The 144,179-nt window shown below is 35.0% G+C and overlaps 7 protein-coding genes and 1 long non-coding RNA gene across 9 annotated transcripts; 2 read left to right on the top strand and 6 right to left on the bottom strand.

The window, feature by feature from the left end:
• Positions 1 to 2,308: 2,308 nt before the first annotated feature.
• Positions 2,309 to 5,793, bottom strand: LOC145059085 (receptor-like protein EIX2). The gene has a single exon (XM_079006952.1). The coding sequence runs from the start codon at positions 5,704 to 5,706 to the stop codon at positions 2,980 to 2,982; it is 2,727 nt and encodes a 908-aa protein (XP_078863078.1). The 5' UTR covers positions 5,707 to 5,793; the 3' UTR covers positions 2,309 to 2,979.
• A 21,658-nt stretch (positions 5,794 to 27,451) lies between these two features.
• Positions 27,452 to 30,367, top strand: LOC145058190 (receptor-like protein EIX2). Its single transcript, XM_079006100.1, has one exon. It carries the CDS (start codon positions 27,470 to 27,472, stop codon positions 30,251 to 30,253), a length of 2,784 nt encoding a protein of 927 aa, XP_078862226.1. The 5' UTR covers positions 27,452 to 27,469; the 3' UTR covers positions 30,254 to 30,367.
• Positions 30,368 to 49,127: 18,760 nt separating this feature from the next.
• On the bottom strand, positions 49,128 to 50,431 carry LOC145059291 (thylakoid lumenal P17.1 protein). Its single transcript, XM_079007146.1, has 4 exons — positions 50,048 to 50,431; positions 49,743 to 49,779; positions 49,432 to 49,515; positions 49,128 to 49,308 (listed from the first exon to the last, which is right to left on the bottom strand). The coding sequence occupies exons 1-4, from the start codon at positions 50,342 to 50,344 to the stop codon at positions 49,256 to 49,258; spliced, it is 471 nt and encodes a 156-aa protein (XP_078863272.1). The 5' UTR covers positions 50,345 to 50,431; the 3' UTR covers positions 49,128 to 49,255.
• A 618-nt stretch (positions 50,432 to 51,049) lies between these two features.
• LOC145059081 (metal tolerance protein 4-like) lies at positions 51,050 to 54,244 on the bottom strand. The gene is made up of 7 exons (XM_079006947.1): positions 53,952 to 54,244; positions 53,178 to 53,347; positions 52,890 to 53,088; positions 52,545 to 52,723; positions 52,291 to 52,441; positions 51,652 to 51,782; positions 51,050 to 51,475 (listed from the first exon to the last, which is right to left on the bottom strand). Exons 1-7 carry the CDS (start codon positions 54,154 to 54,156, stop codon positions 51,296 to 51,298), a joined length of 1,215 nt encoding a protein of 404 aa, XP_078863073.1. The 5' UTR covers positions 54,157 to 54,244; the 3' UTR covers positions 51,050 to 51,295.
• Positions 54,245 to 59,808: 5,564 nt separating this feature from the next.
• Positions 59,809 to 61,764, bottom strand: LOC145059079 (uncharacterized). 2 transcript variants are annotated; one of them, XM_079006946.1, is made up of 2 exons: positions 61,513 to 61,764; positions 59,809 to 61,434 (listed from the first exon to the last, which is right to left on the bottom strand). In XM_079006946.1, exon 2 carries the CDS (start codon positions 61,404 to 61,406, stop codon positions 60,108 to 60,110), a length of 1,299 nt encoding a protein of 432 aa, XP_078863072.1. In that variant the 5' UTR covers positions 61,407 to 61,434; positions 61,513 to 61,764; the 3' UTR covers positions 59,809 to 60,107. The 2 variants fall into 2 exon arrangements, with proteins under 2 accessions (XP_078863072.1, XP_078863071.1); XM_079006945.1 differs by having other exon boundaries at positions 61,537 to 61,764.
• A 5,030-nt stretch (positions 61,765 to 66,794) lies between these two features.
• LOC145059891 (uncharacterized) lies at positions 66,795 to 68,174 on the top strand. The gene is made up of 3 exons (XM_079007655.1): positions 66,795 to 66,941; positions 67,026 to 67,320; positions 67,750 to 68,174. The coding sequence occupies exons 1-3, from the start codon at positions 66,795 to 66,797 to the stop codon at positions 68,172 to 68,174; spliced, it is 867 nt and encodes a 288-aa protein (XP_078863781.1).
• Positions 68,175 to 78,677: 10,503 nt separating this feature from the next.
• On the bottom strand, positions 78,678 to 85,973 carry LOC145059076 (uncharacterized). Its single transcript, XR_013686619.1, has 3 exons — positions 85,076 to 85,973; positions 79,057 to 83,817; positions 78,678 to 78,979 (listed from the first exon to the last, which is right to left on the bottom strand). It is a non-coding gene; the product is annotated as an uncharacterized LOC145059076 (long non-coding RNA).
• Positions 85,974 to 126,357: 40,384 nt separating this feature from the next.
• LOC145059074 (delta(12)-fatty-acid desaturase FAD2-like) lies at positions 126,358 to 130,174 on the bottom strand. The gene is made up of 2 exons (XM_079006942.1): positions 130,048 to 130,174; positions 126,358 to 127,683 (listed from the first exon to the last, which is right to left on the bottom strand). Exon 2 carries the CDS (start codon positions 127,673 to 127,675, stop codon positions 126,545 to 126,547), a length of 1,131 nt encoding a protein of 376 aa, XP_078863068.1. The 5' UTR covers positions 127,676 to 127,683; positions 130,048 to 130,174; the 3' UTR covers positions 126,358 to 126,544.
• Between the last annotated feature and the right edge of the window lie 14,005 nt (positions 130,175 to 144,179).

Below are 144,179 nucleotides of genomic sequence, written 5' to 3'. Positions count from 1 at the left end.
AGGTTGATAAAGACTAAAAGAGCAGGTCATATCCTAGTTAGGGACCCATAAAGCCAGACAAAACCTTTAGGAACTGAATGGGTAAACCCTAGGAAGTTTGTAGGGAATTTATGTTATTTTCCCTTTTTATTAAGAATCTGATTTTATTAGATGCTAAAATAGTAACCGATCCATATCGGCATACTTTTATATGTTAGCATGATGAGTCGTTTCATGGAATAGACTTCAGTAGTTTCTTCCATAATGGCAACATAAATTATAGCATGTTATGCGGCATCAAATCATGGAATATGGTTGCGGAAATTTGTCACGATGCTACATATTATTGATATGATAAGTCAGCAATGTTATGTTCCAACAACATAAGTTCTATTAAGTCGAAGCATATTAACATCTAGTTCCTTCTATTAACATAATAGTGCAAAATGGAATATATATATATATATATATATATATATATATATATATATATATATATATATATATAGCGCATATGAACAGACTCCATGATAAATGATCTACTCATAAAGGGATTACCTCCATAGGTCATTCATGAGCATACTACATGTGTTGGTATGATATTTGGTTTTAGTGGAAGTTTTATGGTTCTTTATGTTTTGTTTAAGAACAATTATGTTTTTTTCTACAGAATGAAGAATTTGGTTAATTCCATTATGAATTGCACTTATTTAAAGTTTGATCTCGCTTCAAGATAACGAGGAACTCGTTGGAAATCTATTTTGATTTAAAACCACGCATCAAGTTTAATCTATGTCGTTAGTTATATATGTATATGTGACCATTGATAGGTTTAATTACGTAAATTGTAATAAATACCGCTTTGATCCAATACTTGTATGATTAGTGGACGAGATTGTTCAAGGGTATCAATATTATGATAACATTTATTAAAGCGCTTATATATACATATGTACATTTAAATATCAGTGGTCCAGTGAGTGATTGTTCGACAACTATGGGGCCACTTCATAAATATATAATGTTATCATTAAATTTAGTTATTATGGTAAGACTATAAATTGTTGATGGACCGATTTATAGAATATCCATTTACCTTTTGTGGATTGAGTTTTCGGTTTGACTCAAGATCCTCAATATCCCCTCCATCTATCACATTAGGGTATATCTCCATCTATATATATATACACGTGATGAGGAGCAGATGAAAATACGCGAAATAGACATGTAAATTCGTTTAGGTTTTGCTGAGGGATTCTAGAGAGAGTTCTTGAGATCAACTGGAAAAGTCATTCCACTTTTTAGATCTGAAAATCTCCATGGAAGCAGGTATCTGATGTTCCTTCTTGTTAAATTTTTTCTTTTAGCTGATTCGAGATCAAAGATCTAAATTTTAAGCTTCCGCATTTTGTATTTTGGTTGTCAAACAACATGCAAAAAAAATGTGTTTTTTGTAGTGATGGGAAGCTGAAACTCAATCGGTTGAGTGCAAAAGATGCAATGGTGTAGGTCATAAGGATGATTTATGGTCTCATTTATTGATAATGTAAAGATTTATGCACATGGAACCGAGCAATGAAATATGCTAAATGTGTTGGTCTAATATGGGTAACATTCATTATGTTATCACTTATGGTTGAAGTTTGAAATATGTAAGAAGGGAAAGGCTCATTTTTCTCTGTTGTTATATGTTATGTTTAGTCTCTAAAAATTTCACATGAACATAATGGAGTTTTTAAATATGTTTTTGGTGATACATGATACAACTTCTGTTCACAATTCTTTTGATGCAAATCTTTCTATCCAGGAGGATGTAGGAACTCAAATGCTAAATGCACGCCTTAAGGGTTTTTTGATATAGTACGAAAGCACATTATTTGCAACACACTTTACAGAAAAAATATATACATTAGGCATGTTTGACAAAACGCTCCATTTTGGATAGAAAGCCCATTTGGCAGTACAAGCTTCTAGCATTTAGTTAAAAAAATGTTGCAAATCCAAATGCTATTGCAGGTAACGTTTAACAAAACGCTACTGGCTACAAGCTACCTGCTACCAGCTAGTTTTGCCGAACACTCCTATTATATTTTGAATTTGTTTCAAGGTATAGTAGCCTTCCTAGTATATTAGTTTGGTACCTCAAGCACTGAATTTGTTTCAAGGTATAGAAGCCGTCCTAGTATATTAGTTTGGTAAAATCGAAAATGGAGTCTAGGATGATGGAAATTTTGCACAACTGTACCAATCATGAAGGTGCTTAAACTTGAAAGAATTAGAACTCTTTCCATGCTAAAATGTAGGAAATAAATTTTTCAACCCTTCCTAGCTTTGTCAGTAACATATACTAAATTTTATAACATCGATTAAAGTGACTTCGTTTTTATTAAAAACAGACATCAGAACCCCAAGAACAGGGGAAACAGATTGCATGAATTGGAAATTCTGCAAATAATCTACTTAGCAACCTTGCAACCAATAAATGTGTTCTTGAGTTTCCATCATTTTGTATTGCTCTTTACTTAACTGTCCCTTGAGTTGGTTGCTGCACTGAACATTGGTCAATTCTGCCTCCAACTCCCTCAGCTCAGCCTTCTTCTTGTCAAACCAGTTTTTCCATCTTGCTATTTTTCATTTTTTGCCAATTTAAAAAACAACCTACAAACATAAGCATCATAGTAACAAGTATATATGGATGTAATGTCTTTTAAACACTAATTCTTCAAATACTCTATACTAAAAATTATCCTGGAAATAGTCTTTTAAAAAAAAAAAAATACAAGATCTTGTGTTTATATGGTTCAAAGATATGAACTTTTCATGATGTTATTTTACAAAGCGCAATAAAATGGCCACCCATAGTGTTTGTGGCAATCTTATTAATATTGGGGACTTAAATGCCCATGCCAAATTACATTCCTATGTCTCTAGCCCTAAATAAGAACAGTAATAGGTGTGTTCAAAACAACATATTTACATACTAGAAAACAAGATGAGAAACTATGTCTGTCTAACCTTCTGCAAATTTGCAACAAATACCACCACCTTCACATAAACCCAATCTTTGAAGCCATCAAAGAACATAGAAAAAGCATGTCTCCCTCGATGGTTGAGAAGTAAGACACCACATGCTATCCAAAATCCAGTAGCAAAACCAGTCCCTACACCAATATAGAACCATCCCCAAACTTCATCAACACCTTCCTCATCTCCCTCATTTCTACCAACAACAACAGGTGGTTCTTCAAGTTCTTCATCTCCATGACATTTCTTGTTAATGGGAGGTCCACATAGTCCTGGATTTCCATCGTATCTTGATGGTTCAAAGGACTGGAGTTGTGTACTAGATGGGATTCTCCCTGACAAGTTATTATATGACACATCCAGGTAACCCAAAAAATTCATTTGAGACATGCTTGATGGCATCCCTCCTGACAAATTGTTTCTAGATAAATCCAAAACTGAAAGGTTTCCCATCTGACCAATTTTCCATGGAATCTCTCCAAGTAGAGTATTCTTTGATAAGTTCAGTGCAACCAGTTCAACAAGACTGGTCAGTTCAAGAGGGATTGTTCCTGTCAAGTTGTTGCTTGACAGGTCAATGGTCTTCAACAATCCCAGATTAAATCTGATGAATTCACGTTCAGCTCCTTGCCACTCAATCACTGCATGGTCAAAATAACTTGTTGAACCATGCCAAAAATGTGAAATTGAATAGAAAAAATGTCCGATTTGTGTAGCTGAGAATCCTCCTTGAACCATGCTCGTAAGATTATTCAAACACGAGGGGATGGTTCCATGGAGATGGTTCCTTGACAAGTCTAGAATATGAAGATTCGGTAGTTGACATAATTGTAAAGGGATGGTTCCAAAGAAGTTGTTTGAGCTTAGGATAAGAACATACAACCTTGTTAAGTTTTCCCCAATCCAAACAGGCACATTACCAGAAAACTTATTAGCCCCCAAATTCAACGAGGTTAAACTCATGCAACTCCTTAAAGACAGAGGCAATTCTCCAGAAAAGTTGTTCTTGTATAAATACAATGCCTCGAGTTCGATCAAACATCCAACAGCTGGAGGAAGCCTTCCAGATAGATTGTTGTTTCCTAGATTAAGAATTTTTAGTTCTTTGAAATGCCACAAGCAGTCTGGAAGATGTCCGGTTAGAAAGTTATCGGAGAGGTCAAGAAATCTTAAATAGCCATCTGCAATTTGGCATAAAAAATAGATTCCTCCATAGAATTTGTTTTTGGAAAGATTTAGCAATTGCACAGTGGAAGAAACATTTGGTATCAGACCGGAAAAGTTGTTAGATCTCAAATCTATCACTGCATTGTAGTCAAAATTTGACGATAAATCTGGTATTTTCCCGCTGATATTGTTCGAAGAGAGATTCAAATATTGTAATTGAGAAGGCCACATGTCCCAAAACCCCAGAGGAATTGTGTCTGAAATTCTAGTGTTGGCAATATCCAGACGGGTAAGATGTTTGAGTGTTTGAATCCATTTGGGGAAGCAAGGCCCTAGCTTGGCAGAGCTCACATTAAGATACTCTACATAAGAAAGCTTTGACATGTGATCTAGAAAAGGACCTCCTTCGAATGAGTTTTGTGAAAGATCTATATCAAGAAGGTTGGGAAGTTCAAACAATTTCTCATTTATAGCGCCATTTAATTGATTACTGGATAGGGACAATCTTTCTAGGGAAGAAAATTTTTCAATCATATCTGAGAGTGGCCCTGTAAAATGGCTATGAGAAGCTTCCAACTCTGCTAATGTACGCAATGTGCATCCAGACAAGTTGTTGAGAAAATCAGGAAAACTGACAACAGCAGAATTGTTATGAAATTCAAAATGTTCCAACCTACAGAGGTTACCAAGATATTTGGGTATCCCATCTAACATGTTGCTAGACAGATCAAGATGACGAAGCTTATCGCTGGTCAATGGGGACAACCAACGAAACATTGATGATGTAAGATTGTTGTTTCCAAGATAAAGGAAAGATATAGATGAAGAAGAGTTGAGAAATGAAGAATATGGATACATGACGTGTGAGAGCTCACATCCCAATAAACTTAAATGTGTTAGTTTTTGGAGACTCAGAATAACATCTACCCAATGATTTTCTTTGGCTAGGGATATCCCATCCATTTCAAGTTGTTGTAGATGAGAGAGATGAACTAGCCACTCTACATTTTCAACTCTACAACTTCCAAGATCTCGAAGATAAAGCATGTGCAACTTGGTGAGGTTTCCAAACTCTGAAGGAATGATTCCATAAAGAGAGTTATCAGAAAGGTCAAGGTACCTTAATTCGGTCAAACAACCAATGAAGGTGGGAATGGTTCCATGAAAAGAGTTGGAGGAAAGATCAAGAAGATTCAAGTAGGTTAAGTTAACCAATGAATAGCTAATCTCACCTCCAATATTATAGTGGCTGATATCAAGCTCCGTGACATGATGACCTGTTTGGCTGTGGCACCTGACTCCAATCCAGTTACAGCAGTCATCTTCTTCGGTTCCCCATGTAGAGAGACGACCATCAGGGTCATGAAGGTTTGCTTTGAATTGAAGGAGAGCATCTCTCTCCTTATCCAAACACTTGTTTCTGATAACACCATTATCATCTCCTCCTCCTCCTTCCACTGCTACCAATTGATTGGCAGTTGTATTCTGAAGGCATAGCAAGACAAGTGAGAAAATTATAAAAACACAAGGATGCATGATGAAAATGCAGATGTTGGTGAATTTTGTTTGTGTTTATGTATATATGAAGATGCCCCTATGAAGGTTTATGTAGTGCCAACTACTGTAAAGATGAATTATTAAAGTGGATGGTCTCAAATGGGTGAACTATCAGTGTGGGGCATCGAATACTTAACTTCCATGAAATTTAAATTGGCCCAAAGTAGACGTTTCAAAGACTTACAAGTCTTGGCAATTTGTATTTAATATAAATACCTTTTCCCATCTTGTGATATATTTTGGTCATCAAATTATGTGATATATTTGTAAGAAAAGAATTTGCAACCATCACCAATCTTTCATCCCTGCTTAAGTCATTTTCATTATAACGAAATCAAACTCATGAAAGTAACCATCGTGGAAGATACAAACTTGAGGAGAAAATATTTCATCTAAACCTAATAAATTTATTTTTTGAAACCTCTTTTGTATATTATAGTTCATGCACTTTAACGTAAACAGATGTTTTTTAGTTTCACATTTAGATAGTTCTTAAAAATTAAAATTACAGCCACAAAAAATATTTAATTATAATATTATCATTTGAGAATATAGAAATCACATGGCAACTCAAGAATGTATTATGTAAAAAACAATGCACTCTTGACTCAATAATGTAAAAGAGGGACAAGACTTCTAATTGTCAATGGTGGCCCTAAAGGAGTAAAGGGCGAGTGAGGCGCCTTTCATTTTTTTATACTGTAAGAAATGCTCTAGACAGATTGATCTTAAAATCTAAGAGAACCATCAAGAGGAAACAACAACTAGATCCATGAATTTATAGCTAACTGGATATTATAGGAGACTCGTGAGATCTATAAGAATTACACTAGCGATAATAAAAAAATAAAGAGAAAAATCAAACAAAGGAGTGATTGTTTTGGAAGTGGTAAAATGTCTTTAGTCTTTTTTCAGTGGGACCAAAAGTATTTTCTATGTATTCATACAAAAAGTCTTATTACAAAAGGATCTTGGGTTTTTTTGTGGTCCAGAAAATAAGTGGTCTTTTTGGTAAACATCTATCCACAGGCATAAGTGCCCAAAAAGTCTTTTTGCCAAAAAAACAAACGAGCTCTTAAGAGTCTCGCATAGCATCAATTAAGATCAATTAACAATGTACACTGATTATTCTTCATGATTAGCGGAAAGAGGCCTCTAATTTAAAAAACAAACAAATAAAAATTGAGAAAAAAGGTATCGGGTACTAGAGAGAGGGGTTTTCTATTATGAATAGTCGGCTTGAATTAATCTTACCTTCACCGGCCTCTCTGCAGTCGGAATCCATCGTTTGTTTTGTGTAGTTTCCGATTCTCGAACCACGACGAGACGCTGTACGTTGAGTGTGGTCAGTTCTCTACGTTTACATGCGTACAAACCCATTATTTGCTCAAAAACACAATTGCAGGGCCTAATTTGATAGGGATATAAAGCCCAATAGTCATCAAACATATGTTTTTTGTTTTTTGTTTTTTTTTTTGTTTTTTTTTTTTTTAGAATATTGTATATGCCTTTTTATTCGTACTTCATAAACTTTCAAAAATAACAAATTTGCCCAAAATCTTATTGTTCAATATTTGATAGTTATTTTAAAGGGTTATTGTCAATGTAGCCCAACCAACTATCACGTTTTTGTTTAAGAGGTCCTTCATGTTATTTTTTTACATCTTAGGGGCATAAACTTTCAAATTATGGATTAAATAGGGGAATATATGAAAAATGAAGCGGTCATCCGGTTGCCTAGATGAGCTAGCGTCCACATAACATCTGGTCAAATGAAATTATTTATGTGGCGCTCACATATTGTCCAGGTGGATTTTTCCTATTAAAATAAAAAAAATAAAAAAAAAATAAAAAAAAATCTTATCTCTTTCACCTAAATAAAATCAAAGAGCCACAAAACCATGTAACCCTGAGAACCTGTGTTCGTCTTTTTTATTTTTTTACATCTTTGCCGGCAACAGAATTAACCCAAAAGTTGACAATAGTTGTGGTGAATGGTGATGATGGTGAGTGCCTCTATTCCCGACGCTTCCTTGATAACATCTTATTATTATGTTCGTTCTCCCCCAAAATCAATGAATCAGACGCAAAATTGATTCCAAAACAATCAGATTATAACCTGGAATTGAATGCAGGTTATGTGACAATTCCATGGGTTGGTTATGTGGGAGTTCTAGTGACCTTCTACACGATCCGAATTCGATTCCGAGTAACCAATGATTAAGACTGTAAATTGATCTGATCGTGAGTTTGTCGGGACATTAAGTGTGTACTGTCATAGTATTAGTCACCGAAAAGTACGTAGAAAGGGAATACAATGAATAAGCATAACGAAGCAACGGCGATAAAGATGAATATCACTTTATCGGTTTTATTTGTCATTTATTTATGAAAGTGAACTTTTTCATAACTTTCACAATACTTCTGATCAGGTACAACTTCGACCGAATCAAACACCAAATTCGACTGAAACAAAATCAGATTTACAAACCTGGAATTGAATGCAGGTTATGTGGGAGTTCCATAAGCGAGGAAGGAACTGGGCGTTGAAAATAGACCACAGTTGTCGGATAAAATAGAGCGGATAATCGCCAGGACTGTGCAACTCATTGGGTGTTTTGCAGGTGGATGTTCCAGTGGTGGTCCAAATCTAAATCGATTTCGAGCATTCCCCCTTTCCTAGATTTCTAACAAAATCATATAACAAATTAAGCAAATCTTCAAGAATTCTAACAAAAGTTTTGATCCATTACCTGTCATCCTAGCAAAAAGCCTATGTTTCATCATTACGCTATCACGTTGCAACTATGGCTTCAAATATATTCACCAAATTCTCTCTATTTAAAGGTAACCCACGAATTTAAACTGCTCACTCTACGGTTTTCCCCCTTCGCTTCTTTTTCTCTTTTTTTCTTTTCTTCTTCCTTCTGATTACTCTGAAAATTCTACCATGGTCAAGGATAACCAAGGTGTTCGATCAATGTTATCTTCCAGCGAAACAATTAAATGGCATCGTCAAACTTTATAAGATTGGTCATCGCTTTAAGCCACAACTCCCTTCTTCGTCGCAGAAGATTACTAACCCTCCCTTAAGGTACGTGGGAGTACATCATCAATTCTTTCGGGCCGGTCTCCACATACTCGCCTTCAATTTCCTGAAGGTGGTCCTTGATCACTACAATCAACATATTGCCCAACTTACCCCTAACGGTTTTCAAAATATCATCTTCTTCGTGATGCTTTGCAAAGCTTTGAACATTATTCCTAGCCTTGCTCTGATTTGTCATTTTCACTTAACCATGATCTGTAATGACCGGATATTATTCCCTCTTCGTAAGGACAGAATTGATATTTGTGATGGAATTCCTTCTTTTATCAAGCAATGGAAGAACTTGACTCCCCTCTTAACACTGAGGGAGACGTTCACCCCAAACTTAACTCTAGCATTGATTGCCCTCTTAACACTGAGGCCAAAGGTTTCCCTATTCATGTTTCCTCGAAAGTTAAGAAGAAACTAATCAAATATTGAACGATTGGGTAGCAAACCGCCTACATTTTCCTCGGGATAAACTACAAAAATGCACATGCCCCACAAGAGGAAAGAAGCAGCTCCTAGGAGCAATAGCAGGGACGCCAAGGCTGAGAAGACTCGGTCGTTGGAGGAGATAATTGAACGTATGGATGAATCCACAAACATATCCCCTCTCAAGCATCAGCGGACTCAACGTTCTTTAAAGGGAAAAGATTATGGATGATATCATGCACGAAACTCCCAACCTCCTATAATTAGTTCAAAAGTAAGCGATGTTATCAGCTTACATGAGTGTCCCATTCACTCCGACCCCATCCTAACTGATACATGTGACATCGTGACTGGACTTACTGCCTTGGTTGTTTCTCTTAAGGATTTGGGAGAGGTATCTCACCTTCAATACATTCATTGTTCTATCGGTGTTACTAATTTTCCTGCCAATGTTGCAAGACAAGCTTTTTGCTAGAAGCTCTTTGGTTTGGGACTTGGTTCTGGGAGTTCCAAAACTAATGTGTTTCAAGTTGGTATCATCTCCCGTTGTTCCTATTAACATGGATTGTTCACATCAGATGTGTATTGATTACCGGGAGTTGAACAAGTTAACGGTGAAGAACTGTTATCCCCTTCCACAGATTTATGACCTATTTGATCAGTTGTAGGGTGCATCTTGGTTCTCCAAGATAGATCTGAGGTATGGGTATCATCAGGTGAGAGTGAAAGAGGAATACGTGGACAAGACCACATTCCAGACTCGTTATAGGCATTACGAGTTTGTGTTGATGTCATTTGGGCTCACCAATGTGGCTTATGTATTTATGAATCGGGTATGCAGGCCGATGTTCAACGATCTTTTATTGTGTTCATTGATGGTATCTTGGTGTATTCCAAGACTAGAGAGCAGCATGAGGAGCACCTTCAGGAGCTTCTGGGGCTTTAGAGGTGGGAACGGCTTTATGCCAGTTTCTGGGACACCTTGTTAATGAGGATGAGATTTTGGTCGATCCGGCCAAGATCGAGGCTGTGATGCAGTGGGAGGTCTCGAAATCTCCCTCGGAGATTAGGATTTTCTTGGATTTGGCAGGGTACTATCGGAGATTCATTCATGACTTTTCCAAGATTCTGGTACCCTCACTCGTTTGACGAGGAAGGGGGTGGATTTCCGATGGGGCCCCGAGCAGCAGTCAGCATTTAAGACTCTTCGACAGAGGTTATGTTAGGCCCCGGTATTGACCCTCCTGGAGGGAGTCGAGGATTTTGTGGTATTTGGTGATGCATCCATCATCGATTTAGGAACGATCTGTTGGATTAATGTCTAAGTCCATAACTATATTTGGTAAGACTTGACCCGACCCGGCATGGTCCATTTGGGTTGCATACCATCATGCACTTGAATGAGAGAAATAAGACACTTATGGTTATTAATATATTATAAGTTCTAGTATATTAATAATAAGAATAATAAGATTATTTAATTAGTATTGATCAAGAATTAATCTAGGATTAATTAAGTGATCAAAAGAAGACTAATTAAATATATGGGTTGATTGTGTAAATCATCCATACTTGTATAGTGGGCTAATGCTCCATGGATAATCAAGTTGGGCTAAAACCCATAGGATGGTCCATGGATGCTCCATGGTGTATTTGTACCCATGGATCCAAGGAAATGGAAAGCCATGACAATTAAGAGTTTACCCTAATTGTGTAACTATATAAGCATCTTATTATTGAGGAAAAATCGGCCACTAGAGATAGTGAAGAAAGGGCTAGCCGATTTTGGTGAGTGTAGAATTCTCTCAAGTCATTCTAAGTGTTTTGATGATTGTGATTCCATTTGAGGTGTCACACTTGGGGCACTAAGCACTCAAGCTTCATGAAGACTTTCTACATCAAGAGGTATGTATTCTATCTTGTTACATTCATTGTTTTGTATGCTAGATTAGGATAATACCTTGGATGTTCTTATTTGCATGTATAAGAGAGAAAACATAGATCCAAGGTATTTAGGGTTGCATGTACACTTAGGAAGTGTTAGAATGCTCAAAATCCAACAGTGGTATCAGAGCCACGGGTTGTTTTCTGTTATATTGATGCAAATATTTTATTTTCAAAGTTGAAAAAAAAAAAGGAAAAAAAAACATGAAGTTTGTCAAATTTTAAGATAATTACTTGTTCTTGTGAAAAACTAATTATTTGTAAAATTTGAATAATTTGCTTTATGAGTTTAATTAGGTCAAATTTAATAAAAGATAAAATAATATGATTATTTTATTAGTTTTAAAAGTTTGATCTAAAGAGTTTTATTTTTTTTTGAAACCTCCATAAGTTATGGATATGAAAAGGTTTTAAAAAAAAAATTGATTCAAAGTTTTTTATGGAGTTACAAAACTTGGTCTTAATGTTTTAAAGAATTCCATAACTTGTTCTTAAGATATGGAACATGAAAAGTTTTTTTTTATGTTATCTTGTTTTATGAGTTAATTTAGATTGATGAAAAATATTATTTGTTAGTTGGTTTTAATCCAAATTAATCTAAAAGAAGTTCATAAAATGTGTTTATGTAACTTAAAAGTCACATTTATGAATCTTAAAACTCATAAAGTTGGCAATGGTTACAAAATGAAGAGTCTTGTGTCATTGAATAATTTTTTATGACTCCATAACTTGTCCTCAAGTTATGGAAGTTCAAGAGTCACTTCATTAAAGAAAAATATGTAACCATAATTAAATCCATAAGTTATAAAATAAAGAAAAGTTAATTCTTTTATTAGTTTAAAGTCTTCCATAACTTGTCCTCAAGTTATGGAACTTGAAGAGTTTTTGGATTAAAACTACTTTAAACACATAAGTTATGGAATTAATTAGTTTTGAATAGTTTCAAAACTTGCCCTCAAGTTTTGGAATTTGTAAAGTTTTCTCTTATGAATACTTTAATTCCAAGTTAGCCCTTAGAATTTTAAAAGTTAAAATTCAACCCTTATACTTTATAATATTATAAGTTAATAATATATATATATATATATGTATAAGAGTAAAGTCAGTCTTACCGCTAGTACGCCTCATTCACGAAGCCGGTCTATAAGGTGGGTATAAGGTTGTTGCCTATAAAATGGCAACTTAATGGGTGTCCACTCTCACCCACCGCTTGCTTGACTGGTGGAGGGTCGTTAGCCGAACGGGTTTGACAGGACTATAATTCTCCCTTCATTAAAAGTATTAATGATAAATACTAAGTAACTAAACACTTATAAATACCCAATCTTAGTTACTTAGGAAAATGTGAATAACGTGCTAATCCATGAAATTACACTTTGCACTTTGTTTAAGTCGGTTAGTGGAGCGTGTGTGGTTAACCGGCACACTAACTCGTATTTAACAAGGTAGGTAAAGGGTAACTTAATGTTTATCATAGTATCGATGGAGCGTGTGTGGTTAACCGGCACATCGATTGAGGGGTAAACACTTAAGGGTACCAAGTAATTTGCATGGTTACTTCACACCTTGTTTTGTGATCCTCGGCATCCCAGTCACAAAACCTGAAGGGCACACTCGAGATTGAAACATGCTTTTGAACAGTTCAATGAATCTCAAAGATCTAGGAGTTTCAAAACCAATTAAAACCTAATAATACATTTCGTTTATCTTGGTGGAAATTGGTGAATCGTCATTCACCTACCTTTAAATATTTTATAGCTTGGATTACGGCATCCCTCTTCTGAGTTATAAAATAGTTTGTTGGGTCCTAGCCTTAATATTTCATATTGGGTGTTATATTAAGGACTTAAGATCAACTATCTTGAATATCTCCCAAAAGATGTCTGGTTTAGACATTTATGATCTTCCTAAATCTCTTGAAACAAGCTTTCCTAAATGAAGATGATGTCCCATGGAAATCATACTTCTTTCACCTCCTCCAATTATTCTCCCTAACCCACAAGTTCAAGGTCACTCAAGCCCTATTGGCAAGGCAAGGTCTAGGTGTGATCACATCTTGGAGATGTAGTCACATATTGACAAGCCGGGAGAGTTGGGTGTCAAAGTCTTGAGAAAGTTGGTGGTTCAATCACTTTCTAAGTCACATAGTGAGTTCCTTTGGGACACCTATGAAACAGACTATGACAAGACCCTTAATGATCTTATCTATTTGTTAAGATCAACTTCCTTAAAACTTGATGGACATTGACAATAGTGACACAGGAAATCCAGAAAAGCATTCTCTTCCCAATGGTAAAGGGATCGGCCATAGTCAACTCGGTTGACCAAATGGTAAAGAGAAAAGCTAAGTCTGTGATAGTCCCTTGTACCATTATCAAAGGGTCCATATGTTTATATTGCCAAAGGAAGGGGCATTGGTTGCGAAGCTGCCAAATTTACCTTAGGCTGTTAAAGTCAATAAGTTTGACTCTACGTCAGGTAAAGTCCACTATCTAACTCTGTTAAGTTTCTATTCTGAGATTCTTGATACATGATGTGACTAGGTCACATGGTGATGTTTTAAGAATAAAAGAAAAGTAAAGGAACTTAAAGAAAGAATATGCTGAATTTGATCGCGTAGATGGATTTCTATCGCATAGTTTGAAGATCGGATTCTTGAGCTACTTCTTAGGAGTTATGAGATATTGCTTAAGGAATAGATAACAACAAGTTTTCATATGGATTGTAAGGATAAGTTTTTCCGCAAAGTTTTAAAATAAAAGAAAAATTTTTATTTTATTTATTTTAAAATATCCTTACAATGGCATTTGGAAAGAAAATTGTTGCTTATAAGATTCCATTAACAGCAAGAGTGGAAACATGAAATTGATTCTTTCATTTGTGGTAATGTCTAAATTTACCAAATAAGGAAAGATTCTCATCACCCAAGTTTCAAGTGGACCGGAACTTGGAATCATGCAAGTTGTATAGCATGATGAATGAGAATTTTCAAGTTTTGGAAAAATTAAGACTAATTACTTGTTCACATGGATGTGTGAGTCAAGTAAAGGACTAAGGGATCGAGTACACATTCTTGTGCACTGATTAAGTCCACCACAAAAGATCGATAAGAAGAATCAAATTAGGCAGAAGGATAAAAGTTTCTCAAATCTGAAAAGATGGGAGAGTACTTTAGTATCAGTTTTGTGATCATCTTAATGATTAAGAAACCATATCACAATTAGTTCTCTAAGGAAATCTTAGTGCATTCTTATGACTAAGAAGAGGAACTTGAATTGTTGAAGTGGTTAAATCAAGAAGATGAGTCATACTTCGTTCCAATACAAGTATTAGAGTCATACTCCAAGATTGTAACTTGAGTGACATGTCTCAAAAGAAGGTTAAAACACTTGTCAAATGTAAGAGTAAAAGTTTTCTACTCTTGTACATTTGAAATTGGTAAGTTGTGATGTTTTGGATAAAACAAAGACCAACTTAGGCCAATTGTGTGAAGTGTTTTTCTTGATTAGAATCCGCACTATCTCTTGGATGTTTGACAAGGGAGTCTTATATGTGAAGAGGACAGTGGGAGTCTTAAGAACTAATCAAGAGTAAAACCTGAAGCTCTTCACTAGCACACGACTTGAGGTTTATAACCTATCGTGTTGACATATCTGTGCCCATTCCAGTTAAAGTTGGCTTTGCATATGAGTTCTTAGAGTTCTCAATTTGTTGCACAACAACTTGGAAGCAATGGTAGGCCCTTGAGCTGCCAGGTGGCAAGAAGTTAAGATTGAGTTCAATCCATATGGTTTTGGATTTGTCATTATCTTTGTCTTATGATTATGATTTTGACAGTTCATATGGGTAGGAACTCATACACCATTAAATCTAAGTGTCATAAGGTTTCTCTCTGATTCATGAAAATGATGGTGAGGAAACACTTTCACTAAGTAGATTTTAGCTAGATAGCAATTGTGATATTTGCATTCTCAAAGTCGTTAGTGGAGCGCGTGTGGTTAACCGGCACACTAACATGGACTTGTGAGAAATGGCAAATGCCTAAGCAATTGAGACCATGATTACGGTATCCCTTTTCATGGTTCTTGAAATTGCTTAGACACACAGGTGAGCTATCTACGGAAAGGGTGTATGAATCTAAATTTCAGACTGTCCAGCTGATTTCTGAGTACATGTCAAAGCTAGTGGGAGCATAAGTGTTATGCTAATAATCATCATGTTAGTGGGAGCATGATAATTATGATAAGTATTGCAAGTTAGCAATGTTAATTATAGAAAACAAAAGTTTCAATTGGGAAAAAGTTGTTTTGCTATAATTAAGGGAGAGGAAATTATGCTTCATCTCAAATCTATAAGCTTAGATTGTGAGGTTTTAATCATTTAGTCAAGGATATATATGAATTTCATGTTGGAATGGCTCAACATAAGGAAATTTTGTATATGGGTCCATTATTTGCGTTCTAAAATTCGATTATGATTACGGCATCCCTTTTCATAATCTGAATTATGAGAACTTGGCAAATTGAAATGGAAATATTATAGCAAAAGACTGGTTTAGTCTTTATGTAACACATCATGAATCGTGTCCCATATGCTTCGGATATAGGATCGATTACATGTGCTATATTCATCCGTTCTAAAATTTTCAAATGCCTGGGGCTTTAAGAAGGGAAAAGGTTTAGAACTGGATATGACTAAAAGGATTAAACAATTGTCGAGGACAATCTAAGGTTTACCAAAGATTGGTTGCTCAAGGACAATTGGAAGTATAGTGATAATTCTGGAAGGACCATATTGACATAGTCTGTAAGGAGGCAACTCTTGTTCAGAAGTGATAGTCAAAATGGAATCTGGAAATGTTTCAAAGTTAGAATTTTCAATCTGTTTAAGATTAGGAAACTTAATGCAAGAAGGATGTTTCCAAGGAGCTGATCTCCTTTGGAATACTCTGTAATGATTGTTGTCAAGTCTTTCTGACTTTGTGCATAATCATTACAAGAGGATCAATGCATATAAGTTTAGAATCTAACAGATTTCAGTAAATGGCATGAATTTGGAATTCTTGCATTTGCAGTAAGGATTTGGGGGTGTGAAAAGAGAATCATTGAAGTTATGATCAATTGATCTAGTTCACAAAGTAAAGATCATAGAAAAACATAGTATGCATACTTGGTGTGTGGCATGACTAGTGTTTAAGAAAACATAGTGTACATGCTTGGAGCATGGGACAACTATTGTTTTAAATTCAAGAATAAAGTTGATAGCTGAAACAGTATACAATGAATAATGTGTAATCATATGGTGATAAATAAAAGGTGTTTTATTTATGTTCAAAGGGTTGATACCATATTGGATTCAATTATTATTGTGTTTCACTTTGCATGTTTTGACTTCCCGAATAAACTGGGTTATTCTTCCAGAATGACTAAGTTATTCAAACCATCCACAGTCGGTCATATTTTGGAAGTAGATATGAATTAAGACTGTCATGATGGGTTGTAGAGGTCTAAGGTGTTGGACAAGGCTACAACAATCATGAGTGCTCATAAGTTCTGAGTATTGGATTCAACCCGCGCTCATTAGAATCACTTCATGGATTTTATCACGAGTGATCATGAGACGATAATATCTTATATTCTTCAAACCTAGAGATATGAGTTGTTACTATGAGTTGATAGTACATTGATTGCACGAAACCGCATTTGGTAACTCTGTGCTATAAAACGTGCCTTTGTGTATGATTCAACAAGTAGTAGAACAAGCCATATGAGTCGAAGTTTATCCGTTCCTTTTACCTTCGGGATAAAAGCGATATCTGTGGGCCCCTCGATGATTTGATGATGACAAATGGAAGTGCTCGGCCGGGCCAGGACTGATTTGATTTGTTCAATTAGTCAGTTGTCATAAATCGGAAATCGGGAAACAACAAATGGACAGAGAGAATGATTATAATCCATGTCTCAGTCCATATGATATCTAGAATGGAGGAATATATGATCCCTTATCTAATGGACAAGTCACTGACAAAGGTCAGAGTTCATCTACAAGGTCAGAGTTCGACAGAAGCTTTTGAGAGCTACGATTGCCAGTTGGTTCCTGAAGTCATACGCAATAATAGTTTTAGACTTATCCAAGTGGGAGACTGTTGGATTAATGTCTAAGTCCATAACTATATTTGGTAAGACTTGACCCGACCCGGCATGGTCCATTTGGGTTGCATACCATCATGCACTTGAATGAGAGAAATAAGACACTTATGGTTATTAATATATTATAAGTTCTAGTATATTAATAATAAGAATAATAAGATTATTTAATTAGTATTGATCAAGAATTAATCTAGGATTAATTAAGTGATCAAAAGAAGACTAATTAAATATATGGGTTGATTGTGTAAATCATCCATACTTGTATAGTGGGCTAATGCTCCATGGATAATCAAGTTGGGCTAAAACCCATAGGATGGTCCATGGATGCTCCATGGTGTATTTGTACCCATGGATCCAAGGAAATGGAAAGCCATGACAATTAAGAGTTTACCCTAATTGTGTAACTATATAAGCATCTTATTATTGAGGAAAAATCGGCCACTAGAGATAGTGAAGAAAGGGCTAGCCGATTTTGGTGAGTGTAGAATTCTCTCAAGTCATTCTAAGTGTTTTGATGATTGTGATTCCATTTGAGGTGTCACACTTGGGGCACTAAGCACTCAAGCTTCATGAAGACTTTCTACATCAAGAGGTATGTATTCTATCTTGTTACATTCATTGTTTTGTATGCTAGATTAGGATAATACCTTGGATGTTCTTATTTGCATGTATAAGAGAGAAAACATAGATCCAAGGTATTTAGGGTTGCATGTACACTTAGGAAGTGTTAGAATGCTCAAAATCCAACAGGATCCTCATGCAAAGAGGACGAGTGATTGTTTATGCTTCACGGCAGCTGAAGCTACATGAGTCGCGATATCCCACGCATGATCTGGATCTAGTCCTTTTCGTGATTTCCAGGGCTAGCCTGGTATGATACACTTTAGGAAGAGGGGGAAGTTGGGCCCTCGATATATTGGGCCTTTTTGAGTGATTGCTAGTGTTGGCAAGTTGGCTTACAGGTTGGATCTACCTGAGGAGCTCAGTCAGATTCACAACACTTTCCATGTTTTGCAGTTGCGAAAGTGTGTATTGGATGTAGAGGTAGTGGCCTCCTTGGACGATATTCAGGTCGATTAGGGCTTGAACTATGCTAAAAGGCCGGTAGCTATTTTGGAGAGAAAGATGAAGGTCTTGCGCAACAAAGAGATACCTTTCATAAAGGTATAGTAACAGCATCGAAGAGGCTCCAAGTGGACTTGGAAGTCAGAGGCGAAGATGCGAGAGCATTATCCTGAGTTATTCGTCACGGCAGACTTCGAGGGCGAAGTCTAGACCAAGTGGGGGAGAATTGAAACATCCCGATGTGAGGTACTTCTAAATTTAACCCTTTGATTCTATTATGTTGCATTTTGGTCCCAAGTTCAAGATATGTATGCAAAAAGGGCCTTAATGGCATTGTTGTAAGTTTAGGCCTTTGGAGTACACCATGCGTACGTGGTGTAAACTGAGCGTACAAGGGCACACCCTAGTACATTGGGCGTACATCAATATATGTTGGGCGTACTTGCCAGATGAGGAAACCATAGTTTATAGGGTTTGTTTGGTATTTAAGCACTCTTATGGCCTCATTTCCTTCACCTTATCTACCTCCACTCTCTCATTCGTGTTTGTAACCCTAATCTCCTCTTGAGGAGCCACTTCTAAACTTGCGTGTGTGTTTTGTTTCTTTTGAAGAAGAAGGAAGGAAGAAAAGATCACCTTGAAGGAGTGAAGCTTTCTAAATCTAGGATCACACCACCTTTTGGCACCATTTTGAGGTATCAAGTTCCGAACTTGGTGTAGTTTCTTGTAGATCTTGTTTTGGGTTAGTTTTGGGTTCTTTTTGTCCCAAATGTGGTGTTTCATGAACAAAGCATGTTCTTGACCCATTAAGGTGTCCTTTCAGACCCTTCAAGGGTCTTGAGTCATATTAATGGGTTTTAAATGGTTGGTTTTGTTCCATGCATCTTGTAGAATGTCTTAATGGATTAAGAATTTGAGATAAGCACTTAATAGGGGTGTAAAGTCATAAACTTGGAAACTTTATGACACTAGAGTGTATTTTAGCCTTGGATCTGAATAATATACGTAAGTGCTTAGGCCATTAAGCTCTTAATGGAATTTTTGGACCTGCGACAGTACGCACCGTATACTCGGAGTACGCCCTACATACAAGGTCAACCACTCCGATAATGGTCATCCTGCGGGGCTTCGTGTACGTCCAGCATACCTCCGGAGTACGTCCCGCATACGCATCCTACGCTGACTCAGTTGGGTTGGCTCAGCTGGGTTGACTTAGTTGACTTAGTTGGTTTGACCGGTTGACTTTGACTTTGAACAAGTTTGACCTTAAGGGTATTTTGGGTATTTTGGGAATTCTAATTGAGATTGGTTGTTTTGTTGGAATAGGAGGCAGTTGGAGCTGAGATCCATTGTTGAGACCTCATCAACTTCTATTCAGTTTGCAAGGTGAGTTGTCCACACTATACTTATGGGTCGAATGTACCAAGGTCGACCCTTTGGATTGATATCGTGGTTTACCGTATGTTGCTATGTTGTAGTGATCTGTTAGATCTATATCCTGGTATATAGGATGTTAGTATGCGGTAGTGATCTATAGATCTGCATGTTTGTGTTGGATTAGTGTCTCAGTCCATAACTATATTTGGTATGTACTTGACCCGGTTGTAGCATGGTCCTTTTGGGTTGCCTTCACCAAAGCAACTTGACTGGATGAATAATAGAGAAAGAGGTTATTATGGTTAATTAATAAATTATATGAATAATATATTAAAAGAGAAATCATATTTGATTAATTAATATTGGTCAATAATTAATTTTGTGGTCAAAAGATATTAATTGAACCTAGGGGACTGGAATTGAAATTATAAGATAATTGGATTTTGGGTTGAGGATCCATAAGGAAGAGGTGGACGAAATAAGGAGGGAAGCCCACCTTGAATTCATCCAAGGGCCTTGTTCTGGAAGGTTCCTTTGGACTGATTAAGGCCTAAGCAATCCAATTGGGGTTTTGACTGAAACCCTAGCAGCTTACCTATATATAGGGACCCTAGGCATCACATTTTCGGCTGCCCTAACCCTAGAAGGATTTCTAGAGCGAAAAATCACCTACCTCCTCTCTCTCTTACATTCTTCCAATTGCTTTGGTGTTTGTGATCTATTAGAGGCACAACATTTGAGGTGCTAAGATTCTCAAAAACTCAAGATCTTTAATCAACACTCAAGGTAATCATCTAAATTTGTTTTATTTGTTATTTTCGGATTTTGTATGCTAGATCTAGGGTTTGTAGCTTTGGATGATTCGCATGTACAATTAGAGAAACCTAGATCCAAAGCTTTAGGGTTTGCATGTGCACTATATGATTGATTTAATGCTCAAAACCCATCAGTTTGTCTGTTGACTGGTTATATGTTTATTTGTTATGTATATGTCAACATGTTATGTGTGGTTGAGTTGAGGCGGTTCGGCTTTGTGCTGAAGGCCAAGATACCCGGGGTGGTCCGGATAGACTGTAGCTCCTGCAAGGCAGTCCAGTCAGGCTGAAGGCCCAACGAGCGGTCCGGATAGGCTATAGGCCCTGTGAGGCGATCCAGTCATGCCGAAGGCTCAGGAGCGGTACAGATAGGATGAAGGCCCTGTAAGGCGGTCCAGTCAGGCTGAAGACTCATTTATGCATGATGTTGTTTGTTATTATGTGTATGTGGTGGTACTTTAGGGGATCTCACTAAGCGTTGGCTTATAGTTTTAGGTTATGTTTCAGGTACTTCGAATGATCGCGGGAAGGAGAAAACATAAACGTACACATCCTCATGTTTTTTACTTATGATTTTGGGAGACTCTGATGTCGAACATATTTTGAAAACTATGATTGTAAATAATTTGTGATTTTGGTTGGTTTTAAAAAGTTTAAATTTATCATGAGTTTTTTATGGATGCTACAATATTCTTCTTTTTTTTCTCACTTGTGCAGAATTAGTCAACATAAGACCCATTCTCAACAGAGAACGACTTCAACCAAGCTTAAGACCCAGGAATACCAAGTCAATCAACATGCAAATACTTATTCAAGGAGGATCCTGGAAAGATCAGACTTCTTGTTACTTATATTAGACTATAAATAACACCTGTAAATTGCAAAATACACACATGAAAAACTCTACTATTTCACTTGTACTCGTATTATCTTCATTATCACTGTAAACCTACTTTGAAATTAATAAACATAACAAGGCAGGTGATCATTATCACCTCTGAACGTTTTATGTCGGAGATCCTAGCAAGGATCAAGGGCATTCCTTGTAAACTCGATTGTGTCATTTATACTTCATTAGCATATTCATTTTGATCACAACACCATAACCTCTCATACAATTTGGTTGATTTTTGACCAACACAGTAGTTAGTCAAATCTATTAGGATAGTTTGGATTTGTAGGTTTCTTGAAGAGAGAGGGAGAGAGAGAGAGAGAGTAATCGTTGGAAAGGAGTGGGGTGGGGTATATATACTAAAGTCATAATATTTTCAACGATTTATATACTAAAATAAATAAAGAAAAAGTAAAAAAAGAAATGAAAAAGGCAAATTTGACATTTTGAAGTGTTTGAGGATCAAAACCACAAAAAATTCTTGGTTTGGACCTTTCATTCAATTTTGATTTTTTTTTTGGGATATATACACCAAAGTCCTAATATTCTCAACGATTTGACAATAAAGTCCTAAATTTTATTTTTTTTACAGTAAAGTCCTAAGTACCGATAATTTTAGACATGTTTATCATTTTTTGCCGACCGGTAATTAAGGCTTTGCTTTCAATAAAATAAAGTTTAGGACTTTCTTGCGAAATCGTGAAAATATTGGGACTTTAGTGTATATATCTCTTTTTTTGTTATAAATTTAATAGTATGATAGTCTTTAAGCAAAAGAGTTATTAGAATCAAACCAATCTACTTTGGTCAGCTAGATCCTATTGAAATCTTTAACATCTGCTTCTTGTTAAATAGTTTTTTGTAATCTCAACAAACCGATATTGAAAAAAATGAAGATAATCAGGAAAGAAAGAAAGAATCAGGGTTGTGTTAGCTTTTTGCAATCCTAAAAATGGAAAACTAAGAAACTGGAAAAGACGAAACTGTATTTATTACCTTTTCTCCACATTCACACCTCGCTAGGCGTATGTTGTTTGTGTTTGTTCAATCTGTCCCCTCTTTTCAGTTCAAGATTTGGCAGCGAACCAAGAAGAATTCTTTACAAGACTTCTCTCTCTCTCTCTCTCTCTCTCTCTCTCTCTCTCTCTTTTGCATCTGTTTCCCCTAATCGTGATTCGTGATTGTAGCATGGTAAAGATGATGATGGTAAGAGAAACAGTGGTGTTGCGACAAAAACCACAATTAAAAGTTCTTGGGATAGAAATTGGGTCTCACGAGGCTAATAAAATTATTTGTTTCTAAGAAAACCAAGACAATACGCTAAAGTCCAAATAAAAAGAAAGTCTTAAACTTTTCTTTTTAATAGTAAAGTCCTAGTTCACGATTTGACAAGAGTCCTAAAGTTTATTTTTTACAGTAAAAGCCCTAATTACCGGCTAACCAGCAAAAAAGGGTAAGTGTGTCAAAAACTGCCGATAGTTAGGACTTTACTGTAAAAAAAAAATAAAGGTTAAGACTTTCTTGTCAAATCTTTGAAAATATTGGGATTTTAATGTATATATCCCAAATTTTTAGACTTTGTACACAGTTTTTGGAAAACCACAGGACCAATTTTGTAGTTTTGTTAGAAAAATAGTTCACGACTATTGAGTAGTTTTTTGTTGTTTTGTTGAATAAATATGAGGCCTTTGTAACTATTTTCTCAAAGGGAAAATGACTTATAAGGGTAAGAACTTTTAAAAAAAGATCAAAAAACACCGTCCAAGTTTTGTCTGTTTAAAAAACATCATCAAACTAAGAGCTTTGTATAAAAAACACCAACAAAATATACCTTTTGTTCAAATCTCACCATGTGGTAACCGGCATGTGTAGGTCAACCCCTCAGATTTTACCTGCTAAAAATAATTAAAAGAAAATAAAAATGACATGGAACTTTACGTGGATTAAGGGACCGAGGTGAAATTAGCGCCTTGTACATCATTTTGTGAAATCATTCGAATCAACCATCCTCAAAATTTTGTGAAATCGATTCCATTCTACGGTCGGTTATTTTCTTCTTCATGTAAGTAGTTGTCTGTTCTTAAAATCAATTTCTACACATTGTGAAGGATTATGTACATATTTTCCTGATTTTTACACATTACAAATTATATGTTTTCATACGAAGTCAAGATTATGTGATGTCTCTTGCTGAAATCGATTTCTACACATTGGTGTTGTTAAGATATTAAGTTATATTATTATTTCGATTTCTACAAATTTCCCCTGTATACATATGACTTGTGATATCTTGAAAGTACATTGTTTTAAAATTAGTATAAATATTATGATTCTTAAGAGTGGGGATAAATGTCTTGAAAGTGCATTGCTGTAAAATGAGTAAAAATAGTATGATTCTTAATAGATGGTATAAAGGTTTTGAAAATACATTACTGTAAAGAGCCACACGGTGTGCCTTGCTTTTTATTGAAATGACTTCAGCTTAATCAAACTAAAACTTGTGTTGGATATGTTATTTTGTGTGAGTGTGTGTATATATATATATATATATATATATATATAGAGAGAGAGAGAGAGAGTCAAGATCAAATAAGAAGGAAAATTTTGGTAGGAAGGTAATAAGTTTTTTTTCTACATATTTTTTTAGCGAACATACAAAATGAATCATTAGATGATTCAAAGCTAAGATGATTCACAAGAAAAAATTCCCAAAAAAACATCTTCATTATTCATTTTTAAGTAAATTAAGAAAAAATTCACTTTTATAATAATTTTAGTGAATAACAACAAAATCATTATATAAATGAATCATCGGTGTGTTTTCTGGAGATTTTTTTTGGTGAATCATGTTATTTTTTATTCATCTAGTGATTCATTTCTTTTGTTCGTCAGAAAAGTATGTAGAAAAAAAAAACTTCGTACCTTCCTACCAAAAAAAAATTCTTACCGGATCCATATATATATATATATATATATATATATATATATATATATGGATCCGGTAAGAAATTTTTTTTGGTAGGAAGGTACGAAGTTTTTTTTCTACATACTTTTCTGACGAACAAAAGAAATGAATCACTAGATGAATAAAAAATAACATGATTCACCAAAAAAAATCTCCAAAAAACACACCGATAATTCATATGATTTTGTTCATTTATAGAGTCAAGATCAAATAAGAAGGAAAATTTTGGTAGGAAGGTAAGAAATTTTTTTTCTGCATATTTTTTTAGTGAACATGCAAAATGAATCACTAGATGATACAAAGGTACGATGATTCACAAGAAAAAATTCCCAAAAAAACATCTTCATGATTCATTTTTAAGTAAATTAAGAAAAAATTCACTTTTATGACAATTTTAATGAATAACAATGAAATCATTGTATAAATGAATCATCGGTGTGTTTTTTTGAGATTTTTTTTGGTGAATCATGTTATTTTTGATTCATCTAGTGATTCATTTCTTTTGTTCGTCAGAAAAGTATGTAGAAAAAAAAACTTCTTACCTTCCTACCAAAAAAAATTTCTTACCGGATCTATATATATATATATATATATATATATATATATATATATATGTCATTTTGTAGATGTTAAATTATAAAATTTTGGATATGTTAAGTTATAAAATTTTGCATATTTTAAGTTATAAAATGTTGCATTTATAGTTTATATATTGTCTTTGTTCTTTTATGTGATTATGTGACTTGCTAATCTTTGACTTTGGCTTTTGTAGTGCTTAAACCTTCAACAACTTGGCTTTGGCTTTCACATCAAGAATGTTGTTCTCAAAAGATGGTGCACTTAGTATAATTGTTTACTTCAATGCTGAAGAAGTAGCTGAGGAATATATGGTTGATGAAGAGGTTGGAGTTGAGGAACAAGTGGGGGAAGTCTTGAAAAATCATGCCACTTTAATTTAGGATATGTATTTTAAATTAGTGTTTATGTTTAATATATATATATATATATATATATATATATATATATATATATATATATATATATATATATATATGAATATTTTGTATCTACTTTATGGCATCGTAATTATATCAGGTTATAAAAACAAGAATATAAGGGGTGGACCAAATTTGTTGTTTTCTTTTTACTTTTTAGTTAAGGTTTATTATAATTTTAGGACATCAAAATAATGACCAAAACTGTGATAAAAAAAAATGTGACCAAAAGTGTGACACAGAGATTGTGGGTTTTGCAGCGACTATTTGTTGGTTTATGTTTAAAAAAATGTGACTAAAAGGCTGAATCAATTATGAATGAAAAAATGATAGCAGCAACTAGTTGTACATGAAAAAAAAATAGTAGTTGGTGCAGTTAAAACCAAAATGACAAATATGCCCTTTTGTCCCTGTTGTTGAATTGTGGGTTTTGCTGCATTTATAAGGAAACTACCCCTGTTTGTTGGTTTTTGCTATAATTATGACCAAACTATCCCTGTTTGTTGGTTCTGCTGCATTTATGACCAAACTGCCCCTATACAATTTTGCACTTGTAAGAAAATTTAAACCATTTTTAAGGCATTAAACAAGAACTATTAACATACTTTTATACATCCAAGTAACTTCCTTTTCTTGCTTATTGTTTAAAAGTGTGTTGCTATTCAAGATTTAAAGCATATTTCTATTTCTTTATGCATCCCTTTTTACCAAATTGCCCAACAACCATTTTATCAAGATTGAAAGTATGATGCTATTTCTTGATGCATCCCTTCTTTCTATTATTATTATTATTATTATTATTATTATTATTATTATTATTATTATTATTATTATTATTATTATTATTATTATTATTTCTTTTTTTTTTGTACAATTAATGTCCGTTTTCCTAAATGCATTAAAAATAACCTGCCTACATTGGTTAATTGATGCTATGTGAGAACCTTAGTTTGATTTTTGTCTTTATTTTTTTTATTTTCAGTAGTATATTATGGGTCCCATCGCTTCAGATTATGTGTAATCTAGTTGTTGTTTTTTTCTTGGTGTTGCTTTTAGATTGTTACATCAAGACCAATAATTGAGAAGGAAGATTTCTTACAATATAGAAAAAGTCGTATTGTTGTCCCAGTCACTGAGTTAATATTGAGCACTAAAAATAGCCACCTGTCATTGACGAAGTCATACCACTATCAGTTTAGTTTTCTTCTTATGGGATACTCAGTCACTACTCACTTCTAGTTTAAGGTTTTTTATCCACTCTTTAATTAGATAGCAAAACATGATACTCAGTGCTAGTGCCTATTTTACATTGTTTTGTCTGTGAAAAAAATTAATTTAATAGTGTCAAAGCTAGGCAGGGTCTAGATAGTTATTTTAGTTAATAAATATGTAAAATTTTTAGTGTAGATGATAAATTGAAAGAATTCATGCCTTGCTGTTTCGAGATTTATAATAATTTTGTAAATTTCTTACCCTCTTTTTTAGTCACTGCTAGCGGAAGGTTTTTTTTTTTTTATCAAAATATTTATTTTTAACAATGTAGAAGGCCGTGGATTAAATTGACCTGGCTTTGATTCAAACAAATTCACAATATAAATAATCAAAATGAGAAAAAGTCGTTTCATAGTTATTAAATGCTTAGTCTGAATTGATATCATATCAGATCTTCATGTATGGTTACTGTATCTGATTCTATCAGTTTTTGTTTTCTTGGGATTTGTATTATACATAACTTGAGGACAAAAAAATATCATACGATGGGAAAAGATATTTATAAAAAATACAAATCGTCAAGACTTGTAAGTCTTTGAGCATCTAATTTGGGGCAACTAATTCCAATTTTATATCCAATTTCATGAAAATGAAGTATTGTATGCTCCACACAAGTGGGCCACCAATTTGAGGCCATCCACTTAGAACCCTTCATGTCACAGAAGACACTATATAAACCCTCCTGGGGGCAGTTCATATATGCATCAATACAATCCAAAAACTCACCAATATTTGCGTTTACGTTATGTATCATTGTGTTTTTATAATTTTCTCACTTCTCTTGCCAAGTCTTGAGACTACAATCGCTAACCAATTGGTAGTAGTTGGAGGAGGTGAGGATAATGTTGTTATAAACAAGTGTTTGGATAAGGAGATACATGCTCTCCTTCATTTCAAAGCCCTCCTTAAAGACCCCAATGGTATTCTCTCTACATGGAAAGATGACAAACATAACTGCTGTAAATGGCTTGGAGTCACATGCAACAACCAAACCGGTCATGTCACAGGGCTTGATATCGGTTTGTGTAGTCTTGAAGGTGAGATTAGCCATTCATTGGCTAACTTAACCTACTTGAATCATCTTGATCTTTCCTCCAATTCTTTTCATGGAACCATTCCCAGGTCCATTGGTTCCTTGACTGAACTAAGGTTCCTTAGCCTATCAAATAACTCTCTTTATGGAACCATTCCTCCAGAGTTTGGAAACCTCACCAACTTGCAATGGCTTTACCTTGGATTTGTTGGAAGATGTAGAGTTGAAAACCCAGAGTGGTTGTCTGGCCTATCTTATCTGGAGGAGCTTGTCATGAATGGGATTTCTTTGGCTAAAGCAACTCACTGGGTGGATGTCATTTTGAGTCTACGGAAACTAAATTTCTTGAGTTTGCAGAGTTGTGAGCTCTCACAGGTCATGTATCCGTATTCTTCTTCATTTCTCAACTCTTCTTCATCTATTGAAGTCCTTGGTCTTGTAAACAACAATCTCACCTCATCCATGTATCATTGGTTGTTCCCATTAACCAGCAATAAGCTTCATGAACTTTATCTCTCTAGGAACATGTTAGATGGGATACCCAATTATCTTGGTAATCTCTGTAGTTTGAAAACTTTTTTCTTCATGAACAACTCTGTTGTTGTCAAATTTCCTGATTTTCTGAAAAACTTGTCAGGATGCACATCGCTTGCATTACAATCATTGGATGCTTCTTATAGCCAATTTACAGGGTCATTATCTGATGACATCCAAAAGTTTTCATCCCTAAATATTTTGAGTCTGTCTCATAATCACTTAAATGGAACTGTAAGTGGGAAATTGTGGGAACTACCCAGACTTAAAGTTCTTGATGTCTCTTTCAATTATCTTAGAGGTGCTATCTCTGAAAACATCGGAAAGTCGAAGGCAATTATTATAAATCTTTCGAAAAATTCAATTGAGGGAGTTGCTTCTACAGATCACATGTCAAACCTTTCTCATATAGAGTACGCTGGTATAAGCTCTTGCAAGCTAGGGCCCAACTTCCCCAAATGGATTCAAACATTTAAAAATCTCACGCGTCTTGATATTTCCAATAATGGAATTTCAGACACAATTCCTCTGGGGTTTTGGTACATGTGGCCTTCTAAATTAACACATTTGAATCTCTCTTCCAACAACATCAGTGGGCAAGTACCAGATTTATCATCGAATTTTGACTATCGGTCAGTGATAGATTTGAGTTCCAACAGATTTTATGGTCCGATACCGAATGTTTCTTCCACTCTAGTATCATTAAATCTTTCCAGAAACAAGTTCTCTGGAGAAATTTCCCTTCTATGCCAAATTGTCGGTGGGTTGTTACAATTTCTTGACCTCTCTGATAACTTTCTAACGGGACAACTTCCAGACTGTTTGTGGCATTTCAAAGACCTAAAAGTTCTTAATCTAGGAAACAACTATCTATCTGGAATGCTTCCCACCTCTTTAGGATATTTGGTTCAACTTGAGGCGTTGTATTTATTTAACAACGACTTCTCTGGAGAGTTATCGTTGTCTCTAAAGAATTGCACCAAGTTAAACTTCTTGGATTTAGGAGCCAACAAGTTTTTTGGGAAGGTACCTGTTTGGATTGGGGAAAGCTTGTCAGGATTGTATGCTCTTATCCTAAGATCAAACCACTTCTTTGGAACCATCCCTTTGCAGTTATGTCAATTACAAAAGCTCCAAATTCTAGACTTGTCGACGAACCATCTCCATGGAACTATCCCCTCATGTTTGAACAATCTTACAAGCATGGTTCAAGACGGATTCTCACAAGTAGACAATGTACATCATCATTTCTCATGGTCTATCGATATATTTAGTTTTGATGCTGCATATGTTGACCATGCGATGATCATGTGGCAAGGAGCTGAACGTGAGTTCATTAGAAATCTTGGATTGTTGAAGAGCATCGATCTGTCAAGCAACAATTTAACAGGAAAAATCCCATATGAACTTACCAATCTCTATGAATTGTTTGCACTAAACTTATCAAAGAACAATATTCTTGGAGAGATCCCATCACAAATTGGTCTGATGAAAAAACTCTTGGCTTTGGATTTATCAAGAAACAATTTGTCAGGAGGGATACCATCAAGTATGACTCAAATGACTTTTTTGGGTTACCTTGACATGTCATGTAATAACTTGTCAGGGAAAATCCCATCTAGCACTCAGCTCCAGTCTTTTGAACCTTCAAGGTACAATGGGAACACCGGACTATGTGGACCTCCGCTTAACAAAAAATGTCCTGGAGATGAAAAACCTGAAGTGCCACCCGTTATTGGTAGAAGTGAAGGTGATGGGGAAGATGTAGATGAAGTTGAAAGATGGTTTTATATCGGTGGGGGAACTGGTTTTGTTACTGGATTTTGGATAACATGTGGTGCTTTACTTCTCAATCGTCAAGGGAGACATGCTTTTTTTCAGTTTTATGATAGCTTCAAAGACTGGGTTTACGCGAAGGTGGTGGTCCTCATTGCAAATTTGCAAAAGGTTGTACATAAATAGTTTCTCATCTAATTTTCTTTTTGACTTTTTATATGTAAATAGACCTATTCATATTATTGTTAATTAGGGCTAGAGGTATAGTATTGTAATTTGGCACCCGTTTTTAAGTCCCCGATATCAATAAAATATCCACCAAAGCCATGGATGCCATTTTCTGCACTCTGTGAATTGAGGCATCCCGAAGATTTTTATTTTTAAATGCAGTTAATGAGCTATTTTTCAAGGTCAATTCTCAATGTAGATTATTTGGAGAATTAGTGCTTGACAGATGATCTATACATTGAAACTCGTTACTACCATCCATCTATTTGTAGGTTATTTACAAAATTGCCAAAACTAGAAAAATAGCAATTTTCCAAATGGCCCTAAGACCTCCAGGTTATCTTGATTAATCTCAAACCATTTGAGCAAACATACACAAACAAACATATTTTTCTAATAACAAATTAATCATCTAAAGTAAGAAATTAAGGTGACATAATAGGGTAACAAACTATCTATCATGTCTTAAAATACCATTAGACAAATAAACAGATCTGACTGGTAATAGCCCTTTCTCCCAGACACATGGTATCTTATAAACAAAAGTTATATTTTGTTACCGTTTCAAAGTTATTTTTTTCAGTTTAATAGTGTTGACTGAAAATTGAAGGGGCTACTCGCTTTCTGGGAAAGCTGTAAGCTAGAGACACTACATCAGTTTTCAGAGTCGGGTTGCACTACCCTTTTGTCAAGGGTATTTAAGCACTTCATTCAGAGAGTGATAGTTTTTCTTTCTCAAACCTTCTTTCTGCTTGATTTTTCCCTCTCGAGTTCCTCGCTAACACTTAACCCATCTTCTTGGGTGAACCACTTATTCTCTTAGACATTGTCTTTGTTGGGTTAATCAGTTTGTTCACGGATCATGCAGGTGACGGATCAGCGGGTGTCTTTGGATATGTGAAAATTTCAAAAAGGATTGAGAGAAGACCTTGGATATGTGACCAGAGTGGAGGTCGGGTGTCCGGGAAAGGTCGAGAATCGAGAGAGTTCAAAAAGACGAGATGAAGAAGTTGCTAGGAATGAAGATGTGTGGGATTCTGGATTAAGGGGGAAAATGTTGGATTAATTCAGAATCAGGGCTACCTATTTAAGTATTGTTTTATTGTTTTAAAGTTTGACTAGGATACTATCTTAATTAGTATAAATAGTTGTAGTCATTTTGTTAAGGTAGTCCAGTAACTAATGTTGGCCAGTTTATTATTGATGGCCTTGACCTGTGTGATTTTCGGAAGAATATCGAGAGAAAAAAGATAGAAGATAGATGCCAACAATTCTAGAGGTGGGTACTCTCCATGTTCTTAGAGAACTTTCATAAATTTTCAGCATGCCAATTCACAAGGACTCAGCACTATAAATACAGGACCTGGGGACCAACCTACTGACCAAGAAACTTGCACCTACTAGAATGTCCCCCATAACAGAAAACATGCGCGGAGCATTACACAAACAAAAAGGACGAAATACTAAAAGACAGAATTAAAAAAGAAAGACAAGAAAACTGTAAACAGGCCTGATCCAAACGAATTAGGTTGAAATGGGCTTCTTCTTCCTCCTGCTGTAGACAAAGTGGTCCATGGGCTTATCAATACTTGCCTCCCAAACTTGAACCTTGCCCTCAAGGTTGAATTCTGGAAATTGCACTTGCATCTTGTCGAAGTCCTCCAAGTGGCCTCAGATTCTGGAAAATCCTTCCATTGAATCAGTACTTCTCTCCTTTGATCCTTCTCTTTCCCAGATCTGACTCCTTTGAGCATTTCCGGTTGCATGATTAGCTCCAGTTCAAATGTGAGTTGAGGGGGAAATTCCTTACTGATGTGAGGTTCCCCATGGACTGCCCTCAGTCTGGACGCATGGAACACAAAGCGAATGGAGGTAGTGGGACGAAGTTCAAGTCTGTATGCATCTTTCCCCCAGTTTTTGAGAAACTTTAAGGCCCATATTACCTGGGTGACGACTTCTCATATCTCCTTCATGCCAAGCTCTGCTGATGATAAGGTCATAGCTTCAAAAACACCATGTCCCCTTCCTTAAACACGACCTCCCTCCGGTGCTTATTAGCATGTACAACCATCTGTTGTTGAGCTCGGAGCAGGTTCATGCGGAGGTTGTCTAGGATGGCATCTCTATCTTCCAAAAGCTGATCAATTGCATCCATATATGTGTGCTGTCCTTCATACCGGATGATTGGCAGTGGCTCACAGCCATACAGAGCCTTGAAGGGGGTACATTTAGTGGCTGAGTGGTGGGAGGTGTTGTACCACAGCTCAGCCCAAGGCAACCTTTCAGACCAGCTCTTGGGTTTTTCGGAGCAGAAACACCTTAGGTAGGTTTCCAAACACCGATTAACCACCTTTGATTGCCCATCCATTTGGGGGTGGTACGCAGTGCTCCTTTTTAAGTTAACTCCATGCAGCCTAAATAATTCTTGCCATAGTTGACTAATAAAAATGTGGTCCCTGTCACTGATAATCGCTGTGGGGAAGCCATGTAGATGAACGACTGCTTTGATGAACTCATCCGCTAACTTAGCAGCAGTGAAAGGATGTTTCAGGGGAATAAAATGAGCATACTTCGTTAGGCGGTCCACCACCACCCAAATTGTATCCTAACCACCAGATTTGGGCAGCCCTTTGATGAAGTCCATTGTGACTTCATCCCAAGTTTGCAGGGGCAAGGGAATCGGTTGTAATAACCCCACTGGTGAGGTCGCAAGGGCCTTATGGGTTTGGCAAACTTGACAATTCCTCACGTACTCAACTATGGTGGTGCGCATTAGGTCTGACTAATAGATTATGCTCCAAAATTGCCAATCCTTCTCATTGTACATAACCATATATAGATACAAGGGTTTGTCTATTTACACTTTAGTTGGGCTTGATTTAGTTTTAGTTTTATGTTTGAATTGTGTTTTGATGAGACGGTGAAAAGAAGAAAAGATAGAGAAGACAGATGATTTATTTGTAATAGGATATGTCCACAAAAAATTTGTATAGTCATCAAGAAACAATCTATAATATCTATGACCACCCAAGCTAAGAATTGGGGAGGTCCACAAATCACTATGTATAATATCAAATGGGAGCATTGTAGTAGACAAGGAGTCGTTAAATGGCAATTTAATATGTTTCCCAAAAACACAAGATTGACATATTTTTGAATCTGAAAATTTAGAAACAGAGATAGACTTATGCTTATTCAAAATACGTAATAAAGAAACGCCAGGATGGCCTAGACGTCGATGCCATAAGTCTTGAGAAAGAGCTGCAAAAGTGAAAGGACTGGTACGAGCTGTTGGTAGAGAGAGCAGGTAGAAGTCTCCGGTGCTATCACATCAAAGGATAGGAATCTTGGTCTGTAAGTCCTTCACAAGAAAACCAAAAGGGTCAAATACAATAGCAATATGATTATCTGTTGTAAGGCGACGAACGGATAAAAGGTTTTTAATAAGATGCGGAGCAACGAGAGCGTTGTTTATTTTGAAAGGTGGAAGAGGTGAGGAAACTGTCGTGTGTCCCGTCCCGTTGATAGGTATTTTGAAACCGTTTCCAACAACAATATGGTTCGGAATGCTATTATTGATATAAGAGGAGAGTGTACCTGTCGAATGAGTCATGTGATTTGTAGCCTGGTGTCGAGATACCAGTTTTGATCTGGGTTCAAGGTCATAGTGTGCAAGGCTTGCGCAATGTTGGTGGGCGTATAATAACTTTCTGAAGCAGCATACGCATGAGCAGGAGGAGCACCAAGAATACCCGAGCCGGGTGTACCAGGGCGTAGAGGATGAGAAGGAGGTGCGGTCGGATAGGGGCATGGTCGAGGAGACCATTGCTGCCAATTTTGATATGGATTAGAATTCCACTGATGCGAATAAAAATGATGAACATGAAAGTTGCCACTTCGACCCCGACCGCATCCGCGACCTCGACTGCCTCTGCCACGTCCACGAGGTGTTGATTCAGAATATCCTCTGTCATGCTGATGCTTATGCTGAGAATCGGAAGCAGGTTGCTGTGATGGTGATTCTCTAGCAGCGGTGTGAAGAGCAGTAGCAGTTAGATGTTGTCTGGTGGCGGTAGTAGTGGGTCTAGCAGCAGCTAAGAATGATGTGTTAGGGCTGATCTGATTCGCTTTTCTGGCCTCTTCCATAATAAGTTTGGATCGGGTTGTATAGAAATTCGGAAGAGGGTCTTGTTGTTGTAGAAAAGTTGCTACTCCATCAAACTCGTCTGTGAGTCCGGCAATGAGATGGAGAACAAGAGTTTGACCAGGTACAGGGGCATTGACATTGGCTAATTGATCTGCCAATACTTTAATTTCTTGACAGTAAGCACTCACGTTTGGAAAGGATGCTAGTTTTGTATTTGTCAGTTTGGTTTGAAGGAAGAGAGCCCTGGAGTTAGCATTGTCCTGAAATATATTGGCTAGGGTAGTCCATGCTTGAGCGGCTGTGGAACCTGGCTTGAGTATGGTGTGAAGTAAGTCAGTAGAAATTGTACCATAAATCCATTGAAGTACTATAGCATCTACTCTTGACCAAGAAGCATCATGTGTAGATGTGGTTGTTTTGTCTTTGGCAGCATCTGTTCCAGAGGTTGGTTTTTCCAGAGTTGGCGCCTCGTTTGGAAGGATGTGATTGATTGCTTGAAACACCTGACAATGAATTTTGAATAGTTCCGCCCATGACGCATATTAAGCGTTTTCCATCTCTAGAATGATTGGAATAAAATTATTGATCTTGGTGACTGTTGCAGCAGGGTGTAACTTCTCCATGGTAGAGATAAGAAGGATAGAGAGATGAATAGATACAAAGAAGGACTGTCGACTGGAGGAAGAAGGTTCTTGCGGCGTTTAGGGTTTGGAGGAAGGTGGTGAGCGGGAAATCAGAACTGCTCTGATACCATAATAGATTATGCTCCAAAATTGTCGATCCTTCTGATTGTACATAATCATATATAGATACAAGGGTTTGTCTATTTACACTTTAGCGCCTCATAGAATCTAAACAATACTATTCCTCTTCTATTCTAATACTGACAATTCTCGACACGACCCATGACACGACACAAAATAAACAAGTATGGGTTGAGTTTTTCAACCCGTCAACCCGTTTATTAAACGGGTCATATATGGGTTTCTCAAAAAATATACGGGTTGACCTGCCAACCCGTTTAGAATTTTAATAAAAAAAATTATATATTTTTTAAATGTATTAAGTATTATACACTATACAGTTTATACTTTATAATAGGATAGGATAGTTACCATTGACCATTTGACCCTTGGGTAAACATTAGCTTATTTGCATTACAACACGTTTGGAATTTGCCCTAAATAATAATAGTATCTCACAAACAAAATCGAATAAGCCCTCTCCTCGTCTCCCCTCTATGTTGAACGACAGATCGAACTCACAAAGAACGGCGACATGAACGATTGAATCATTATCAACGACGTAGACGCCTACGATTGAATTTATATATGTTTGTATTATTGTTTTAGTTTGTACGTGTTTCCATGAATGTTTTTAATTTTCATTTGGTTATTTAAGACTTAAGTTTCTAAAATTTGGATATGTTTGCATCAAGAATTTATTCGTGTTTAACTATCAATTTTATTTATGGAATCTGACCCACGAACACACAAACCCAAATCTGACCCACGAACCCACAAACCCAAATCTGACCCACAAACCTGCCAACCTATGAACTTGTATAAATATGTGGGTTGACGGGTCATATATGAGTTTATGTTCCAAACCCGCAAACTCGTGACCTATATAGTTAAATGGGTCATGTTCGGGTTGGTATATATTGACCCGCCAACCCATGACCCACCAACCCGAACACGACATGATTGTTAGGCCTAGTGCGCATACCCTGCCAATAAAATTCAGTTGTTGCCCTCATATATGTTTTCTTCTCTCCGTAGTGCCCCCCAATCGGAGAGTTATGGAAGACTGTAATAATTTCATGGAGGAGTAGAGATATAGAGGGGACAACTAGTCTTCCCTTGTACAAGAGGTTCCCTTGGTACACAACGAAACCTTTGTGTGATCAAGCATCTTCTTCCACATCAACCTTCAATTTCTAGATGAAATCATTTTGTGACAACTCTTCCTTCAATTGGTCCAGAATTTCCAAACTCCTATGTCGAGAGTGTTGCACCGGATGGGAGTTTCTTTTCATGAAAGAGCATACCCTGGACAGTCCTGTATGTCGAAATCAAAGCCCATGAGTTTGGAGACCCATTTCTGATAATCGCTTCCCACCATGATGTATTTGAGGCTTAGTTGATCCGTACGGACAATGAATTTTCTCCCTAACAGATAGGGATGCCACTTTAGGATCGCCATAACAATTGTCATAAGATCTTTCTCATAGATAGACTTTAATATAACTTTAGCTCCCAAAGTGGAACTATAATAAGCTATAGGGCGTTGCTCTTGCATTAAGACAACTCATAGACCATGCCCCGATGCATCAGTCTCAATGATGAACACATTCTTGAAGTCTGGCATGGCTAGAATCGGGACCTTAGTCATGGCTTCTTTTTACTGTACGAATGTTGCCTGGGCTTCATCATCCCACCCAAATTTGTCTTTTTTTAGCTAATATGTTAGGGGTTTTGCAATGTTTGCGTACCCTTTTACAAACTTTTGGTAGTATCCCTTGAGTCCCCAGAAGCCTCTTAGACCCTTGATGTTTGTGGGTGTTGGCTACTCTTGCATCGCCTGAATCTTATTGGATTCCACGGACCCCTTCAGCAGATACTTCATGACCCATGTAAGACACGCGGGTCTTTCCAAATTCGCACTTATTAAAGTTCACAAACAGTTGGTGCTCTTTGAGCTTTTCTTAGGCGGTCACCACGTGAAAACACTGCAACTCATCACTCGGGCTGTAAATCAAGATGTTGTCGAAGAAGACGAGAATAAACTTTCGAAGGTAGGGACAGATTATGTCATTCATTAGGGCTTGAAAAGTGGTTGGGGCATTTGTAATGCCAAAAGGCATGACCTTAAATTCATAATGACCACCGTGCGTTCGAAAAGAGGTCTTCGGGATGTCTTCAACTCTCACTCTGATCTGGTGATACCCCGATTTCAGGTCAAGTTTAGTGAAAAACACTACCCCATGGAGTTCATCCAACAGTTCGTCAATTACCGGGATGGGAAACTTATCGGGGGACTATGGCCCTGTTTAGGGCTCTGTAATCGATGCAGAACCTCCAGGACCCATCTTTCTTCTTAACCAGGATCATGGGGCTAAAATAAGGGTTGTGGATCACGGGGCTAGAATAAGGGTTGTTACTAGACTGGATCACACCGGCCTTAAGCATCTGCCCAATCATTTTTTCGATCTTGTCCTTTTGATAGTGAGGATATTTGTAAGCGCGAACACTCGTCGGGGCTATGCCTTCTTTAACTATGATTTGGTATTCCAGGGACCGTGGAGGGGGCAGCCTGGTGGTTCTCAAAAAACATAACCAAACTTTTAGATTATATTCTGCAAGAAAGGCGGAATAGATTTGTACCTTCGTCTTGCGTCTTCGTGTTGCTGAGCTCTATTAGAACTCCCCTGTCTTCCTTCCTAATTGTTCTGGTCATTGCCTTCAAGGAAATCAAAGTCCTTCCAAGTGACTTATCTCCTTCTAACTTTGCTTTTCATCCTCCCACTTCAAACTCCATCGTTTGCTCCTTCCAATTGGTCTTCATAAGCCCCAAGGTATCTAACCATTGCATCCCAAGGATTACATCTGATCTTCCTAATCTTAGAGGTAGGAAATCTTCGGTTATATCCAGCCCCTTGAGATGGATTACATCTGAGCTTCCTCCGTGGCGACTGCCACCATTGGTGTGGTTCGGTTGGTAAAGAGCCCCAAACACGATGCCATTCCCCCTGGAGACCGCCTGGACCACCTGGACCGGAGCGGCTTGGTCCTAAGTTGCCTGGCCCAAAGTCTATCGCCACCAAACTAGCCACCCCCTTGTTCTTGTTCATCATAGGGCCAGAAGTAGGGGTGAGGATTCTAGATTAGGGGGTTCATTGGGTTGCTTCTTCACGATGGCGCCCCAGCCAAGAAGTCTAATCTCTCCATAACCTTGTCTAGGGTGGATTTCATTTCATCTTGTTTCTGGTTCATTTGGTCTTGGCCATGGAGGAGATTATCCATTCTCAACTTCATGTCTTGGATATCGGTTCCATGAGATTGGAGTTGGATATGGATGATTCCCACCTGTTCTTCAACCTTCTTCATAGCAACTGCCTCCTTTGAAGCTCCTCCCATCAGATCTTACACCCCATTCCCGAGTTCAACTTAACGAAAGAAAGGAAAGGAAATGAGTGGAAATGAGAAGAAAATAAAAGAGATTGGTGTTCCCGAGTTTCATTAAAGGAGGGAAGTGGAAGGAAGTGGATGGAAATGGAAGGATCACTTTCCCTCCTAACTTTTCTTCCGATTTGGGAGGATTTGGAAAGAAAAAAAAAAGTCATTTTCCTTCCACTTCTCTCCAACTCGGGAACACGAAAGAAAATTTTGTTTTCCTTTCCTTTCTCTTCTTTTCTCTTCTCTTCTTTTCTTTTGTTAAACTCGGGAACGAGGCGTTAGTGCTCTGATACCAACTGATAGCCCTGACCTTTGTGATTTTCGTAAGAATATGGAGAGAAAAAGATAGAAGATAGATGCTATAATTCTAGAGGTGGGTACTCTCCATGTTCTTAAGAACTTTCATAAATTTTCAGCATGCCAATTCACAAGGACTCAACACTATAAATACAGGGCCTGGGGACCAACCTACTGACCAAGGAACCTGCACCTACTAGAATGTCCCCCATAACAGAAAATGTGGGTGGAGCATTACACAAATAAAAAGGACTGAATACTAAAAGACAGAATTCAAAAGGAAAGACAAGAAAAATTGTAAACAGGCCTGATCCAAACTAATTAGGTTGAAATGGGCTTCTTCTTCCTCCTGCTGTAGACGAAATGGTCCATGGGCTTATCAATTTTTTATTCCCCTGTTGTTCTTTCTTCTTCCCTGTTCTTTTTTTTGCTTGTGTTTGAAGGACCTGCACTTCTAAACTTGAAGTCTTGTTGGTTTAGAGTTAGGTTAGTTTTCATTGATTGTGGTGATCGGTGGGTTTAGGGTGAGTGTAGATTACTGAGGTTTGTAGTGAGGTGATTTGTAGTAGAGAGGAGTTTTAGTTGTAGTGAGGTTCTTCTGTAACTTCTTTTATCTTAATGATTTGGTTCTTTGCATAAAAAAGAACTGTTCAAGTTTATTCTCTTCTGATTTACGATTCCTTTTTTTATTGGATATGGTACTGAGAATCTGTTATTTCCGCAATCAGATTCCTTGTTTATGTTTTTTAGAGTGTTCAGGTCTGGTGTTTTTACCTCAGTTGATCGATTTGATCTGTGTATTGTTATCTATGTTCAGCAGATTGGCAAGGTCATTTCTACTATATTAGATTTTATTTTCTTAACTTTTGTAGATCCATTGGTTTTCTTAGGAGATTGAGTTGGATCTGTTTTCTGTTGTATCTGTATTTTGTTATCAGACCTGTTTTTCGACCTTGTTTTTCCGCATTTGATCGTTTAGATCTATCTATTGTTATCTGCTATTCAGCAAGTTTTGAAAGGTTATTTATACATTGATTGGCTATACCACTTTCATGTTTTATGCTTTCTATTGTCTCATATTTAGTGTGTTTGGTTTGGTCATACCTATTATCTCAGATATTGTCCTTATCCTATATTACTTTGTTTAAGTTTTGCTTTTCTCCATGATCTGGTGCGTCTGGCTTAATTCAGACATTTCATCTCATTTCTGGTCCTATTCCATATTTTTCTGATCCATTTTAGACTCTTATTATATGTTTTGTTGTTTAGCTAATTATATACTTTCTACGTTTTGTTTGTTAGGGTTACTATCATCTAGTTACTATTCATTGACCAAAACAAACAACAAGCGTGTGCATGGTTCTTTCCACCCATTGTAAGTATCCTTCCTTCCTTGTGGTAGCAAGGGTGTTGTTCAACTGTCGTCTGCTTGCCTGCACATCCCCTTGGCTTGTGTGTGTGTGTATATATATATATATATATATATATATATATATATATATATATACACACACACAAGTAGGTTCATTTAGAAACCTAAATTAGTGTGAATATGTGAGGACGATTTACAGTCAATCAAAATTTATCATTTAAATAAATAATTTAATTTAATTTAAAGGGTAAACATGTCAATTTACACAATAGTCAAAGAAGTAATTAAAACAAATTGTAACGCCCCGATTCTCAGGTATTGCTTAAATAAGAGTTATTGGGTTCAGCTCTACTCAACGAGTTGGTTGACCTACTCGTCGAGTAGCAGCAGGGTGGGATCACGTTTTAAGTGACCTACTCGACGAGTCCATGTTGGGACTCGGCGAGTAGGAGCTGGCAGTGGAAACCCTAAATCCCGGGGTTTTGCATCTCTATTTAAAGGAGCCTTAGCCTCCTTTGGCCTCTTTACCGTCTTTGAGAGCCCCCTTAAAACCTAATTTGTGTGTGTGTGCCTCGGTGTGGTGTTGAAGCTTGGAAAAGAGGATCTTGGAGGAAGAAAGCTAAGAGTGCAAAGGAAATTGAAGCAAGGAAGGATTTAGCTCAACTATCATCCTTTGGAGGTATCAAAGTGCCATTTCTACTTCCCTTTTGTTGAGTTTCTAAGGCTTTTATGGATTTTCTAGTTGGTATGATGAGTTATGGGCTAGATCTGAAGTTGTAACTTCAGATCTAGACCCTCCTTGGATTCTAAAAGCATAAAGTCACAGTCTTGGTTGTGATTAAGGTCCCTCTTGAGCATGAAGTTCCATTAAGACCTTAGAATAGACATTTGGAGCCTTTAAGGCCATGCATGCACGTAAAGTTTGCAACTTTACGTGATAAGCATGCCCTAGAAGCTTGGATATGTGATTTGGAGCCGCTGCATGGCTCAAAACAAGTCTGTATGGAAAGAGGACTGAATGGACTCGGCGAGTCGCAAAGTTGACTCGGCGAGTCACATGAAGATGGTCGTGAACTCGCCGAGTTGTAAGTCCGATGAAGATCGTCATAAGACTCGACGAGTTGAAGAACAACTCGGCGAGTCAGATGAGTTTTCTCTTGGATATGTATGAGTGTGTATCCGTCGAGTTGCAAGGAGGGAACTCGACGGGTGGTCTTAAAGTTTGATCGAGAATCGAAGGAACTTGACGAGTCACTCCGATGACTCGGCGAGTTGGAATGTACTTCAGAGAACTCGGCGAGTACCCAAGCGTACTCGGCGAGTTAAGGTCAACATGGAATGTTGACCTTGACTGAGGACTTTGACTTTAACCAGGGGTTGACTAGTGGTTTATGGAGCACCTTATAAGGTTAAGGACTTATGAGTATGTTGTGCTATGACGATAGGTGGTGGGGCCTGTGTCAAGTGAACCGAGAGTTGGAGTCTGCCTTTTGAGTCGACATCTGCAAGGTGAGTTATCCTCACTATATCGATAAGGTCTACGGCACCAAGGCCGGCCCTTTAGTTGTTATTGTTATGGTATGCTACATGTGCTTATGATCTGTTAGATCGGAATCGGGGTACACAGTATGTTATGCTCTTATGATCCTTAGGGATTGGTATGTTAGTGACCTGCTAGGTCGGTACTCTAGTTACAGGAGATTTCTATGATTGATGATCAGTGAGACAGATATGTTTGATGTTTGTATATGCCAGTATATGATAGTATGCGCACATGGTTATTTGCTTGTGGTTGGGTTGAGGCGGTCCTGCTTTGTGCTGAAGGCCAATATACCCTATGAGCGGTCCGGGGAGACTGTAGGCCCACGTGGCGGACCAGTCATGCCGAGGGTTTGGGATAGATTCAGACAGATTGTAGGCCCTGTAGGGCAATCCAGTCAGGCCGATAGCCCAGTATGCATGTTGATTGATTGATTATTACTGTTATGGTATTGCTAATGTGGTATTGGTATTTTGGGGGTAGCTCACTAAGCCCTCGGGCTTACAGTTTTCAGTTTATTGTTTCAAGTACTTCAGGAGATCGTGGAAAGGTGAAGGTGTGACCGTATCGCTCCTCATCCTTATGTTATGATTTTTGGGACACTCTGATGGTAAATGATTTGAAAACGTTTTATAAACAATGCTATGTGGTTTTTATTATGATTGAAAAAGTTTAAATTTGGCATAAAATTTATGGTTGTTACACAAATTGTCTGAAAATATGCTAATTGATCTTTCCATAATTGAAACACACGTATTATTCATTTCGTATTCGGTCTTACAATCATCGTATTATTATTGTTATTGTTATGTTAATCGTTTGATAAATTCTGGTTATATCATATCGTTCTAGAAACAATTTGATTCTTCTATAGATCCATATGGAGTGTTATACAGAAGACGGCGGCCATGTTGATTTAGTTTCAAATCGGTATCAACAATACTATGTTGATTTCGATTCAATGCAAGATAGAATACATTATACGTCTCATGAGAGTTCCTTCTATTACCAACAACATGGAATTAATCAAAATCCAGGTTTAATTTCATACCCTTATTTGTAAACGTTAATTTCATTTTTTTTATTCCAGTTATATACTTTATGTTAATTCATCATCATTTCTTCTAAGGAGAAGATTATGATCATTATGATAATTATGATAATATTGATGAAGATGTGAACGATTGACGTGACGATGATATCATTTCAATTGAAAATGAGACATTGGGTGGTTGTGATGATGATTACAGGATCGATGAATTTAAAAATCAAGATAATGTTGGCAGTTCAGGTAATTCAGATTTTTATTAGCTAATATCAAAATGTTTTGTGGTAAGTAATCTATTATTGGTTGATGCGTTCAATCATGGTGTAAATTCATTGTTTTTTCCTGTAGATGTTAATCAATATAATGATATTCATGAACATTCTAATCATCAGCATGTGATTATTAATGGAAAATGGTACTAGATTCCAAAGGTACCTGATGAAGTTCAACCAAAATTCAAAGGCAATTACAAGTCGTATGAAGATATAACATATATGTATTACAAGTACGCTCTTGCAGCAAGTTTTGATGTTAGGAAAATGACGAATAAAAAAATGTGCATGGTATTATTAGATTGAGATACCTTATGCACCAACGGATTTAGTATAGGGCACACCGTGGCCCGTGCAATCCGTGACTTTTACAAGTACGCCCGTGCAATCCGTGACTTTCCTCTGACACCCCTACTATGAAATCTTACATCCTCCCCTGACCTTATGTGTAACAGACAAGGTCTTCCTAATAAAGGTCATGTTGATACATTGAACACAAACAAAAGTAAGATTCAAAGAAGGATCGGATGCATGTATCAGATTTAGTATGATAAAAGGAAGCTCTGCATGATTGCTATATGAGTTTGTAGTGGAACATAATCATGAACTTATGTCTCAAGATATCATGTTTTCTCGATACCATAGACAGCTTAATTCATGGCAAAAATCGTTCATTATCAATCTTTCTACTCAGAATGTTGGTGCCACCCAAGTGCACATGCTCTTTACTGCTATTAATGGTGGATACAATATTATTGGAGGCACGGTTGATATTTTAAAATTTTGATGAGGGATCTTAATTGCTTCATAAGTGGAACTAATGCTCACATGTTAGTCGATAAGATGACTACCGGAACAAAAAATGTTCCTAATTTTTCATTCGACTTTAGAGTTGAAAATAAGCAACTCAATGCTATATTTTGGACTGACAAGACCTCACAGATAAATTATAAAGAGTTTGGTGATGTTGTCTCCTTCGATGCCACATTCCGATCTAACAGGTTATGTATATTTATCATTTATGTTTATGTTTTTATTTTTTAATTCCTTAAACTTTTCAATGTAAAATTTTCCACTCTTTAGGTATGACATGGTATTTGTTCCTTTCATCGGAATCGACAATCACAAAAAGTGTGTTACTTTTGGTGGCAGCTTGCTAAGCAAATAGGATATCGAATCATACACATGGTTGCTGAAATCTTTTCTTAGAACTTTTGGTAAAAAACCAATATTGGTGTTATCTAATGAAGACCCATCGATGAAAACGCTATAGCCAAGGCTTTTCCATAATCAATTCATAGGTTATGTATGTGGCACATCACTTCCAAATTACCATCGAAGGTTACAAGCTTTAATTTAATAAGCTTTCAGTCAACATTGCATTCATTATGTATCATTTTTATTTTTATTTTATATTCTGAGAAGAATCATTGATAGTATTTTTGTATCTCTAACATATAGTTCTACATTGAGTACCGGTGTATAGAAGATATTATTATACATTCAATAATATTATTGTCGTTTGCATTTATATATTCTTGATTGAATCAATGATTGTTATTTTTAACACTTTGCACATGTTTTCGTTGTAAGGTATCATTGGATATTGTCAACTACGAGGAATTCAATTTACAATTCAACTCCTTGATTTGGAATTCTAAGCTTGAAGAGAAAGATTTCGAACATGGATGGTAAGCACTATTGGATGAACATGATCCTAACGACAATACTTGGTTGAGGAGAATGTATTACTTGAGACATTCATGGATTCCTGTCTTTTTCAAAAGTGTCCCTATGTCAGGTCTCATGAGAACAACATCTAGTTCCGAGAGTCAGAACTCAGCCTTTCATCAAAACACTCATTATGGATCCACTTTAGTAAACTTTATGATTTCATTTGAATCTTCCATGGAGAAGCAACGTTATACTCAATCCTCTTTGGACTTCAAAACAAAAGACAAATTCCCTAAACTCAGAACACCATTTCCAATAAAAGAAAACGCTTCTCTATTCTACACACATAAAGTGTTTAGATAGGTTTAGAACAAAATGTACCGGTCAATAACAGCATATTTCTAATTAAATCACAACATCGTTGACCATGTTCATGAGTTCCTGATAAAAGAATTTAGGTCACATGGATCTTCCACCTCGAATCGACCTAAGTCGGGAATTGACAATGTTTGTTACATCAGGAAATGGTGACAAAGTAAAACCGGAGATCAACAAAATTGTTGTTGAGGACAACAAAGGAGTTTCGAAAGAATGGTTTTTCTCAACTCAAAGTACTGTCAAAAACAATCTTAACAAAAATTTATCCACTTTTCAAAGGCAAAAAACAAAAAGAGTTTGGAAAGTAAAGAAAAAAAAGTCATTGATGACAAAACTTCAAATGAATCAGTTTCTCAAACTCAAAACACAAAAGCTCAAATATTATATGAACAAATTCAAAAGATTCAAAAGATGAAGGAATTTCGCTATCTAAAGCAAGGAAAAATGTTTATTGGCAAAATGTTGAGTCTCGTAAAAAACAAGAAGTTTTGTTAACAAAAACATCTTAACAGAAAAAGGTGGAACAAGTTAACACTTATTCTCAAAATAAGTCTTTTGTTCAGAACAAACCCGCTCAAAAACAAAATGATTTATCAAAAAGTCATTCCAAAGTTCAAAGACCATATGAAAACAAAGAAATGAGAATTTTGTTAAAAACCAACAACAAATGACTTTTGTTCCTAATCAACAAAATGCAAGGTTTTCACAAAACAATTTTTAGAGAAATATTGGTTTTCCACAAAATAAACAAAGATTTTTTCCTCAACTTCAAAATCAAAGACGGTTTTCAAATGAACAAGTTTCTAATCGAACAAATGTCGGTTATAATAAACTTTTTCAAAATCGTTACCAACCACATGCAAAATCAATGTTTCCAATATGTCACTTTGATAAGTTGGATGTCAATGGGAAAAGAAATGAACCATTCAAACCCACACAACCTAACATTTCCAACCCTGTTTCGAAGCAACAAGTTAAAGCTTCGTTTGCCGAAGGAAAATATAAAGTAAAGAATATTAATTACTGGTTCGAAGGCAAAGGAAAGCCTTATAAATCTGGGAAGATTTGTCAAAAAGAAATCACGGAAGCATGTGAGAGTTACTTGAATGAATCAGCAGCTAGCAGTTTTTTTTCGAAAGAATCGAATCCCTCTATTCAAAAAAGGAAAGTTGTTCCCAAATCAAAGGTTGAAGAAAAACAAACTGTTGATGGAAAAGGGAAAGTCAGTATCGACTCTAAACAATTGAATGATTTCATTTTAATACCTAAGTCTATGGAAGTTGACTTAATCGATATATTGAAATCCAAAGTTCGTAATTGGGTTTTAGGATCTTCATTTCATAATGTGTTTCAATCTAATCACCAAGGACCCAAAAAACCTTGGGGCCTAAATTTTTTCATTGATTGCAGGTTTTATGTGACGAGAAATACGATGAACATTGGTATATCGAGAGTGGTTGCTCATGTCACATGACTGGTAAGAAGGAAAAATTGTGCAATTATGGAAGCTTACACAATGTTGGTGTGGTGAAGTTTGGGAATAACAATAAATGTAATGTTAAAGGATATGGCAAAGTAATGAATGGAAAGTTCACGGTTAATCGAGTGGCATATGTTGAACGACTTCAACATAACTTGATAAGTGTTTCGGAACTGGTTGTGGGCACCGGTAATCAAGTTGTCTTCGATGAGGAAGGAAGTGTCATCTCGAATAAAGAAACCAAAGAAGTGTTGCTAAAGTCAAAAAGAAAATGAGATATGTTTGCTCTTGATATCAAGCCAATTCTTGGTGTTCCTTTGTATGTTTGCTTCGAAGGCGACATCTGATTAAAGTTGGTTGTGGCATCGCAGACTCTCACATTTGAATTTAAAAAATCTAAACAAATTGGTGGGAAATGAACTTGTTCGAGGCTTACCTGTTTTAAAATTTGAAAACTATTCGTTGTGTTCAGCATGTGAACAGGGAAAACAACATCTTCAAGGTCATATGATTGTCATTGATTTGAAGATCATCGAACCTCTCGAACTACTTCATATTGACCTGTGTGGCCCTTCAACTGTTGAGACTCTCAACAAAAAGAGGTACATATTGGTCGTTGTTGATGACTTTTCAAGGTTCACTTGGGTTTACTTTCTTCGACAGAAGTCTGAAACTGCTCAAGTAATGAGCAATTTCATTAAGCAAATCGTGCTCAGATTGCGAAAGAAAGTGAGAAGGATCAAAAGTGACAATGGCATTGAATTAAGGAATCGAGTTCTTGATTCATTTCTGACTAATCTTGGAATTTCCCACAATTTTTCATCTCCTTACACACCACAACATAATGGTGTTGTTGAAAGGTGGAACAGATCTTTATGCGAAGCTGCAAGGACGATGCTCACATATGCAAATTTACCTCAATATATGTGGGCTGAAGCCCTTTCGACGGCGTGTTTTACACAAAATCGATCTTTTATTCATTGTCTTTTTAACATCACCCCTTATGAAATCATTAACAATCGAAAACCAAATGTGAAATTCTTTTTATGTTTTTGGTTGCAGGTGTTTTATTATGAATCTTAAGGATAACATTTCGAAATTTCAGTCAAAAGCTGATAAGGGGATATTCTTGGGATATTCACATAATTGTGTTGCATATAGGGTGTTGAATAAGCGAAGAAGAAAGATTGAAGAAACTTTCAATCTAACATTCGATGATATTTTGTTAAGCGTGTCGAAAAGATTTTCGAACAAAAGTCTATTCTTAACGAAACTTCTGATGAGTCATCTATTTCAAATTCTTTTTATTTTGATTATGACTTAATTTTTGGTGTTCCTGACAGGGCTAGCGATGCAAAAGTACATGATACCAACAATCAAATTCCTGAAGTTTCGAAACATTCTGATACCATTACACCGCGAAAGATAAAGATTTTCGATGATATTTTGTTAAGCGTGTCGAAAAGATTTTCGAACAAAAGTCTATTCTTAACGAAACTTCTGATGAGTCATCTATTTCAAATTCTTTTTATTTTGATTATGACTTAATTTTTGGTGTTCCTGACAGGGCTAGCGATGCAAAAGTACATGATACCGACAATCAAATTCCTGAAGTTTCGAAACATTCTGATACCATTACACCGCGAAAGATAAAGACAAGGAAATTTTCCAAAAACCAAATTCTTGATGCTTTTTATATACATCAATAGAAAGCAGGAACTTTTGTCACTAAGGCTATGTTTGGCGTATTAACTAAAAAGCTAGTTGTTAGCTGAAAAGCTAGCTGATAGCTGAAAAGCTAGCTGTTAAATAAAAAGCTAGCTGATAGCTGAAAAGCTAGCTAATAAAAAATAACGTTTGGTGAAACTAGCTGAAAAGCTAGCTAAAATATATAAAATTACATAAAATGACATGTAAGAGTATGTGTTTCTATAATTAATTAATGAGTGTATTTGGAAAATTTAAAAAAAAAAACTCCTAAAAAGCTAGTCTAAATAGTTTTTCAAAAAGCTAGCTTATAAGCTACTTTTTGGCTTACCAAACACGACAACAAAAAAAAGCTCGAAATATAAGTTAGCTTATCAGCTAGCTGTGACACGTCAAACTCAGCCTAAAACATTACCTAAGTAAAGGATTTTGGTTGTGTAAGCCTCATTTTGAACTTTGAAATTCTAAAACCAGCCAAACATAACAAACTCATATATAAGGACCCATTCAATACCAACAAAACCCAAACCCCACAATGGTCCTGTATAAAAAACACCAACAGATAAAAAATAATAAAATAATATAATATATAAATCTATGATAAAAAACTATGATTTACCAATACCATGAAACTCATATATAGGGATCCATTCAAAAAGCTGACAAAAGTAGCATGTTTCAAGGCATTTTGCATCTGAGTTCCTACTTTTCCTCAATACAAAGATTCACACCAAATGAATTGTGAAAAGCCCCCGAAATCATAATATAATTACAAAATTATACAAGGTGCCACTTACAACATATTTCAAATCTCCACTAGGTTCATGTTTAATATTAAGAGGCTAAAACAAAATATCAAAACCTAACTCATAAACGTTTTGAATATCCAGAACCTGCACACTTCTTGCAGAGTATCAATCCTACAAAATCACAAATCAATATTCAAATATCACGCATTTATTTATAGTAATTGAAGTGACCAAAACTCATACTATAAGTGATAACATTTTTTACAAATTGAGAACATAAAGCATCATTAATACCTGCACCTTTGCATACTTTACACTCAACTGAACCTGTTTCCATTTTCATCTTCCCATCATTACAGAAAACACATTTTGTGCCACCTATTCATCCAACCAGATTGTTAAACACCATCTTTTTGTTATCCATAATGTCAATGTAGTTAAATAAATTTAAAGACTTTTTATCCCCTTTTGAAGCTAAATATCATTATGTTTATCCTAATGTCAAAAGTGGTGGATCTTTTCTAATCTTACAGAAGAAACGAATTAAATTAAACATAGAAGAATGCAATTTTCACAAGTTTACAAAATAGAATTAGAAAACTTACCATTTCCAGCACATTTTGCACAAGGAACTGGATCTCCCTACATGAAAACCCAATAATCATAATTCATCATAACCCCAAAAAAAAACAAAGATCATACATCCTAATTTTTAAAAGGGGGCTGCATTTTCTCAATAAGTTTATAACAAGCGACAATTTAGGACACCGGTTATAGAAGCAATTCAACTTCCAAATCCATAAATTTAGCCCTAATTATGAACAGGAAGAGTAATGACGTAATTGGGTGACACTCCAATTGTTCGAACATATTTGGGCAAAGATGAATATCTAGAAAGAGAGGGGCGAACCTTGAGACCAAGAAACAGTGAGAGGGAAATCGCAACCAAAACGCTGATTGTGGCAAGAAACGTTTGAGTATCCAAAGGGGGTTTGAATCCACTCGTGTATAATAAAATGGGATCAAAAATGTGTTCTTGTGGAGGAATTAAATGGAGCTTGGACGAGTAAGAAGAAACGGCGGACAAAAGGGTTTTGTTAGGGTTTAAAATTGGGATGTATTGTGAGGGGTTAATGGAGGTTATTGAGCAGAAGATTGAGGACGACAATGGAGGATGGATTGAAGAGGAGTGAGAAAGTGTCGCCATGGATGGAGAGAAAGAAAGGGATAAAATTTGTGAAGCTCCTGCTTTGTGGCCATTTCGTTTCCTCTGTTTTTCTGTTTCTTTGTTATTTTGCCTCCTTTTTCTGTAGAGTATATTCCAGTCGTTGGATTTTTGTTTTCAATCTATTGGCATATTAAAAATAATTGTTCAAAATAAAAAATAAATAAAAATAAAAATAATTGATATTATTATTGTGTTATTATATTTTATTAAAACTATGAACTATTCTATGTTAATTACTTATTACTTAATTTCTAATAATAGTTTATATTATAAAATTTTGTTAAGCTAAATTTTTCAAAAAAAAAAATTCAACTTTGAAGTTTGAAATATAAATTTCATTTTAGTAGTGTTTAGATAATTAGAAAGATAGATAACATATCTTATGTAAATTATGTTTTCTTATTATGTTAAATATATAACAATTTACATATAACTAAAATTGATGTTTTGGCATGAAATTTGCAGTTTTAATATCTAATATTTCATAAATAATCTACTATTGTCTAACATATTTTGCAAGTTTAGCTTGCTTAGAGTTAGGAGGCATGTAGTAGTGTAGTTCATTATTTTATTTTATTTTTCAGAATGACTAAGTAGTAAAATAAAATCAGGCCAACCCTAGTTCGCTTTTCTTTTTCCTTATTTACGTTTGTTTATCAATCAACATCTGAAGATTTTGAACAATAAATAGAAATGTATAAAAATAAATAAATAAAAAACAATAAAATAATAACAATATTAAAATGTCGTCTCTCCTCGTGCATACCCAAGAAGATATACACATCCCAACAAATGCCATTTACACTTTCTTTTTTGTCGCCTATCAAGATACAACTTTTTCAACAACACCTCAACAAACATAATAACTACAAATCAACAACCCATAAATACATATACAAACCATCCACAAATCCAACCAAAATGTTCTTCTCAAGGATCACTGTTAGGAAGCCTGGTCAAAACAGAGTGCTCTGGTTTATGATTACATTCAAAGTCTAGATGAACAAACGCACGTTCAACTTCCGGAAGCTTCTCAAGCTTCACTTGTAGTGTCTCTCCAATTGCATGCGCTTCTTTCAATGACAAATCTTCCGGAAGCTCAATATCCACCTATTAAAAATATTAAAAATTAACAGTGATCATGTCAGAGGTAAATCAGGTAACAATGACAGTGTCAATTCCATAATGGAATTGAAACTTTTATACAGTGACTGCCGAGACTTGAGCCCTTGACGATTTTTGTAAGTATACTGTATACCACCCTAGGGGCAATTACGTCCATTTACCTCTACAAAATACAAAACTCCGAATGTGTATGCACGAACTGTGTCAACTCGTTTTACTCGAGGATGACGTGTCACAAGATAAGTTAGTTTTTGTAGGACTTCAGGAGGTGCCGATTGTCCCACCAATGAAACTGCATAATCAATTAATCATATCACATTAATATTAGACAAAAGTACATAAATGGTCCCTATGGTTTACCAAAAGTCACAAACTTAGTCCTTGCTATTTTTTTGTGACGAACATGGACCATGTGGTTTCCAAAACTTGCATGAATAGTCCTTTTTGCTAACACCGTTGGTTTTGGTTAGTTAGTGTGAGAGTAATTTGGACTTTTCTGGTTGTAGGGACTGAGTTTGTGACCATAAGTAAACCATAGGGACCATTTATGTAACTTTGAATATATTTTATGTTAATGAGTTTGTAGCTTTTTCGCCGCTTTACTTTTTAAAATGTCACTTTAACCCCTTCACTTTGAACTTTATAAAAAGTACTTTAATATCATGATTAAAATACAAAGAACCTTTGAATAAAATGCTCCAATGCTTTAGGTTTCTATAAAACGATTTGGTTTAGCCAATCTTGATTCAGACTGGTGTTTAGGATTTAGGGTTTAGGGTTTAAGGGTTTTAGGAAAATACCTGCATTTTCAATAACAGTTCCAGACCAATTTATAATGGTATAAAGAGCAAGAATAATAGCACCCAAAGGATCAATCCACCAATAGAATCTATCACCAAGAACAGCAGCTACTAATCCAACTACATTTGTCACCACATCAAAGTAATGATCCTGATATCAAATTAGCAAGGAATATTTTTGTTAGATATGAATTCCATTTTGATTGGATGGAATAAAATAATAAAATATAATAAAAGTTGATTAAAATAAGAACCTTTGCATATGCACGAACGATTTCGTTTCCTGAACTTCTGCAATACAACCATAAGGCAAGTTTGACTATTGTTGCAGTCAACATGATGACATATAGCCATAACAACTGAAGAGATGTCATCTTTTCAGGAGGTTGGTTTTCAATTAACTGTTCTACAGCCTGAATCAATACCTGAAACCCTAAAACATACAAAAGTGATAAAGTGAACTCTCTTCAACATAAACACACACCATTTTGCACACGAAAAAGACAATCTTTTTACTTAAAACAAGCAAATAACATATTAAAAGTCTTTCTTTTTTTACTTTTTTGAATGATTTCTACTTAAAAGTTATTATAACGTACCAAGTGTAGCCATTATTGCAGCAAAGATAATGATTCCAACAGGCTGAACCCTAAGTTTCCCAATAGGGTATTTATAAATGTTGAGGTTTTGCATAGACAAGTGAGTGAACCAAAGTATGCCACCAGCCATTAGATCAAGTAAAGAATCGAGGGTGGATGCAGCAATGGCAATGGATCCGGTTTCTACTGTAGCATATATCTGTATTATCCAATAGGAATTCAAGATTTCTTTATAAAAATGTGATAACTACATTGAGATTTGAAGCAAAAAGAGATAGGATTAATTACCTTGAATGCTAGTAATAGAACATTGGCATAATTAGAGATCTTCATAGCTCTTTCTTGCTGAAGTTGTTCATCTAAGTCTTCCTCATCGATGCCTTCTGATGAAACTATAGCATCAACTTCTTCAAAAGACTTTAATGTTGCAAATTGCTTTTCATAATACTCTTTTTCACCTGTACACAAAAAGTAGTTTACAGATGTTAGTTTAGATAAGTCTTCTTAGATTTGACTTTTGTTTTGTTACTCAGTGATTTGAAGTGGTTTCAGTTTTCTCTACTAAGATAGGTTATTCTTCTTCATTCTTACTAAATTGATACAGTTATTAACCTAACTGGTATATTTTTAAGAAACAATCTTCTGAGAAATTGACAACTACATAAAAAGGGGCCTTGAGAATTGAGATTCTTATGAAAGGAGACAAATGCAAAATTTATCATCTAAAGAGAGTGATAACATACAGATTGTTCAAGTCGTACATAAAAGGTAATTTTGATCTTGGGAGATCGTATAAGAAAAGAGAAAATATATAGACAGTGATTATGGTAAAGAATTGGATGGTAATGAAAAGGTCCACTGTGCTACTTAAGATCAAGTCGCATACATAATAACCAAACCATTGTAAGTTAATTTGTTTGAATAAGCATTTGATTTTGGTTTGTTACTCAGTAATTTGAATAATCCCTGTTTTCTCTAATAAAATAAGTTACAGACATAGATCAATAAAATCGAAGAGAAGCAATGAAGAGAGAAACTGAGGGTAGATATATGATCAAAAACCTTGAGTTAGGGAAGATGATGACTTAGAAGGTAGAGCGAAAGGAGAAGACGACTCTATATCAACAGCAGAACGTACTTTATCAGGTAACCGAGCCAAAAAATCGCTCCTGAGTGAGTTCACCGAATACCGCCGACTCAGCCGTCGTCCCCGCCTACCACCTCCCGGTGTCGTCGGCGACAACAACGCCTCTTTTACCTCCTCCATCCTCTCTGTCTCTATCTCCGGTGGCGAAACAGTGAAGGACGTCCACAGAAAGAATTATACCGACTTTGGAAATGCAGAAAACCAGTTATAAATAACAAATCATATAATGTTATTTCTTTCAATTTTTCAAAAGCCAGTGTTATTTCATTTATTCAGATAAATATTACGATATACAGTTATATAATAAATAACAGTTTTATAAGCATAAACATCAGAGTCCAAATTCATGCATATATGATATATTTATTAAAAAAAATAAAAGTCAAAGTTAGAATAAAAATAAAAAGGCTTTGTATATTATCGTCATTTTTACATTAATTATATGGAATAAATAATTATTGACAACATCTAAAATATACATTATGTATTTATCCAAATATATTAGTATTAGAGATTTAGAGATCTATTTTACATATGGCGCTCAGAATCAATTCTTTGTTCGGTCATACAATTTTAACATTTACGTGTGAGCTCTTGTAAGTAAAGCTGTCTTTCTTATATTTTTTTAAAAATAATTTATATAAACTTTATGTAAAATATTCTTTAAATTATCACAGAAATTATCGGTCTACATGAATATCCGGTGAATTAAAAGGATCTGTTGAACCAAAAATATAAATTTACTTAAAATGGCAAGTATATTGTTTTATTCAAAGGAAAGGACAATGATTCATGCCAATCGATTAGCCCAACAGGAGAGGTTTGAAAAGATGGGTCCTTATTCCTTAATAATTTAATAGAATATGTAGCGTATTTGTTATTCAAGTATATGCAATCATTAATGCTTTTATTGGTACGTATATCGTATTATGTTAAAACAGTTTAAAATTTTTATTCATTGACTTATAAAAGTCTTATAAATAACTCTTGTTTAATTCTTTATTTTCTTTTTACTATGCTCAATGATTTATTTGTTTTTATAGATAACTTTTTTAACTAAACGGCTCGAGCATAGTGCTATAAGATGTATTGGAAATGTCAAATTTGTCATTCAACTTTTTTAAGTTGAGGTTGTAAATAAATGTGTAAAGTAAATTTAGAAGTATCATTAAGATTTATGTATGTTAGTTGTTCTAAAGAAATATAATTTTTTTATAGTATATGGAAATGAATGAATTATGAACTTAAGAAAATGATTTATTATTGCTTTCACCTCTTAACCAAGACATTGTCGAGAGAAAAACATGCAAGGTATTGAATTCGATTAAAAGGGTGGTGTGTTGGTCTAAGAGTTCCAAGGACATTATGGCGAGAAAGTTGTAAAGTATTACGTATACATGTAAAAGCATCATTACATGGTTGCCTTGAAAGGAAATACTCTTGAAAGAACTTGTTTGGGTGCATATTCCACATTCACGCATCATATGAGAAAAGAATTAAGTTACAAGATAAAAGTAGCAAAAGAGATTTTTACTGTAATCATAAATCGGAAGTTCAAAGGACTTTTGATACAATGAAAAACTTGTTTGTGATTAGGGAGTATGAAATCGTTGAACTTTGAATAAAATCCCAATTGGAATTGGGATCCAAATTATAAAGAAGGAAATAATGATGTTAACTAGTGAAATCAAGATGCGACACAAGATAATAATGAAATGAGGCAGAAAATAAACATGTCAATATCAAAGGAAGGCTAAACGCATCAATATGCATGGGAAAATAGAAAATAATAGGTAATGAGTTCTCAAGCTCTAGTATACAAACGTGTAGAGCCTGACCTCAAGGTCTCGTGTATCATGCAGAAACATAAATGAGGAAACCTACTTTGTGGATGAAAGAGTATGTGAGTGAAGAGTGATTGCCATAGAGCCATGAGTTATAAGTGTAACACCCACAATTTAGGGTTAGAAGTTTTTTCTTTATGTGAAATTCCTTACAAAGTAACATGATTTTTCAAAATCAAAATATGTACAAATGATTAAATTAACTTAAATAGTTGATTTAAAGTTTTAATTTGGTTAAATAAAAATAATTTAATTAAAATATAATTCACTAGTAAGTTGAAAAGTTAGGTGAAAACCTTAAAGTTTGACAAGTAAGGAATAGCATTTGAGTAAATCAAATTAATTAGAATATAGAATAATTTTTAACATTTTTTTATTATTTAAGGTTGATTTGGAAGAGTACTGACTAGAAATGTTAGTCGGGAAGTCATGATGGGTTATATAGGAAATTTGAAGATTGAGAGACCAACATTGACAATCATCTGAGTAGAGACTAAGATTTCTTACGATAGATCAAGAGTTTTATGTTGAATTCGGTTTTCGTCCATTATGGGTTAGTCGGTCTTACTGTTTGTGTATTTTTAGAGTCGTCGATGTGATCTATTACTCTGATGCAGTGAGTCTCAAACAATTCTTACCATATATTATAATTCATTCACTCGAGATCAAGGATCAAGGGAATATAAGCCTTGTTGTTATATCCTAGGGATTTTTAGAGGATAAGTTGACGACCATGGTCATCTACGATAATCATAAATAAGATAGTAAGGGGCATAGGCATAGATGGCAACGTATCGAGGAAAAAAAAACACACACACACAGAGTGAGTAGGGTTAGGGATTTTGCTCACGGATACCATATTAGACAATACTTTTTCCCATAAAGCATATATCTTGCATTAATGATAATTATATAAGATTTTACAAAATAACAAACCATGTTTCTAAGTTCAGTGTCATTGCTATAGTGTTATGTTTTTTTTTCTTTTTTGTTTTTGGTAAATTAAACTTTTGGTTTATATATTTATCAAATAGATAAGATGACATAAATGTCCGTGTGTGAGAAAAAAAACTTACGAAAATGACACGTGTTTCAAACAGACAAAATGAAAAAAAAAATATATATATATATATATATATATATATATATATATATATATATATATATATATGTTAAATAAAATTAAAGAATTGTTAACAAAATTGAATAAACAATCACCATCTTAGACAATATTTAAAAAAAATAGCCCTATATAGGAAATAAATGAAGTTACCTAAAATAGAATTGTCCATGTGTAACATAATTACAAAAATGTGTGGCAGCTTAAAACCCTCACTATATACAAATTAGTGAATTATAATATGGCTTGATGGGCTAAGGCAATAAAATGGACTAATGATATGCATATACTTTATACACTAACAAAAATAAATGAAGTCATCAATAAGTGAAACTGGCCCGATAAAATTATAAACAAAAAAAATATCACACAAGTACACATGAAATGATAAATTTGAGCCCATTCCCATAAAAGTCAAACCTAGAAAAGCAAATAACCATGAAAAAATATCATTGTGTCAAAACAAATAGCAATTACTATTCCTACTTATGTCTAAAACTTGTAAAAAACATGCAAGTGTAGACTAATTGACCACACGTTATAAGTACGTGAATGATGAGTTGGAGGCCTTTGCTTTGTGCTAGAAGGCGTTTGTGGTTTTGACTTTTGATTTTTTTTTTAAAGCTACCATATTTCTGAAACTATCTTTGGGTTTTAGAAAGGGCCTTAACTAGTATAGCCAAACCACATTCCTTCCAAGCAACATGGGGTTAAAAACTTGAATTTAGCTTTTCTACCCAAACCGACATTATAATTAGGGATGACAAAAAGCCCCATACCCAATGGAGAACCCGAAACCCGCACCCGTTTTGACTGGGGAATCCCCAAGTTGACCGGGAATGGGGACGGGGATGGGGAATACCCGAATAAAAAAAGTGGGGATGGGAATGGGGATGGGGATACCCATAATTCCCGACCCTGGACCCGACCCCGACATATATTAATATATAAAAATAATACAGAACATATATTTATAATATAGTTTATAATACATAAAATCTGATCTAAGTAACCTAACTTATTAGTAATTACTTGGTTGAGATCATATTTTTTGTTTTTTCTTTTATCTAATTTAAACTCGTGTATATATATTTTTTTCTCTTTGGTTGATCTATTTTACCTTAAATATCAATATGATAATTTTTTTCTACTTGATTTTTCATGTATGTATTTAAATTTGGTAGAAAATTTATTTATATTTTTTATGCAATTTACGGGTACTTATATATTTTATAAAATCTTTAAACTTATGCTGGTAAAAGTGAAATATAGAGTTTTTTCTTACGTAAAAGCTTGCATGTTAAAAGAGAAAAAGAAATCTCCGTTTCCCCCGTTGGGGATCCCCAGTCCCCATTGGGGGTGGGGATGGGGGTTTATTTATATTCTCCGATGGGGATGAGGATGGGGATTGGGGTCCCCTGTGTTCCCCGCCTCCGTTGTCATCTCTAATTATAATGGATAAACCGAATGTAAACAGATCAACCAGTTTATTTAGATATCGTTCTTCATGCCTACTTTAAACAGTAAGAAAAAAAATCTTGAAGTAGAACGAATGAAACCACATGAACTACCTTTATACTTTACACCTTAATATATTTATAGTTTGATCCTTAATGTATTTGAACATCAACAATTCGACACCAGTAACAAGAGAAACCACGTGAACTACCTTTATAGTTTACTCCATAGACCCAAGTTCTCTAGTAAAATGAAAATGAGTATGAGACATGAGGAATAGTTGGGATAGCTCAGTTGGTAGAGCAGAGGACTGAAAATCCTCGTGTCACCAGTTCAAATCTGGTTCCTGACACATGATTAATTTGTATGAGTCTCTATTCTACCAATTAATTGATATGAGCAATTAATTGATATGAATACATATTCATTAAGAGTCTAGATAATAATACATATTCTCCATCTCGTTCTTTAGAACCCCGGATTTCTTTCTAGAATCATACCGACGGTTGATTCGTGCGCGATACATTGTGGATCGAAAACGTTTTGCGGTTCCAACAATTTTTTTGAATTGAAAATTTGCTCGAATCGGATCCTTTCAATTTCTATATCGATATCGAAGATATACTTACGAAGTTGTTCCAATTTATAGTTTAATCCTTAATATAACTGAATCATTAACACCTTGTAAAGTTCTATTTTTTATTGTAACGTTGACTTTTTATCGTTTTTATTTAACAAAACATATTATCAAAAAAATTCTAATGATTTGACTTTTTTATTTTATTTTTTCCTTAAAATTAACTGATTTATCCTTATATGTGCACCTTATCTAATTTATCATTGAACGTGCCTCATGTTTAAAAAAATTACTTCAAAAAACCAAGTAACCTAAAAAACACTATAATACAAAAAAGTAAAAAAGTCTTTTAAGTTTTAACTCTAAATTTTATTTCGGCTCTACCTATTCGAAAATTTTGTTCGTTTTAAAACAAAATTTCTTTTTGGTTTTTAACACTAAGCAGCCTTCATTCTTTGTTCAACATACAATGCAATAAAAAGTATAGAGAAAAAAATTAACTGTCTTTTTCGAATATATGAATAATAATATTATTACATGTACGAACCTAATATTTAAAATTAAGGATTATAATGATATACTATAAACTATTTAACAAAAAACTACTTTTTTTTACTCGATACAATTAAGACTTAAGACGCTTAAATAAAATAATATAAAACGAACAAGATAACCACACAGAAACAAAAAGGCAAAAACATTTGGTAAATAATAATTAGTCGATAAGAGTGATAAAAGAGCTATAATTTAAATAGTAGAAATCACTTCAACAGTTTGAATATAATATCAACCTTTTCCTACCTTCAATGAAGTCAATATTACATTTTCAGTTCATCTATATCTTCCATTTTCATATAGTTGAAGCCAAAAGATCGAGAACACAGGCTTCAAAGTTCAAACTGATAACATGGATGAAGAACATTATTTAAGAACACTACATTTACACAACACCCAAAATCCTAACACTTAACCACATTCTTTCTAAACCCTAAAAAGACAAATAAAGCATGAAATCAAGAACTTACAAGATAAACATGCACCTGTTTTCAACTTCTACCATATCTTCATTCATTCATTCATTATCCTTTTCTTTCAATTCAACAATCCGATTATCATCTTCCATCTTACCTTCAATCTCAACATCTAACTTCTCTTCGTTTTTCACAATATTATCTTCCTTATGAACATCTGATAGGCCTACATCTTTTAACACTTCCATTTCCTGCAAACCCTTTTCACCATTGTTAGATTCTTTTGGTTCAGAAGACTGATTCCCATTTCCATCATCATTCTCTTCCATTAGCTCATTAGTATCTTCAACTGACCTTCCATAGCCACGACTCCCACTATCATTCTCAGAATCATTCTCCACAACAACCTCTTCCATAAACCCTTGTCCTCCTTGCATTCCCCTTTCCAAACTCTGCAACCTCTTCCTCAAGTTATCAAACTCCCTTTCCATCAAGAACAATCTCTCTTTCAATATCAGATTCTCTTCTTCCAGTTGAGCTATATGTGTATCCTGATCATCAACTCTGTTCTCCAAAAGATAGCTATTATGATCAGCACCACCGTGGTTTGGGTAAATCATCTCAAATCTGCTCAAATCATGGTCTAATCTCCTCTCCACCTCCAAATGTTCCTCAACATCGCTTTCACTTGATCCACCTTCTTCATCTTCTTCGTCATTTCCAGGAGATCGAAGCCTGATTAACCCTTTCATGGACCCATATCCATCAACACCCCATTCTTCTTTCGCCATGTCAACTAAAACTTCACGAGATGGAGAAAAAATAGGTGTAGGGAGTACAGAAGGAGTAACAGGGCATGGAGAAACCAGAGATGTAATCCCTCCTGCTTTTTTTGCACGAATGAGGAAGGAAGTAGTGTTTCTAGGAGCAAAAGGAGCGGATTTACCACCATGATTGTGTTTCTTCTTCGAAAAGTATCTTCTGGCCTTCAATCGATTTTGTTGTTGTAGTTCCTTGAGAGTAGGCGGATTATAATTACCTACTCCAACATTGCCTAATTCGTTCCAATTATTGTTATTCCGTTTGTCATTTCCTTTCTTCCCCTTCCAGTTTTTGTTGTTTCGTGGCCCCATAGGTTTTGAAGAAGACGGAACAAAACCTGAAGGTTTCGTGTTCGGATTCTGGAACTTGAGCTGCTCCGGTAGCGCCGGCGGCCACATCCCGTAACGACCACCTCGGTTGTTCAACATCCCCTGCGACTGTGACTGATTCATCATCACATGAGAAGGATTAATTAACTGATTCATCAACATCTGGGAGTTCTGATTATTCATTAACCGATGGGATTGCATTATCGGAAGCTGCTGCGACTGATTCATCATCTGAGCTTGATCGTTCATCTCCACTCCGAACTCCGATGACGATTCACTACAACGAAAATTTTAAAACCCTAAAATACCAATTCGCGATCGGAAAACGTAAAAAAAATCAGACAGAAACTTCTACCAAGATTAAAAAGCTACTGATTACCACGAGATGAAAGACTAAATCGTACATCGGAAATCAACAAACCCTAAACCTAGCAGAAAAAACAGATCGATTTCTAGATGATTGTATGATCCGAACACTTATCAAATTCAAATTAATAATCCGATCCAGGCGATCTGTGATTTGATTTTATGTAAGAATTTTGAATTTGTAGAAGTTTTGGTTTCAAATTCTCGTTCTGTTTCTAGAGATTCGAAAAGGGGAACCGGTCATGTGGAGGAGGAAGGTGCCCTTTGGTTGGTTTTATAGGCCAGATGAAGCATGAGATGGACGGTTAGATGATGTATTAATCCAACGGCTGAGATTGGATAACACGCTATTAATGCGTGAGATATAGATCTGAGTCGGTTAAAAGGGGTTACTTGCGCCTGTGATATAAATTGCTTTATTATGTTGCAAATTGTAATTTTATGTAAAATATATTTAAATGATATTATAAAAATAAAAATTTAAGTACAAAATTTAGAATCATAAAAGGGAGACTCATTTGAATTATTTTGCTAAAAACAAAACAATTACGAATACGGGAAAATAACCCTCGCGAATTAGTGATATCATATTTTCAAATATTTAAGCTATTAATTTCTCGCGTGAGTCATTTAATATTCACGTTTGTCCGATCAATTTCAGAATTAACTAGAGAATAAATGTAGCTAAGACTTAGGTACTCCAAATTAGTTGTGTATATAAACTCGGAAGCCGAGGATAAGAATAAACACAAGGGGCAATTACTAATCTATTCAAATTAAAAAAGTGATTAACAATTTTTAGCCAAAAATTACTAAATGTCCAAATATATCCCATGAAACCATAAATTTCTATATTCGTCTATTGTTTCTCCAATTCGTAAAGTGTTTCGTGTTTTGTATAAAAAAAAATTCATTTCTAAGATACCAAACCGTAGGTTTTTTAAAACTTACGGTTTCCTGTCAGTTTAACTATGGTTTCCCAAACCATAGCCTACGGTTTTGGGAAAAAGATACGGTTTTTTTTTTGTTAGAATCTACTGTTTTGGGGTTTAATCTATTGTTTTGTCAAAAAAGATACGATTTTAATTTTTTTTTTCTTTTGGGATATAGAGTATTAAAAAGAGTGTTTATAAGATGGAAAAGTATTTTAACAATTATTTTGTTAAAAAAATTTAAGATTTCAAAACAGTAGATTTTAAAGATAAATAAATAAATAATATAATATAAAAGGCCATATTTTTTTGTGATATAAAGTATTAAAAAAAGTGTTTATAAGATGTAGAATTATTTTAACAATTATATTGTTTATAAAATGTAGAGTTGTTTTTTGACAATTATTTTGTTAAAAAAATATTTTTTGTAAAATATAAACTAGTTTTTTAAGAATTAATACAATAATTTTTTGCTAAATTGTAGATTATTTTTTTGAATTTGTTGACTGGTTTTTTTGGTAAATTTGACTATATTTTTGGTAAACTTGACTCTTTTTTTTGTCAGAGTTGTGTAACATCCTAAAAATATAGTCCAAAAAATTCGTTATTACCCATTAATAAAACCATATCTATATCTTCATCATATAAAAATCATAAGTCATGTATCAAAGTCACATGTCAAAATATATCAAAGTATAAGCATCACAAGCTAAACAAATTGTGTGTACACTGTAATTTTCCCGAACTTCTCTTTTTGAAACTGAAGTACCTGAAACCAAAACTGAAAATTGTAAGCACGAAGCTTAGTGAGTCTCCCTATACTACTACATACCATACACATAATCACAAAACTTGGGCCTAGCCCACTGCATCGGGACCTGTCCGGCATCGGACCATAATCCGGTACACATCTAAACATATCAACAATGCATATAACAAAAACACATAACATAAATATAACCCTAGGACTACTCCCAACTGCATCGAGACAAATCATGACATCGGCTTACCCGACATCAGACTCCTGTCCAACATCGGGCTCACCCCGGCATCTGATCGCATCGGGCATCGGGCTTACCCCGGCACATACACAACATAACATATATCGTAATCACATAACATAATCACATAATCTGCATCGGACTTACCCCGACATCATACTGAAGCCCGGAACATATAACATATAACATATAAACTAGCATACATCGGGATTGCCCCAGAACACATAATACATGGCATAATAACTAACATACATCGGGCTTGCCCCGGCATCGGGCTTACCCCGAAACATATAACCAATAACATGTAAACTAACATACATCGGGCTTGCCCCGACATCGGACCAAAACTCGGAACACATAGCACATATCACATAGCCTGCATGAATCACAAAGACATCACGCATACTTAACTACTTCTCAGGACCACCCCGGCATCGGACCGAAGTCCGGAAACATACAAACTGCATCGGGATTACCCCGACATACTACAACTACTTAAACGGGCCAGCATTGGTGCCTTAGACCCATTCCTACTGGAAGAGGACTCACCTCACACTGCTGAAGTCCCGCTGACAAAACCATAGCTGCTGGATGATAGATTCCCGATCTGTCAATATCAAAATAACACCCAATTAATAATTGGGTTCCAACTCATAACCATAAGTCCATACTTGGGCTATCAAAAGTCTAATAATGGACCAAGGCCCAAATATGGCCCATCTATGGCCAAATTTTCCAAATTAGGCCCAAACCCTTACATGGGCGTTACCCTAAAGCCCATTAAACTATTCTAGTCCATCTGATTGTTCATGGATGACCCATTATTGGCCCAAACACCAAAGCCCAATAGAAAGGCCCAACACAAGGCCCAAACACTAGGGTTAGGGTTTGGGAGTAATAAGGTGACAGGAAGGAAGGTCATCGGGTATATCCTGCTCCCATACAAACATCCATTCACTTTTGTCACATATAGTCCCTCCTTATCAGTTCTTCTTCAAATTAAGCCCCAAAATTTACCATTTAGCCCCCGCCCCCAAGAATCTATTCAATCTAAGTCCATCATTAACCATTTATACCCTGCTTTATGAATTCCATTTCATAATAAGTCCTAATAATTACCAAACATACCCCCACTTCTAAAATCCTTATCAAATTAAATCTGTAATTTACTAACAACCTTCAACCATCAAAAGTCTTCACAAATTAATCCGGGAATTAAATTTTAACCCCCAACAACAACGCCTTGCTAAATTATTACTATTCATTTATAAATTTTTATCTATTTATTTATTTAGAAAACGGGATGTTACAAGTTGAGTAATGTTTTGCTAAACTTGACTACTTTTTTGTCAGAGTGGACTACTGTTTTGTTAAACTTGACTACTTTTTTTGTCAGAGTGGACTACTGTGTTTGTTAAACTTGACTACTTTTTTGTTACAGTGGACTACTGTTTTTAACCTACCCTATATATATTAAGTATTTCATATTTTTGAAATTATTTCGTATTTTGAAAACTGCACTTCTCTCTAGCTTCTTTATTCTCAAAATTGACATAATGAGTTGCAACAAGTATTTCGTATTGCTCATTACGAATGGAAGATGGGAGTTTGTTAATTCTCAATTATCATATGTTTGGCCACCTGAATACAATCTAAGAATGTTTTATTTAGGTGTTGAATTTTATGAAACCACCACGTTCACCGAATTTGTTTATTTGGTGAAGTACAAGATAGGTCTTCTCGAAGAATCAAAAGTCAGTTTGGCAAGGATAATCATTTAATTAAGATAAAATTCGGATTTTAACTTCAAAAAAAGATTTAGGCATAAAATCCAAGTCAAAACAGCAGCTAAATCCCGAAATACCCTCTGTCTGACGCACAAACTCGCCGAGTCCGCACTGAACTCGCCGAGTAGGGGCCAACTCGCCGAGTCTAGATACTGACTTGCCGAGTTGAGTCGGGCAGAGGCAGAAAACTCGATTTTCAGCAAGCAAAACAGTTAAGCATCACATACAATTGAAACCAATCAAGGCTCTGATACCACGGATGGGTTTTATGCATAAGAAACATTCCTGTGTACTCATACAAACCCTAATGCTTGGATCTAGGTTTCTCTATTGTACATGCTTTGATTCCAAGACTTACAAACCTAGATCTATCATATATAATTCAAAATTATCATAAAGAAAACAAATGTAATTGGTTTACCTCTTTCAAGTAGCTTGAATCCTTGTAGTCTTCTTGATCTTGAGCTTAGAGTCATAAATGTAACTCCTCTAATGGTTCACAAACCCCACAAGCAAGAAGGCAATATGAGAGAGGGTGAGAGAGGTGCTCAAATCGGCCTATGTTTCTCTTAGAATCAAGTGGTAGCAGATTTCCATTGCCTAGGGGTCTTATTTATACTGCTGGCTGCTAGGGTTTCAGCCTAAACCCTAATAGACAGCTTAATCACCAAGCAGCCCATAGAACCTTCTAGATTAGGGCCATTAGACGAAAATATGATGGATCCCCATCATAATTTCGTTCTCCCCTTAGTCCATTAGGTTCTCCAACCCAAAACTCAACTATCATGCATTTGACAGTTTATACCATTTTATTTAATTAATCTCTTTTAGTCACTAAATTAATTCCTAATTAATTTATGACTAATACTAATTAAATAAATATGATTTCTCCTTTAATATATTATTCTTATAATATATTAATAAATCATAATATTTTCTCTTTCTCCTTAAATTACCTTGTCAAGTTGCTTTGGAGAAGGCAACCCAAAAAGACCATGCACAACCGGGTCAAGTACATACCAACTATAGTTACGGGCTTAGGCACTATTCCAACAGTTTCATGGTATGCCCCCATTGCCTTCGTGTTTTGTAAACGATGATGTGAACATTCCATGTTAGAGGGTAGATATAAATGAAGAGATTAAGGTTCTAGACATTTTTTATGACAAAGAGCTGCTCAAGCTTGCAATTGGAAGACAATGCATGGAACAAGGTAAGCATTATAAGACTACCAGATCGAGCAAAGAAAGGTTCGAGGTGGTTTGTTTGGTAGAAAATTGTTCTTGGATGGTTAGGGCAAAGGGAATCAAATCGACTACTGCTTTCCAAGTCACAAAAGTTGTTGACCAAGACACTTTTTGTGCAACAAACTTGGAGTCTAATCATCGACAATCAAAGAAAAAGGTACTCGGCCACTTTATTGCTGAAGTATTGGCCAAAGATTATAATAGAGTTTATCGTGGTAATGAAATTGTGAGGGACATCAGTTCGAAATTTCCAATCAATATCTCATACCAACAGGCATAGCGGGCAAAACAATATGTGTTGTTGATGTTAAGAGGTACCAAAGAGGATTCATTCACCAAACTACCAGCGTATTTGCACAACTTGGTCAAGCATAATCCAGGAACTGTTACTCAGATAAGAACAAATGATGATGATCGGTTTGAGTTAGTGTATAGCGCGCTGGGTTTCTCGGTAAGCAGTGATAAATTTTTTTATAACAAATATAACATATGAATCCTAATTGGTATTTGTTAATGCCATCAAAAATAATTATAGGTACAAGCGTTCATCAAATATTGTAGGCCAACCATAATAATTGATGGTGGTCACTTAAAGGGTGAATTCAAGGGTACGATGTTGCTTGCAGTGAAAATGGACGGTGAAAACCAAATCATTCATGTTGCTTATGCCATATGCAAAAGTGAATGTACGGAGACATGGTCCTGGTTCCTTCGAAAACTACGTGAATGTATAGGCAACATGGAAGACCTTACATTCATATCTGATATGGCTCCATCCATAGCGACGTCAATTGCAAATATATTTCCTCACGCCCATCATGGAATATGCGGTATCCATTTGTATTTCAACATTTCAACAAATTTTGGAAGCAACGATACAATGCACACATTATTTTGGTAGACATGCAAAGCCTATAATATTAAAAAATTCGATAATGGGATGAAAAAAATTAAAAAGGTAATTGATCGTGTATGGGAATACCTACAAAACATCAATCCAGAAAGATGGGTCAGGCCACATTTTCCCTAGGAATCGGTATTTTCTTATGACATCAAATAGTGCAGATTCAATAAATTCAATGTCAATATTTGCAAGAAAGATGCCAATATTGATTTTGATTGAGTATTTCCGTGCAACAATGCAACAATGGAGTTTTTAGAAACGTAATGTTGCAGGTATTAATATTTTATATATAATAGTACTTGAAATGTTATTTTACTACTCATATGATATTATTAAATTATGTCTATTTTTTTAGCTGAAGCAAAAACAACGCTCACCCCATGGGATGAAACGATTATAGAAGCAAATAAGAATGCTTGTAATAATTGGATGGTGTATCCTATCTCAAATAGTAGATTTGAAGTGAAAAACTCTACTCATAAAAGTCTCATTGTTGAATTCCAACAAAGAACTTGTACATGTAGGCGGTTGCAAATAGATGGATTACCTTGTGGTCATGTCATAAAAGTGCTCACAATGAACCATTACGAAGATTGTTCGGAATTTGCTTTAAAAGCTTACTTTACAGAGACACCGAGGAAAACTTACGAGGAGTCTGTGAACCCATTACCAAGTCCATCTGAGTTGGAGATCCCCGATGATTTGATGATTGTGAAGCCACCCATAATGGAGAGACGTCAGCCGGGTAGACCAAGAAACACTGGTCGTATTCCATCGTAAGGTGAGCGTCCCATACGACAAGAATGTTCTACATGCGGTCATTTTGGACACACGAGGAATGATTGTACGGGTAGGGGATCGGGGAGCGGATTTGGGGGAGGAAAAAAATCGACACAAAAGGGCATAATGACTGATGAGATCACATCCGGAAGCGGGTCAGAGAACGAAAGCGTGTACCCTACTTTTGATTTCAACAACACATTTGATTTAAATTGTCCTTAGATTAATGTTCGAAAGTAATGAATTCCCGTATTTGTAATTTGTATTGCCTGTATTAAACTGCACTTCTGACATTATTAATTAAATCTAGTACCCCACTTATTATCCACTTTATTCCATGAAAAATAAAACACAAACATAAAACATTATAGAAAACGAGATACATCATTAGCAAACATTACATAAGACATTTAACATATAAGAGTCTTCTACATGAAATATTTGTTATTTTTAACTAGAATCCATGCATCCTCATACTCGAAGTCACTTCCTTCGTGCTCCAAAATGTAATGATCTTTAACCAATTCTAAAAGATCTTCGTCGTTGTTTGGATAACGATACATATTTTTAAGATGATGATACCATCGATTGAACCATGTGATTTTTTCCTTTAAATCCATCCACTTACCAAAAATATCTTCTTGTGTTCGGTGTTTTCCTTCTCCCAACGAGAGGTTAAACATAGTTGTTATGCGGGTCCATTCATCACCTTCAAAGCAATCAGGGTTAAACATGGTTGTTATATCCTCGTAAACATTCATCCAACATCGTGTTACCACCATTACCTCTCTTATCGTCCATGGATGTGGAGTATTGGACGAAGTAGCTACATAAGAAGAAGTTGTTTGATTAAAGGCCATTTTTTAAATTTGTTTGTTAGTTTGTTTTAATTTTATAGGAGTACTTAAATAAGAAAAATGAATGATAAACAATTAGGTGGATTCCCATAAGTACTGTTTGAAACTACATTATGCAGGCTACAAAGCAGTAGTCAAAGTCTATAAAATCGTAGTCAAATAATTGTCAAAGAGTAGTCCAGTTATCAGATACCTTACATGGAGATACTATTTGAAATGACATATCTACTGTTGTAAATGACAATACATTATGCAGGCTACAAAGCAGTAGTCAAAGTCTATAAAACCGTAGTCAAATAATTGTCAAAGAGTAGTCTAATTGTCAGATACCTTACACGGAGATACTATTTGAAACGACAAATCTACTGTTCGAAAAGACAATACATTATGGACCTTGCCTTTATAGCTCCTACATACATATGTGTCCGCATGTGGTAAGCCCCTTACCTCCACAACCTTAGGCACACTAAGTAATTGGTAATTGTCTCTTATAACTGATTCGAAATGAGTTTCTCTGACAGTGAGCATGAAGAAAGCTTTAACAACTTGCATGTTTACCTTCATAACCTAAGGCGAACCAACCTGCATACTCACACTCACATCAAAACGGATCTGATGGATCGTTTCCAATCTTGTTTTCTGGCTATTGGATGGGTGGTATATTTGTTTTCCAAATTTCTATTGTTTCTTTACATTTGATAATGTTTGTACATTTAAACTAATTGGTTTTCACTCTTAAAAAATACAGGTCCATGAATCATAAATTGTTTCTTGCCTGTAATCTTCATTGGTAGTGTTCGTCTTCAAGGGAACTACCTAAAAACAATGTTTGTAATAGTTGCTAAAGACGGGAACAATCTGACTTTCCCTATAGCATTTGGTATGGCGGTTGAAAATAATCTGGTAAGTTGTAGCTAGTTCCTGATGAGGTTAAAAGAAAGTCTCGGACATGATAGGGAAGTAGCGTTCATATCCAATATGGACGATGTCGTTAGTCTTGCGTAGATAATGTTTTCACTGATTCTTATCATGGTTACACTTGTAAGAGCGTCCACAAATATTTACGCATAAGAGTAGGCTCTGAAGATCATTGGAAACTTTGTTCTGGATAACATCAAAATATTACACTATGTCTATTTTTGAAAAAAAAAATTTATAGGCTAAGCCATGATGCTCGTGTAGTGTTTACGAATATCGGTCATTCGAAATAGGCAAGAGCCTATTTCCCTATCATTCGTTGGAATGTACTTAACATGGAAGTTCCTCAATATTTTTCAATATTATCGCTTAATCAACGTAATATACCGATAATAACGCTTATCGAAGGAATTCGTGAGAACATGCAAAATACTTTTGTTGAACGAAAATGGCAGGTAAATTTTGGGTGCAATATAAAGGTACTAAATAACTAGTACAACAACCTTTTATAACCATATTTATTTTTCAGGGAGTTTGACTACTGTACTAACACTGTATGCTAAAATGGTGCTTCAAAGAAGGATGCAAAAGTCTGTTGGTTAGCAAGCAACACAGATCCCCCAACAAATCTCGTCTCTTTGCCGACATATGTTTATCTAGTTTCTGATTTTAAAACAACTTGTGTTATAGATCTTAATGGTCATACTTGTTCATGTGGCAAATGGCGCAGTCTCGGTATAACATGTGGTCATGCTATCATAGCAGCACGTCATTCAAACATGCATGCATTAGTTGATATGGTGCAAGTATATTACCATACTGATGTATTTCAGCTCGTCTACCAGACACAAACTGTTCACCCTCTTCCCCCACCATCGAATGGGAAATACCAGACCCGTTGATGGTTGTTTTATTGCCAATGTAATTTTTATTCCCATTAAATAATGATGTTTGTAATATATTTGTCTTTGTCTATGTAATATATTTGCTATTGTGTTTGTAATATATATTTGTATATTATGTTTTTAATATATTTGACATTGTGTTTGTAATATATTTGAAATATATTATGTTTGTAATATATTTTCCATTGTCTTTGTAATATATTTTCCATTTGTTCGTGTTGTTAAAAACGACGTAAGATAACATAAGTTGTCATTTTTAGCTTATGATAAAAGTATGTTTTTTAGTGTGATTTTCATGTTGTATATGTTGGTTACGTTGTTTTTACATAGTTATTCGTTGGAAAATATCTGGATTTCAAATCCGATATCGTTACATCATTGGTTTTACCCTCCAAGGTATGCTTCGTGCTGTTAAAAACGACATAAAATAACATAAGTTGTCATTTTTAGCTTACGATAAAAGTATGTTTTTAGTGTGATTTTCATGTTTTATATGTTGGTTATGTTGTTTTTACATAGTTGTTCGTTGTAAAATATTCGGATTTCAAATCCGATATCGTTACATCATTGGTTTTACCCTCCAAAGTATGCTTCATGCTGTTAAAAATGACATAAAATAACATAAGTTGCCATTTTTAGCTTACAATAAAATAACATAAGTTGCGACATAATAAAAATAACATAATTAAATTGGTATCCACAGATTAGGAAACTGTTTGGGATACAAATTTTGTTCACGATCGATAGAATCCCCTCTAATTCTAACAACATCAGTTAGACGGTCCCGTTCAGCTTGAAGCTTATTAAACTCCATATTTGCATCTCAAATCCATTTCCTAGCCTCTTTGATTTTTTTTTGTAGTTTCAACAATCCATTTTTCTTTTTCAATTACTTGATCTGCTAGGTCGTTTGCACGTTGGTTGAGTATGCAACTAATTTGAGAGTCCCTTTCGTTGGCTTCTTCAGCGGCCTTCATAGCATGGAAAGTGTCGTCAGACATGTTATCTGGGAGTGGGAAATCTGGGCCATCCGGAATTGGGTTGTTATCGGAACAAACATATCAATCTTCTTCTTCACAATGCCAAACACCGAACTCAGATGAATTCATTCTAAATTTTTGAATCAACTATAATAAATAAAGATTCATTTTGCCACATGTCAATTTCTCATGAGTTTTGACACTTGTCAATTTATGATATTTTTTAAATAAATAATATCCGCCTGTCAATTTCTAGGTTAGTCCAATTTTTTAATATTAAAAAGTCACATAATACTTGTATATTTATATATACAAAGTATTAAATGTAATAAATATGATAGTAATTGTAATTAATACATTTTTTTCCTTATTTCAAAATTTTATTTAAAATAAATACTTAATGTTTATATTTTAATATTTAATTTGTTTAATCAACCCGAGTAATACACGGGTTTTACACCTAATGTTGTAATGTATCACATTTAAGATGTATGTTAGTTGCATATTAACAGGGTGATACCAACATAGAAGTACTATTTGAAAGGACAATTTTACTGTTCGAAATGACAAAACATTATTCACTCTAGAAACTAGTAGTCAAAATTTATGAAACTGTTGTGAAATAATGTGAAGGAGTACTCAAATTGTAGTATAAATTACATAAATATACTGTTTTAATTTTACAATAACTATATATTGTAGATGCTATTAATTGTTAAAGAAGAGTAAATGTTGCAATGCAATTTCTTTGAATTTTACCACCTAATGTATAGTAAATATTTTTTGATTTATACCACCTAATGTAATATAAACAGTATAGATTTGTAAAATGGAAATGTTCATTACCACAATCTCAGGTTACTCCACATCGAATATTATACGCTTGCATCATTTATTAAAACCACGATCTCAGGTTACTCCACATCGATTTAAAAAGAAAAGTATTAGCAAATAATAGTAAAATAGGATTACATAGGGATTAAAATGACCATCAACGACTCTGGTATTTCCCATTCAGATGCAGGGGAAAAACATTCACATTTCTAGTCTGGTATGTAGTTCGAAACACATCATCCCGATAATATATTTGAACCATATCGGTTAATTCCGTGTTTTTTATATAACATGCTGCAGCAATAGCATGGCCACATGTTATACCCAGATTGCACCATTTACCACAAGAACATGTGTGTCGATTAAGATCTACAACACATCTTCTTTTTAGATCAAAAACTCGGAAAATATCAGAGGGGAACAGAGACGGTATCTCAGGTGGAATTTTAGTTGCTTTCCATCGTAGAGACTTTTGCATCCTTCTGTGAAGGGCCATCTCTACGTAAGGGGTGAATACGGTGTTCAACACCCCTGAAAAGTAAACGGATAGTCAATTATGGATATTTTAATGGTTTATAAAAACTTTCTAAATTACCTCCCACGACACTGCGTTATGCAAACGTCTGTTGGATGTACTGAACAATTGCATCAATTAGCGTTATTATCGGTACATTGCGTTGAGTAACCGATAACACCAATAGGAATTCTGGAATATTATTGTTTAGTACATTCCAACGTATATTAGGGAAATAGGCTCGTGACCATTTCGTTTTTCCGATTTTGGCAAGAACCTCACGTGCAACATGACTTAACTTAGAAAATGATTTTTCAACATCTTGCGTGGTATATGCTTTGCATGCACGGAAGAACAAGTATTCTAAATTTGTGCTTTGACCAATTCTTAAGCGACAATAAATCAAAACACTCTTAGACGAATAACCATGATAAACCTCAGGGAATACCTGACCCACAAAAGAAGAAATGGTATCATCCATATTGGTTATGAATGAAACTTCCCTACCCTCTCTGATAGCATCCTTCAACCTCATAAGGAACCAAGTGCAGGAGTTAACATTATTTGCCACCCCGATACCAAATGCTATTGGTGTATTGTTGTTGTTTCCATCCATAGCAACTGCTACGAAGATTGAATTAAGATACTCTCCTCGAATACAAACACTGCCTATGAAGATGACCGGAAGCATGCATCCTAAGAATGCGTTGATCTATTTCATATTTAGTACAACACAATTATTAGTTTTCAAACTAATTTAAAACTTTTTAGCACAAAAAATAAAAAAATAAAAAGTACATTACCATCGAATAACGACAAAACATAGTTCGAACTGATCCAAAACATCGGTTTTGATGTAAGTGTAACTATGGGGATTTGTACGCTGAATGTTGTGGAGGTAAACAGGCAAGTTGGTAAAGCTTTCTTCATGGTCATTGTATGAGAAACTCATCTTTAATATTGACGAGTTAAACAGTAACTTAGTGATAAGTGTTTCCATAAATCACTTCAAAAGCTATTAAAAGGAATAAAGTAGTAGTCAAATGCTAGTAAATAGGAGTCAATGGCTATAACACAGTAATCAACATCATGTGCCCGAAATTCACTGTACGATAAGACAACACTTAAAGTAGTAGTCAAATGTTAGTAGACAGTAGTCAATGCCTGTAACACAGTAGTCAAATTACAATGATGTGTCCGAAATTCACTGTACGATAAGACAACATGCAAACTAGTAGTCAAATGCTAGTAGACAGTGGTCAATGCCTATAACACAGTAGTCAAATTATAAGCTTGTGTCTGAAATTCACTGTACGATAAGAGGAGTCCAATTGTCAGATACTTTACATGGAGATACTGTTTGAAACCACAAATATACTATTCGAAAAAACAATACATTATGGACCTTGCCTTTCCAGCTCCTACATACATATGTGTCTGCATGTGGTAAGCCCCTTACCTCCATAACCTTAGGCACACTAAGTAATTGGTAACTGTCTCTTGTAACTGATTTGAAATGAGTTTCTCTGATAGTGAGCATGAATAAAGCTTTTACAACTTGCCTGTTTACCTTCATAACCTAATCCATTTGTTCGTGTTGTTAAAAACAACATAAAATAACATAAGTTGCAATTTTTAGCTTACAATAAAAGTATGTTTTTTAGTGTGATTTTCATGTTTTATATGTTGGTTACGTTGTTTTTACATAGTTGTTCGTCAGAAAATATCCGGATTTCAAATCCGATATCGTTACATCATTGGTTTTACCCTCAAAAGTATGCTTCGTGATGTTTAAAAATGACATAAAATAACATAAGTTGCCATTTTTAGCTTACGATAAAATAACATTTTTAAGTCTGATTTTCAAATTTTATATACTGGTTACGTTCTTTGTACATAGTTGTTCGTCGGAAAATATCCGGATTTCAAATCCAATTTTGTTACCTCATTGGTTTTACCTTCCAAAGTATGCTTCGTGTTGTTAAAAACGACATTAAATAACATAAGTTGCCGTTTTTAGCTTACCATAAAAGTATGTTTTTAAGTCTGATTTTCAAGTTTTATATGTTGGCTACGTTCTTTGTACATAGTTGTTCGTCATAAAATATCCGGATTTGAAAAGAAATTAGAATTACAAATAAACATAACGTTACTAATAAACATAACATAAAACTGAAAGGAAATTAGAATTACAAGTAAACATAACAATACTAATAAACATAAGATAAAACTGAATGTAAATTTGAATTACAAATAAACATAACATTAATAACAAAGATAACATAAAACTGAAAGGAATTTAGAATTACAAATAAACATAACATTAATTATAAAGATAACTTAACATATAATAACGTGCAAATGGTGGTAAGACGACCATATTTTCAACTAGTATTTCCCAATGCAGAAGGATTGGAATAGGATTAACCGCCTTAGCTTGGAAGGCATTTCGATACATCGCAGAAGTCAACTCATAATTTACCAATTGTTGTATTTCTTCAACTGTAAGCCTTCTTAGTGATGCTATACCATGTTCACAGGGTATGCCACATTTTTTCCATTTGCCGCAAGTACAAATACCACGTTCAACTTGTACCGTTTCTATGGTTAAATTTAAACTCACTTCAAATTTGTCACTACCAATATGTGTAACCTCATAACCATTATACTGGTTCATTCTTCTTTCAAGCACGTGTTGTGCATAAGGGGTAAGATGACCATGCATTCACTCTGTGAAATTATTTGAGTTATAATCAAATAGGGGGTATATTAAGGTAAAAGTTAAATAACAAATATTTATTACCTCCGAATGCAACTCGATAGCCATTACACTATTTCTATCGACTGCTAGACCACTTCAATGATTGACGTCATTGGTAACTCATGCGTGTTTGTTGTTAGTCAATTCAATCCAATCGAAATGATGATATATTTCACATTGAAACGGACTTTAGGAAAAAGGCTTGAGCCCATTTTGCAATTGCAATATTTTCAAGCTAGTGAAGATCATTCCCATTAACCTCATTTGTTAATTTGTTCAAACAAACATAAAATTTAGACACATTATAAGTTTTGCATGTCTTCCAGAACAACTTTTCCACAACGGTACTTCCTGTGGAAGCCCTAACTTTATCGGCTATATTTTTACAGCAATACCCATGATATGAATCTGGGTATACCCGTTGAATGGCGTAGCCTATGGAATCAAACATATGGCTTATGAAACCAACTTAAATAGTGTCACCTAAGAATTCTTTTAACCTTCTCGTGAACCAAATCCAAGCCTCGTCACAGTCTATGCTTCCCAAAGTGAATTCTATGACCAGGGGGTTCATGATTACCATCCAAAGCAAGAGCAACATACATTATCGTTATGTTGGCCCCAATAAGGGGTACATGACCAACAAATATTGTTGGTATCATAAATGTGAGAAAGGTAGTAATCTGTAAGAAACGATACCAACATTAGGCAAATATGAACTTGAAATAAATAATAACTTAGTATAGAGAAGGACATACTAAGCATCCCAATGCGACAAAACAAAATTGAAACCGGTCTCTAATATCTTTCTTAATGATTGTGAAAAAGTTATGATTTGTTCTTTCAAGATTATGAAAGAATATTGGTAGGTTGGAAAAACTTTTTTTGTATACCTCATTGAATCCACTCATTTTCCCAATTGGTATGTTCAATGAATAAGGTGTCCATTATAAATGGATTTCATTTCAAATTGAATACAGGGGTAATTATTCGTTTTTAGAGTAGTCATTTTGAAATAAGAATACATTATGCATGGTAGAAAGTAGTCAAAGTATGTAAAATAGTAGTCAAATAATGTCAAAGAGTATTCAAATTGTCAAATAACTTACAATAATGGATATTGTTTGATATTTATTTATCAGCCACAGTCGTCAAATTACAATCATATGTCCAAAATTCATTGTACGATAAGACAACACATAAAGTAGTAGTCAAATGCTAGTAAGCAGTAGTCAATACTTATAAAATAGTAATCAAATTACAATCATGTGTCTAAAATTCATTGTACGAAAAGACAACACGTACACTAGTAGTCAAATGCTAGTAGACAATAGTCAATACCTATACCACAGTACTCAAATTACAATCATATGTCTGAAATTCACTGTACGATAAGATAACACATAAACTAGTAGTCAAATGCTAGTAGACAGTAGTCAATACTTATAAAATAGTAGTCAAATTACAATCATGTGTCTGAAATTCACTATACGATAAGACAACACATAAACTAGTAGTCAAATGCTAGTAGACCGTAGTCAATACCTATAACACAATACTCAAATTATAATCATATTGTCGAAATTCACCGTACGATAAGACAACACATAAACTAGTATTCAAATGCTAGTAGACAGTAGTCAATACTTATAAAATAGTAGTCAAATTACAATCATGTGTCTGAAATTCACTGTACGATAAGACAACACATAAACTAGTAGTCAAACGCTAGTAGACAGTAGCCAATACCTATACCACAGTACTCAAATTACAATCATATGTCTAAAATTCACTGTACGATAAGACAACACATAAACTAGTAGTCAAATGCTAGTAGACAGTAGTTAATACTTATAAAAGAGTAGTCAAATTACAATCATGTGTCTGAAATTCACTATACGATAAGACAACACATAAACTAGTAGTCAAATGCTAGTAGACGTTAGTCAATACCTATAACATAGTACTCAAATTACAATCATATGTCCGAAATTCATTGTACGATAAGACAACACATAAACTTGTATTCAAATGCTAGTAGACAGTAGTCAATACTTATAAAATAGTAGTCAAATTACAATCATGTGTCTGAAATTCACTATATGATAAGACAACACATAAACTAGTAGTCAAACGCTAGTAGACAATAATCAATACCTATAACACAGTAGTCAAATTACAATCATATGTCCGAAATTTACTGTACGATAAGACAACACATAAACTAGTAGTTAAATGCTAGTAGATAGTACTCACTACTTATAAAATAGTAGTCTAATGGTAGTATATAATTGAAGATATATTTACCTGTCAACACTAATAAAAATTTACTTCTCATAAACCAAAGAAATGACAATTTGCAATTGTGGGGCTCAAGGTATTATAAGGACCTCAAGAACTACCAACAACCCTAGACGGTTATTTTACGCTTGTCCTAAAGAGGTATTTGGGTTATCCTCGAATTATTTATATTATTAGTGAATATTTACACAATATACATAATTTTTTTTATATTTATTTATCAGCCACCACAGTCTGGGTTTATTTGTTGGGTGGATGATGCAAAAGACAATAATTCGTTGATAATTTCTAACTAAGCTTGATCGAAGAAGAAGCTTCAAAGTAAAATACTGCACTTGAAGATAGCATTACTTTGTAGTTGGATTTTTTTTTTGTTGTTGTTGTTTACAAGTTGTAAAATGTAAAATGTAATGTATGTTATTATTTGTAATGGTTTATGTTTCCATTTATGGTAACTTGTTGTGCTATCCTTTTCATATTGTTTTGTACAAGTTGTAATCTATTTTTTTCTGATTTCGTTTAACTATAGATGTAAAATCCCAAAAACACAGTCTGAAAATTTCGTTTAATTTAATAATAAAAACCATAGTCGATAAACCTCATATAAAAATCATAAGCAATGTATCTCAAAATATTATAACAACTGTCAAGTATATCAGAGTATAAACATCCCAGGCTGAACAAATGGTGTGTGCACTGCAATCTTCCCGAGTTCCTCTTTTGAAAACTGAGCACCTGAAACCAAAACTGAAAACTGTAAGCACGAAGATTAGTGAGTCTCCCCAAACTTAAAACTTCATATCGAGACATGCCTTGAAGTAATGATTGAAATCGCCTTCTTCAGCACACCGCAACCTTCTAAAACTTCACCGGAAATCCTTCACTCTTCCGACGGCAACTCCGACAACTGGCAGTAGCTCCAGTGATTGGCAACTCCACCCCTTATCTTTTTCAGTCCCTCTCCCAATTTTGTTAAGTCTCTATCTCTCTTTGGTCATGCTTCTAACCAGGGGTCCGACGATGTGGAAGTCGGGGATGACATCCTTCTCACCTCTTATTTCTTCTTTCTTGCCCCTCATTTGAGCTCTCTACCTCTCTATCGCTGCCAAATGCACACACCCCTCCTATCTATAGCTAGGGTTAAATTCATATATATACTTGGCTGATGCAGGTGTATGGTGCTGCAATCCAAACAAGAGGAGCACATCCCCACCCGCTATGTCGCGTACAAAGGAATCAAAGATCAAAATTTCCACTAATGGGCAGAAGTAACCCCTGAAATTTAGCCACTTGGATAATATAACCCCTCAAACTTAGTTTCTATACAAAATAAGTTCGAATTTTACTAAACAAAGCCCATCTTCTAAAATCTTTATAATTAACCCTCGAAACTAACGCCTTGCTCAATTATTATCGATTTTAGGGCTTCTATGCATTTATTTATTTATTTTATAAACGGGGTGTTACAACTCTCCCCCACTTAAATTAGATTTCGGCCTCGAAATCATCCCTTAACATATCTTACACACCCAACCACTGTAGTAAAATGGTCACCATCCTAGGCACACCCTAGCCCTCTTAGTGTAGCCATGACCAATCTTCACAAAGCCCTAAAACCCTCAGGTGAACGAATTCCTCGCAACAAGATTACATGTACTATGTCTGAAATTTGCTGTCTCTAGATGATCTGATTCCCTAACAGACCACTCATACTGAATCATTATAGATGAACCCCGCGGTGGGTGACTAAGCAATACTCAACAATCTGTTACACTTATCATACATGAGGTCCTCAAATACCATTACTGCTGGAGACCCAAAACTGTCTGAAACACTGATCTGCCTGAAAACACCGAACTGCCTGAAACACTAACTGTTTGAAACACTAAACTACCTGAAACTGTTTGCTGCCACATGGCTGCTTCCCAACATCTACTGAGACCTACTTGGTCTCAATTTTTCGCCAATCATCTGAAATACCAGATTCCAGCCCGACTGCGGAGCCAAAGGACTCCCTACTTAGTCGCCTCGCTCGACTTCTAAACAAAATCCTTCTCTGGAACTAGTTGCTACTAATTATCTTGTCACTGTGGCCCTAACGACCTTTTGATCTAACTAATTGGTTCCATGCGTCGAATCCTGACGTCATCAAATCCAAGAATAAATGTGATTACTACATGACCAAAGGTAGCCTTAAATCACAAACGACCTCACATGGTCCTTTGCTTTTCAAATCCCATAACTATAGTGACGCTCCTACAGTCTTATTGCTGGCTTAACCAGGTCTAATCCGTCTGGGTAATTCCGAAATCCAATCCGTGGATAACCTTACTGCTACACCCGAACTGGTGGGTACTACTGTTCTTTTCGCGTCCTAACAACACACTCACGCTATCTACCAACCTAGTGAATGCTACGACTACACCCGCATACTTACAACACTCTAACACTATCTGACTGCTAGTGAATGCTACGGCTACACCTGCAGACTTACAACACTTTCTCACACTATCTAGCTGCTAGTGAATGCTACGGCTACACCCACAGACTTACAACACTCTAACACTATCTCATTCCCTGGTTATTGATCCAAACACATCCAACATCAAGCATACACACAACCTAACATCCAAAACTGAACCCATGTCCTGACTGGAATCTTCAACCTGATTCCCTAAGGCTTGCTAGCAAACATTATGGGAACACGATCTCCTTATTGGCAAGTTATTCCAAACTTCCATTTTACATTATCCTCAAACCATACAGCCGCTTGGGTTTTCTTCCTTCCAAACAAGGATGCGAAACGTATCCCAGTTTCAAAACTGCTCCTACTTCTGAATCCTTAGATGATTTTCCCCCACTTTGATTCAGTTAGTGCCCTACAACACTTAAAACTGGAAAAATTCTCAATTCTGCCTACCATTCTAAGCCCAATCTACTGAAAACCACACTTACCATTGCTAGTGATTCAATACTAGCTAATTCAAAAGATCACACCACCTCCAAGAACCCGAATAGATCTCTGGGAATAACCCGCTAGACCCAGGAAACTCCAAATCTCAATTGGGGACCTCGGAATCTCCCACTTCATCACGGTCTCTATCTTGGCCGGATTGACTAGAATACCCTTCTGATTGACAAGGTGCCCAAGCAATTGCACCTCGTGCAACCAGAACTCACATTTGGAGTACCTTGAAAAAAAAGTCTCTCCCTTCTCAAAGTCTCTGACACCTCCCTCAGGTGCTTCTCGTGCTGCTCCCTAGTCTTGGAATAAACCAAGATGACGATGTACTCTCCCAATCCCTCGATTTGGGGATATGATCTTTCTCTATCTTCTAATAATTCTCGGTATGCAATTGGCATATGCCATTTTCTTGGAAGTATAATTCAAACACAAATGGAGGATAACCCAGAGTTACACTTACAAAACCCATGGAACGAAAGACTCTATCGTGTAGTTTTCTGCACGTGCTGTACTAAATCTAACCGTGTTGGTCTCTCAAAAGCTGATCCCAAAATCTAGGGTCCCCTCCCGAGTACCCTCAATATAAGCAATTGATCTGATTCCCTCTTACCAATGTGCTCCAAGTCCATATCTCGTTCTCAAGCTTTAGAAGTCATATCATTCAGGGTCTTGCACCCCGAGATACTCACGTCTCCCTGCTATCACTCTACAATATGTTTTCATAACTTACCTTCTTCATTTCCTCATATGTTGCATTCTGTGGTACCTTATAAGCTTTTTCCTGAGACTTGGCAGTGAGCTCTGCCACAGTCTCAATCGTCTGGTGGAGATCTAACAACTCTTGCGCCAACTGTTGCGCCTCAATCTCCTGGGCACACTCTACCCAAAATCTGGTCTAAAAGTCATTCCATTACATAGCATCAACCGCATCATCACTCAACCTTCTACCAACCTCTTCCTATCAATCTCGTGCTTTGTCCCTCAGGAGACAGGAAGTAAGTCGGGTCTTGTCTTCTCTCGAGACAACGTCTGGTACGAAAAGTGTTGGCGACAACTACCAACCATCTGTTGCTAACAATGGGGTCCCTAACCCCCATGACAACCTAAAGCTTTACAAACTCCGAATTCCTGAAACATAAACGTATGGGTCCCTATCATGACTGCAACCTTAGTGTAGAATGCACTCGGCCTCTCATCACAAATCTCTATTATGCCCTCATTGATCATACTGAGGATCACGAGAGTCTGGTCAATGATACTCCACGTACTCTCAAATGAAATGAACTCCTTCATCTTATCATCAAGCTGCTTGGCACCAACATCCGAGCCTGATCCCTCGCTGACACTAGAACTGCCATATGGTCTACCACGTAGTGTCACTATACTCGGTAATATACCCTCCTGGTCATCATAACGCCCATCATACTCGAAGGATCTCACACACTGCAAGTTTCCTGGATTCGTCTTAGCCTTCCTTGATTCGAGTATGAATCCTATGCTTTCAGTAGTATGGGCCCATACTACCTTCCACATCTATCCGGACTTTCTTCAAGAACTGCCTCGACTCCACCAAGTCACTACTACTGCTACTGATCTCTGCTACTCTCATCCTAGGCTTGCCCTAGGGAAATATCTAACTCAACCAAAACCAGTCCTCAGCTGCTGAAGGCCCCCTTGTAATTCCAATTAGTCATCACCTGAATACCATCACATGTGACGAGGCTCTGATAATCCTTTGAGTAAAAGACTCGTTCCTACAACGGTTAGACTAAAACAAGAGCTGCGTAGTAGGGCCAAATCAAGCACTCTGAGATTATTCAACCCTTATCACATGTGATGTGACGTATTTACCTAATGGCTAATTCCCATCACTCGGAGTCCCACAAAGCACGAAGCAAGCAACATTCGGACATAAGAAACTACTCAAGCAATTCTATCCTCATAACGAGAAACTATACTAGCATACAATGTTAAGCTCATACTATCAGGCATAACCTAAACAGGCTATCCGACTGCTGTCTACTCAATACTATCATGCAATTCTCATAAAGCTGAAACACATATAGCAGACACATAAGACATCCTCCTAGATCCTTAGTCTAATTCTAGCATGTTGTTCTACTGAAATTGAAACATATAATCATAATATAAAGTTGTATGGGTAATTTGGGAGTACTTACTTGAGCTCGGCTGATTGCATGCACAACCCCCTTTTCTCTTTCAAAGTTCTTTTCTTTCTAAAAAATTTTTTCGCTTTTTCTAAAACTCTTTTCTTTTCTCAAAAGTCCCTTTTTACAAAAACTGATTTTCCTTTTGAAAATTTCTATACCAATTCCTTAGTTTGAGTTCAGACACACCCGAAAGTGTGCCTGAATCCCTCGAACCAAGGCTCTGATACCAACTTGTAACATCCCAAAAACACAGTCTGAAAATTTCGTTTAATTTAATAATAAAAACCATAGTCGATAAACCTCATATAAAAATCATAAGCAATGTATCTCAAAATATTATAACAACTGTCAAGTATATTAGAGTATAAACATCCCAGGCTGAACAAATGGTGTGTGTACTGCAATCTTCCCGAGTTCCTCTTTTGAAAACTGAGTACCTGAAACCAAAACTGAAAATTGTAAGCACAAAGCTTAGTGAGTCTCCATAAACTACCACATACCATACAATAACACATAAACAACTATTGGGCCTTGCCCACTGCATCGGATCGAGTCCGGAAACTGCATCGGACCGAAGTCCGGAACTAACCAGGGCCTTGCCCTCTGCATCGGACCGAAGTCCGAAAACTGCATCGGACCAAAGTTCAGAACTGACTGGGACCTTGTCCCCTGCATCGGACCGAAGTCCGAAAACTGATTGAGCATAACATAGCATAGCATAAACATAATTACTACCATAAACATATATATTGCATACTGCATCGAACCGAAGTCCGGAACACATAACACAAAGACATGCTTGAATCACAAAGACATCAAGCACACTGAACTACTGCATCAGACCAAAGTCCGGAACTACTGCTAACTTGACAGGCCGGAATTGTGGCCGTAGACCCGTTCCTACTAAAAGGAAAACTCACCTCACACTGCTAAAGTCCCGCTGACAAAACCCTAGCTGTTGGATGACAGATTCTCGAATCTGTCAATTATCAAAATAACACCCAATTAATAATTGGGTTCCAACTCATAGTCAAAAGTCCATACTTGGGAGTAAAAGACTACTCTACCCTTATCTTGGCTTGATTCGAGCCCAACGCCCAATCTAAAGGCCCAAAAGTCCAACAATGGCTTAAAGCCCAACAGATGGCCCAATTTTCCAAATTGGGCCCAAGCCTCTACATGGACTTACCTTAAGGCCCAATTGTTCAATCCAGACCAACATGTCTCATTCTAAGTGCCCAATGTCATACAACCATCTAGGCCCAAATTATGGCCCAATTTTCCAAATTGGGCCTAATCGTTCATATGGGCCTTACCCTAAAGCCCAACTAATTATTCTAGTTCATTTGATTATTCTTGGATGGCCCATTAATAAACCAATTACCAAATCTCAATCGAAAGGCCCAATTCCAAATCAAGTGTTTAATCTCTTTAGACCAACGCTCGTAATCCTCTTTATATCTAATTGAAACAAACCATATATTTTTTTTTAAATATTTTCCATTGCATTAATATTTATTTAGTCAAATATTTAATCTATATAATAAGCCCATCGATTTCCTTGAAGTCCATATGATTTAAAGCTCAATTCATCAGCCCATTTATATATTTCTATAAAAGTTGAAGTCCAAGCCCACATCTTCAAGCCCAAAATTTAGATCTAACCTAAAGGTCAAAATCGGTCAAGGCATGTACCTCTTCCTCGTCTCATGTGATCAGGAACAATCACCAATTCACCAGGGAGCTCCAGCCGAGGGTACTCCACCAGAACTGGTTTACAGATCGCTGGCGACTCCTTCTTCGACCTTCTCTGCCAACGAAATTCACCTGAGACTTTACCAAACTCAGCCCTTTCCTTGCTCATCTAAACGTCTCGGGAACCAGTCTTCAATCACAAAGTGTATATGATTCCTCAAACATATATACACGAGAATGAGAATACACAAGAATGAGAATGTTATTGAATAAATTAAAACCTCAGATCGAGACATGCCTTGAATTAATGATTGAAATCGCCTTCTTCAGCACACCGCAGCCTTCTGAAACTTCACCGGAAATCCTTCACTCTTCCGACGACAACTCCGACAACTAGCAACAACTCCGGTGATTGGCAACTCCACCCCTTTCTCTCTTTCAGTCCCTCTCCCAATTTCGTTAAGTCTCTATCTCTCTTTGGTCATGCTTCTAACCACGGGTCCGACGATGTGGAAGTCGGGGATGACACCCTTCTCACCTCTTATTTCTTCTTTCTCGCCCCTCATTTGAGCTCTCTACCTCTCTATCGCCGCCAAATGCACACACCCCTCCTATCCATAGCTAGGGTTAAATTCATATATATACTTGGCCGATGCAGGTGTATGGTGCTGCAATCCAAACAAGAGGAGCACATCCCCACCTGCTATGTCGCGTACAGGGGAAACAAAGATCAAATTTTCCATTAATGGGCAGAAGTAACCCCTGTAGTTTAGCCACTTGGATAATATAACCCCTCAAACTTAGTTTCTATACAAAATAAGTTCGAATTTTACTAAACAACCCCCATCTTCTAAAATATTTACAATTAACCCTCGAAACTAACGCCTTGCTCAATTATTATTGATTTTAGGGCTTCTATGCATTTATTTATTTATTTTATAAATGGGGTATTACAATAAAACACATGTTGTTTACAAATAAAATTGTCAAAATTAGCAGACATGTCGTTTGACTTGTAACATGTTTAATTATACATCTTTTTTTGTCCGCTAATAACCTCGACCCATTTCATAATGAAACAAGTGAAAGACGCGACTCCAAAAACAACCAATATGACATTGTGAGGAAAAAAATTATTTAACATTAAAACACATCATAGGTATTTACTTTACTGTTGGAAATAAATTACTCATTAAAATACAATTACTTGACATTAACTCATTCAAATACAATTATTTAACATTAACATAATTAGATTACTAAACATAAGTAAACCAAATACTCTTACAGATTTATTTTTCCTAACCAACCACTAATAAAAACAAAGATACATATATATTACCTAAAAATTACAAATAAAAGATATACATAGACAAATATTCTACCTTAAAATTACTTAAACAAACAAGCAAATTATTAAAATACTACTCGTCTTCTTCCCACATCGGAAACTCGTAAGGATACTCTTTTTTCATAGTAACGACTTCCTTTTTTTTTCTCCAAATAGTACTCATGAAGTTCTAATTCACTCTTTAGCTTTCGAAAAATTTCTTCACTAGAGCGAATCGAACTCTTGGTAGATTTGATTTCTTGTCTAGAACTTATAATCCGATTCCTTTTACGGTCAATGTCATCCCAATAGTTGTCTAGAAGGTTTCGTTGGAAACGATAATCTACAAAAGCCTTATCCACGTCATCGTCTCTTTGTAACAACACTTTTATCACTTCTTGTAACACCCCAAAGTTTGGAAAGTCAAGAAAAGAAAGAAGACCTCAATTTTAAGGAGAGACTCGGCGAGTCCAAGGAGGGACTCGGCGAGTCCGAGCGGGATCCGGGTTGAGGTGTTAGCGACCGACTCGGCGAGTCGGCCAAGGAGACTCGACGAGTTGGGTCTGAACGAGGAAAACCCTAAATCCGGGACTTGGAGCCTATTTAAGCGTCTCATTCTCTTTCCTAGGGTTCCTTTAGTGCCTCTTTACCCCCCCAGAACATCAACCCTAGCCGCCATATCCGTTTTTGAGCTAGATCTTGCATTGAAGAGAGCACTATAAGCTTGGAGAAGGAAGAAAAGCCTTGGAAGTGCAAGAAGGGACTGTAGATCCGAGATTGAGAAGACATTTCAGATCAATTGGAGGTAATAAGCTGTTGATTGGACTCCCTTTGCATCTAGATCTATTCTTATGTGTGAGTTTTGGTCATTATTGGTATGATTTGTAACCAATTCGAGTTGGAGGTTCAGATCTGAGGTTGCTACCTCAGATCTATGTTGGTTTTGGTCTTGAATCCCCTAAAGTATTAGCCCTTGGTATGTTGAGGAAGTGTGTTTTCCATAAACCCTAGTTTAATGTGTTTTGAGCCTAGATCTCTCAATCTACACGTAAAGTTTGCCACTTTACGTGGGGAATAGACCCTAGAAGTATGGATCTATGAGTTGGAAGTTCTGTTTGGCTCGAAAAGCCACTGCATGGATTGAAGACTGGATAGACTCGGCGAGTCCTTCGAGTGGACTCGGCGAGTAGCTTGAAGATGAGGAGGAACTCGACGAGTAGGATGAACAGCTCGTCGAGTCGGTTGAAGTTAGGCATGGACTCGGCGAGTTGGATGAACAACTCGACGAGTTGGTTGAAGATTGCCTTGGACTCGGCGAGTCTATTAGTGGACTCGGCGAGTCAGATCGTGAAACCTCAAACCCTTCGAGTTGAGACTCAAATCAGTGAGTCGGGTGGTGACTCAGTGAGTTGGACAGGACAGGACTTGGAGCTAGTTGGACTCGGCGAGTCATAGACTGACTCGGCGAGTCGGGTCGTGAATAAGAAAGACCCTGAGCTTATGAACTCGGCGAGTCTTTAGGAAGACTCGGCGAGTAGGGTTGACCTGGAAGGTTGACTTTGACCAGAGTTGACTTAGTTGACTGTCATACTAAGTGTTATATGTTTATTGATAGCTCGGAGAGCTGGAGGAGCAGCGGTTCAGGGGATTTTCGAGTAGCAGCCAGAGGTTTATCAGCAGGGCTCAGCAGTTCAGGTGAGTTTCCTTCCAGTAGGAATGGGTCTAAGGCCACAATGCCGGCCCGTTTAGCTAGCAGTAGTTTCGGATGTTGATCTGATACAGTAGTTAGTATGTTTGATGCCTCCATGGCTCAGACAGGATTTATATGTTATGTGTTCCGGGCTACGGCCCGATGTAGTATGCAGTATATGTGAGTTTATGCCAGTTGATATGTTATGATATGCTGTGTTCAGTTAGCTTCGGACTTCGGTCCGATGGAGGGGCAAGGCCCCAGTCAGTTAGCTTCGGACTTCGGTCCGATGGAGGGGCAAGGCCCCAGTCAGTTAGCTTCGGACTTCGGTCCGATGGAGGGGACAAGGTCCTAGACAGTTAGCTTCGGACTTCGGTCCGATGGGGGGGGGGGACAAGGTCCCAGACAGTTAGCTTCGGACTTCGGTCCGATGTCAGCTTCGGACTTCGGTCCGATGGAGGGGGCAAGGCCCCAGTCAGTTAGATTCGGACTTCGGTCCGATGTCAGCTTCGGACTTCGGTTCGATGTAGGGGGCAAGGCCCCGTTAGTCCGGACTTCGGTCCGATGCAGTGGGCAAGGCCCAATATGTGCTTTATATGTTTTTGTGCGATATGTGGTAGATTGGGGGGGCTCACTAAGCTTCGTGCTTACGGTTTTCAGTTTTGGTTTCAGGTACTCGGCTTTCAAAAGAGGAGCTCGGGACGATTGCAGAGCACACACCATAGTCAGTTAGCCTGGGAATGTTTGACTCTGATAATGCTATTATGTTTTGAAATTAATACCCAAAAGTTATGTTTGACTTATGATATGTTGTTTATAAATCCACTTTTAGTAATGTTTTAAAAGAAATTTTTAGTCGTGATTTTTGGGTCGTTACACTTCCTCATCCATCTTCTCCCCTAATAGAGGAAGATCGACGTGGGGAGGGGGATTGGTTGAAACGTTATGGGAATTTGACTCCAAAGGAGGCTTATTGTTGGACGTAGATGGCCAATTAAATTTTGCCAGGATCCTTTTCATCTCCTCTAATCTTTCTATCATTTTCACACTTCAATTTTTTTATTGTTTGTTTTATTTCTAAATTGATAACAAAATTACATTAAATAATAGTCAATGGCTAGAATATAGTAGTCAAAACCTATAAAAAATAGTCAATCGAATAAATTAGTAGTCAAAAACTAATAGACAGTAGTCAAAACCTATAAAAGAGTAGTCATATCCTATTTGACAGTAGTCAAAGCCTATAAGAATGTAGTCAAATTATAATAATGTCTTGGTACGATATGACAACACATAATATAGTAGTCAAAAGCTATTTGACAGTAGTCGAAGCCTATAAAAAAGTAGTTAAATTGTCAATTATATATAGAGACTTAAATGTAGTCAATGGCTAGTAGACAGTAGTCAAATCCTATAAGAATGTAGTCAAATTACAATAACATCTTGGCACGATATGACAACATATAATATAGTAGTCAAAAGCTATTTGACAGTAGTCAAAGCCTATAAAAAAATAGTTAGATTGTCAATTATATATAGAGACTTAAATGTATGCGTCTGAGATTTACAAATCGTATATTACTGGTTAATCTATAACCCTCATACACATACAATAATGAATGTCCACCTCTCAAGAAAAATGGTGGTTGATGCCACAAGAGAAGCGATTGCAAATTTTAATAAAAGAAGAAGAGATCAAGAACGAGATTAAAGGCGTTGAAGAAGATAAGAAACGGTTGGATAACTTTCAAGCCGATATTTAGTCTAAAATGAGGTCGGTTCAAGACAAAGAACGCGACAGAAAAACTGAAAGGATTTGGGTACGAGATGCAATAGACTACGCAAACAAAGAAGAGGTTAAAATGAAAAAGATTTACAAAAACATATAAAAAAAATTATGACTGGGTGATTCAAGAAAAAACAAAATTTCCATATGATTTTTCCAGATGTTTGAATTTAATAATTCTTGATTAATCAAGTAGTAAGTTTATGCATTATTTATGAGTTTATCTATGTAATAAGTTTTATATTTGCTTGTTTATTATGATTAATCTATATAACATGTACTATTCTTTTGCTAGTTTGTTTATGTTTAATAATTAGGGGACATTTTGTTAACCAGTCGTCGTGAAACAGTACACACTGAATGTCACTAAAAACCTACAACTCAGACTAACTAAAAATCGCCTGGCTAGAATATCCATAATATATCATGCCCATCTTATAGCGAAACTGAGTAGCAGCAACAACAGGTGCCATCGATATACCAATCAGTCGACCTGAAACAAGATGCTCCATGTACATCAGCATAAATACACCGCACTCTCCAAACATCCCTTCTTGTTGGGGCATGTCCGTAACATCTGTAACAGTGATGAATGCTTTCTGAACAGGCAAATCCATGTGGTTCCAATAGCCAATGTCCAGCAGAATGCGGTCCATAAGCTCTTCAAACCGCACAAAATCAATAATCTTCATGACGCCAAATAATCGCAAGTTGTCGTACAAATTCAACGACAGTGTATCCATCCATAACTTGCCAAGTACCCAATGATGTGGGTTGATGCATATTGGAAAATAAACATGTTTTAACACACAACCATTGCAATTAATTACAGTGTTTAATTAGTGTAATATGACAATTAAATTGACTCATATATATTATTTCTTTACTTACACAGTGAACTTCTAGCCAAGATTTACATCCATCTAATGGGTCAAACGGATTTCCTATTGCACCTCTTGTCCACTGGAACATCTCAAATGCACCAAAAAATGATGATGGCATGATTGTCCATTGAGCATCGTTCGGTCTCCGCTCATTCAAAATCCTTCCCTATATGTCAACATGTTGCATTTAAATTTAATTTAAACATAACTAGCTTATAAATTATTTAAATTTTAAATATAAAGGAATGTCTTTATACCGCTTCATCTAAATATCCCAAGTCACTTGGATAAAAAAGCAGATCCTAAAAATTTGCTTCCATTTTTCCATTGTATAACCGAAGTTTCAAAAAGACAGCCGGTTTGTTTCCCATGTATAGAGCAGGGGCGTTACAACCCAGATTCACATACGGCTCCAATAAAGTGTCGGGGGATCGCTGAAAAATAGGGGGTGGCGGTTCATTGCGTATTACCCCACCTATACGATATCAGGGGGCATTTTGAACTTACATTATATAAGCAGTCAATAACTATCCATATAATAATAAAAATTTTAACATACTTACCGAAACATATGGAGATCTAAGATATTGAGAAGGTTTTAATTGCCTAACCAGACGAATTCTTTTCACAATAGGAGGCCCGGGTATATGATTTTCCGCATCCACAATCTCGTTAGCAACAACCTTCTTTTTCTTCTTCTTCTACATAAAACATATTAATTTTTTTAATATACTTTGATAAAATAAAAGGTTTAATATACAAAAAAAATTATAACCTCATTCACGATTTGTTTTTGTTTTCTACTATCAAACTCTGGTGGATTATCAACATCATCATCCTCGTTTACTCTATTTGATTTCTGTGGACTACCAACCACATTATCATTACACTACATTTAAAGAAAAATAATTAATAATAAGCTTCGTTAAAAATTAATTGATACATCGTATTTCTTCAAATTGATAATATTCTAAAATTAATTATTTTACCTCAAAAGTTTCGTTAAAAAATTCTTCCAAGTCATCATCGTCTCAAGTTCCGCCTTTATTTTTCAAACGTCGGATTTCTTCCTCCAAAGATTAAAGTCTTGCCATTATTTCTCGCGGGTTTTTTTTTGTTAATTCCCACCGTATGAGTTCCCTCGGTGGACTTGGTAGATTGGTTGTTTCCACAGGATGGATCAGACGAAGATGTCCCCTACATAAATTATTTCATATATTAATAATAGTTGAAAATTTTTAATATACTAGATTCTGCTTTTACAAATTTACTTACATCATTTCTAAAGTTGTAGTGTATAGAAGAAGGGAATTCAGACGATTCACAATTCATACTAGTAATATATGACAAATAATGTGGAGTAGAGGACTCGGCATCTGAGGCGATCATCTTTTTTTCCTGTTCAACATCGAAAATATCACAAACTTTCTCCCAAGTTAACCTCCTAATATGAAACCACCACAAGATACGAGGATATAAATAATTGCGTCGTATCGTAGCATTTCCCCGAATTACTGGGAACATCTCTCATATCCATATCTTATAATAAATATACATTAATTATAAGTGTTAGCACTATATAAAATTATCAAAAAAATAAAAACCGAAAAATTTATAAATATATTTTTTTAATTACTTAAATACACCTTCAAATGAATAACAAAACCCGATAGTGTATACATAATCAGTTTTGTTGGATGATTGGACATATGTTCATCAAATTTCTTAAACATACCCGACAATCTAGGGTATGTTTTAGTTCATAGATAACCCCCCCACGAGAACCTATATTGTATGCAAAAGTATTAGTTAAACGTATAAAAATTAGTATTTTATTATAAATATTAAATTGACAAATACATATTCCATTGATCCAGGTTTTCCACCACCCACAAAAATTCCTTGGTGACTTTATCATTGAGCTCCTTTCCCAAAAAACCTTGATTGAGGATATATAGCAAAATGGCACGGACACCGTCGTGAGCCGATATATCATTGAACCGTTTATTCAAGATAAGGATCTCTAAATCTTCTACAAGTAAAGAAGTGTTTGTGCGCTATGGGAAGACACTGGACCGAAATGTATTTTCACCATACCCGTGTTTATACATAGTTGAAAATTTGATTCTTGATCTAGGACACCGACTCATGTAATGTCCAGTCACAAGACAAAACTCCTCGGGCCCAAATGACAGTGTACGTCTAGAAAACCTAAAATGTAGACGCTCAATTGCATCCGTTTCAACAGTAGGATGCAACATATGCAATAACAGCCCACGAATAAGAAGTTCGTCTCCGGACTGAGCTAGTAGGTCCAACAAGTAACCGAAGCTAGTTGTTTAAAAAAAGCTTGCGCACGGGTCCGTTCAAACCACTCAAAATTTCATGCAGCTTATGGCATGAAGCTTTGACAGATAAGTGACTCATCATCCTTTTGTTTGGAAGCTACAAAATTAAATAAACATTAAGGTTAAATAAAGTTTTATAAAAGAAAAATAGTGATAAACAATTAGAGAAAACACACAATATAAGACTTAATCATTTCATATATTCTATTTACTTTGTATAAAATACCAAAGGAAATTAATTAACAACACTTTTTGTATTTTCTATACTAATAGTATACCAAATATAACATGGTAGTTTGAAAATGGTGTGATAATAACATATTTTGTAACAAACCCGAAACTACCAAAACACAATGTCATTTTATCAATACATTATACCTTAAAATGTCTACCCATTATAAACATAGAAACTTCTTCAAATGGAAAGTACATTGCTATTGTATGTTATAATCGCGACATAGAAAATAACATACTTTATCACAAAATGAAAACATGGAATTATTACATATACACAATCGTTAAAAATAGGTAGGAACATTATTTTTTCTTTGAAGAAAAATGAATATAATATATATATATATATATATATATATATATATATATATATATATATATATATATATATATATAGGGTTAAGTTCAAATGAGAACATTATTTAATGTGAGAACGTGAGAACACTACTTTATGTTACTATTCTACTATGAATTTTGTATATACAACGATATGACATTATTCATCAACAAATATACGAATAATCACACATTAATATTCACATTAAAATTTTGTATGTATAACTTTATGACATTATTCATCACCGAATATATGAACACTCACATATTTAACATTTACATTAGAATTTATTAAATTACTACACACACACACACACACACACACATATATATATATATATATATATATATATATATATAAATTTTATAGTAAAATAGCAATATAAAATTGAATATATTCATATTATAATTAGTACAATAGTATACATATTAAACTCATAGTAGAATAGTAACATAAAGTAGTGTTCTCACGTTCTCACATTAAATAGTGTTCTCATTTGAACTTAACCATATATATATATATATATATATATATATATATATATATATATATATATATATATATATATATATAACAGTGGGTTTTAGGAAACCTACGGTTTCAAGATTTTTTTTCTGAAAAAAAAATCACGGAATCGATATTTATTTATTTTTTTTCTAAAAAAAAATCACGGAATCGATAATTATAAATTTTTTTTATTAAAAACCCGAAAAAAAACCCGTAGGTTTCCAGAAAACCTACGGTTTCGCTATATATATATATATATATATATATATATATATATATATATAATTCTGATTGTGTAGTATCAAATTTAAAAGACAAAATTGCAAAAATTGTCCATGTGGTTAGCAAAATTATGTGATTTTGGTCCAAAAAAGTTTGGTGATGCATCGGTGGTCCAATTTCGGATACCTTGTGTGGTTTTGGTCCCTATGGTTGGCATTTTTGTGTGGTTTTGGTCCACACCCTACCTAAAATGACGAATATGTCATTCATTACTTTTTTTTAAATTTTTTTTAATTATTTTCTTATTCTTTTAGTTAAAAGAAAAACAAAAAAAAATATCACACCCACCCCACCCTACTTCCTACTAACCCACCTACACTTTTTCTCTCTTCCCCATCTCCGATCAGCATCTCTCTCTCTCTCTTCATTGTTGTCGGAGACCACTAATTTCCGGGCCACCGCTGCCTACTGAACACCACCACCTGCCGGACTACCGCCGTTAGAAGACCACTACCACCACCACCTGTCGGATCTTCCATGGAAGCCTAAAAAATCCCACCCTCTTTCTCTCTGCTCCATCTTCGATCACCATCTATAAGACGGGAGAAGGTGGTGGCTCAACAACTGGAGAACCGATCTACGAGACCACTGCAAACGATCAGTTGTACAATCGAAGATAGGAGAACAACTTTTTAGAAGTCCACACCTTCAACATAATATTAAATGATGAAGTTATAATATTGCACAATTAAAGCTCATAAAACCCAAAATTGATTACAAATAAAATTGATTACAAGATTATCTGGGCTCAATCCACATCCATTGCCTCTAACAAATCCTTGCTAAGGTTGATTCTCCAGTTCTCCCGATTTGACCCTAAGAGACACCCAAAGGAGATGAAGGTGAAGAGCACGCAGCTGGTCAACGAAATCATCGATACCCAAAACTTGCCTTTAGAACTGAACCGGACACCCACAATCCATCGTCTTCAGCAGGAAATCACCGAAGGTCAACGACCTGTACTAACAAACATCGCTCTGATATCTGGTGATTTCCAGCTGTGAGCAATCTTAAGAAGTTGAATATGAAGGGTTATTAATCAGATCTGTTCTTTGGTAGCGATAATGCAACAAAAACGAGTATAACAAAAGGCGAGAGATCGTCGGCGGTGGAAGGCTTCTGCAAACGACGTCGATGATGTTCGAGGGTCTTTTGTATGAAGGTTGTAGACGGAGGAAGGGAAAAGGAATATGGTGGGTGGGCCTTTTCTCATTTTTAAGTAATAAAAAAATTTGATGAAATATAAAAATAAAAAAATAAATATAAGGGCATGATAGTCTTTTCAAGCTGATAGGGACCAAAAACACTAAAAGTATCCAAAATTGGACCATTGGTACACTACCAAAAGTTTTTGGACCAAAAGCACATATTTTTGACAAACACAGGGACCATTTTTGCAATTTTGTCAATTTAAAAAAAACGAAAAAAACTATATTTTTCTGTACGGTTCATATGAACTGTAGGTGTATAAGTCGACAATGCACAGTCTGTGCATTGCTCACTTGTACACCGTATGAAACCTACAGTTTTATTTTTTTTGAATTTTTTTTCAAAAAAAAAACTTAACCATATATACAAAACCTACTTCTAATCACGAAAACGATAAAATTTTAATGAAAAGTAGACAAACCTGGTTGTTTTTCGGGTGCTCCATTGAGAGAAAAAAGTAGTCAAACCAACAAAACAATAGGAAAAAATGACCTAATCTGAAAAATTGTACATTATATACTTTTGGCTAATAGACCACGAAAAAGTAAACGGACACGTGAAATAGTAGCCCATTAGGGGAAAAGAGTAGTCTTAGGGGAAAAGAGTAGTCAAGTGCGGAAAAGAGTAGTCAACTGTAGGTTGACTACTCTTTTGTGGGCTATTTTTGGCGAAGTGGTTTTTTTGGCTATTTTTTGAAAAGTAATTAACGATTTTGGCTAGATTTGTATGGTACAATACACCGTATACATAGAAGAAGTTGATATTTTCTTAAACGATATATATAGAAAATACTAATGCATGCGGAGATCGTGATTTACCATGTATTATGAACTATTTCAAGGAAAGTTGTTAAATTATCTTCGGTGTTATGTAGTTTATATTAGGGATGAGTTTTTTAACCGAAAACCGAACCAAAACCTATTGGAACTGATTGGTGATATTCGGTTCGGTTCTCGGTTCCTTCATTTCATCATATTTGATTTTTGGTTTCTGTTCTAGTTCAGGTCAGTTCCAATTCTTCTGAACACCTTCTTAGATAGCACATTTCATGGTAGAACCAAACTGAATCTGATTAGTGGTATTCAGTTTGGTTCTCAGTTCCCCGTTTAATCCTTAATTGGTTTTCGGTTCTTTCGATCTCGGTTTTGTTTCGGACGAATTAACATCCCTAGTTTACATCTCTATTGTTCTGTTGAATAAATATTAACCTTGTTCGTTTTGTCTATTATTTAGTTGAGGTTGAGGCAAACAAATAGCATAAAAATATCTTTATATATGGACATTTTGTGGTCATTTTTGTTGAGTTATGATGATCATAAGAGCACAAAGCAAAAAAAAGCATGAAAATTGTAACTTGATCATTATGACACACCAGGAACATTCCAAAGATTTCGATGACCCTATACAATTTAGTAAAAAATAGGCCCTAAAATGTTAAAAATCAAAAAGTTGTTTGCTAAATTCATTTAACATGATTAACCTATATTTATTCACATGTAAGAATTCCACATTTTTATGGTGTTTTTCAAAGTCATATGATACATCAAGAATAAGCAATCACATACTTTTTCTATCTTCTTAATTCAATAAAGGAGTTGTTGCCACCACTAATATTTTGACTATTTAGTTTCTTTTGAAAAAGCTTAAGCATATGAAATCACCCAGTAATTCGATATACAAGGTCGACCTCTAGAATTTATATTTTTCACTTTTGATTGTAATGTACATAAGTTCAAATTTCATTCAAAATAGTACACAAAAAACTTTGTTCTATTTAAAACCTGTAAAAATAACAAATTACAAGAAATGAAATAATAAATTAAAAAACTTGTTTCTAAGACCTCCTGATACTATCAAATCTTCTAATTCTAACACCTTCTAAAAACCTATAAATATAAGAAATTAAATACTACATTAGAAAGATAAGGAATTATCTTATCATATATGAATCATAAAGAAAGAAAATGTAAAATTCCTTGTACCTTATGATTTTTCGAAAACTCAATCTGAATTGAAGCTTTTGAAATCTGTTTTGCTTCTGATTTTCAAAAATTTAGAGAGTCAGAGTAGGATAATGTGGCTTTTGATTCATTGAAATGCTTCTAATTTTTAAGAAGAAAGAAGTAAGATGAAAGAAACTCAAAGTTTCTGATTTTCAAAATCGAAACCTCAAGAAAGACAGAGTAAATTTGTTGTTCAATGCCTTTGATTTCAGTGATAATACTTTAGATTTTGGAGAAGAAAGAAGTAGGAAGAAATACATAAGAACCCAAATCTTATTTAAAAAAAATAGAATCATTACTTATTTGCTTATGTCAAGGATTGTTGACGCTTTAGTAGTAATTGTCATTAATTTTGCTCCATGTGTTCAAGAATCGAAGCCCCCCCCAACCCCACCCCCATGAATTTGATTTCCCACTTATATGTGTGTCACCCTCTTCTTCCAACGATACGTATAGTAACATTAACTTGACCTAATCTTGGCCTAATATGAACATAGGAAAAAAATTAAGGCCATATGTTTTGGTGTTCCTTGTTCATAGGCACACTTTGAACACCCTTTGGTCGGCCCTATAACCCACCACACATATTTTTCTAGCAACTTTTAACAACAAAAATCTTCGAAGCATAAATCGAAATTTACCTTCTTGCAAAAGTTATAGAGCTTATTTCTTCTTTATCTTGGATGAAAGAGAGCCAAACTATAACTCCTCCAATGTAACTGCACCCAAAGACAATGTAATTGCACCCAAAGCATCCTACGAACATAATCGAATGGGATTGCATTGGTGACTTAGACCCACAAGTACAATAAAGAGACTCATCTCGACCGATGAACGGATAGATCTCACACATGAGCTGCTGGTACTAAGGTCTCTCCCACTAAACATATCCACAAATCAAATCCTAATTAACAATTAAGGTAATAATCTACTTAATGGGTCTAAAATCTAATGCTAATCCCCGTTTGGGAAAAAATACATGTAACATCCCGACTCCTAGGTATAATTTTCGAAAGCTTTATGTTCATTTTATTGAGGGAACTCGACGAGTTGGAGACCCCAACTCGTCGTGTCGAACCTAGTCAGCCCACGTGAATTATGATTCCTACTCGATGAGTCGGAGGACCCCGACTCGACGAGTAGAGGTTGTGCACAGAAACCCTAATTTTTAGGGTTTGCACTCTATTTAAAGGACCTTAAGTCCTTTCCTCCATCCCCTTACCACCTTTTGACAGCCAAAAGAAACCCTAATCAGTCTAAACCGTGTTAAGAGGTTGAAAGGTGTCATTTGTTGATTTTGGAAGGGAAACTTGAAGAGTGAGGAGCTTGGATCAAAAAGGAGGAAGTGGATCTATCAGCTACTTCGTTTTGGCAACCAATCTGAGGTATAAAGTTAATACCTTAACCCTTTCATACTTAGACCTTCTTCTATGGACATTTATGGTCATTTTGGGGGTTTAATGGATCCACTCTTGGGTTTGAGCTTGTCACAAGGACATGGTCTCGGATCTGGACTCCTCTAGGCCCCAAATTCATAAAGTTATCAACTTTATCATGTATTGGCCTTTCCCTATGCCCTAAACCTCATTCTAGACTTGGTTTTGGTGTTTTAAGCCTCTAAGACCTTACATGCACGTAAAGTTTGCAACTTTACGTGATAACTATGCCTTAGGAAGTTAGATCTATAGTTTGGAGCATTGGTGTAACAACCACAAAATTTACTAAAAATATTAAACTTTTCAAAACCAACCCAAGTAAATAAAATTATTCAAACACCAACATAGTCCACAAATCGTTTTCAAAACAGTTTCATATCAGAGTTCCCAGAAATCCCAAGTCATAAAATGTGAGGATGTGTACGTCACGCCTTCGCCTTTCCATGGTCACCTAAAGTACCTAAAACAATAATCAATAAATGTAAGCTCGAAGGCTTAGTGAGTTACCCCCAAAATACCAACGTATACAACCCAAACAATATAATAGCAAACAGTATGCATAATGAGCCTTCAGCATGATTGGACCGCCTCGTAGGGCCTACAGCCTATCTGGACCGCTCCCGAGCCTTCGACATGACTGGACCGTCTCGCAGGGCCTACAGCCCATCCAGACCACTCATCGGTCCTTCGGCATGACTGGGCCGCCTCGCAGAGCCTATAGCCTATCCGGACGACCCCGGGTATGTTGGCCTATAATACAAAGCAGGACCGCCTCAACCTAACCACCAGACAAACAATCATGTGCACATAAGTAACATATGCCAGCATATAAATCTATCAATCGATCGCTCTAATAAATCAATTAGCATAGCAACATCCTATAGCCAGGATACTAACATGACAGGCCACTAAGCATACTATCATCATAACTACCAAAGTGCTAATCAATAAGCATAACATGCAATAAACCCGGATACAACCCGAAGGGCCAGCATTGGTGCCTTAGACCCTGTTGATATAGTGATAATAACTCACCTTGCAAGTAGTGCAGAACTGAACTGAGAGTCTCCAACCGCTACCTCACCGATGACCTCGACTGTCTAAAATGAGGAATACTAAATTAATAAGTGGGATCTCAATATTGCCAAAGGTTCCATATTGTCCATTTCTCTAATTTGGGCCCAAGGCCCAATATCAATTCACTACCCAAAGTCCATATACATAAGCCCATCAATGGCCTAATCTTCCCAATTGGGCCTTACCATAGGACCCCTTATCAAAACTGACCCAACTTCAATTATTCAGAGCCCAACAAGGCCCAAGTCTAATTAGTCTAAAGGCGGCCCAAACCTAAAGCCCAACAGAGGACGTATATGGGGCATACTCCTCCGGTACGCTGGGTGTACACCTATTCTATGTTGATCGTCATTGGGGTGGTTGACCCCGTATGCTAGGCGTATAGGAATTATGCTGGGTGTACGTGGGGTTTCACCAAAACCCTAATAAGTGCTTAATGGCTTAAGCACTTAAGCCCAAACTCCAGATCCATCGACCAAATGTGCCATAGGAATATAAAGTATTGCACTTTATCACTTTGGACGTCCAGAAAGTTCTTAACACATGGTCTTAATCCATTAAGACCTTCCTACTCCAAGCATGAGACAAATCTAGCTATTGGGACATCATTTTTATCACTTAGGACCTCTTCTAAGGTCTAAAAGGACAACTCATTTCGTCCAAATCATAACATGCACCATCTTGGGACTTTTGGGACAAGAATGATTCCATAAAGCTAAAATGACTAGATCTATAACATACAAGTATAAAGTTCCAATCTTTTTACGTTATGGAGCTTCTAGGGCATAACACAACTTCAGATCTATAGTCTTGTTCTTCTTCTCCAACTACTTGATGCAATGTCTTCACCTTCAAGAGTTCAAAATACACACTAACTCACACTCACACACAAAACTAGGGTTTGGAACACTTTCTGGGATATGGACGCTAAGGATAATCAGAGGAAATGAGCTATAAGGGTGTTTCTATAGTCCCTAACCGTAAATATTAAGGTTTTCACCTGATGTGAGTACACCAACGTACATGAGTGTACGCCCATCATACTAGGGCGCGCCTAGTACGCTCCGCATACCCTTATGGACGCTCAACGTACTCCTTCTTGACCCAAAGTTGCAACTTTAGCCCTTATACTTCTCATGGCCTAACTCAACCAGCTCCAGGGACTATAAATGGCAAAATAATAAAAAGAGAAGGGAGATTCGAAATAGACCTGCAAAGCTCGGGATGTTACAGTTGGAATAGCTTAAAAACGCCTGAATGAGACATGGACTGAAGGGACTCGACGAGTTGCATGGTCAAATCAATGAGTCGGATGAAGATTGCTTGCATTGGTTCTATATGGACTCGGCGAGTCAGGAAGATGACTTGACGATTTAGTTAGGGTTTTTCCCAACATTTGGTCATCACATGGACTCGACGAGTTGTCTGGAAACTCAGCGAGTCAACTAGGGTTTTCACAATTTCTTGAGTTCTAGAAGGACTCGACGAGTCAGTGAGCTACACTCGATGAGTTGGGTCAACATGGACTGTTGACCTTGACCGATGACTTTGAATTTGACCAAGGGTTGACCAGTTTGACTTCTGGGGGTATTTTAGTAATTTGGGAAATTATGGAAGTGGATCATTGGTGGATGTATGTGTTTGAGTTGGAGCTGTATTTGGAGGAGTTGACACTATTTTCCCGAGTTGCTCGTGATGTGAGTTGTCCCCACTATACCAATAGGGTCGAAGGCACCAATGCCGACCCTTTTCGGATTTGTATTTGGGTTTATTGCATGATATGCTTATTGATTTTCATCCTGGTAGTTAGGATGGTGATATGCTTAGTGACCTGGTAAGTCGGTATCCTGGTATATAGGATAATGTTATGTTAGTGACCAGTTAGGTCGGTATCCTGGTATATAGGATGTTGCTATGATTAGTGATCTGTTATATCAGTTTGACTGTTATACATGCTAGCGTATGATATTTATGTGCACATGATTGTTTGATTTGGGGGATGGGTTTAGGCGGACTTGCTTTGTGCTGAAGGCCAACATACCCACGGCGGACCGGATAGACTGCAGACCGGGAGGGCATACTTGTCAGGCCGAAGGCCCGACGAGCGGTCCGGATAGGCTGAAGGCCCTGAGAAGCGGTCCATACGTGTTGATGGCTCGGAGAGCGGTCCAGATAGACTGATGGCCCTACGAGGCAGTCCAGTCAGGCTGATGGCTCATTATGCATGTTGTTTGTTTATATGATATGATTATGATTATATGACGTTGGTATTTAGGGGGAACTCACTAAGCTTCGGACTTACATTTGTTGATTATGTTTTAGGTACTTCCAATGATCGTGGGAAGGAGAAGGCATGATTGTGCACCTCCTTATGTTTTTATGATTTGATTTTGGGATACTCTGACACTAAACCATTTTGAAAACAAATTTGTCATAATTATTAGTTTTGAATGATTTAAAAAGTTTTAAATTGGCATGATAAATATGGGTGTTACAATACCATTTTGCCCTTCCAAGTACTCAACCCATCAAAGTTAACCAATGGTCAAACTGGTCAAAAAGTCAACGATAACGCCAGTTGACTTGCGCCCTACATACCCAAACTACGCCTTGCGTAGTGCTACACCCTACGTATTATGTTTTTAATCCAATTCCATTTTAGCTCTTAATCTATAAAGATTAACCATGTATTGCTCATATTTGGTCCTAATAAATGTCTAGAGTGATAAAGTTCCTACCTTTATGCCTTTGCACGACTTAAAGGAGAACAATACCAAATCTCAAAGTCCAAAACACACTCCAATGCCCAAATACTCATGCATGGAAGGATGAGAGTGACCAAGCTCCCATTTTATCACTCTACAAGCTCAAATATGCTAGAAACTGCCACTCATGAGGTATGGCATAGCTCATACTCAATAGACCCAAGAGCAAGGGACCAGAAAGCTCATAAAACCCATAACAAGATAGGTATATCTGATAAATCATCAAGGTTCAAGCTTTATACCTACTGGAGGATGTTGAAGAAGAGTAGAGCCTGGATCTACAAGCTTTGGACTCCTCATTCACACCTTCAATGACCACCTTCTTCACAAATCACACAAGAAAACACTTCAATGCTTCAAAATATTCACAAGATGGCTAGGATTTCGAGTTGTAGGCTCAAGAGGGTGAGGGATGATGATAAGAAGGACCTCAAGGGGTTAGAGTCCTTAAATATGGCTCAAAACCACGAAATTAAGGTTTTTACCCTACATAGTTACACCCAGCGTAACATAGGTTATGCCCTATGTAGCCTACTAAAAACGCGTCCCAAACATCAACCACTACGCCCTGCGTAATTAGAGTTCATCCTGTATAGTTCGAGGCTCTCGTTTTCTAGCTTAACTTCAAAGAGCCATAACTTCTTCGTTTCAACTCCATTTTCAGCGTTCTTTATATGCACAGAAAGGTATTGAAGAGCCCCAAAATTCTATGTAGTTACTTGTAGCTTATCACATACCGAACCATAATGCATGCAAGAAGCCCGATCTATAACCCTTCCCTTTCTACCCTTCAATTCTAATACACAACTCAAGGGATTAGATCTCACCACCAACATTATCAACCTTCAATAAGGTCTAAACTTTCCCTTCCTCAAAGCCCAAAGCCTTTTCATGATCGAATTTCGGTCCAAAACCCCGACTAATTTTATCAATCTTCAGTAAGGTCTAAACTTAGTGAATAAGGCCTACTATTGATTCAACTGACTTTTCTTATACATAGAGTAGTTCAACTTTTAATCATAGATAAAGTGTATTTTAAGACCTTTTAAAATACAAGCTTTAAATATTAATTATCTAAATTAATTAATCAATTTAAACCAAGTTGATTTAATATTAATATTTTAATTAAACAATTAATTAAATTAATTAAATCATTTAGGAATTAAATAACTATCTTAATTAAAATATTAATTAAATAATTCAAATTTAATCCTATCCTTCTAGTTAATAAGGCATGGAGGCTAGGGTTTCAAGAAACCCTTGCAAAAGTCAAAAATTGCAAGAGGCTAGGGTTTATTTTCTATAAACCCTAATCTTTATCAATTAACCTCATGTGCAATCAATAGAAAACCCCGCTCTGATACCACTGAAGGGTTTTATAGGTTATCAAAACATGTAAAGTGGAAAATCTTAACACTTAAGTTCACATGTAACCAATAAGGATCTATGTTTTCTCTAATTGATAGCAACATTCAATGAACATCAAGAACCCTAGAGAAACCCTATGAATTTCAAAAATTGAAAGAGTAGGGTTTACATACCTTAAAGATTTATTATAGCAAATAAACCTATTGATTCCTTCTTTTGCACTTCATAAAGCTAGCATCAAAAGTTTAGTGCCTCTAACGGCTTGTACGCGAACCCTAACAACTAGAAGACAAGAGGGGAGAGGTGAGGGGGACAACAAATTCAACTATTCTCTTGAAGAAACAAGTGCACGAAAATAGGTACCCCAAGCGTCCTATTTATAGTTGCTTAAGGAGCCCCCTTAGAAACAAATGAGTCATTGCATGATTAATTCTAATTAACCTAGAATTAAATCGAAATTAATTCTGATTAATTAATTAATTATTACTATTTCCAATTAATATATTAATCATATAATATATGAATGAAATATTTTAATTTCCAATTAATTTATTATTCATATTATAAACTAAGAAATTATCCTGTCATTCTACTCTGTTAATAATTATGAGGGCAAACCAAAAAAGGGTTTTGCTTCTAATTCAAGTATATACCAATTTATTTATGAGCTTAGACACCTTAGTACAACAATATTTTTATCTTATAATTACTCATGAAACTTTCTCTGAGTGTGGGTTACACCAATACTTAATATCCACTAAGTACACATTGGTATTAGTAACATTTATATGATATGTCAATCTATATGGACATTATACCAATACTTCATGACAATCTTAAATCATTACTTACTTCCAAAAGTATGACTAATTGCGGAGGATTTGAATAATATAGTATTCATGAAGTTAGGTAAACATACAATTGGAACACAATAGTAAACTAATGAAATGACTACTCTCCAGTATATATTAAGATCTCCACATAATAATCATCAAATCAGATAAAGATTTATATTGTATAAGTTCCAAATAAAAAAACTAAATTAAATACTCTCAAGACAATTCATTTGCAAATATAATGTTATATTATGCATGAAAATGCTTATGGTAAGATGTTGGGGTGTTATTGTTGGATATGTGTATACAAAGCAAAATAAAGCCACAAAGGCAACCAGAGAATAAACAAAAACATATATCAACGAAAGGATGATTGATCCATGTACTAATTGCAACAAATAAACATAAAAGGAGATTAACAAGAAATCATACCCTTATAGCCGTTGATTTCTTTCTTCTTCTTGTGTGTTGTGTGGATGATATATGGCCTAAATGAGGGTTCCTCTGATGAATTTGCACCTAAGAAAATAACCCTTTCAACATTCGACAACCTCTTTTTTCTTGTGATCAAGGCTAGAACACAAACCCTAGAAAACTAGGGTTTTGACTTTTTGGTGCTCAAAACCTAATAGAGAGGAGAGAGAGAGAGAGAGAGGGAGAGAGAGAGAGAGAAAGAAAGAGAGAGAGAAATAGAGAGAGAGAGATGAGAGAGGTATGTGGTTGTAGTAGGGAACAAGCCAGTGGTGGGGTTTAGGTCCACTTATATAGGGCTATGGTTTTGGATAATTACTTGGTAATCAAGTAATTATCCTTAAGCATTTAAATTTCAAAACACTTTCAAATTAAATCCTTGAGATATACAAGTTTCATATTAACTAATTATTGACTAATAAGTTAACAAACTAGATCCTTATAATCTCAATTATCATTTTATGTTCAGATCCTTTTGATAGTGCAAGAAAAGTGATCCTTAGGATATCTGAAGTGTGTGGAAGTTTAGTAGTGAAGTCTGTCCAAAGTAGCAACCCTTTCCAAGCTACTCCCCTTTTTCGAGAAAAAGATGTTTACAAGATTATGCTCAACAAAGAATGGACTGATGTTTATTTTGTCCTTTGTATATTTTAGAAGTACGGGACAATATCAACAGTAATCTTTGTCAGATGTACTACTGTTGAGCTATAGTTCATGCTTGTTCTACTTGTCTACTTGTTTTTACGTGCACTACTTGCCTATAGATAGGCTAGTCAACCTTTGTAATCGATACACCTTTGAGCACATATAAAAGAAAACATCATTCATTCTTGAACATTCTCTTTGTGTTTATTTCTTAATTTAAATAAATTATTTATTTCTTCTCTTGTAACGTCCCATTTTATAGTAATTTTTTTAATTTTTAAATAAGATAAAGTACCATTTTCATAAAACGAAACCAGGAAAAAAATTTGTTCCAAAAGATAATCATCAAATATCAGGGTATAATAATAAATGCAGAATGACAAAACACCAAAGTTGCTGATGAGCATGTACATCACGTCTTTACCTTTCCATGATCATTTGTAGTACGTGAAACATTTAATCCATAGTTGTAAGCCAAAGCTCAGTGAGTTTAACAAAATATCACATACAACACAAAAAAGGTCGGAGGGAGTGGTGCTTAGATCTCATGCTACCACATCATCTTTTTGGCAGCCATCTCACTGCCACGTCACTTTTTCCACAAGACATGCATGGCATGGAATTTGCAAGGGTGGGTCAACATAAAAAATCTAAAAAAAGAAAAAGAAAAAAATAGACATTTACACTCACACTCTATCTCCCCTCTCCTTTCTCTCTCATCAGAACAACAATGCTATTTTACCATGGTTTACTCGACATGCCACTTTAAGGGGGGGGGGGGGTGTTAGTGTATGCATGGCATGCCAAGAAAATGTTGAGCATGTGCCATGACCACAACTCCCAGTCTAACTATACATAACAACAATGGGTTTGTATCAACCCCGAGTCTATATCAACCCACAACAATAGGTCTGTATCCACCTATAACAATGATTCCACATTAACCCCATGTTCATATCAACCCACAACAAAGCATGCAAACATGCAAGCAATAAGCAAGACCCTATAGTTCTATCTAAACATACAACTATAACATAACAACTATGAAATAAGTAATACTATGAGATAACACACCTAAAAACAAGTTAAAAGATTAACACTCGACGAATCACCAACATAGCTACATGAACCTCCTAACCTGCGAGAGGTCAAGCCTCAGTCTATGACTCAAAACCCTTAGTTTGACCAAAAGTCAACGTTCAACTGCTACTGACCACCGTGCGTGGCCAACCCCATGGCCGTGCCATGGAAAATATAAGACAAAACAGTCACGACTGAAACACATCACTGCATTGTGACTAACGACTCACTGCTTCGTGGTGAGTGTCCAAAACAACTTAATGGAGTAAGAACTTAACCCTTAACCTCCAGAGCTCAAAACTCAAATATGATTCTTCTAAGGGTCTTAATGGATAAGGTTTCCAACTTTATCCATTAGGTCCTCACAATAAGCCAAGATCTAAAATCCTAAGACCAAAATGGTCACTATAAATGGATGGATTTAAGGCTAGTCCATGCAAGAACCTTTTATTAAATAAAAATTCCATAAACCATAAAATGCGCCAAGAGGTTTTGGAGCTCACCAAAACTCCAAGAATATAATGGTTTTGGGACCAAAATGACCATAACAACAATATAACTTAGATCTAAGGAGTAAAGACATAAAGGTGAAGACTTTATACCTTCAAAGAACAACAAATAGATGAGGTTGATGGATCTATTCTGGAACAAATCCCTCTTGCAATAAAAGGAACTCCATCTTCCTTCAACCTTCACAAAAAAGGACACAAACACTCAAATTCCACACAATAAGGCTAAGGTTTGGTTTAAGGAGGTTCTCTAGGGTGGAGGCTATCAAAAGTGACGAAACCCTAGGGAAATGTTCCTTGAATAGGTCCAAATCCTAAGGCCCCTAAGGGTTTTTGGCCCAATAGACCCACCATGTCATGGTCTCATTAAGCAACTGCGACGCGGTCCGTAACCCAAAACCCTAATCTCAATTTTTAAAGAGATTAAAGGTGTACCTGAACCACATGTGTTACATCTTAATTGTTGCATTGAATATGTTGGTTATTATTGTTCAAGGTTTGTCTGGTCCTTCTTCCAGACTTGACTGAAATCCATTAATTGCTTCCATTATTCTTATTACAATTTCTATTCCTTTCACCTTGCATGCATGTAACCCAAAAGGACTTTACTGTTAATAGTAATATCACAAACTTGTTGTGACTATAGGCTTACTTCCAACAATTAAAATCTAACTTAGAGTTATCTGATTTATATGATTCATCATACTATTATACTATACTTATAAATGATGCATTTTTCCTAGCATCTCATGCATTTGAAACTCTCACTCCTTTTTTTCCTAGCACCTCATGCATTTGAAACTTTCACACCTCTTCAACTTCAAAATAATTAATCAATAATGATTATTGATTTGAAACTTCCATGTTTTTTCATATTCTCCAATGACTTTTCAAATGTATTTTAATAATGATTATTAATTACTTATATATCAAGCATATTATATAAGTTGTTACATGTGATTTATGAATCTTTGTTTCTCTCTTTAGTTCGTGGTTACCTAAGCATCTCACTTTGAGTGAAATTCTTTCTGCATCTTCTTAGTTTATAACGTCACCAACTTGGAACATTTCAGTTTTAACAACATTTCGCTACACTTCTCCAATCACTCATGCAAGAAGAATGTTGATTACATCGTGTTTTATATAGAAAAGACAAAATATGATTTGTTGTGCTATGGATTTAAAAAAATTGTGGTTTCATATTGTATATATTAAATTTTAGTGGATGTCTAATATTAGGATTTGGTTCGTAATATTCTTTTTCTATGTTAATATCTTTTTTTTTTATATTATATGAAGATTATTGTGCACTGTTGGTTGTTTTGTGGTAACTGTATGTTTGTAATTATATTATAGTTTCCTTTTATGGGTGGTTGTATTTTAGTTTGTGTTTATGGTGTTTACGGGCAAGAAAAATTTGAGAATGATCGATACTTTGATTGTAGACATTTTTTTTGTTGTATTCATCATATCCACGTTAAACATAGATGAACATTTAGCCTTATGGTTTATGTTATGATAGAGTAAAAAAAATTATATTTGTTTTATTTAGGTACCTTTATCTTTGTGTTGAAAAAATCTTGTTACTCAAGTTTTATCTTTGTTCCACTTATATAGAAGAAATTCTAAGATGGTTACCTTATTTTTTAATATTGGAATGTGATTGTCCTTACTATTTTTTCCCTTTGATGTATGACACAAATGAACACAAGTAAGATTTAAAATAATTAGCATTATTAATAACTTTATTTATAAATAACTTAAAATTTCATCAAGTTATAGTATGTGAAGTATTTTCAACCAAATATTTAATTTCCTTAACAATTAAATACCAATAGATGTTTATAATTCTCATTTTATTAACAAATATTGTTTTTTCTAGGATTAGTAAATAAAAATTGTTATAAACACTCTCTTAAAGTTTTATCTTTGTTCCACTTATATAAAACAATTTTTTAGAAGTTTTCCTTTTTTTTTAATATTGGAATGCAATTTTATTTTCTATTTTTGCCCTTTATTGCATGACACAAATGAAGACAAGTAAAATTTAAAATAATTAGCATTATTAGTAACTTTATTTATAAATAACTTAAAATTTCATCCAGTTGTAGTATTTTAAGTATTTTCAACCAAATGCTTAATTTCATTAACAATTAAACACCAATAGATGTTTATAGTTCTTATTTTATTAACAAATATTGTTTTTTATATGATTAGTAAATTAAAATTGTTATAACTATTCTCATAAAACAACATGATAACAATAATAGCTTAAACAACGTAAAATTAGAAAGAAAATATAGATTATGATACATTGGAAAACGATTAATGTTTGGAATTAATCATAAATGAAATAAAAAAATGTTTAAATAAATTGTTTTCTAATCAACTACGTCAATAGCTAAAAATATATTAAATAAAAAACTACATTTAACTAACTAAATTCACACACAACATATAAATGGATTCCATTTAGATGATATGATCCTAAAATACACCTATCTAAATTGATTACCATAAGTAGATGCTATTATAATGATTTGGATTTAATATATATATATATATATATATATATATATATATATATATATATATATATATATATATATATATGCATTAGAGTATATTTAAAGTAATTATAATATTTTATAACATCTTAGAGCAATATTCATTTGAAACCTCATCTTTTAATTAATACCACTCAAAATTTTTCTTAATAATGACTTAAACATTCAAAAGTTTTATAACATATATATATATATATATATATATATATATATATATATATATTATGTTTAATATGCATTTAATGAGAACAATACAATAAAAAGGTGAATCTTTTGTGTAGACACCCATATAAATAACATACAATTGACAATGAAAAACAATCATAAAACCTTTTGTGTTTGTTAGAAAACGTTTTTTGTTGGTTATAAGTATTTTGACTATTTTTTGAATTATTTTATTATGGTAGAGCTTTTAGATTATATGTTTGTTATATATATATATATATATATATATATATATATATATATATATATATATATATATATATATATATATTGTAGTATTCTTTTATTACAATATTTGTATGTTGTGGTTAAATTGTTAATGTAAATTATATTGTATACATGTTGTGATCATATATTATATATGTTGTTTCAAAAAATAATTAATTAAAATTTATGTATATTCTATATTTTTTTAAGGGCGTATGGGTCAATTTGGTATTGTTATAGGGCAAAACCAAACCATAATCATTGCAATTGGTTAATGAATTTTGGTAACCAATGTGTATTGGTTAACATTTCAGTCTATTAATGGTGTTCAGTTATCGATTAATATCGGTTAACGACAACGGTTCAAGATGAAATGCAAATAAAAAATACATTACTATAAAATATGAGAAACAAAAAAATAATTGCTATAAAAAATACATTACTATAAAATGTGAGCAACAAAAAATAATTGCTATAAAAGTGAAAAATTAGAAAGTAGGTTGCTAAAAATAAAAGTGGTAAATTAATGATGATTAACTAATACCAAATTATATAAGTAAATCTAATTCAAAATTAAGTACATGATAACCATGACATGATTACTCTTCAAATTCTAAGTTTCCAATATAATTACATATTATATATATATATATATATATATATATATATATATATATATATATATATATATATATCATATGTATTCGGTTAATCAATATTAGAAATCACACCATCTTTTAGTAATGGTTCGATTATAATGGTTCAATTATATCGGTTGATTTGGTTTTGGTGTGGTTTTTCAGTTAATATGTTCACCCTCAATGTTTTCCATATAAGTCTTTTGAAATTCAAATCGTCAATCTTATCATGTTATACTAATCTTGCGCAATGCGCGGGTATACTCCTACTATACTTATAAATGAAACATTTTACTTTCACCACATTCATTTGAAACTCTCATGTATTTTTCCTTTCACCAAATTCATTTGAAACTCCCATGACTTTTTAATTTCTTTCTAATAATGATTATATGTTGGTTAATAAAGTTAAATAAATATCAAACCTAAAGTGTAATCTTATATAAACTAAATTTTATTATTAAAAGAATATATATTTTCTTCTACTTATAAAGTTATGTTTTTAATTTTTAACCTATTATACTTAATTTATTAGGTCTAATATGTCGTTGTATGTTAACCATTATCATTTTAAAGCTACAAATTTTGAACAATTTGTATAAAATACTTAAAATTTTAATTTAAATATAACGTTACATGATCAACTTAAATATAGATTTTAGTTCAAATTAAACAACCCAAAGAATATTTCATAAATATTTAAAAGTGATAAATTGTAGTGTCTTTCTAATAAAAATTATAAGGTGGTTAATAAGGTTAAATAAGTATCAAACCTAACGTGTAATCATAAATAAACTAAATTTCAACATTAAAATAATATTTTACTTCTACTTATAAATGTATGTCTTTAACTTTAACATATTATACTAATTTTATTAGATTTAATATGTTGTTGTATGTAAACCATTATCAGTTTAAAGCTACAACTTTTGAAAAGTTTGGACAAAATAATTAAATTGTTAATTTAAATATAACATTACAGGGTGAACTTCAATATAAATTTCAGTTCCACTTAAAAAATCCAAAATGTATTTTGTGAATAGTTAAAAGTGATAAATTGTAGTGCTAAATGAAAAAACTAAATTCTAATATTGATTTAACTAAAATATTTTCTAAAGATTTTTTATAATCGTTAAAAGTTTTCAAATAAATAACTTAAAATAACTTACAATAACAATAGTTAAAAATAAATCTATATAAATGATTATATTGTTACATTTAAAATAAAAAAAATGTTTGAGGTTTTTAATAATTACAATGATAGAAATTAAAACTTTAAGCAAATAAATTTTAAAAAAATAATTAAAAATTACAACTATAAATAACATTAAACCATATATTATATTTAATTTTATTCATGAGTAACCCGCAGGCAGGGGTCGTTCAAAAGATTGAGATTATGCAACTTTAATATATATATATATATATATATATATATATATATATATATATATACTATCATTTAATTTAAAATAATCAATATATTATATCAACTTAGTATAGGAATTATTATATCAAATTTAATACCAACATTATTGTTATATTTTAAAAAACATATATTTGTAAAGATTTCAGATATATAGATGCTTCTGCGCAACGCGCGGGCATTCGCCTAGTTTTGTATAATTAGATGATTAGATCATCTTCACTTGTTGGGTAGAAATGAAAAAAGTTCTACTAGGACTAATACATATTAATCTATGTAGCCCTTGTAAAACTATATATAGAAATAGTTAAATTACAGTATCTTTGTCTTTTGAGGTTATTTTTCAAAGTATGATGTAGTTATCCTCAGTAATTCCAATTAAGTAAGGTTGATACACACCATACGAATTATGCCATAGGCAAGTTCCTAAGTTGTCTTATTATATGAACTAGAATTGCAAAATCCCACGTGTAACGTATGATTTCTCGCAAATTAGAGTACATATTTATCAAACATACTTGTGTGACATTGTTTTCTACAAATACACCAATAACAAAATGTTTCATTGCTTAGATTCGTAAGTATTTAGAGTGTGCGATCTCTTATAAGAAGAAGCAAGTGGGTTCCTTATACATCTCAAATAAATTAAAAAAACACAAAGTATAACACCCTCTATAGTCACTAGTAGATAACATATTGAATGGGCACTTGGTTGTAGCGGTGAAACATGAAGCATTTGGCATTTGCATCGACAACTTAAGAAATAAAGATTCCTTTTACATGATATAAAATCTAGACTAGAGTTTTATTGTAAACCGGCTAGCCAAAAAAAGAAAAAATCAAACATAAAACCTAAGGAAAGTTTGGAAGCATTAATTCATAGATGCAGTTCATGAAAATAACCAAGCTTAGAACATAGTTAATTTACACTATATGGAAACATTATCTCTAACTTTTAGCATTAAATTTATTTAGATACTTTTTGTCATATCTAAATTATTAGATTATCAAACATTACAAGTGGGCTTTAGACAATATTCTTGAATAATCCAAAATGTTCTTGAGTCTTAAGTATCCTGCATCTTCATATACTCATTGAAGCAAGCATTTATAAACTTAAGTTTTTATTGATGAGAAGATTGAAAGGGTTTAATTTTTCTTATAACTAAGATGAGTTATATGTTGTTGGAAATATGTTCATTGACACACCATAGTTAATATAAGTATTTATCCTATTAGGTCACATACAAAGTCCAACTTTAAATTGCAAGAATATTTTCCTAAAAATGGTAGCTTGTTAAACATTATTTTGGTGGATTAACTAGAAACTAAAAATAAAAGAGGGACAATATAATATATGTTTAGTTAGTTAGTTAAAGTTCTACCTGGTAGTTAATTAAACATTGAAGGGGGGATAAAAGGGTTGAAACATGTACTAGTATTTTATACCTCCTTAACGGAAGAACCCCTAGCCACTTCATACTTTCCATCATATCTCTCTTGAAGTTGCCCCCCCTTCCTCTCTCTCTTATTTTTGGCCAACACGTATATAATGTGTGTTCTTGGTGTTCTTGAGAAACTTTTGAAGAAAAGAAGAAATCTTGCAACTTGGTAGAGCTTTGTGTGTACATGCTAGATGAATTCTCCTTTTTAATCATCCATAACTTCTTGAAGTTCGATTTCTGATTCTTATTTTTTATTTTAGTTGCTATTTCTTCTTGCACAATGGCTTATATGGAAGAAGATGACATGTAAATTGTTTTTGTGTATAAGATTCCATTGCATGTATGTTTTTAGAAATTCATCATCTTCCAAAAATTTTTAGATTAGAGCTAGTGGGAGTGTTATAACTTTATTGATCTTATATGTTGACATACTTTCAGACACAATGATTCTCCAACTTTGCAAGACATCAATTTTTGATTGGAAAATACTTTGCTATGAAAGATCTAGAAAATACAGGGCATAAATCAAGATCGATATGGATAGATCTAAGCGGAAAATTGATCTCAATCAAAGTACAGAACATTGACAAAATATTGAAAATGATTCAAGTTACAAGACTCCAGGTTTAGATTCATGTCACTGTAACATAATATACTGAAAAAAAATCTCAATGTCATACCACACCTTTTTTAATAAAAGAAGATGTCAAACCTAAAATCCATTATTTTTTTAAATGAAGCATCATATCGATTTGATTTGTAATGACATTCACAAACAAAGCTTTTTAAGAGCTTGTTGAAATGTTGTCTAACCAAAAAGTACTTGAAAAACAAAAATGCTATTAGAAGAGTTCATTCAAACCAAAGGTTTTTCAAGGAGCTTGTTAATTAACAAACTCTTTCAATGATTTGTGGGTCCATATGTTTTCAACAAAATGTAACTAGACTACCTATAAAACAACTTATAAAAAGAAAATTAAAAAAGCTCTTATAAGGTGGAGATATAATGAGCTCTTTTTTAGTTTTATCATTAAAAAAATACATTAAAAGTTTTGTCATTATTGATGCTTTTAACCCACATTATGTTTCAATTTGCAAAGAAAACTTGGGGAAGATCCCATCGACTAAGGCCTTGATTATGCGTGGGATTAATGTTGGCACAGTTACATGCAACTTTTGTAGTAGGGTAGATGAATGCTCTGCTCACATTCTTCTTGGTTGCCAATTTGCCAAAATAACAATTAAATGAATCTTTTGATGGTGTAGAATAGATGGATATAATGTGTCAATCGTTGGGGAGTTACTTCAATATGCAGCAAACTGGGGGCAGTGTACAACGAAACGTAAAATCTTAACTCGGATATGTTTTGGTATCCTATTGTTAATCTGGAAGGTGAAGAATGACTGAATTTTTAAGCACTATTCTATTTCTCCGATGTTGTTGGCAGATAACACCAAGTCACTCACTTATCCTTGGAATAAACACAAGGGGGAGAAATGATAGTAAATTACTCAACTGTTTTGTTTTGTTTTTGTTGCCTGCCTAGCTCCTTGTTAGGCTTTAGCTTTTATATATAGGTCATTTGCCGTTTTCAAAAAAAATGTCATCAATAATAAAAAGACTATGCCATATCGTGATTACAACAATTAAATGTCAGTTTACTAGAAAATAATGGATTTTTCAAGTGGTTATCTAAATTGAAATAGTTTTTCCATAAAAAATTTCTAATTAGAAGCTTTTATGACAATTGATCAATATGGTGATGTTCTGTTTTTTATACTTATATCATTGTTCTCTGCAACCATTGTGACACTTTGCGAGGATATGGGATGTAGATCATTATTTGAGCGATATGATATGCTAAGACATTATAGTATACCATCTCCTAATTGAAATCAATGATACTTAGACCTGGCAAGGGGGCGGGTTTGGAGCGAATCGAACTTGATCCAAACCCTTTTAAAAAATTCTGACACCCGATCCAAACCCGCTCCATAACCCACAGGGTTTGAATAATCAAACTCATACCCTTATTCATCGAATCAGCAGATATCCAAACCCGCTCCGTAACCCGTATGTTTTTTGAATAATCAAACACATTTTACTTAAATTATAAAATCACATTTGTTAAATAAAACAAACATTGATTTAGAAAACACATTATGTACTCGAAGACTTTCGATTGAAATTAAAATCATTATTATAGTTACTTCCAATTGGTTTTCGACCATCGGTTGCATTGATAGAGAATAACAATTACAAACTTTCTTCCAGTTGATAAATGAATTTGTTGATTTATAAATGTAATTGGTGTTTACATGATGAAATATAAATGAAATTACATCATGATTCTTGGGAGAAGACTAGAAGTCTAGGAGTTGAGCCCCTATGTCCTATGTATAAATAGTTTAGTCTTTGACATTTTCTCTTTGGACTTTTGATTGGAATTTAAAGTAAAATTTAGACAGTATAAAATATAAATGTATAATTCTAAAATTTATACGAGGCGGATTATAAATGGAGCGGGTCGGTGATGATCCATACCCAACCCTTTTAATAAATGGGTTAGCGGGTACGGGTCGTTAACGGGTAAACGGATCAAAAACTATGCTCCAAACCCGTATAATTGTTAAGGATTTGGATCGGATCAGGGTCAAAACCCGCTTCATTGCCAGGCCTAATGATACTAGAAATCTAGACCTCCTATGTAAAGAGGTCATTGTCTTATCCAATAAGCCACTAAGTAAACTATTAATAGAAAATCCAAAACAACATGATGATGAAGAGAATAATTTGTGATGATATGTTAATTTTCTTGATATGTATTTTAAAATCTACCTAAAATAATCCTACTAAATATTTAAATTAGAGATGTGTATATACTAACCAATCCAATTATAACCAACTAATTCAATTAAAACCAAACGATAAATACTACATGTTCAATTGTAATTGGATCAGTCAATTCTAAACTTTCCATATCAAAATAAAAAAATCAAATTGGATAACTTAGATCCACTAAAAACCAAAGTTAATGCAATTATTATTCAATTATCGTCATCCTATCATCTAATATCTAATTATCACAAAATATTAAAACTATTTAATATACGCATTTATATATTTCTAACTATCTATATATAAAAAAATAAGTTAATCGATGGACATTAGGTATACAATCGGGTTAAATCGGGTATATTAGATAACTACAAACAAATATACAACACATAAAACTGATACTATATAATGTTTGGTTAATTTGATGCCCGGGGCAAAAGCAAAAATAAGGCCCTTCAAAATTTAGTAATCGCAAACGATAATACAATGATTTCTACGAAGACGAGTATAAAGACACTTGTTATAAGATATATATATATATATATATATATATATATATATATATATATATATATATATATATATAATGAATAAAATTATAGTGTCTTTAAAGGATATTAGTTAAAAAAAACCAATGACAAATAGAAAAAAAAAAAGAACAATAAAACAACCAACCAATTTTGAAAAAACCCTATTTTGGTGTTTGGAAAAAGAACAAGAAAAAAAAATCATATTTTGGTGACAACTATATTTTTTTCAAGGATAACCTCCTAGGTTATCATGATTTTTGTTAACAAAGCTACACACAACAGTTATTATATATTAAAAGACTATGCAAGATACCAAACTTTTATATGAAAGGTGTGTTTTAGTGGTTTATAAAAATAATATTAATAATAATCAAGGGACCATTTTTATAACTTGGTTGGTTTGTGAATAATGAAGAAGAATGTAGGGGTTATTTTTTTAATTTAGATTCCAATTCTCAACAAAATCAAATCAGGTGTAGGATTCAAATATAAATTCTTTAAAGTGATACATAAAATAGATTTATAATAAGATGTTGCTCACCATAATCATAAGTAATACATAAAAAAAGATTTTTTTTTTTTTTTATCTTCCTCGTTTGATTATGCTAAAATAGAAAGTAATAAAAGAAAAAGGGGGCGTCTTATTTTTCTCCAACAGAGTAATTTGGTTATGATAAAAAAAAAAGTAATGAAAGAAAGAGGGCCCTTTCTTTTCTCCGATAGAATAATAAAAGAAAACAAATAAATAATGTATCTTAATACCCATAAAACACGAGCTTACAGTAGAGCGATGCGTCTAGACGCAGCATCCTAACGAACTCAACTAATGAAATCTTGACTTATTATTTAACAAAACTTTTAGTATCAAATGAAATTAATTTTAGGGCCTGAACCCGAAGCGAGGACCGGGGCGGCACGCAACTTGCCTACCCTATTAGGTCGGGCCTGGGTTCGATTTGGTTTAATTGACGATATTCGATTGAATTGGATCCTGAAAATACATAATACCAAAGGAATCTATAATACCGAAGGAATTATTAATTAGATTGATTTTATTTAAAAAAAATATTAATGTAAACGGACAAAATATTTAACTGATTTGATTTGGTTCGATTGACCATATGAATTGGATCCGAAAAATATTTAATATCAAAAGGATTGTTAGATTAGGTTGACTAGTTTATATAACCTGAATCATAATTATAAAATTAACTAAATTTTATAGTAAAAACTCAAAATTATTAATCAATTATTTTAAATAAATTATTAATTAAGATATTTTTTAATTATATAAAATTATAATCGTTGATTTAAATAAATAAATGAAATTATATCACCTTATGATATATATATATATATATATATATATATATATATATTAATTTAATTTTATTTTTATTCTATTGTTATTAATTTAATGTAATTAGAGTGTGAAATTTAAATTTTGAAATTTAAAATGAAAAATTGATTATTAATCTAATGTAATTAGAGTAGGAAATTTAAAATTTAAAACTTAAAATATGAAATGGAGAATTAATAAGTTGACATGTTGCATGATAGGTGATATATAGTATTAATGATGATTTTTAATATTGTGAAATTTGTCAATAAGATAATAAATTTATTCATTTAATAGATTATTAGGTGTAAGACTTGTATATTATACGGATTAACTTTTTTTAAAAAAATTAAACATTAAAATGTAAGCAATAAATATTTTTTAATGTAAAAATTTAATAAGAAAGGAAGAAACATATTGATTGAAATTTAATTTCATATATAGTATATTTAATACCTTACATATATAAATATATGACTTTAATTTTAAAAATTGAAACAAACCAGAAATTGACAAATGGATAACATTTATTTCAAAAATAACACAAAATAACAAGTGTCAAAATTCATGATAGATTGACAAGTGACAATAAAAATTTTCATTTATTAGATATGATTATATTACATTAGATTAGAAGAATAGAGATTTGATTAAAAAAGTTTTAATGTAAACGGGCATATTTATACCAAAATAATGTATATCCGATTAATAATTACAAGAAAACGATATGCATATAAGATTATAATAAAAGCTTTCGAGGCTTCGAGAATAAAAGTTGAAAACGTTTAAAATATAAAATTTTCATTTTCATTTTGTTTTTAATTTAGATTTTCTTTTAAAATTTGACCAAACATAAAAAATTAATTCGATTGCTCTCAATGGCTTATAAAAAGTTGAAATTCAGAATCAGATTATTATTCTATGAAAAAGAAAATAAAACCTATGTACATAGCTATAATCTATGTAATATGTATCATAGAAAGTGTAGTAAATTCGATATGCCACCTTTTGTGGCTTAAACCTCTCTATGATTAATCCCTCCAAAATTCAAAGTCCAAGACCTTTATTGACTTACTTTCTCTATTTTAGCTTTTTTTCTTTCACCCAACGCATAACATCCATTCAAAATGCATGCATATATATGAGACCTATGTGTGTGTTTCCATAGCATCATGCATTGGGATGATGTGGCAGCGCGGGATGTACCCTAAAACCACACCATGAGATGACGGGTGTGTACAGTGGTGGATCCAAAGATTATTTTGACTGAGGTACATAGTGTAAAACTATTATTATCATTGGAGCCATTAATTGAAAATCAATTTTAATTATGAACTTTCTATATAAAATATATGTAAAAAAGCATGTTAAGTGGGGTGCATACACCCCACTAAAACCCGTGTATCCCTAATGGGTGTGTGGCAAGGTCCACCATAGGAAGCAAATCCATCACTTTATTTTTTTTTTTCTTTCAATGTTTTGTACTTATACAATACAATATAATGAAGCTTCATATTTATCGTAAATTTTACAAAAGTTAGGCCGAGCATTTTTTCTAATTTATATTGTCAAGGGCTTTTAGAAAGGTGAAATTTGGATTATGAGTTTATTATTTTGTAATAAGAAAAGAGAAAGTTTATAAAAACCGGAGTGGATTCTATATGCCAACTTTTGTGGCTCAATCTAAATCTAAATAGTAAATATCATAAACCCCTTCAAAATTCGAAGCACAATCCTACTTATTCGCTTACTTTCTTCCCTTTTGACTTTTCTTCAATTGATCCTACCACATCCATCGCAAATATTTAAAGATATTCACAAGATATACTGGTGCGACCACCTTAGGACCAGGATAGGCCCATAGCCAACCTTAAATTTTCAAAAAAAAAAAAAATTCATTTAGAAATAAAATATTATTTGGATGCATGTTATTTAAAAGAAATTAGTTCAATTGGAAAGGTATTTATCTCTTTCCTAAGCATTAAAAAGAGTTCAACTCTATTCCTTTGCATTTGAGTTTTTTCAAGTAATTTATTTTTAAATTTACATTTTTACCCTTCATATTTAGAAGTTCAATTCTTTTAGTAAGTTAGTTTTCAAAATTTATATATTTCACACCTCAAATTTTATAAATTTGCATAATTCCATTTTTAGATAAATTTATTTAGTTCTTAGTTTTCTAGATTTATTTTTCTTATATATAAAAAAGTTTGTATTTTGAGGGCTATTATCACTTTTCGTATAAGGCCTTCAAAATCAACGGACCATTCATATATATATATATATATATATATATATATATATATATATATATATATATATATATATATATATATATATATATATATAGGGAAATCTTCAAAAAAATCCCAAAGTTTTTGGCCAATTTATGATCTAATCCTAAATTAAATTTCATTAACGAAAAAAGACAAGAAACCAGGTAATATAATCACTTTAACCATTTTTACCTTTTTAGCATGTTACTCCTTCCCTCAGGTTATCTTTTCACATGGAAGTAAGATCAGAGCAAGAATTTGTTGCTTCATGTGGTAATCTCCCATTCACTCTTCTACAAACACATATATTCAATGCATCTCTTATCTCTATCTCTATTGATAATATATGTGTTAAACATGCATGAAACAATAGTATAGCAAACATGCTCTTAAAAAGACTCATGGAACAAACAGTACAACCATAGGTTGATCCATGACTCAAATTGCAGTTTCTGTAAAAGATGTGCAACAATCAAAGAAATTATTTGGTCAATCACGGGTCTATTCAAGAACCTACAAATTGAAGTTTCTGTAAAAGATGCTCTTTATCCTCCTCAAGAAGTTTTTGCCATTAGAGGTGCTTTTGAGAAAATGATGAGCTTTATTAGTGAGCTTGAAGCTGTACCAACATCTACTGTAATTGAAGGACCATTGGAACCAGGTTTGACCAACTCCCGATCAACAGATGTAGCTGAGGATTATTCAATTCCATTCCAAATTACCACAACTCAAAACCAATTCCATTACCATATCGTGACAAACCTTCCCCCCCATCCCAATTCCATTCCGACTTCACCTTCATTGATGAGACAACCTTCTTCATCTGTCCTTGTTTCTCCCCTTAAACCACCCCTCAATATACAAAGAACATTGGAATCCCGTTGATTCAACCCTTTCCACCTCCTACTCCACCGCCATCACTAACTCCGACTTCCAATTCCGCCCCGTTTTATGGACCATTGACCAGGGAAAAAGTTCGACCAAATCAATGTTGAGAAGCTTGCAGAACACCACCATGGGGGGGTTTTTATAGAGGAGTGGGTGATAGGGAAGGTTAATAGAGGGTAACTTAAAATCCTAATTATGAATCAGAATCAGGAAAAAAAAAAGCAAATTAGACATTAGGAAGATGATAGATTGTTTTGAAGTTGAAGAGGATCGAGTGTATATATGGGTTGATTTCAATCACCCAATTGACAAATTGATCAGATCAGTGTTGAGAAGCTTGTAGAACACCACCATCTCCATATCTCCTCCTGTAGAACACCACCATGTCACATGTTACCCACCTGAAAATCAAATGAGAGGAACTCCATATGGCCTTGGTGAACAAACGAAAGAAATAGAAGTATATTCTTGTCCATCTTCACAATTTCGATTACCTATCTGCAAATAAAACGAGAGAAAAAGAGGGGGGGAGAATGAGAAATGCATAAGAGAGATTTTAAAGTTGGGTATCCGGCTAATCAAAGGTTCACCGGTTCAAAGGACTAAAGTGAGTGTAATAGCATGTAACCTGTCCTTTTTCATTAACGAAATTTAATTTGGGACTATATCGTAAACAGAGACAAAACTATGAGACTTTTCTGTAGATATATATATATATATATATATATATATATATATATATATATAGGCCTAGGTTATTCTATTCAAAGTAATTATTGTGTTATTGTATGCATAAATATGGGCCAATCAAATTTACTTATTTTAAGGAAGTGATTAATATATACTATTGAATTAAATATAATTGAAAATATCATCTTAATTAATTACAAGGGTAATTTAGTCAATTAAAATAGATTTAATAAAGGAAAATTGCATTTTTTAAGGGATCACATATTCTATTAATTTTAAAAATCCGATTTTACATATTATAATTTTTTTAATTCGGACATTCTGACAGAATATGTTTATGAGTATATTAAAAAATAAAAATATTCTTGAACCATAAATAATAAAAATATTCTTGAACCTATTTCTTGATCATGAATTTAAAAACTTCTTGTAGAATAACAAATCATTGAACAATCAGTTGAAAAATAAAAAAATACATTATTTCTTATAGAATACCGGTAACAATTGTTAAGAATTACATCAAAATCTAACAACGACTAATACATTCTAAAAGAATAATGTGATTCGTTTCAATTTTGTGGTCCGTTCTTCAAGCATTAACTTCTATGATTCCAACATAATTAGAATTTGTGATTTCATTCCAGCAAAATTGGAATTTGTGATTCCATTCCAATAGAATTGGAATCACACCAATATCAACCATTGAATCATCTACAAAAATAAACTTGATACCTTTTCAGAATTCAACCTTGTCAAGATCCTGCACTGTCCACATAAATGAAGTGTTAAATCAAAAAGAATGAAACAAATTAAAGAAACTAGAGATGAATGAAGAAACAAATTCAAGTTACCAAGAGTTCAAGAAACTAGAGATGAATGAAGGGTTGTAGTCTTGTTGCAGTTGCAATGTATGAAAACAAGAACTTGAACAAAAATCAAAATCTTGGAACTTCAACTTTATGTATGGTAAAGCTTTCAACTTATGAGAAATTGAATTAATCTTAATGGATTCATGAAAAACCTGCCATGGTAGGTTACCCACATAGATCTTGAAAGAAGTCCCCACCACTCGTTTTTCTGGTTGTGAACCTCTTGGTGCAGCCTTATTTACAGTAAGAGCCCTTCCACTCAAATCCTGTTTTTGTTCATAACAAATATTACAGATTAATGTGAATATGTAATAATTAAGATGGTTAGATGGAGAAGAAGATTAAGTTTACATAGCCATTGAACTTATCCACAACTTTCTCAGCTTCTTCTACTGTGCTCATTGTCACAAACCCAAATCCTCTACTGTGCTCATTATTTTTATTCTAAAAAAAATACAGTTTAACATGCACTAATCTTAAGAAACTCTCTAACTTGATCATACCTTATGCAAACCAGGTGGTAGATCGCAAATCGTCGAGAAAGTCAAAGACGACCCTTCAACAGGAACCATTGGTTGATACTTGATCCACCTTCACTCACCACCAATTGCATTGTAATTTAGTGTGTTGCAACAAAATTATCAAAAGAAAAAACTAAAAATTAATAACATACCCAGTAAAATCACCGCACATGAACACTTGATTGCCACCATGAGACCAAATAAACTGTGTATGAACCATTCTTCCGCAAAATTTACCTCAATCTAACACTGTAAACGTATGCTTTGGTGTATGAGAATATCAATTGATCAACTGAGTTTACAAAACACATATCGAAAAACTGAATACCGGAAGGAACCAATAAGAGAAAAATAAAATTGGGGAAGAAATAAGGGTTCAAGAAAAAACAAATCTTTATGTAGATCCTGGCGGCAAAACTTAAAGATATACATTACATGCATATACATAGAACTGTTGTGCGTATCTGTATCTGTATGTAGAAATTAGGGGAGAGCGACTCAAGTAAGAACATAATCGCTTGGATTTCTCAGAGCCATAGAAAACAGCTGCCGAGAAACAGTACATAAACCATCAACGTAGCCTCGATCTGTCTCTCTTCCGCTTCGACTCCTTTCTCAGCTGACTCAATTCCTTCCTTCGCGATCTCCAACGCTTCTTCCTCTGCCTTCTTTAGCTTCTTCCCCAATCTGAAATAGCCCCGTGTCCTCCGCCATCGACGATATTTCCATTGCCGTAATTGCCATTGTTGACGTCATAAGAAACAATAGATGTCTCTGGCTCTGGCCATCGGATCGAATCGATAGAGGCGCAACTTTAGGGCATTGTGCCTTATAGTAGAAGACAGGGGTTATCATGGCGCCACAACTTCACTTAATTCCTGGAGGTTGGAGCAATCTTGGGATTTGGGGATTGATAATGTTGACTGTGTACGAGTGTACGAGCAGGAATCTATCTAGAGTTTTAAAGCGATAAATGTAAACGATTTTGCCTAAATTAAAGGTTTTATGATTTGAATAATTAATTACTAAAATTAATTAAAAGCTAAGATTACAATTTTACCCATATCTAAGTTTTTAAATTGATTGGTCCACAATTATGTATACAATAAGACAATAATTAGTTTAAACAGATGAACCTAGTTCTCTCTCTCTCTCTCTCTCTCTCTCTATATATATATATATATATATATATATATATATATATATATATATATATATATATATATATATATATATATATTTCAATCATTTTGTAAGGAACATTCTAATTTTTTTTTCTCTGCCCGGGTGTCACATTTTCCTTTAAACGAACCATTAAAAGAGACATAATCCTCAAACATATACAAAGATGGATGGGTGTAACTAACACTTTATTTATTTATTTATCTAAGTTCTCATGTTTGGCAAAACAAAAAGTGTTTAACAAATTTATTTGAGGTTTTTTCCCCCAAATTCTTTCAAATATACAATTTATTAATTATAAAAAAACCTAATATTAAACCTATCTTCTTATATTATTTTACTACTATATTTTAGCTATAGTATATCAACTTGTTTTTACTAAATATTATTTTTTATCATATAATCAGTAACATTTTAGCTAATCTACCAAACATAGACTTAAATATGAGATTCCAACATGCCCTTGGTCTCTAGACTATTTCTAATATTACGTCACATATGCCATATATATAGCCCTAATATATGGCACTAATAGGCATCACACCTACAACTAACAAACTCTATGGTTTTAATGAATATAGTCTCAAACCTATAATTAACAAACATGTCATAAACTCTATGGTTTTAATGAATATAATCTCAAACCTATAATTAACAAACATGTCATAAACTCTATGGTTTTAATGAATATAGTCTCAAACCTATAATTAACAAACATGTCATGTATTGAAACATTAAATTAGTTGAAAGATCTTCACTTGAATCTTATCCATTTAAATTTTGTATCGTATCATGTTAACTTGTTCATTTCTTATGTCTTGAGACCCAAAGGTCTAACGAGGCTTGCCAATAATTACCATGTTAGACACACAAAGTTCTTGATATATTGACACTAATAACGAACATTACTAGATTTCACAACCATACACATAGATCTTACATACTACATACATAACACCCACGTCACTTAAAACATAAAACACGACCAAAAAAACCATAACTCAAAGTACTCGTACTTCGATCGAGATCATCAGTACTTATTCATGTACCAAAACACACCTCCTTTTTCCCCCTCCGACTCCACATACAAACACTCCTTGGCCTCTCTCCACATCGCCACAAAAAACGGTGTATCATCAAACCGATAATACTCCCCAAGAATCGGCTTCACAGCTTTCGTTGCTTCCATGGCATAATAATGAGGCATTGTAGAAAACAAATGGTGCACAACATGAGTATCCGTTATATTATGAAACACCTTATTAAGCACACCATAGTCACGATCCACCGTTGCTAAAGCCCCCCTCAACCAATCCCACTCCGAATCATCATAATGAGGCAACGAAGGGTGTGTATGTTGAAGATAAGTGATCATAACAAGAAACCCGTTCACAACAAGCAATGGAACACCATACACGCAAATCACCCACGTGAGACCTTTGAGTAATGCGATACGGTATAGTACATATGAAATGACGATAATACCCCCGTCGGATATCCAAATTTGGAGACGTTCACGGGTGTTGAAAATTGGGCTGTTTGGAGCGAAGTGGCACGCGAAACGATCGTAGGGTCTACCGGAGACGTTGAAAGCTAGGTATAATGGCCAGCCTAGGGTGAGGGTAGTGAGAAGAGTTATGACACGTCCCGGAGGGTAGTTTAGGTATTTTGCGTACCATGATAATTTTGATTTTGGTTTTGGGACGAAAACTTCGTCGCGTTCTAGGGATGCGGTGTTGGAGTGATGGCGGCGGTGGCTGTATTTCCATGAGAAGTACGGGACGAGGAGAGCGGAATGGAGGATGAGGCCGACTGTGTCGTCGACCCATTGGTAGTCGCTAAACGCGTGGTGGCCGCATTCGTGGGCGATGACCCAAACTCCGGTGAGGACACAGCCTTGTGCCGCCCAGTACACCGGCCAGGCGAGGGCGGAGATGGACGGTGGGAGAAGGTGGAAGTAGGTGGTGAGGTGGTAGAGGAGGAAGGCGGCGGTGAGGTCGTATGCCACGTAGGAGAAGGACCGGAGAAGTGAGCGGTTGAAACAGTGGGGAGGGATGGCTTTTTTTATGTCGCCGACGGTGAACGGTGGTTTTGTGGAAGGGACTCTGTCGAGAGGATTGTCGGTTGTGGTGACAGCTGGCATCTGCCTTCCTGCTCCCATGATTTAATCTGTAAGTAATTGAAAAAAAAAATGATTATAAATTAGTTTGATTAATGGCTGAATTCGATAAACATGTAAACTCAACCCAAAAAATGTCTTGCTCAAGTTGGTGGTTATATTATATAGTTAGGCAAAATGATAACATGAATGTTAGAGTTACGTGTAAGATTATACGTTTTTTTGCCTCAAGTTTGTTGAAAATATGGTATGTTTAATAAAATCAGCTACACTTTTCAACATTAATTATGCACAGATAAAAAAAGGTTAGAATGTTTTGTAAAACTCCAAATAGAGATTAATTAACTAGACAAACAAGACGTATATGAGATATAGAATACGCAAGTGGTGGATCAAAAAAATATTTTTACTTATGAACACTAAATAGTATTGGTATATATTTATAAATGAAAATAAATTCTTCTACTTTTTGTTCCTACATATCCTCCTATTCAATTAAATGGTGACATGCATTTAATAAGATTTAATGATATTTTAAGATACTAATAATATGACATATCTCATCATTTAAATTGATAGGAAGATTGGTAGGATGAAAATGTAAGAAGATATTTAATTTATCTTTAAACAAAGTAAACTTATTTAAGAGTTAAAGTGGGTGGGCCCACTAGCGGTGTGTGAAAAGTGAAAACAAACATGTTGGACTTAGCTCATTTAGTTCGTGGGGGTGGTATATACTTAAATAATAGGTTAAAGATTTGAACTTCATAACCACATATGGAATGTTTGGCTTTAGATTTTAGCTTTTATAAAAAAAAAAAAAAATTTGCAAATTGACTTAATAAAAAACTATAAATCTAAAAGTTACTTCAAATAAAGTTTAACAAAAAATTCTTTTATAATTTTACAAATTTTAGATTTTAGCTTTTATAAAAAAAAAAATAATTTGCAAATTGACTTAATAAAAAACTATAAATCTAAAAGTTACTTCAAATAAAGTTTAACAAAAAATTCTTTTATAATTTTACAAATTTTAGATTTTAGCTTTTATAAAAAAAAAATTTGCAAATTGACTTAATAAAAAACTATAAATCTAAAAGTTACTTCAAATAAAGTTTAACAAAAAATTCTTTTATAATTTTACAAATTGATTTAATTAGTTTTTAGAAACAATGAAGTGTTTTTGATAAGTCATAAATTACGTAATTTTACATGTTATTAAAGTTTTCAAGTATTTTTACCAAACATTTAATTATATACAAATAAAAACTACATCTTCTTCTAGATGTCAACTACAAGCTAACTAATTTGTCGACGATATAGTGTATATGAATAGCTATTTATGTTGAATGGGGTTCATGTTAGCCACGTGCAACAAGAAGAGATGCATAATTGCATATGAAGCAAATTAAACGCCAAAAGCATCAAACCTGAAGAAAAGACACATGTCCCATGAACTATTTTATTTACGTGTAGAAATCATAACGTTCAAACCTTTATTAGGTGAAGGTGATGAAATTCAAAAATCATCTTTAGAGTTGTACTATTTTCATAAACTTATATTATTTACAAACTCAAAGCTTTGTCTTATTACTATTAGATTATAAAACCATACATGCACAAAGTACAACTCGCTACACAGAATTTTGGTTCTCTATTCAATTGGGCTTGAAGACATAACTATATTCTGGTTAACTGAAAAAATCAATATAAGGATGAACAACACCTCACATAATATCGATGAATTTGAAAGGAAAAATGGATATTATGACTTTACTTTGAAGATATTTTAGAAAATTTCCGTTTGTGAAGGATAGAATATAATCACTTTTGCATCACTTAAAGAAGTAGTAAAACACAAAACGTCATCTTTATAACCACCTCTTTCTGATTTCAGAAGCAAAATATAAAAGTTTCTTATTTTGGTTTGCATAAAAAGTTAAACATTCTTTTTTTGGAAAATATTCATTTTCAAATTATTTATTTGTGACTAACCATTATTAATCTTGATTGTGGTTTACGAGTTTTTCTTTTAGCATCCTTGAATCAAACATGTTTAAGATGAAAATCGAAACAAGTAGTCAGAAATTATATAAAATCGAAATTATTTCACATGCATGTGTATTCAAAGCCAGATACAAATACATCTCTAATGCAACGGAGAAACTAACGAAAATTTGCAGACAAATCAAGAGAAATAAGTCGAAATTGAAAGATCAGATGATCGGAATTCGGAGATCTGTTAATCAATTAAAAATGCAGCTAATCAATCTTAAAACAATAACAGAAATCGATTATAACCGTCGAAACGTTTTTAATTACGAAATAATCACTGAAGCATGATTCATGACACGATCATCAATATACAAAAATAAATCGATTAATTTAATACAAGAAGATAGAGGAGAACGTACCAGAGAAGAGAGGGTTAGAGAACCCTCGGATTTCTTCGTTAAGCAACAATGTTTCGGAGAAGCGCTTTCTCTGTGTGTAACAAGTGCTTCGTCTTCTTCATTCACTGAACACGCGGTTTGTTTATACAGTGACCGAACTGCAAAAAGTACCCTAAACTTTATGCATATTTCAATCAGGTCCCTTAAATAGTAAACATTGGTTGGATAAATAACTTATCTATATGAAAAAACTTCAAGAATGGTAATTGTGTTTTTTATTTACTTGCTGTCAGTTTAAAAAAATTTCAAACTTGTATACCGGTTTCAAATGAGATTTTTTTTTTTTTTTTTGGTCTCTTTCAAACTTTTTTTTTTCGTCCCTATAAAATTTGAAATGACAGTTATATTTTATTATTTTTGTAAATATTTTATTTGTATTTTTGTACAAATTTATTTAATATTTATTTGGTCCCTATAAAACATGAAATAAAAATATTTATATTTAATATTTTATAATTACAAAATAATTTATTTAATATTTTATATTTTATGGACGAAGGGGCATAGAAGCATGGTGGAAAGTATATGTTGCAAAAACTTCGGTATCAATCATTCAAGTAACATGTTATAAAGAAACCTATTAGAAAATTATGTTTTAATTAAAGAACGATTTTATAACTAGGAAAAACTAGTTTTTAATTGTGTCCCAAATAAATCCATAAAAAATCTTGTACGTAGTCCCCCAACTCAAAACCTTCATTGCAATTGAAAGAAGCATATATGGTAATCTTCTTCAATGATTTTTCAGGCCAACTAATAGGAATGAGAAAGGATGAGGTTGATCATGTGGCTTTCTTCAATTGTCTTAGGTGAGACCATAAAAGAATGAGAGGTGAAGGCTGTAGAGGTTGTTGTTGGTAAGGGCGTAACGAATGCGAATCATCAAAGGAAGACGCGAGGGATAGTCCATGACACGAAATGGAGGTAGAAGGTGGTTTGGTGTGAGAACAAGAATCAATGCGCAAGAACAATGTTTGAAAACTCAAACCTTGAGTTAATCTTTAAGATCAACATCTATTCTTAATATGTAGTTCTAGTCGAATCTGGTAAACCAGTTAAGACTTGAAGATAAATAATCAACAAAGTATTCAAGTAATAAATGAAGTAAACTTGAGTATAATCAATGCAAATATAATTTAAGAATAATAAGAATGTTAAGAAAGAACTTTGTCTGGAAGGAAAGTTGAAAATGATGTGAAGAAAATAATTGCTATTCTTGGATTAATACTTCGATATGAACTCATGAAATATCCACTCCTTAAATAATGAAGGAGGAACATAATACAAACTAAAATACATTCAAATGACTGGATAATCAGTGTTTGACAAACTAACATCTAAAAGACACACGTTTAAGTCCTATGAACTGTTACATCATGAAAAAGACAAAATGCATTAAATGCATGTACAGACACTAACTTCGAATCACCACTATCCCAGATTCTTCATGAGCTCGGAGCACCTTCACATCTCGGACACTAGCTGAATTTGGATCTTGATTGGTTCAGATTGCTAGAGGTTCAGTTTTCATGTATTAACAATCTCCCCCTAAGTGAACTTCGCAATGTTGTCAAATTAGTTGGTATCTTCAGATAAGAAAAGGTAAGCACTTTGGATCCAACTTCAAACTTCTGAATACCACTTGAGATGATTGATAAACTTATTCTTCACATGCTCTAGAGCATCACTCTTGGCTGCATTGGCGATGAACTTCTGCAGAATGGTTGAAGGAACAAGATTCTTATCCAAGACTTGGAAGAATTCTTTCATGTTGGTCTTCTTCTTCAAATAGATGTATCCGAGTTCTGGTTCTTCAATCTGAACTTCTGCTAAAATTTGGGCTTCAGGCAGTTCACATGAACTTTTCGCTAACACTTTATCAGTTCCAAACAAGTGTGTGAACTAAATGTTGGATTTGCAGAATTCAACTACATAATCCTTCAAAAAGTTAATTGCAGCACTGTATGCTCTGATGCTCAGTTGATCAATTTGGCGACTTCGAAAATGAGCAACAATTGTGAGAAATATTATTTTGATTGATAGATGGAAAATCAACGTCCGTTATGGTGATGGTGGTTTGTTTGTTTCGAAAAACGTGATATATGTACAACATGCAATTCAGGTCAAAAATTGCTTTGAACCTTGCTTCCAAACCCAACAATCTTTGTTATTCTCTTCTGAGACCACACTTCTTTTTGAGGGTGTGCGTTGACGGAGTAGAATGCCTTCAACCTCTCTTACTCAGTTCTTATGATGGTTTGAGGATCATCACTAGGATAAAATGGAGCGAACTTTATGTAGTACTTTTCGAAGGGGGAGATTGGAAGATCGATCGGGTGTGAGTCTTGCATGGGCAGGTCAAAGTACATGAAGGGCACAACGTCTTGGTCGTGAATTATCCCTTCTCGGAAGAGTGGGGATATGCCCAACATCGGATTGGGATTATCTTTTAAAGCTTGGATCTGAATGCTCTCTTCAAGTGCTTGATCAATTTGAGCTTATGACCAGCCTTCAGACTTTCTAAAGGTCCTTTGAGGACTATGAGGTTTCGAGGAAATGTTCTTCTCTTTGTCTTGATGTGGTTTTCTTAAGTCAGAGATGAATTTTTGAATGGTTTCAGGGATGATGAACTCTGGAGGAGCAGGAATTAAAGGCTCTTCTGTAATATCTTCTGGTTTCTGAATAGGAAAACCTTCATCGATTGGGACGATTCTTGGAATAGGAATAGGGGTAGCATAAACTGAGTGGCTTAGAATGCATCGACGGTGAGCTTAGTCTCGACTTTAGCCATTTCACGGCTTCTTTGAAGAAGGTCTGCTAAGGATGATGCCAAGTGACAGGGGACCATATCCTTCTTTCTTCCTTCGATAGAACTTTGGTTGGAAATTTCTGAGGAGCTTGAAGTCATACAACAAAATTTATGATTAAGTCTTTATCTTCTTCTTTTTCTTCATCTTTGGTTGGAAGGTCCATGGATATAACATGTATGTGATCATCATCAGATTCATCTCGGAGACTAAAATCCGAGGCCGATTTCCATTGAACGGTTCGACCCTTTTGGCTAGGTCCTTCTCCCCCTATTGCTTCTGAAGGCCCTGTATCCGAGGCAAGTTGAGATGTAGCTTGGACTTTAGACAACCTTTCGAATACTCCACGGAAGCTCATGTTGATCTGCTTGGATAGAGCATCATATGATTTAGCAATGGGAGCTTGGGCTTTCAGATGATCAAACAAGGTACCTAATATGGAAAGCATTTCATCGAACTTGTTGCTGGGAACGTCAATGATGTTCTAGCAAGCTCAAAGTAACTTGATGAGGACCCGTTGCATGATGAGATTAAGTCCGTCCTTCTTCCTGATTTCTTTCACTAACCTCTGGATCTGCTTCTCATGACGGACATGTGTTTGCTGGATCAGCTTGTTTATTGCTTTTATCATGTCGTCATGGATTTTCAACATAATGGAGGTGGTAGAGATGTGGTGATCCCAACTGTCATTGTATTTTTGTTCGACTTCTTCCAAGATGTGCTTGAATCATAAGGTGATGAGATGATCAAGTTGATCCGATCGTTCGGCTTCAGAGGGCCAATTTGTTGAATCTTGGAAAGAGATTGGAGGATGACATCGAGCTTGGAGTCGAGGATGGAAACCTTCTCATCAATCTTGGAGTCTAATGTGCCATTGATTTGTTGAGTGAGTCAACCTTGGGGACAGTTGTAGCTATGTTGTCTCGGAGTTCCAAAAGGGCAAATGGATCAACAATATTTTCATCTGATGATCTAGTATCTTAGGTGGAACTCTCAGACTTATCATCATTACTATCTTTGTTGACTTGAGGTTCAGAAGGAGAGGGATTATTTTATGTTTGATTTCCTTGAGGTGGATATGTTTTAGTTTCGCCTCCTTGATTTGCTTTGACATTGTCATCAATATGGATTTCTTCATCGACAAGTTTCGAGGAAGATGATCACAGTACGAAGTCATATATAGGCTTTGAAGAAGAAGGCTTTTGTAGAGACTTGAATGAGGAGAAGAGTGGAGGAGCGCCAACGGAAGCACTATCATCATCCAACATAAACTCCATTGAGCGTTCTTCATCCTAGAGATGTTGGAAGACATCAGTATGAGGAGACTTGAGAGGATCATCCGAGATGATTGTGGTTTGACGAGCTTTTCTTGTTGCAAATTCTTGATTTGTTACTTTATCTATGGGAGAAACGAATGGCAGGTTGCTCTGAATTGCATGTTTGCTCATGGAAATGTGAGTTGATTGAACTTGAGCTCGAGTCAGCTCAGGATGTCTAGTGTGAGCCATGTTAACAAGATCAATCCAATCTTCTTTAGTAGAACCTGGTCGTCCTTTACCTAAACCAGGTATCAAACCATTTGGGGCTCTAGAAGTCGGAGGGACAACCCTAACTTCTGAGAGCTTAGGATCCAAGACAGGGGCCCCAAATCGTGCTTGTGTTGAAGAAAATAGGATTTATGAGATGACATGTGGGTTTGTTCTTGGGGGTAAAAGGAACTTTGTTCAACACCAACATCATCTTTTTGGGAAGAGGAGGGTGGATCATGTGGAGACTCCCTGTGAGGGTGTGCAAGTGGTATTGAAACTCTGAAGGGTGCTTCGGAAGAGTGGCCAATAGGGGTAAAAGGATGACCAGAGTCATTCGGAATTTCATCATGTGATTCCTTTTGAGAGGAACCACTGACTTTGGCTCTCTTTTTGGTTTGAGCTTTGGTAGGAGAGGCTTTGCACTTGGCTGCCTTTTTCTTTTTGCCAGCAGTCGAAACTGGTTTGACCACATCCGTGGGCTGATCAAAAGAGACTGGGGCAGACTGTGTTGGAAAAAACAGAGTTGATGTCTCTAAGTGATGTTTTAAGAAAAAGGAACCTAATGGAAGAATGGCCAACATGTGTTGTGGCTATCTACGAGTGGGTCCGAAAGTAGATTGGTTCGGAAGTCTATACGTCTTAATAGCTTTAAATGAGATAAATATGTCTTTCAGTTATGTGTTGATAGGGATTGGCTCTTCTCTCTCTCTCTCTCTCTCTCTCTCTCTCTCTATCTCTCTATAGAGTTGTTGAAGTGTAAGAGCCTAGAACTTCGGACTTAAAATCTCGTGTGGCTTTCTCTTGATGACAAACTTCCAAAAGTCTTGCCATATGACCTTGGTCAAGTCGACAACGTTGTTCCTTCCTGAATAGATGTTTTAAACGACATACAACCAGTCTTTACTCATGGTATCTGTGTCGCCATATTTTCTTGAAAGTCCTTAAAGAATGAGGTGCATCAACACGGTCCAAAGGTTAGGAACTGCTGATTTCTTGAACTTCTTAGCCTTAAACTCTTTAGTGTACCCAATTTCATTGAGGAACGTCTAGAACTCTTCAAACGTGATTTATTTCACTTGAAAACCCTTGGGGTTTTCTGGAATTCTAATGGCTTTGAGGAATGTTTGCTTTGAAACAGGAACAATTCGATCACTATTGATTTTCGTCTCTAGAACACCATCTTGAATCTTGATTCTCTCGAAGGCAGTGTGAAGGATTCCTAGAGGTATTTGAGGGTTTGGGGTTTTGGTGGGTGGAATGGAAATGGGGTGATGTGAGATGAACTTGATCATCACTCGAATGGATTCGTCATAATCCATAGGATTGAGTGAGAAAAGTTTGGTCGTTTCGTGAAGGATTGATTATGTGGATGAAGTTTAGGCGAAACCTTTCAAAGATTTATTCTTGGAGAAAAGTTTGGGAATTTTTGGGACATTTTGAGAGGAAGCCATTGTTGCAGATATGAAAGCTTGAAGAGAGAATATTGGAGAAGAAGATGGTTTAAGAGTGAAAATTGAACAATTAGATTTTGAAAACCTTTTATAGGTTGGACTTTGGGGTCGGGTTAGGAAAAATTGCAATGAAGACACCCAATTGGAAAATGGATCGCATTAAACATGTTGCCAAAATTGGCATGCATATAAACTACAAGGACGAAAGATGAGGTGTCCATTCGTGTGAAATAAGAAAACTGTCGTTTCAGTTGAGTTGATGTGCACTTTATCGAGACGTGTGCAAAAAGTGCGATTATTTAGGAATTAAGGATAATCATTAAAAAAATAATCGTTAAATCATTTAAGAAAAACGTTTCAAAAAAACTTTAATGAAAAACCTTTGAAATTCACTTTGAAATAGAGGACCACAGAATAAGAAAATTTCAAGATGGAATGTCATAAGATACTTTGAGGAGAAAATGAACACAACACTTGTACATGATATAGAGTTCAAGATGACACAATCTCAAACTGAATGTCAGAAGTAAAATGCATAAAGATCTTAGAGGATAATTGTAAACATATTTGAGATTCTGAGACATGAAGGATCAGAGCTTGGACAAGGATAAGAGATGAAACTCATTACCATTTCGGATTTGAATTCCGAGATGAACCTTAAAATACTTTATTTGAGATAGATTTTGAGGCGAGATCAAAGAAAAATACCAATGTAACTATATTGGTTATGAACTTCAATAGATGAGGAAAGTTGTACAACTTATAACTAGAAGAAGAGGTTAGACAAAAATACATGTAAAATGATGCCTATTTATTCCAAGAGGAAGTGATTCCGAGATAAGATTTTGACCTCGTTGCCTAATGCGATGCGTCCAATCAGGGTCTAGGCTGTGTACTCATGCAACGAGGAAAGGTTATTGCCTATGCCTTGAGACAGCTGAAGGAACACGAAGTTAATTATACAACTCACGATCTGGAGTTGGGAGCAGTGGTCTTCACATTAAAGATTTGGAGACATTATATCTATGGAACCAAGTGCACTATTTGATGGGTTTGAGCCATAAGAACTTTCCTATGTGCACATGCAAACCCTAATGCTTGGATCTAGGTTTCTCTAATTTAACATGCATTGTATCCAAGGCTTACAACTCTAGATCTAGTGTAAACAATTGAATCTTATCATATGAAATCGGATCTAGAAGAATACCGTGAGTTGCTTGCTTGAGACTTCTTGTTCTTGGAGCTTAGAGTCACAATTGTCACTCCTCTAATGGCTTACAAACACCAACTAGCAAGAGGATGATCTTGAGAAAGAGAGAGGAGGGTAAGAAATCGGCTCTAGGGTTTCTTGCCTTGCATGAATGTCAATTTCCCTCACCCAATGGATCTACTTATACTATGAGCTATTAGGGTTTCACCCTTAACCCTAATTGAATAACTTAGGCCCTAAGCAATCCAAAGATCCTCCTAGATATTAGGCTTGGACGATTTTAAGGTCTCCTAACCCTAAAATTCGTCCACCCTTATATCCATAAGGATACATAGCACAAAACACAACTATCACACATTTGACAGTTTATGCCCCTTTATTCAATTAACCTCTTTAAGTCACCAAATTAATTCTCAATTAATATATGACTTATATCAATCAAATAATATTATTATTCCTTTAATATATTATTCTCATACTATATTAATAATAATATCTCTTCTCTTTTTACAAATCATCCTGTCAAGTTGCTATGGTGAAGGCAACCCAAAAGGACCATACACAACCGGGTCAAGTACTTACCAAATATAGTTACAGCCTTAGACACTAATCCAACAGTCGCCCACTTGGATAAGTCTAGTAACTATATATGAAAACACAATCCGATTAGTAATCGTAGCTCTCAAAGACGCTGTCAAACTTTGATATTATCAGTATCCTATCCTTTAGATAAGGGATCGTATACTCCTCTGTTTAGATATTGTGCGGACAATCTCATGGAACTTTTTGTCCAGCAGTTGGTTTCTCGATCTCAGATTCATTTGACATAGAACTTAATTGAACACATCAATTTAGTCCTGATTGGGCCCGACACATAAGTCAAATCAAATCATCAAGGGGCCCTGATATCGCTTTTACCCTCTTAGGATAAAAGTAACAGATAAACTTTGACTTATATGCATTTACTATTTACTAATCAATTATACATAACAATGCGTTTTATGACATCAATTTACTGATGCGGTTTCGCATTGTCAATGCACAACCAATTAATAAACAATAAACCATATATCTTGGTTTTAAGACCATATGATATTATCGTCTTGCGATCACTTGCGTTAAGTTCCATAAAGTGATTCCAGCAAGTGCGGGTTTATTCCAATGCTCAAAACTTGTTCATAAGCACTCATGAACGTTGCAGCAAACCTTTGCTATGTCTAATACCTTTTAGACAATCTAGACACCAATTCCTGACAATCTTCATTCATATCTACTTCCAACATATGAACGATTGTGGATCATTCGAACAATTCGATTATTCTTAATAACTCAATTATTCAGGAAGTCAAAACATGCAAAGTGAAACAATAGTTAAACAATTAACATAAGACAGTAGCTTTACTTATAAATAATACTCATTTATTTAATCATCAAATGTCAATTACATTCATCTATTACATGTTTCCAAACTATCTAATCTAAACTAATATCGTCTTTCAGCCCAATGCTCCTAGCGTGCTGTAAATGCTTAACCCTACTAAGTCCCTTCGTAAGCGGATCTGCTGGGTTATCCTATGACGATACCCTCTTTACTACGAGGTGTCCTTCTTCTACTCGATGTCTAATAAAGCGATATTTTCTGTCGATATGTCGAGATCTACCATGATCCCTCGGTTCCTTGGTCAAGGCAACCGCTCCTTCATTATCACAGAAAATTTCCATAGGCTCCTTTATGGAAGGCACAACTCCAAGGTCACCAATGAAGTTCTTCAACCACATCGCCTCCTTTGACGCTTCGCTCGCTGCAGTGTACTATGATTCGCACGTTGAATCAGCTACGGTTTCTTGTTTGGAACTTTTCCAAGTCAATGCTCCTCCATTAAGGGTAAAGACCCAAACCGGCTGCGAACGATAGTTGTCCCTGTCGGTCTGGAAGCTTGCGTCACTATACCCTCGCACCTTTAATTCATCACTCCCTCCAAGGACTAAAAACCATTCCTTGGTTCTCCGAAGGTACTTAAGTACATTCTTGACCGCAATCCAATGAGCTCTGCTAGGGTTCCCTTGATATCTACTGACCATGCTCAAAGAAAAGGCTACATCAGGGCGAGTACAAGTCATAGAGTACATGATTGAGCCAACTACGGAAGCGTAAGGTACTCAACTCATCTCAGCTATCTCAGCTTCTGTACTCGGACTTTGAGTCTTACTCAATTTGGCATTACTTTGTATCGGCAGTTCTCCCTTTTTTGAGTTTTCCATACTAAAACGTTTTAGTACCTTATCCAAGTAAGTATTCTGACTAAGTCCTATTAGTCTCTTACTTCGTTCTCTGACTATCCTTATTCCCAAAATATAGGAAGCCTCTCTGAGATCCTTCATAACGAAGAACTTCCCGAGCCAGGACTTAACCTCCTGCAGAGTCGGGATGTCATTTCCAATGAGCAGTATATCATCGACATACGAAACGAGGAAGCTAACTATACTCCCACTGGCCTTGACATATACACATGATTCATCTTCACTTCGTACAAATCCAAACTCTTTGACTTTCTCATCGAAGCAAAGATTCCATCTGTGAGATACTTGCTTAAGTCCATAAATGGACTTCTAAAGCTTGCACACTCTATTGGGATGCTTCGGATCGACAAAACCTTCTGGCTGAGCCATGTAAACATCCTCAACCAACTTCCCATTAAGGAAAGCGGTCTTGACATCCATCTGCCATATCTCATAATCATGAAATGCAGAAATGGCTAGCATCACCCTAATAGACTTTATCTTAGCAACTGCTGAGAAGGTCTCATCATAGTCAACTCCGGGAGTTTGAGTAAAGCCCTTTGCCACTAATCGTGCCTTATACGTGTGCACATTCCCATCCACGTCGGTCTGCTTCTTGAAGATCCATTTGCACCCAACCGTCTTACGTCCAGGCACATTGTCAACCAAATTCCAAACTTGGTTGTCATACATGGATTGAATCTCGTTGTCCATCGCCTCTTTCCATTTTGCAGACTCTGGGCCTGCCATGGCTTCCTTATAGCTATTAGGTTCATCTAGATTTATTAGTGTACCATCACTAATATACGTGTCCCCTTCGGTAGTAATATGAAAACCATAAAACTGGGGTTGAACTCCAACTCTTTCGGAACGTCTAAGAGGTAAGGACTCGTTAATTGGTTCAACCGGAGTTTCCTCATCGGGTTGAGCGCCAGCGTTAGAGGTTCCTTCATCGCTCGACTCTTGAATCTCTTCAAGATCGATTTGTCTCCCACTGTCTCCTTGGCTTATGAGTTATCGCTCTCGGAAACCCCTCTCCTTGCAACGAAGACAACATTGTCACTCGGTCTATAGAAGAGATATCCAAAGGATTTTTGCAGGTAGCCGATGAAAATACAGCGCTCACTACGAGGTTCGAGCTTTTCGTGAGTTTCTCGTCTTACAAAAACTTCACAACCCAAACCTTAATATGTGCCAACGAGGGAGCTTTCCCTGTCCACATCTCATGTGGTGTTTTGGAAACCTTCTTTGTAGGGACTCGGTTAAGAATATGGGCGACAGTCTCTAAGGCATACCCCCAGAATGAGATAGGTAGTGAAGCACAACTCATCATAGAACGAACCATGTCTAACAGGGTTCGATTACGCCTTTCTGCCACACCATTCAACTACGGTGTCCTAGCCTCCTAGGTGGCATCAATTGTGAAACTATTCCGCATTCCTTGAGATAGTCGTGGAATTCAAGACTTAGGTACTCTCCTCCTCGATCGGATCGAAGCAACTTGATTTTCCTGCCCAATTGATTCTCCACTTCATGTTTGAACTCTTTGAACTTTTCAAACGTTTTTGACTTGTGCTTGATTAAGTAAATATACCCATATCTACTATAATCATCAGTGAAAGTCACGTAGAAGCGGTTCCTATCCTTTGTGGTGGATCTAAAGGGCCCACACACGTCGGTGTGTATGAGATCCAATAAACCCTCACCCCTCTCACAAGTGCCAGTGAAGGGTGACTTGGTCATCTTTCCAAGTAAACAAGATTCGCACGTGTCATCTTCCCTAAGGTCGAATGACTCCAACACTCCATCCTTTTGGAGTTGGGCTATGCGCTTCTTGTTGACATGTCCAAGACGACAATGCCACAAGGATGCTTTATCCATACTATTGGAAGAATCCATACACAACACATCATTTCCTAGGTTATCTACAACCATAACCATTTCATAAATTCCATTACAAGGCATTGCTTCAAAATATAAAACACCATTACAAGGATGAGATCCAATAAACCCTCACCCCTCTCACAAGTGCCAGTGAAGGGTGACTTGGTCATCTTTCCAAGTAAACAAGATTCGCACGTGTCATCTTCCCTAAGGTCGAATGACTCCAACACTCCATCCTTTTGGAGTTGGGCTATGCGCTTCTTGTTGACATGTCCAAGACGACAATGCCACAAGGATGCTTTATCCATACTATTGGAAGAATCCATACACAACACATCATTTCCTAGGTTATCTACAACCATAACCATTTCATAAATTCCATTACAAGGCATTGCTTCAAAATATAAAACACCATTTAGATAAGCATAAATCGAACCATTCTCATTATTAAACGAATATCTAAATCCTTGTCTAAATAAACCATGAAAAGAAATGATGTTTCTTGCCATATCTGGCGAGTAGCAACAATTATTTAAATCTAAATTCAATCCATTACTAAGCACTAAAGAATATACTCCAATCTTGGTAACAGGCGACGATCTTCTGTTCCCTATGATTAGATTTATTCTTCCAAGCTCCACATCCCTATTTCTTCCTAGTCCCCGCAAATCAGAACAAATGTGGTAACCACACCCTGTATCAAGAACCCAATAAATAACATGAGATGAATCATTAGATTTAATTGTGTAAATACCTGCGAAAGATGGCTTGATCTTTCCATCCCTGATGGCTTGCAAATATTCCGGGCAACTTCTCTTCCAATGCCCTATTTTATGGCAATGGTGGCACTCTGCCTCCTTTGGGTTTGGGTTGGGTTTAGCAAGGTCAACCTTGGTCCCACTAGAAGAGGAACCATCTTGGGACTTTCTCTTGTGGTAGTTCTTCGAATAAGCCTTCCTCTTCTTGCCCCTTCCCTGCCCAATTGCCAAAACAGGAGCAGCGGGTGGATTGGGAGTTAGTGCAATAGACTTGTCCTTGAGGTTGCTCTCAGTAGTCCTTAGGAGCCCTTGGAGTTTGCTTAGGGTGACCTCTTCCTTGTTCATGTGGTAGGTCATCCTAAATTGGTTGTAGCATGAGGGCAAGGAGTGAAGAACAATGTCGATAGCCAAATCTTCCCCAAAGTTGACATTCAACTTGCGAAGACGATCAACATACCTTTGCATTTTTTGCAAGTGCACGGTTAGAGACTCTCCACTTCCCATTTTAGCAATGATCATAATCATTATGATCTCATATCGCTCTTGCCTCGCGCTTTGGTGGTATCTCTCCATCAGGTCTAGATGCATCTCATAAGGATACACGTCCTCATAGGACTTTTGGAATTCGGAGTTCATCGTGGCTATCATGATGCAATGGACTTTCGTTGCATCACGCTCATGGGTCTCAAAGACAGCCATTTCTTCAGGAGTAGTAGTTTCCGGATTGATCTTCTCGAGCTTCTCATCGAGAACATACTCTTTGTCCTCGTAACGCGCGATCGTGCAAATGTATCTTATCCATTTGCTAAAGTTCGATCCGTCAAAAGTCAATTTTTGACAAAGGCTCATTAGCATGAATGAGCTACCAGCAGCGTTGTTCGTGTTAGACATCTACAAATACAAAAGAACAAAGTTTGATTAGAGTTAAGTCCCTAATTAATACCCAAAAGGAAAAATTAGGGCTAGGACCCAACAACATTATTTACACATTAGAAAAGGGATGTCATGATCCAACATGCAAATAATTTGGAGGTAAGTGAATGACGATTCACTAATTCTTCACCATGAAAAACATAAGCTTAAGTTTTAAATGTATTGAGAATTCCTAGATTTCTTTGAGATTCATTGAACCTTTCAATGGCATGTTTAAATCTCGATATGCCCCTCTAGTTTGTGACTGGGATGCCGATGATCACAAAGCGAGTGTGAATAACCATGCAAATCTACATGGTGCCTTCCTTGTTACAGTCACCTATTCGATGTGCCGGTAAACCACACACGTGTTAGATTAGTGTCTAAGTCCATAACTATTTTGGTATGAACTTGACCCGATGGTGCATGGTCCTTTTGGGTTGTCTTCACCAAAGCAACTTGATAGGATGAATTATGGAGAGAGAGGATTAATTATGATTTATTAATATACTATGAGAGTAATATATTAAAGGAGAAATCATAATGATTAATTAATATTAGTCAATAATTAATTAAGAATTAATTTTGTGGCTAAAAGACATTAATTAAACTTAAGGGACTAAAACTGTCAATTGTATGATAGTTGAATATTAGGCTAATGGACTCCATATTTGAGGGGTGGACGAATTATATAGGGAAACCCATTAGAAATCGTCCTAGGCCTCTAAGGAGGGAGTCCATGGGTTGCTTAGGGCCTGATCAGTCAAATTAGGGTTTCCTTGTTAGATAACCCTAATAGCCTCACTATTTAAGGATCCCTAGAGCACCAAAAACGTGGCTAAGAGTTTCCTTAGGGTTTCCACAAGTTTTTGGGTGACTCCTCTCTTATCATTCTTCATCCTCTTGCTCTTGGTGTTTGTGAGCCATTAGAGGAGTGACACTTGTGACTCTAAGCTTTCTAAAGCCATTACAAGGAGGATTTGAGATTGTTATTGCTACATAACAATCAAGGTAAGATCTAAACCCCAATCTTATGTTAATATGATTAATTGTATGCTAGATCTAGGGTTTAAAGTCTTGGATGAATTGCATGTACAATAGAGAAACCTAGATCCAAGCATTAGAGTTTGCATGAGCACATAGGATGTTATTATGGCTAAAAATCCATCAACACGCTCCATCGAACTATAACAAACAATGAATCACCCTTTGCAAGCTTTTCTTAGAACCAGTTAGTGTGCCAGTTAACCACACACGCTCCA

The sequence above is a fragment of the Lactuca serriola genome, chromosome 6 (assembly GCF_051521515.1).
Source record: "Lactuca serriola cultivar US96UC23 chromosome 6, Lser_US96UC23_V15, whole genome shotgun sequence".
In the NCBI taxonomy this organism is placed as follows: domain Eukaryota; kingdom Viridiplantae; phylum Streptophyta; class Magnoliopsida; order Asterales; family Asteraceae; genus Lactuca; species Lactuca serriola.
This window is presented reverse-complemented; position numbering and strand designations above follow the sequence as displayed.

Bases quoted from the DNA above. Each gene is read 5' to 3' on its own strand.
- LOC145059085 (XM_079006952.1), bottom strand. From the start codon at position 5,706: ATGCATCCTTGTGTTTTTATAATTTTCTCACTTGTCTTGCTATGCCTT.
- LOC145058190 (XM_079006100.1), top strand. From the start codon at position 27,470: ATGTATCATTGTGTTTTTATAATTTTCTCACTTCTCTTGCCAAGTCTT.
- LOC145059291 (XM_079007146.1), bottom strand. From the start codon at position 50,344: ATGGCGACACTTTCTCACTCCTCTTCAATCCATCCTCCATTGTCGTCC. The intron at 49,516-49,742 runs GTAAGTTTTCTA...TTGGATGAATAG, and splicing joins TGCAAAATGTGCTGGAAATG to GTGGCACAAAATGTGTTTTC. The intron at 49,309-49,431 runs GTATTAATGATG...GTGATTTTGTAG, and splicing joins TAAAGTATGCAAAGGTGCAG to GATTGATACTCTGCAAGAAG.
- LOC145059081 (XM_079006947.1), bottom strand. From the start codon at position 54,156: ATGGAGGAGGTAAAAGAGGCGTTGTTGTCGCCGACGACACCGGGAGGT. The intron at 53,348-53,951 runs GTTTTTGATCAT...TTTTGTGTACAG, and splicing joins ATCATCTTCCCTAACTCAAG to GTGAAAAAGAGTATTATGAA. The intron at 51,783-52,290 runs GTATTTTCCTAA...TTGATTATGCAG, and splicing joins AACTGTTATTGAAAATGCAG to TTTCATTGGTGGGACAATCG.
- LOC145059079 (XM_079006946.1), bottom strand. From the start codon at position 61,406: ATGAACGATCAAGCTCAGATGATGAATCAGTCGCAGCAGCTTCCGATA.
- LOC145059891 (XM_079007655.1), top strand. From the start codon at position 66,795: ATGTTAAGAGGTACCAAAGAGGATTCATTCACCAAACTACCAGCGTAT. The intron at 66,942-67,025 runs GTAAGCAGTGAT...AAATAATTATAG, and splicing joins ATAGCGCGCTGGGTTTCTCG to GTACAAGCGTTCATCAAATA. The intron at 67,321-67,749 runs GTATCCATTTGT...CTATTTTTTTAG, and splicing joins CGCCCATCATGGAATATGCG to CTGAAGCAAAAACAACGCTC.
- LOC145059074 (XM_079006942.1), bottom strand. From the start codon at position 127,675: ATGGGAGCAGGAAGGCAGATGCCAGCTGTCACCACAACCGACAATCCT.